We start from the raw sequence: 144,179 nt of genomic DNA, 5'->3' as shown, positions 1-144,179 counted from the left end.
ATAGTAATACATAGTATACATAGTAATACAAGCAATGCAACACACATATATGTAAAATGTTAATATAGTGCACTAAGTGCAATAAACCACAATATAATATATATTATATAATATATATATATATATATATATATATATATGAATAGCCTAAAAATGCACAGCTTATATACAGACTATACAAATCTAAATTTATACAATATGTACTGAAAGATATACAAATAAACAGGCAAGAATAAAAGTGTTTACATAATCGAACAGTAATGTGTAAAATAGATACCATGGGAAGTAAAATAGAATCAAAATGGGAGGTAGAAATAACATTAAACATCCGTCATCATATGTCAAATCTCTTCATCAACCTTACAGTTAACACCAATCATCCCCACATACCTAGATCTTGACAGTGATGCTTTATGAAGGAACTGAGCTGTGGCAATAGATATTTTTGAATCTTGTCCACTCATAAAGTATGATATTCTGATGTGAGTATCCCAGAATATTGTTCGTTTAATATAGGGCTCAAGGTATTGGTCCCTTTTCTGCTGGTACAGGTTACATCTAAACAAAATGTGTGCTAGATCCTCAATTTCATTGTCACCACAAATACAAGTTTGCTCATTATAAGGGATACCCTAGAATCTCCCATGTCTTACCATGGTATCAAGTTGGTCGAACCTAGCTCGGGTGAATGCCTCTCTGAGATGTTTTGGGATCTGTATTTTTAGATAAGTTGGCATTTGAAAGGACCGTTTGTATCAGCTCAACCATTTTAAATTACCTACCCTGCTAAGGGTGGCTATATCTTCTTGGGCCACAATGTCCAAGATTCTCTGTCTTGCACCCTTTCTTGTTTGATCTTTCGTGGTGCAGGCTACGGGGAGGCCACAGCTCTTTATAAAGTTTATCAGTTGTATAGACCATGATGATTGCAGATGAGAGTGCAGCTGTTCTAATAGGCATAATCTAGGGAGTCTGTCTGGCTCCATTTCATTAATTTTGCACCAATAATTAAACACTCTGATTTTAGCTTGTGAGTGGATAAAGTACATTTCTAATTTGGCTCTAACAGCAGCTGCTGAGGTCCTTTTATCTACTCCCGAAATACTTCTCAAATGTTGAGACTGGGCTAGTTCTACTACTGCGGTGGAATTTAGACCCCATACTTCCGATGCATATAAAAGCATAGGTGTAACCTTAGCTTTGTATACATTAATTATTGGGGCTAAGGAGCCTAGGTACTTGTTGACTTTTAATTTAAGAATGAGATTCATATGAACCTTTGCTCTAAGTGAGCTTCTGTGGTGATGGCATGACCTACTTCTGCAAACAAAACCCCAGTCAACAGTGACACAACACTGCATGGAGGGACAATAGAACCTTCACTCTATAGCAATGGAACAAGACAGTAACTAGGGGTGGAGCAATGATAACCACAGAACAGTACAAAAGTAACCACAGTCATCTAGTTTTCAGCACTTTAATTCCTGTTTAAGAAACAAACAAACTTATCCATATTTTCACTATGGTAAGCCAGTTTGTCTATATTCACCGAAACCATACTGATATGTAATCTTCCTTGAATTTCAGGACCTGGTTAAATCCCCATTTCTATGACAATAGCATACAGTTAAACATATGCTGTACTTTATATATTTTTATATTGTTAAATTTTAAGACAAGAACATTTGTCTGAGCTACATTTCAGACCACATGGGTTGTTAGGATCTTTTGTTGTTGTTGTTGTTGTTGTTGTTGTTGTTCAGACTAAGCACCCCAAACATTCCTGAAAGAAAGGCCATAGAGCTGTTTGGCGGGTGGGAAATAAGTGTACGTTAGGGTACTTGTACTCTGATACTAATGTCAAATGCATCATTACTTTGTTATTCCCTTCCATTCCATTTGACATGTTTTACCAAAATAGCCGCTAAGATTTTCCTAATGCAAAAGCATGGAGGCTTCTCTTGAGAGATTCAGTGTTCTCTGCCTAACAAAGGGGGCTGTGACCTCACAAAGGATGGTGACATCTGGGATCTCAGAAGACATACTTTTTTGCATTGATACTAGAATTCAAATTTTATCTCCTGGACTTTGGAATGCTTTGTTCCCAGTACCACATGACCAGAAAAAGCAAGGACCTGCTTGCATAGATCTCCGAAGAACAACCTTGCGAAAATGCAAGCCTGTGACTAACATCATTGCAATGATCTCATCATCATTTTTTCTCTTGTATGATTCTTGACACCTTTGCCTGATGGCAAGCCAGTGGTTGGCTGAGTAAAGATATCACTGTTTTGTGGATTGTGAATGTTATTGTAACAGCTCTACCAGCTTCCTCTAAACTGAAATACTTAGATGCCAACAGTGGTTAAATCTGAAATTCTTCTCAAAATAAACAATGTTCTGTTGACACTGTGGAGTCATTTGGGGACAAATATAATCCAACCCATCCCATCCCATCCCAGTCTTAGTCATATGCACATAGTCACATTTAAAATATTATTGCCACAGATGGGCATAGGCACCCTAGAGTACTAGAAAAGACATATTGCCACTAAGTTCAACAAGAACTTGATTATTGCAGTGCTGGGGCAAATCTATATCCAATGTGCAGCTTCATTTGGACCAGCTATTTCTGAACATGAATTTCTTTTACTTAGTCAAAAGAATACTTTTCACTGAACCAGCTAACCATTAGAAAGGTAATATCTGATGAATTAAATAAAGAGTATTGTCAGTGTCTTCACATACACACACCCCATTCTCTTCTCTCTTTTATGGGGCAGCGAGGTTGGGAAGGAGAGTTATCATTACAGAATAATAAGCTAAAACAAACTGTAGATAGGTTCCATTGTTTGGGCAAGCAGGACACATCAGGTCTGGCTTAAAGATCACCATAAGAAGTAAGAGAAAGGACCTTCAAGTTGATGATCCACAGTTAGCACCTAGCGAACAGATACTATAGCAGTCACATAGGGCACCTAATCAGTAGTAATTATGTATATGGAGATGTATACTGTAGGTCCTTGGAATTTGCTGGGATTTGGTTCCAGGATCCTCCCCTCCCCTCCCCATAGATACCAAAATCCATGGATGCTCAAGTCCCATTAAATGCAATGGCATAGTAAAATAGTATCCCTTATATACAATGGCAAAATCCAAGTTCGCTTTTTGGAATACACACACACACACACACACACACACACACAGTGAATAGTTGGATCCATGGATAAAGAATCCATGGATATGGTGATTGCATTTCATTTACAGAGCCAGAGTAGTGTAGTGGTTTTAGCATTGGATTATCACTGTGGAGACCAGGGTTCGATTCCTCACCCAGCCATGGAAACCCACTAGGTGATCTTGGGCAAGTCACACAAGTTCAGCTCAAGAAAGTTGGTTTGCCTTAGGTCACAATAAGTCAAAAATAAGTTGAAGGCACGCAAGAACACAACAATCAGACTTTGTCTATTACATTGTACTACTGATTTAAAATTTTGCATCTAGCAGAAGCATAACAAGATGTTATGCAAATCTCCTTTTTTCCTCATTCACCTTTTTTGTGGGAAGTGAGTTTCCTCTTTTTTGTTATTGAAATTCAGTTGTAATTCATTTAAATTTCGGTATACTTTGAGACATCAGTGGGCAACATTTGGAATAATTCTGTTCTGGTTTGTTTTTTTTACTACAACTGCAAAATAGTCCTACTAAGACTATTCTAAGTGTTGTTGTCCATTGTTGTTGTTGCTGTTATTGAGGCTCTGGGAAAGGAAACGTTTTAGGCAGTCTCTTCCTCCTGTTACAGTTTCACAGATTTAGCTCTGAACAGTTAGTCTTTTACTTAGGGGCTCTACAGACCAGCCCAAAAGGGTGGGCTGGAGTCGCCTATTTTTTCTCCCGAGGGAGGCCGCAGCAGCCAAACCCTCCACTGCAAAAAGAACCCGCTGAGTATGTCATTGGTGCCCTGTGGCGCGTCAATGATTCAAGCACAGAGCCGTGATGTGTGGACATAGCGCCATGCTTGCATTATCATGGTAGCCCCCATATGGACTGGAGGCTGCCATGATGGCGCCGCCGCCACGTACTAGGTTCGGGAGTGTGCGGACGCTACGTGCTCCCAAACCCTAGAATCATTCATAGAAAAGGAGCAGCTTTTTGCAAGTTTTTTTTTTGATCCGCGGAAAGGACAGATTGCGGTTGCCGCAGCACTGATCCAGTGAAGAAAAGGGCATTCTGTTGAGCCCCAAGGTTTTGTTTAAGAGAAGATTTGACATCAGAGGCAGAAGTAACATGGAAAGTATAAGAATAGGTCCCTGTGCCACAAAAAAAGAAATAGTGGTTCAACATGTTTCAGCAAATGTTTCCCCCCAACAAAACAATATGCACAAGAGAATGAAACAACTAGGTCAGGTAAGCCTTGCAAAAATAAAGGAAGACATTTTGAACAGATTGAAGGCATCTTCCAAAATGCATCTGGTGTGATTTCCCCCCCACACCAGTCTTCACATTTCTTATGATTTCCATTTTAGTGGCCCAGCTTACAGATGTATGCCTTTAAAAAAAGTATACATTTAAGAATAATTGTTTAAAATATAAATTTACCTAACTGCTGGGGTAGCTGGTTTGCCATACTTACCTTCTACAGTGGACCCTTGTTATACGCTGGGTTTTGGTTTCAAGATCGCCTGTGGATAACAAAATCCATGGATGCTCAAGTCCCATTAAATATAATGACATAGCAAAATTGTGTCCCTTATAAAAAACAGAAAATCAGGGTTTGATATTTGAAATTTATACTTTTTTGAACATTTTCAAACCATAAATGCTTGAATCTGTGTATAAAAAATCCATGTATGAGAAGGGCTGACTGTATTTCCTTTTTTGTCTGTTTTTCTGATCACACATGCTCAGTAAGAGATTGCAGAAGCAGTTGCCATTTACCTTGCCTAATTTATACAGCCCATAAGACTACATAAAAATCAGACAGAGTAGAATTACATTCTTTCTCACCAAAAGCTTTGTTTAATGAATTGTTTATTGAAAACATGCTGCTAAAGATGTTGCTTTCAGTTAATGAAAGTCAGGGGTTCTCCAGCCTTCCTTCACCATCCTCCCAATTCTAATGCTGTTTAAAAACTTCTAGCTAGACAGAGGACAAAGGAGAAAAGAAAGTGGGCAGGTGTAAAAAGCTTTTATTAAAAGGAGTTGCTCTTTCAAAAGATTTTTATCCAGTCAGTGAGCTCAGTGTTTTTGTATAACAGGGTCCTTATGTTCACAACAAAGAGGAATCTGCTGGATATTTCTAACTCAATCCAGATAGTTCAGCAGGTATACTTTTTATATAATCCTTATCAGCAGACCTGCTAACCTGCTGCAATATAATCAAAATAATTTTCAAAAAATGTATAGCAGTATGTAGGTGTCAGGTTAGGTAGGTGTCTTTATATTCTCTTGGCAGGGATTTTAATCGATGTGATGACTGAAGGAACTGAACCCTCTTTTAATGAGGCCTCAAAACGGGGTCAAACTTGACACCAGATATGGTGTGATGGAGTTAGATGTAACGTCCCTATAACATTTGATAAGAAATGAAAGGTGGATACAGGAGGCTAGAGTCTTAATAGAAGAACCAGTGGGGTAGGGATAAAGTGCTAAAATTGTCTACCTCTAGGCATTTTCCAACTCAGACCTCCTCCACTCAGTTGGATTTGCTATACGGAGAAAGAAAGATTGTTCCCTGCATGTTCATATAGAGTAAGCAATTGGGATGAGGGGCCTTGGCAAAATAGTTTAGGTTTAACCGCCTTTTCTCGTCTCTTTGTTCTCTCTACAGTATGTGAATATCGTGTTAATATTTTTGTTTCTTTACAAAAGCATACAGAGAAAGCAACACATCACTATGCATATTATATTGTTTCTCTTATATGTAGTGTCATAATTCAACACACTGATAGCCTTTTGTGAACAATTCTCATGACACCTTGTGGATAAAATCAATCTATTTTGACTTGGTAGATATAGTTGATACAGGTCCACCAGTAGATGTAACTTTGGCCTCTGCTTGTCCAGTTATGAAGGTTAATTTTCAGTTTGTTCAGCCTGAGGATGTGGATAGGATCCTTGGATGGATGACTTATTGTGAACCTTGACCTGCAACCCACAGATGATTCTTGAAAGGGGGAATTAATGCCCACATCCATCCCAGTTGCCTACATCTTATCTAGATTGATTTCTATCTAGCTTCAGGTTTCATTGTAGTACAAAGATGCTTTTGGTCAAACTGATGGTAAGGAATGCATTTGTCCTGTTTATTTATTCATATAAGAATAAAAGATTGTATATTGTATCAAACCAAAGACGAACTTACTCCAATATTCCATCCATGCAGGAGACAGTTGTTTCAGGGAAGCTTGCCAGCATAACATTTATAAGCGCTTATAAAGTACCATACATGAATCCAAAAATTTTAGAGTGATGTACAAAAATTTCATCATGATGTACAACTGTAATAAAACATATAGGCTGGAAACTATATGTGTAAGTTTCCCTGTTGAAGCAATTATACATTTTTGTCTGATGTGGAACATCCACATTCAAGTTTAAAAGCACAGTTGTACACATAGTGCAATTGTGCATGCAGATGCATATACTTGGCTGATGGATATGCATCTGTTGTTGTTGTGTACCATCAAGTAAACTCCATTATGCATTCATTTGCCCAATCAGTTGCATTCAGCACGCAGGTCATATAATACAATCTGCACAATGCTCCATGTGTAGGTTAAATATACACAAACCTAGTGTGGGATCTCTTTTCTCTAATATCCATGATGTACCAATATGCAATACACAAATTAGAAAACAGTATTGCTATCATCTAGAAAATAGATTCAAAGTTGGACTAAATAGGAACGTTTTGCTTAATTAAATATATTTTCAACATGTATCTAAAACTAAACATAATTGAATTGTGTCAAATACCTGAGGGAAGGACATTTCATGTAGTGGTGGGTGCCACATTTCTACATGCCCTACTCTAAACAAGTGTAGAATGGATCTGAGTAGTATACAGTACTACAAGGAGGGCCTTTCATGATATCCATTCATGATATAAGATAAGTCTATAGTGTCTATGTGAACAAATAATTGTTATGTATTTTATATATGTATATATGATGAGTATGTATATTATGTATTAAAATTAATAAAAAAATCCCCAAAAAAGGAGGGCCTTTCCAGATGCCCTTAAGGACTGAATGGGTTTACAATTGAGAAGATGGTCTCTCCAGTTATAGTCAGTGAAGGCTATTGTGCCAAATGTGCCTCTCCTCTTTTTATCTTATCTGGCCACAATGATGCCTCCCTTACTTGCATCTCATTTGGTTTCCAGTAATGCACTGCATAATCAGCTGCTTTTGAAAAGTGTTCAGAAACTTCAGCTGATCCAGACTGTTCAGCCAAACCAGTGGCATCATCAGGTTTAGTGACACCAAGGGTTGCTGAAAGGTGGCAGTAGCCTTCCCTCTTCCCCCACTGCTCGCCCCTTGTGGCTTCATCACTGGCCAGGCTCCCTCCCTGGGCAGAGAGTTAGGCCAGCAACGAAGCCATGAGGGGTACCCTTGCCACTCCGTTACCCTCACCACCACCTCAGATTCCTCCCCAGGGATGATCCAGGTGTCCCTCTTCTATAGTGGGAGGAAGACCCCCACCAGAGTGTCACCCCTCCTATGGGGTGTCACCTTGTGTGGTCCACACACCCCGCACCTGGTCAGTGGCACCACTGAGCCAAATTAATGAGTGTGGGTGATCACAGAGGTCATAGCACTGCCTTGTTAAGATTGTTACAGTGGTGTTGACTTTCTCCAGTAGAACCTTCTAGGGTTTGGGAACAGCTATTTGAAGACTGTTATCCCCTGTGAATTGCCCAAGTTTTAAGATCAGGGGATGATGTTTTCCATGACCTTTATAGGCATATCTGAGGGGATTCAAGACCAGGCTTTCTTGGTGGTTATTTCCAGGCTGTGGAACTCCTTTCCATAGGAAAGAGTTAGGTTTTTGTTGTCCTTTCATTTCATTCAGAGAAGCTTTTGCCATTTAAGCTGGGTTACTTTCAAGGGTGGCTGTTGTTTCTTTCACTGATCTGTTTTTATTGCGTGTTAGACTATGTTTATGTTTTATTTGCATTTGTCTTCATTGGAGTTTTACTGTTGTTAGCAACATTGACAGTATTTTTCCTGGCATAAATGCAGAACGTAAATAAAAACAGTTATGAATATACCGTAACTGGAAAATTAATCATTACAGAAAATAAACTATCACATGTATGGGCTATGATGTAGCATTTGAACCAGGGTAGTCATTCATAGAAAATGTGTGACATCCTTCTTTTCATAACATTTTGAATCTGACGGAATGATCATGAATCACTACATTTATATATCAGTGCCACTTATGTGTATTTACAGAAATTTGTGTACCTGGGAGCTTGATTTTCCACTAAGTTCTGCTTTTGTCTTTTATGACTGATCTATTATCATAATAAAGTTGGTTGATTGATATTTATATATATTGTTATCTTTGGGACTTTAAAAAAAATAGAGCAAAGATCTTTGGAGCCATTGGTTTTAGTCTGAAGGGCATCACCAGATCCGGTAATGGTAGTGAAGGAAATTCTGAAAATATTTGGCTTCCTTGAAAACATATTTTCAGGACAGAGTCCTCAGAATTTTTTGCTTCTTATGCTTCTAAGGAAATCCTTTTAAAAAATGTTATTGACCTTAGATCTTAAATTCACCTCTTGTAGGTACTGATTTAAAATGGGGGGTAAGCTTCACTTTAACCATTGTTAAACAAGCAGAGGATTGTATCCTTAAAGTCTGATCATTACTTTACAATGGACAAATGGCCATTTCTTAGATCCATGTAGAAACCATTGAATTATGGCACGTGCATAAGTACTTACTTGCTATTCATCAATTGATTCAATGGGTCTACTCTAATTAGAGCTATCAATTTGATTTAGGCCATAATACCTGGACTGATTATTATTATTATTATTATTATTATTATTATTATTAACCTTTATTTATGAAGTGCTGTAAATTTACACAGCGCTGTACATGCAATCTTTTTAGTTAGACGGTTCCCTGCCCTCGGGCTTACAATCTAAAAAGACATGACACAGAAGGAGAAGGGAGTGGTGGAGGGAAAAGGTAAGAGGTCCAGCAGTTCCTCTCTACCTCCAAGGCCTGGACCAAGGCAGATGGACTGGAGGGAGGGCTTGGCTTCATAATGGAAGGTTAATCTTCATCCAGGGAAAATACATACTCTCAAGTAGGATAATGCATATACAGTACATAGCAATACAGGAAATGGTTTGATAAACAGGCACCAAAAGAACATCAAGTAGTAAGCGACAATTATGCAATGCCTGGGAAGGCTTCTCTGAACAGGATGGTTTTCAACTCTGTTTTGAAGCTGGTTAAAGAAGTGATGGCTCTTGCTTGTGGGGGAAGAAGGTTCCAGGAGTGAGGGGCAGCAAGTGAAAAGGGGCGAATCCGGGATGGGGTAGAGGAAATCCTGGGCTGAGACAGCAGACCTTGACTACCAGAACGGAGGGCCCTGATGGGAAGGTGAGGAGAAAGAAGGTCAGATAAGTAAGGAGGGGCCAGTCCATGGAGGGCTTTAAATGTCGACAGCAGGAGCTTATACTGAATGCGGAAAGGGAGGGTTTGAATCCGCAAATGGAAATCAATAGGATTAAACTAATACATACTCAATATGAGCCTAGAGAAGACACTGTTAAGGGGTGATATGATAGCCCTGTTGAAGTATTTGAAGGGGTGTCACATTGAGAATGGAGCAAACATGTTTTCTGCTGCTCCAGAAATGAGAGCATGGAACAATGGCTACAGGAAAAGAGAGTCCACCTCAACATTAGGAGGAACATCCTGACAGTAAGGGCTGTTCGACAGTGGAACACACTCCCTCGGAGTGTAGTGGAGTCTCCTTCCCTGGAGGTCTTCAAGCAGAGGCTGGATGGCCATCTGTCAGGAATGATTTGATTTAGAGTTCCTGCATGGCAGGGGGTTGGACTAGATGGCCCTTGTGGTCTCTTCCAACTCTATGATTTTGTGATTCTATGACTAGTGTGTATATCACTAGTATCTAGTATCACTGGTATCTATTTTAATCAATCAGATTATCTAGTTAAAAAAGTATAGTTCTCAAATTGGATGAAAAGAGCTCTGGGTCCCATCCCTCGCTATGTCAGTGGCTGACCAAAAACAGTCTATGCTGTTTGATGAAACAAACATGCTGAAATATTTCAATTAAAATATTTTCAAACTAGATATATCTGGAAAAAGAAACAAATATTGACAGCTTTTTCACTAAGGAGCCAGTGGCTCTGTTATTCTTTTGCAACAAAAACAACTGAAAGTCTTAAACATGAAAAAAAAATCATTTGGCGCCATCTTTTCTGGACCATAACCCACTCTGTTAGAGTCACAGAGTGTTGCCTCACTTGACTTTTATATACAAACCTGGGTGGGTGTGTGAGTAAAGAAATGGGGGGGTTATATGGCTGCCTCAGTGGGGACAAAGGGACTTAGAAATACAGAAGCATAGCAATTATTACCTAACTCTAAGCCTTTAGAAACAACAGGATGAAAGGCATGTGCATATTTTATAATTAACTATCATTGCTGGAGACTGAATATATCCCAAACTGAAAAAGAGATTTCACCTCTCTTTCCTGTTGCTTCTAAGGGGTGTTCTGAGTTAAAAGCAATGCAGTACCTTAACTGTTGCCAGAGAGACACAGCCAATGCAGGTCAATCATGTTCTCTTATCTAATCCCACCCTGCCATCACTTTCTCTTTAAATCAGCTATTTGATGAATGTGAAAACTTTGATCTTTTCTCTAGAAACATCAGAGCTACTGGTGGCTGATGGCTGCATTGTTAGCGGAATCAACTCTGAGTTTTAGTCCAACTAATAAAGATGTTCAAGGGGTTGAACCTATAGCTCCTTTTGGGCTAAAAAGCTATGGCAGTAGTGTCATCAGCTGCCACTGCTACCCATGCTGTGAAAATGTATCTTTGCTGTTTCAGTATTTATCACAGCACAGCTATTCCGCTGTTTTACCTTGTGGAACTTGTCCTCCGTCGCACTTTGTCCCCTTGGAGGATGGTCATTAGTTGTTCAGCAGGCATATCTATGAATCTTTTATGCGGACTGATGAACTGTTTCTATAATACACTCCCTGGGTTCCTCTTGATAGCTATCCATACTGAATTGTTTTAATCTCTGGCAGTCAAAAGACTGGACAATTTCATTTCTTAGTCACTTTTTCTTTCCCACAAATAGACCAGCTCTACCAGATTTTCAGGAACAATTCAGATTGCTGGTTTTGACCTGTAGAGCCGTGTATATGGCTTAGCTCTAGGCTTTCTGATAGACTGCATCTCCCTATATGAGCTTGCTGAAGCCCTGAGATCTTCAGGAGAGCTCCTTTCAATTCCACCACCTTCATATGCACTGTAGTGGGGATATGTGGTAGCGTCCTCTCAGTGACTGCCCCTAGGCTCTACAGCTCTCTTTCTAGGGAGACTCAAATGACCCCCCCCCCCATTCTCCTTCAAGGAGCAGGAAAAGACTTTCTTTTTTTTCTATTTTTTTAAAAAGCCAACATGCATTTCAGAACAGAAGGGTTTTAAAGAAAGGGCCTTTTTAAGTATACTGTACTGTTTTACTTGCACTTTTTTAAAAAAATTAACATTTTTTTATTATATTGTAAATCGTTTTTTGAGTTGTTAATGGTTTAAATCCGTTTTATTGTTTTGTTTTTTTGGTATGTTTTAACTATGTCACATTTATTTTAATTTGTAATCCTCTTTAAGTCCTAGTTATAAAGAAAAGGCAGGGTATTGTTGTTATTGTGTGCCTTCATTTTCTGACTTATGGCAGCACTAAAGTGAACCTATCATGAAGTTTTCTAGGCAAGCTTCAGAGAGGTTTTCCACTGCCATCCTCTGAGGTTGAGGGAGTGTCACTTGGTCACCCTGTAGATTTTGATGGCTGAAGCAGGATTCAACCCCTGGTCTCCAGACTGATAGCCCAACACTCAAACCACAACATCACACTGGCTGTAGTAGGTGTTAGTAATTGCCTTTGGCCAGCAGGTCCAACTCAGGGATTCCAAAGGCTTTCAGGAAAAGGTTAAGAGCTGAAGGATCCTCCTTTAGTAATTCAGAGTGTTTGGGACAGAAACAAGAGGATCAAAATAGCTTCATTTGGTCCCCACCTGCTCTTCGACACATACCCTCTTTTTTGCACAGCTTCTCCTCAGATACCATAGTGACAAGTCTTAGTCAAATCAGAGATTTCAGTGCAGCCATCTGAAACCTCACACTCCCTGTGCATGTTAGATGACAACTCCCATCATCCCCAGACATTATGGGTGATGGGAATTATCAGCTAGAATATCCAAAGGGCCTCATGTTTGGACAATCTGTTTTAGTACAGAAAGTAATTATCTTTCCCTATTTGGTAGAGAAAGAATGACTAGATGAAACATAGCAAAAATTGGGAAGCATCCAATGAATCGTAGAATTGAGAAGAATGGATAATTTGTGGGTGATTGGAAAAACTTTTTGACCCTTCAGGGTGCAGCATGTCACAACTAGAGTTCAGGGTGGGGAACTTGTACATCAAGCTTAAAGTTGCCACTTTGTGTGTAAATTCAACTGGTTTAGGATTAACAAGAAATATAGAAATGTCCTGTTACTTCCTGCAGAAACATCTGGAGAGTCCTTCCCTTCCCCCCCCCAAAAAAAAAAACATAAACCAGTTTAGGGCCAGAGATGATACAAGTCATGTGTATAGCTCTTGTACAATTAGCACATTGTGCAATTAACAAATATTTAACAGTTCCAAGCTGGAACAGCCCACAATTAAGAAGAGTTGTATATGTTACAACTTTGTCCTTGCTTTGGTTTAAACTGGAATGTCCCACTCCTTGCCTACTATTTGCAATGGTGTGGGGGTGAGCTTCCCATTGTGACTAACAGATGGAGCATGATCTACTTTGTGGTCAGCTTTGGTCAACCACATGGAGTCTATCTTACCTCAAAGTTGTGGAGCACACTGAAGGTCTAAAATTAGAAATTAGCTGAGCATTGACAACACCATGACTAGTAGTTCTAATCATGGGAATCTACCCAGCAGGAGAGTTTGTCCATGCTGCATTCAACCATACAACAAGCATATTACCTAATAAAAGGTCAGATTATGTCTTTATTTGCTCAAGTAGCAGAACTTGCTTTACTACAAGATGGTGAGGCTACTGTCTCAGGTGGCATATATTATGAGACAGCCACCTCTAGCCACACACATCCTATTTTTGAAGGCAAAGCTGAGTTTACTCCATACCCTGCACTTAACCTCCTAACTGGCCTGCTGCCTTTACATGAAATGGAAGATCTTTTTTGTCATTGCCAGTGCTGAAGTAAGTTTTAAATGCCTGGTAGCTTCTGTACAGACTTGAAGGCACAATATCTTGTCCTTTGCTTCAGCAGTAAAGTAGCTTGGGCCAGTCTTGCTCATGTTTGTCTTTTATAACTAGCAGCAGCTTTCCTGGACATTGGAGGCTCGTGACTACCACAGCATTGTAGCACGGTATACACTTAAAGTTTTAATCCAAACTTTTAAAAAAAACTGTCCATAGGGCTAAATCTATTTTTAGCACCTTAGAAAGTACATGTTTGGCCTAAAGCCCAATAACATGGACTCTACCATCTAGCTATTGCTGCTGGACAAAAATATTTCAATTCACCTGCTTCCTTGTTATTTTTTTTTTTAACTAGATACTGAAGTTGAGCTGGGAACATCTCCATGTAAAGTGTCTTGCCTGTAGCACTGAATTATGCTTCAACCCTCTCACCATGTCCAACCTTCTCAATTCTTCTTTGCAAACTAAGGTTACCAAGGTGATTAATATCCAGTCCTTTGTTCTAGAGTTGGGACTTAATTTGATTAATTTTACTAAATATAAAAAATAAAATAAACTTGTATGGCTATGGTGCTGGTTTTCATGGACTCCATCAGAGAAAGAATCTGCACACATAAACTTTCCCAGTACTCCTGGGGCCCTTTTCACACTACATCTGGTGCTATGTTTCCATTTTAACTGCCTCAGCAACATCCAATGGAATCCTGGTGTTTGTAATTTGTTCTTCTTGTTATGTGCCTTTGAGTCATTACAGGTTTATGTCAACTTTAAGAAGATCCATGGGAAGATTTGATCACAGGGGAGTTGCCTTTGCGTTCCTCTGAGGCTGAAAGAGTGTGACCTGCCCAGTAGGTTTCCATAGCCAAACAGGGATTCAAACCCTGGTCTTCCAACGTCCAGTGCTACATAATGCTGGCTCTCCCATTTATAGTTTAGAGATGTTTATTTCGAATTCTCAGCCACAGAGCTCTAGTGCCTCACCAAACTACAAACCTCAACATTCCATAGGACGAGCCCAGGGAAGTTCAAGTGAAATCAAAGCACAATAATTGTGTAGTGTGAAAGGGGCTCACATGTCTATATGCAAGGCACGTATGGTGAAAATGGGGTCAGCTCAGAGTGCAGTGTTGGAGGTGTGGCCCTTGTGGTTGTTGTGTGCCTTCAAGTCATTTCCAACTTAAGGTGACCCCTAAGGTGAACCTATCACAAGATTTTCTTGGTAGGTTTCTCCAAAGGGATTTGTCTTTGCTGTCACCTGAGGATAAGAAAGTGTGACATACCCAGGGTCACCCAGCGGGTTTCCACAGCTGAGCTGGGATGCGAACCCCAGTCTCCAGAGTCATAGTCCAACACTCAAACCACTATACCACACAGAGTATTGGAAGTGTGGTCCTGCCCTGCTGCACTTTTAATACAGAGGACCCCCTTAATGCATATAGAAAGGATGCTCTATTCCAGGTGGACTCGAAGGCAAAGAACTAAAGCACAACCAGATTGCTAGACTTTCATTTGGGTATGCCAGGTTTTAATCTACTGAGCTATGAAACACACTGAGTGACTTTGGGAGAGTCAGTCTCTCTCTCATTTGACCTACCTCACAAGATAAAAGTGTGGGAAAAGAACCATACATGATTGCTTGAGCTCACTGGAGGAAAGGTGGGCTAAAATAAATAAATAATGTTCCAGTAAAAATATAAGGAAGGAATTTAAGTCACCATGGTCTGTCACCAATATTTTTGAGTGCCATTCTTCGGCGGTCACCATGACATAGTATATCTTATTATTGTTGGATCAAATGAACATCATGAATGCAAGTCTGATTAGCTCCTTTGATCTTCTGCCATTGTTAGCATGTGGTTGAAAGCTGATCTGTTATGCAACAGGATTTTTAGTTTGTTTGTTTTTCTAAAAACAAACCTACATGCAACACCTTTATTTTATTTTGTTTTGTTTTGTTTTGGAGTGGAGTGGATAGTGCCAGAAGACTAAGGTAAAACCCAGCCAAAGTTAAGTACTTGTAGGCCCTGTTTCAGTGGAGAGATTTGCAGAATGGTCGTAAGTATGTTTGCTGAGGCATAATTCACACCAAACTTCATTTAAAGTATTTATTGTTAGCGACCACTCTAACTGAAGTCCAGAGTCTGGTCACCACCACCACTAAAATGGAGGCCAAAGGTAGGATGTCCCATAAATAAATATTATTTTGAATTTATTGCTTCTAACAGATTTTATATGTGGTAGTAAGAGAACCTTACTACCACATATAACATCTGGTAGAAGCAATAAATTCAAAATTTTATTTATTTATTTATTTATTTATTTATTTATTTATTTATTTACAGGACATTCCACATTTCCCTCCCAAATGGCCATTTCAGTGGCTGTGGTGAATGGTCTCTGGACTTCAGTCAAGACTTTAAAGGAGGTATCCAAGGCCAATGACCATGTCTTTGCATATAGGTTTAGCCCTTAAAGTTCACATTAAAACCAAAAGCAGACTGACTGTTCCATTTGATCTAGAAAACAATACCACTGCTGTCAATGAAAGGACAATATCAAGGGAGACAACTTAAGACTCCCTCAGTAGGTAGTTCCAGAGCTTGGGAGCAACCACCAAGAAAGTGCTCAGCCTGCCTAGTGCTTAAACAGCTATAGTGAAGCGAGATCTGTGATATGCAACATCTAGTATACATTCACTGTGGCCAGACAGAATGAGACAGGTATTTTACAAGGCAGATCCTGGCAGAGGCATTGAGCCACGCAGTGTGCTCTGCAACTTATAAGTGAGATTGCTGTGTTCAGGTCTGATGCATGATGCTGTTCTGCTATCATAAAATTCAGCTGCTAGCCCCACCAGCTTCTGTATGTTGCTTTTCTTCTTTGCTTCAAAGCAGCAAAATATCTAGGGTTGGCTGAGAAAATGACATACAAATGAAATGACAGGACATAGGCATACCTCAAAAGCTTCTGACAGTCAAGATGTGTGTGTGTGTGTGTGACATAAAGACCATTATTTATTTATTTATGGTATTTATACCCTGCCCTTCAGCCCTAAAGGCTATCAGAGCGGCTTACAATTCCATATATATATATATATATATGTGTGTGTGTGTGTGTGTGTGTGTGTGTGTGCGCGCGCACACACACACACACACACACACACACACACAGAGCATCTTTATGCCACCCATTCCCATTTTCTTCCTTATCTTCTGACTTGCTCAAAGTTTTTCTGGCAGCATTGGAAGATGATGAGAGAGGATTGGAGAAACACAAACTTTCAGCATCAAATTGCAGCAGCTTATCTCAGTAAACAAAGCATGAGCTAGATTCTGCTCTAGCCAACTCTACAGTACCTGTAAGCTCCTGTCTATGGTGGTCAAGGCAAACAGTTGCCACCTCCAGAATGTCTTAGAAAAAGAAGGCAAACTAGAGAGAAGAGGGGAGAGCAGATAAGCCTATGTCACCAAGTACTCCAGCATATGAAAAATCATAGATCTACATTTGGCCAACAAAATGGAAGCCATAAAAAAGTATAAGATTGTGAAAGAAAAAGTCATCTCTAGATGCAAAGATAGCTTCCTTTCTCTTTTCTTTTCTTTTCTTTTTCTTTTCCTTCCTTCCTTCCTTCCTTCCTTCCTTCCTTCCTTTCTTTGTTTTTGTTTTGTTACTTATGCAAGGCTTACCTGACCTGGTTGTTTTATTTCACATGTGCATATTGTTAGTTGTGAATCAAAGATTTGCTGAAACATCTTGAAATATTTTTCTGGTGTGGTGTATGAATCTGTCACTACTCTTTCCATGTTATTTTTGCCTCTGGTACCAAACTGACACTTCTTCTTCGTGGTCTCTGTGAATCATACAAATGGGTTGTACTGCACCTGCGCAGTGCTCTTCGGAAACTTCTAGAATCACTGGGCAAAGTACACTTTGCAACAAATAGAAACTTTTTGGCGGTAGCTCCGCCCATCCCTTATAAAGCCCCTGGCTTCCCGCTCTTTCCCCAGTTCCTTTTTTCCGCCGTGTTAGCTGCTTTGGGAACTTCGCTTCATGCTCATTTTGCATTATATCACTGGCTTTTGAATTTGGACTGTTTTTTGTCCCCCCCCCCCCCCGCCCTCGTCTTTGGTTGACCATTTGGCTGTTTGTCTTTGCTTTGGTTTTTCCGTGCCCTTCAAAAGGATGTCTGTGGGAAAAAGATGCCCATCCATCAATGACCCCGCAGGCTTGGAAAACCGTGAGTCCCGCCGGACGGCAGCCATCTACCGGGGGGTCCTTAAGCCCGTTCCACTTTGGCCCCAGCGGCCTCTGACTCTGCGTCAGCAGCAACGGGTTTTCTGGCGACCAGGCCCCCTGACTCTGCATCAACAGCGACTGGATTTGTGGCCCGGAACCCCACGACTGCAGAGCCCCACGACCGGGCTCCTGACTCTGTGTCAACAGCGACGGAATTGTGGCCCAGAGCCCCTCGACCAGGCCCCTGACTCTGCATCAACAGTGACGGGATTTGTGACCCAGAGCACGACTGTGCCAGGTGCCACCACCGGGCCTAGTACCACCGTGGCCCTTGGCTCCGCTACCAATCCAGCACGACCGATCCAACACTGAAGACAATGTGGCCCGTGGCTCCGCTGAACCCAGTGCCACCGACAATGTGGCTTGTGGCTATGATGAGCCCAGTGCCGCCGACAATGTGGCCCGTGGCTATGATGAGCCCAGTGCCACCGACAATGTGGCCCGTGGCTATGATGAGCCCAGTGCCACCCACAATGTGGCCTGTGGCTATGATGAGCCCAGTGCCACCGACAAACCCTGTAAGTGTCCCCTGAGAACTACCGGGACCGAAGGTCGGAGCTTGAAGCCGACGTCCTCCAAGAGGGACAAGACTAAACATGAAGACTCGAGCTGCCCCAGACTTGGCACCAGCGAAGGCTGGTTTTGTGGCCCAGAGCACCTCGGCCGGGCTAAGTGCCACCACCGGGCCAAGTGCCACCGTGGCCCATGGCTCCGCAACTGAGCCCAGTGCTACCGGCAGCTACCAGGACCGAAGATCCGAGCTTGAAGCTGATGTCCTCCGAGAAGAACAAGGCTAATCATACGGACTCGAGCCGCTCCGGATACGGCACCAGCGGCAGCTGGTCTGATGGCCCAGAGCCCCACCACCGGGCCAAGTACCACCTCTGGGCCAAGTGCTACCATGGCCCGTGGCCCTGCGACCGAGCCCAGTGCCACCGACAAACTCTGTAGGTGTCCTCTGAAAACTAAGCAGGACTGAGGGTCCAAGCTCAGCGCCGTTGTCCCCCAAGAGGACAAGGCTAAGCATAAGGACTCGAGCTCGAAGAGGGTCTCGGTACAGGAGGCAAGCTCCCGAGAGCAGGGCAGAGACACTGACCCTCCAAACCTGGAAGGCTCTTCCCACGTTCGGTCAGAAGTTGAAGCCTTCGGTTTCGACAGAGGCTTCTGAACACAGCCAAAAAGAGCCCATTCCAAGTCCTCTGTCAGCTCCCATAAGGAGGATTGTCAGGACGCTTCAGACTCTCTTCTGCCTCCCCAAGAGCTGGCCTCTCCTTTGGCCGCTGCCACATTCAAGTTGGCTCCGTCCACCCTGGGTTCCCCTATGACAGCTTCGGTACCGGCCTCGGTTCCAGCCTCTTCGGTGCCGGCTACCGTGCAGTTCATGCACTAGGACGACGATGTCGATTCTACCACTTGGCTTCCTCGTCGTCTCTTCCCAACGCCTCTTTCAGACCACATGCATCACTGGGAGAATTCGGACCCGTTCTATGACAGCAAGATGGACAGGTACTTTGTTGCTGTCATCAAGGATGTTGCCTTTAATCAGATGTCAGGCAGTCAGGGGTTCCTCCAATGCCCGCCGCCACCTCCAAACCGGGGTGCCCCTGGGGGTCACCAGGCCACAAGCCAGCAGGCAGGGTGCCTGTTTGGATTCCCAAGCCACTTCCTCCTGTCCTGACTGCAAATGGAAGCTGGTTAGCTCATTCTGTAGAGCATGAGACTCTTTATCTCAGGGTCGTGGATCTGAGTCCCACGTTGGGCTGATATGTTAACCTCGCCACCCTCCGGTCCAGGCGACCGCCGTTACCGACTCCAATTCCGAGTCAGATGACTCATATGCCTCCCATGACATCTATGCTTCGGATAAGGCTTCTGCTCCTCAGTCTTCCCGGGAGCTCCATCTCTCCAAGTGTGTCATCTTGATGGCCAATGCTTTGGACTCACAGCTGTCCGATGTGCAGGAAGAGGTCAAGGACCCCGCTGAGAGGAGGACTCTCCCTCTATTCCCTTCCTACTGTCTCTGGATAACAGTGCAATGCACCCATGGAGCACTCCTGCTTTCTTGACCGGGTCCTCTAAGAGCTGAGATCAGGGATGAGGCCCGCTCCACCGGGGGATGCCCTATCACTTAAGCCCACAATGCCTGGCTTCAGTGGCCCTTTGGAGGCATGCCTGGCTCTGCGCATCGGACCCGAATCTGAACACTTAGGCAGCCATTGAGGATATGGCACTACATTTACCGAATGAAGGCAGCGTGAAGGAATCCCGGTATGTCCTCTTCCTTCCAAACCCCGTCCAAGAAGCGCCTACGGCACTGTCAGGGCCAAGGGCAGAGATCTTTCCAACAAGACCGCCCTTACCAGCGGCAAGACACCCAGAGGCAGCGCTGCTTTTCACAGTCTTCCTCTTCTTCTGGCCGTCGCCAGTCCTCTGCTCGGTACCGGGAGGATCACCGACAGGATACCGACCAGGGCAAGAAGAGATCCTGTAGGCTTCCTGTGTGCTTCATCCTGCCTCCCTCCACCCTCCTGGATAGACTTAGGCCTTCCTATAACACCTGGCCTCCATCACCTCCGACTCGTGGGGTCTAGACATAGTCTGCTGGGGTTGCTCTCGAATTCCAAGAGCTTTCACCAATGGAAGCTGTCGTTTCCACCGCCCCCTCAGACACATTCTCGACAAAATACATGTTCTGTTATCTCACAGCGCTTCTCACCTATTGATGCTGATGAGGCCCCTGTATGTTCTTCCCCAGATGCTTTGCGGTATCAAATTCAAAGGTGGAATTCCCTCAATGTCTTCTTGCTGTACCATCGGTTCCGTATGGTAACCCTTGCTTCCACCCACCCCTTGCCACATCAGGGACCCGGGTCCTCGACCATCGACTTTAAGGTCGCTTATTCTTTCATGTGGGGATCTGAGAGAGTCACCAGAGATCCCTCGCCCTTGCCATCAGTTCCGACAGAGTCCTTTCCTTCGGCCTCTCCACAGCTCCAAGGTTTTTTCACAAATTGGACTCATAGGCACCACCCTTGCTTCCGAAGATTGCGACGCCTATCTCCCTCCAGACCATTTCCTGTCTCTTTGTGCCTACGTCAGGTTCTGCCTGGCACACAGACGGGTAAGGGCGACAGTTGTCCAAGTGTCCCTGGGACATATGGTTTCCACAACGTTCGTCATACCATGGGCGAGGCTTCGGTTCCTACCGCCCCAGTCATGGTTCCTGTCGGTGTTCGTCACCATGGAGGACCAGCCTTCCATGTGGCTCACCATTCCAATGCCAGTCACCTGCTCCCTTCAGGGGGACTCGACTCCCGCAATGTCTACGTCGGCATGCCTTTTTTCACCGCCTCAGCCCCAACTAACCCTATCACGGCCGTTTCCCCGGAGGGTTGGGGTACCCACATGCCCGGGGCAGTAGTCAAGGACAAGTGGTCCCCAGGCGGTCTCCCTACATCAATGCTCTCGAGATGCTTCTTATCGATGAAAAGCTTTGTTTTGTAATATGTACACATGAAAGGGGTCTAAAAGTCCTAGTAGATCACAAGCTGAACATGAGTCAACAGTATGATGCAGTGGTTAAAAAGGCCAATGCAAATCTAGGCTGCATCAATAGAGGTATAGTATCTAGATTGAGGGAAGTAATAGTACCATGCTATTCTGCTTTGGTCAAGTCTCACTTGGAATACTGCATCTAGTTCTGGGCACAATTCAAAAAGGATGTTGAGAAGCTGGAGCGCATCCAGAGGAGGGAGACCAAAATGGTGAAAGGTCTGGAAACCATGCCCTCCAAGGAGAGACTTAGGAAACTGGGTATGTTTAGCCTGGCAAAGAGAAAGTTAAGAGGTGATATGTGAGCCCTGTTTAAATATCTGAAGGGTTGAGGATAGAGCAAACTTGTTTTCTGCTTCTCCAGAGACTAGGACACAGAGCAATGGATGCAGGCTATAGGAAAAAAGATTCAACATTAGGAAGAACTTCCTGACAGTAAGTGCTGTTTGACAGTGGAACACATTCCCTTGAAGTATGGTGGAGTCTCCTTCTTCTAAGGTTTTTAAACAGAGTCTGAATGGCCATCTGTTGAGGGAGCTTTGACTGTGAGTTCCTGCCTGGCAAGGGGTTGGACTGGATGGTCCCTGAGGTCTCTTCCAACTCTGTGATTCTATGATTTAAAGAGAATAGTCCCCTTATATCAGAGATGTAGCAATGAATCTCTCAAGGGGAATTTTAATTAGCTCAATTAATAAATTGAGCAGCCCTTATGGGAAAGTTTCCCACCTGTATATGGAGAGAAAAGGAACGAAGGAACTTAGCATCGGCAGAATTTCTTTATTAAGGGAGAAAATAACACAGCAATCCAGGTTCACTCACACATACATGTCAGGACTAAGGAAATCAGAAGTTAGCTTGAAATAGTTGCAGACTGAACTAACAGCGATATTTACATAAGATGAGGTTTGACTCTGGGTCCAGTGTGATGGGAATAGCATTGGATTTGGCCATTCGGGTGAGTGAAGGGGGGAACGGACATATAAGGACCAGTCAGGGTTCACAGTGACAGAGTGTCCTCATGCCTTCGAACTAGCCCACTAACAAAGGATTTTGGGGATCTTTTATAGGTAAAAACTAGCCTGAAGGCAAAGGTGTTTGTCCTACATCAAAGGAAATCAAATCTACATTTTAAAGGATCGCTTAGTGTGGCAATGTCTGGGATGAGAATGGAGTTGTAAATCTGCCTTATCGGCCTTGTCCGACAAAACATCCTGCCTCAGTTGCCTATCTTCCTGACTTTGGAGGTGTTAAAGTTGCTCATTTGCAATGCCCAAACTATTCTGTTTTATGTGCTTATGGAGAAGTGCGAACATGATTTCTTGCTTTGGGGATCATGGGTGCCCAGAGTACAGCGTCCGTTTGGGGCCATTGGGAGAGCGCATACATCAAAATTCAGAAGATTTCGGCTTAGCGTAACAGAGCACAGGGCACTTCACACTACACAGATACTGTCCTATGATTACACTTTATCTGCTATTGCAACTTCCTATGGTATCACAGAGTTGGAGTTTGGTGAGCCACAGTAATCTGGGAGACAATACAAAATATTCCTAAACAGCAAATCCCAGGATTCCCTAGGATGGAACCATGGCAGTTAAAGTGAAATCATAGCACTATGATTGTGTTGTGTGAAAGGGCCCTAAAGATCAACTCCAGTTGTCCCCCAAGGAGTACCCATTGTTTGACGAATTGCCAACCAAGAGTTGAAAAAAATGATATAAAAGAAGTTATGTCAGTGGTAAAGAACTTAGTAGCAGAATATTTAGACCTGGAGATGGAACCTCCCATTTTTCTACAAAGTAAAGGCAGAAAAATTATGCCTCTTCTATATTATCAGGCTACTATTAAAGTTACAGGAAGCCCTTGAAGAGAAAAAAATACAACACTTTCCTCTCCTTCACTTTTGTGCTATTATTTTCAGACAAATTTCTTCCTCCTGAACCTAGGCTACCTTTTAAAGGCAAGTCTTTATAAATGGGAAACTTTTAGTTTTCTATAAAGAGACCAAAATGACTTTCTCTCCATTAAAGTTTCTCTGACTTTGTATAATTTAGAGAGCTGAGCATGATAATGTGATATGGCTCAAAGTTGATGTTAAAGTAGCATTTAAAAAGATATTAAGATGTGCTTGCTAAGGAGATGGGTTGCTATAATAACTGAAATGGCAGAACTTGAAAGAACCACATGGTTAAAACTGAGATTACTTGATTAATCTGAGTACTAAGCGGAGGAGGGAGGAGGATGGGCATGTTATTATTGTTATTACTTCTTACTTATGCTTATTATAATTTTATGAGTGAAAATGAAATATCTGTGCATATTTTCTTAATGAACATCTTTATGTACTGCCATCAGTTTTTCTTTCTTGCTGTTCAGTACATGAAGACATTTTGTCACTTTTTATTCCGAGGGAAATTCCAGTGTTTCAACTTAATCATTCTCTATTTGTCTTTCTTTCACTGAAGTCCATTCAGGATCATTTGCTCATCAGATCATGATGGGCAGAAATGTCTCAAAATGTTCTGTTGCCTGAAGGACAGCAGCAATTGAACCCTCACCCCCATATCCATTGCAAAGTACTCATAGCCAGCAATGTTATTATGGGATATGAGGCAGAAAATCCCATAACTGCCTCTTCCCATCCCTGGCAGTAAAAATACAACAAGAAATTAAATAATCAACAGTTTGCTGCCCTTTCCTGTCACCCCCAAAGCTGCTTCCTCAGATGGTTCACTCCATTCTGCCTAATAGTATGAATGGCCATCAAAATCCCACCATCCCCAGGCTGCATTTCTAAGAAAGCGAATATTTTAATCTGCTCTAATGTCAATGCCTTTCAGCCTTTGCACAGTCATTTGCATCAGTGCTGGTTTATGGGTTTCTCTTTTGTAATGGCAAAATAGTAAATTGTAAGGCAAAGGGGCTAATTGTGGGGACTATGTATATGTATTCAAACACTCACACTCACACACCAGCTTGTAGGATAATATAATTTATCAGGATCAGCATGCTTATAATTCTATGCAGTTATCTGAGAGGAAACTCCATGGAATTCAGCAGTGTTATGTTTTGAATGAATGTATTCATCTTGTTAAAAACACACTGATACTTTAACAGCACATCTGCAACCCACTGAAATGCAGCAGTTAGTTTTTAATTAGAAATGCAAAAAAAAAAAAACCTTTCAAAAATGTTCCCCGTTAAATACTTAGTGTGCGTAGGAGCTCTGTCAAAGGAAAGAAGTATCTTGCTGCAGCTTGATTCCTTTCCTTGTTCTCTGGCCTCCTTTAGGCTACTCTGCCAGCAAAAAAGAGATAAATCTTGAAAGCCTTGTTATCACCTCATTCACTTTTTACCACAATTTGGGTCTGTTATCTTAGCATCCTAACATCATACTCTTACTCTGGAAAAAAAAACTTCCAAGATTTTGTCCCCACCATCCACTGCATAACTATGCTGTCATGTGCTCCTTGAATTTTTTTTTTTTTTTGGCGGCGGGGTGGTGGTGGTGGTGGGGATGCAATTCTGAAATACTCAAGACATTAAACCTTTGAGCTTGTGTTCTAACTGCATTTTGTTCAGTCTTCTTGTGAGCTGCCTTGAGGCCCATTTTGGGAAGAAAGACAAGGTGTATTCAAATAAATAAATAAATAAATAAATAAATATTTGCACTGGCATCTGTTTTCATCACCAGAAGTTCAAATCCAGAAACACACACACACAACACACATGTACACATAAAGATACACACATACAACACACATTTTCTTCAGAAAGAATGTGTTCAAAACAAGGGGGTTGCATTTCTAGGGAGTTGTCAGCTTTGGCTTTTACTGTGGGTGTGTGGTTACATCCATAAAACCGTGTGTTCAACCAGGTGTTGAACCACATAGCCTGTCATATAGCCAACCAGATACCTAACCAGGTAACTGTAGTCCATGCATGCATGGTGAGTGCGTGTACCCTAAGAACAGTGCTTGTGCCATTAGGCTTTATAATGGAGAATAGCCTTGCAGAGAAAGGTACCTCCCGCATTTGGCAGACCCTAAGCCAAGATGCTAGAAATTGGCCTAAAAAAGGACAAGGACGTACAACATCCATATGCTGATGCATAGGTATAGGCGCAAATTGATAAACTGCCTCTATAATTTCAACTGCAATATCAGCTGACCTATGTGCTTGCTCAGTCATCAGGTTCTACCAGTTCATGGGCATCTCCTGGGTTCTTGCTGATTTCCTTTCTTAATGGTCTTTCTTTTTAAACTAAAGGGCAGGACAAGACCCTCAAACAGAGAATGCTTTCAATGGACAGCCCTTCAAATAAAGGCATGTTCTCCATAAAGTGGGAATTTGGCCACTACTGTCTCATCACTTACTCTGTCCCTCTGGATATAATCTAAGGTCTGGTACATACTGGCCTTTTGCGACGTCATGGTGATGTGCTAGGGTTGCTTCGGGGTGGGGCTTCCACATGCTCCTCAACTCTAGCATGTGATGAGAGCATTACAATGATGGCACCCTGTACACATGGGTGCCGCTATTGTTACGTAAGCACCACACAGCATCTGCATGGCGCCGTGCGGCACTTGCGTAACAAGTGCTCCAATGGCTGCAGCCATGGCGTAAAAAGAACCCACTTCTTGCAGGTGCTTTTTAATCTGCAAGGAAGCCGCATGGTTTGGTGGCTGCGGCTTCCCTGCAGAGGGCAAACAGGTGCCAGCATGCGGCCCTTTTTGGGCGGTACGTACCGTGCCAATATAAGCTCCAAAGGAGAAGATGAATGGCTCTTTCTCCTTGGTCCTATTACTGACTGAGGTCTTGCTCATAAGGATAAAGAGGCATCACAAGGAAATGGAGGAGCATAGAGGGAGAAAAGTTTGGGGACTTCAGGTGTAAAATGTGGACTTTGTACAGACAGAATCCTGACTGGTCTATGTTTCTTTGGCTCGATCATTAATCAAAATAGAGATTATAGTCAAGAAATCAGAAGAAAGGTAAGACTTGGAAAGGCAGCTATGAAGGAACTAGAGTGTGTAAATATATCATTTAATGCTATGCCATATCATTTCCAATTGCTATGTATGGTTGAAGAATGCTGACAGGAAGACAATCAACACATTTCAAATGTGTGATGAAGGAAGGTTCTGCAGAAATCATGGTCCACCAAAAAGACAAATGAATGGACACTAGAACAAATCAAGTCTGAATTATCACTAGAAACCAAGAAAACTAAGCTGAGGCTATTGTACTTTGGACATATGATGAGACAACATGAGTTACTGGAAAAGACAATAATGCTGGGTAAAGTGGAAGGCAGTGGGAAAAGAAGGAGACTATGGGGCTATGCACGCTGGCTGGAAAGGCCGGGTTGGGGGCAGTGTCGGGGCATGGCACCTATATGATGCACAGCCCGGCTCCACCCCCAGAGTAGTGTGACGCTGCATGCTGCACCACATGACACATGGTGTCACAGTGCTCCTCTGTGCTGCATCTACACAATGGAGCAGCAAAGAAGCACCAAAAAGCTGTGTCACCATTGCTACCATGCTCTGCAAAGGCCAGAATTGGGCCGCAGTGTGCAGTTGCCATGGCCCCAATCTGGCTGTAAAACGGGCAGCTGCAAGCCGCCCCTTCAGGGAAGTCTGCGCAGCCCCTCAATTCCAGATGGATTGGTGCAATCAAGGAAGCCATGGCACAGTCTGAAATACCTGAGCTATCTTGTTGATAAACTGGTTTCTTGGAGGACTTTCATTTATGGGCTTGGTTACTGCAAATAAGAACAACAATAAATGGCAAATAAGAACAACAAGGTTTCCACATCTATTGTCCTTTCAATATTCCATGTTACCCCGAAGATGCATCTCAGGAGCTGAAGCTGCCAAGGTCTAGGGACTAGGCAACTGGAGATCAGATTTTTCATCTCTTTAAAATATCAATATTTAAAGCAGCTGTGAGGCAAATTAAGCTGGGAACATGACGCCCAGGAGTGGAATGTCTAGGCCTTTCTCATGCAATGCTTTCCCAAAATAAATTTCCACCCGACACACAAGTTGTTCTTGGTCTGATTGTGGAAAGCTTGGACTCACACAACAGGCAAAATTTGGAATAGTTTGATATTATATTATATTTATTTATTTATTGTGCTTATTGTATTTATATACCATTCTTCAGAAATGCTCTCAGAGTGGCTTACAAATTGGTAATTAGACAGTTCCCTGTCTTTAGTCTTACATTCTAAAGACAACATACAAGGAAAGGGATGGCAGTGGGGGAAGGGGATTAAATGTAGCAGAAACTGCCTCTTATTCTCTCCCTCCAAGGCCAAGTTGATGACAGTTGGAATGGGCTAGGCATAGTAGAGCTGTGCCTGCCTCGTATTCTATTATTCTGTTATAAAAGAATAGTGAATAAATGTGTGTATGTCCCTTCAATTCACTTGTTGACTCATGGTGAGCCCATGAATTACCTAAGGTTTTAGCAATGGCAAGTACATTGCTATACTGCTTACCAATGTACTAAGCGGTTTACAAAGTGTAAGGTAATTGCCCCCAACAAGGTTTTTCTTAGGCAAGCAGTACTCAGAGTTGCATTTACCAATTCTCTTAAATATAGCCTACAGCACCTGATATCCTTTGTCTGTCTCCCACCCAAGTACTAACCAAGGGCACCCTGCTTTGCTTCCAGGATCAGATGGGATCTAGTGCCTTTAGGGATCTTAGACGCCTTGAGTCCCTGTAGTGAGAGGAAGACAGGATATAAATAAACAGAATAATAATAATTTATGCAGGACTAGTGGATGAGTATCAAAATAAAAGTACAAAAAATAATCCCATCAAAGAAAGAACTGCATAAATTGGTTTAATTTCCATTTTTGATGATATCTTTGATCAAGGAAAATGTTCTTATCTAAATGTCATTCCTAAAAGTTGCTCCAGAAGAAGCAAAAACCTTGCATAGTGTAGCCAACTCAGTCTATTTAAGCCATCTCAGTTCAAGGGGAATTATGCCCCAATGCATCATAGGAAGTAAGCACCATTGAACACAGTGGAACTTAAGGCTTGAATAAATCCATTTACAACTGGGCTTTTGCACTGACATCTTAACCAGCTCTGTCTGGAGTTGCCAGCATTTTAACTGGCCCCAGTAGCTGTGTCTCAGAAGTCAAACAGCAGCTAGCAGGTGGGAAATATAGCATATGGAGAGCTATCTTATGTTCTTTGCTACAGATCAAGATTATACGGCTATGTGAGCTTGCTCATATTTTAAGATCTTTGGCAGAGGACTTTCTCTGGTTCCAGCACCCTCAAGGTATGTTTGGTGAGGACACAGGATAGAGCCTTATTGGTGGTTGCTGTCAAGCTGTGAAATTCTCTTCCATGGGAGTTTAGGTTGACTCCCACCCTTCTTCTACCAGCAGGTAAATGCTTCCTTATTTAAACAGGCATTTGGTGACTGGGTATGCAGTCTTTTAATGGGGTGTCTGGGATGTATTTTTATATGTATTGTCATGTTTTAAATATTTTACATTATTATAAAATACTGAGCTCTCTGACAGAGATGGCTGAATGTCTCACAAAACTACAAATTCCCAGAATTCCATAGCAATGAACCATAGTAGTGGTTTATTTCTGCAGTGTGGATGCAGCTTGATTACACTGGATTGGTCTTCTCAAAGTTTCAGCTCCTCTCAGGTGCTTCTTTTTATGACCTTCAGCTCCTTTGATGTCCATAGCTTGGTCAGTTTCACCCAAGGTGTCCACTTCTATTAACAATGAGTATAGGTGATCAATTTAAAGTATTTAAACAATATTTGCCATATCATCTCTGAAGAGTATCTGAGGCAGCTGCTTTGGAGCTGGGGTTTTGTAGATAGGTTTAGGGTTAGATTTCACATTAAGGGCCTCCTCTGTTTGTCTTCTGCAGTTTTCGTCCTTTCTTCCTGTTGGTCAAACTGTTATTTCTCTCTCCAGGCCATACATTCATTTCTCAACAACAGATCTTCACTCAGTCCCAAAGACCCAAATCAGCATTTCAAAGGTGGTATTGTTTAGCCTTTGGCTTCTGCTGATGCAGCCTGTTTACTTTATGTTAAAACATTCTCCCAGGCAATCTTGTCATACATAATGACGCATCGCATACCCCAAAGTATCACAAATGGCAAACCATATATTCTAGTGTTAAATCTGTTACATTCATTACCTGTGCACTGGCCTTATTTAATAAAGATGTTAAAATCAGGTAACAAAAATTCAAAAATGCAACACATGCATGTACAAGGATAGCAGCTTCTTTGAATAACAGACGAATCCATGAAGCATAGTGAGTGACTTTGAGTTGTGCATGCTTTCTGCCTTTGTCTAACGTACCCCACAGTGTTGCTGTGGAGCAAGGAAAGACATATACTTCAGCATGCACTCCTTAGAGGACAGTTGAGATATAAACAAAGTAAATAATAAAATAGTGGAAATGTTGAGGGGTTCATTTTCAAGATCTATTATTTCTTGTTAACAGATATATATTAACATACCGATATGTTGGCTCAACATACTAGCATGTTAGTTGGCTCAATATGATAGTATGTTGGCTCAACATGGCTCAGTGCTCATATGTTAACTAGTATGTATGTATGTTAACAGATGTATGTTATGTAGACATGCATGTGATTATGCGGAAATAAGAATATTATTAACAGTGGAGCCAAAAAGACATGAATTGAAAGTGCTGTTTAATATTGTGTTAGATCAGAACTAACTTAATTGGAACTGGTCCCTTGTGTGCTTTCCCAGCTCAGCACTGACCAAAACTCTGGATTTATTCAGCTGGTTGACTTCAAACAGGACAAGCCCAGTTCAGCTGCTCCTTTTGCATGGCTGAGAATGGGATTCATGTTAATAATAATAATAATAATAATAATAATAATGTTTTATTTATATGGCGCCTTTCCTGTAGGATCAAGGCGGCTCACAACATCAGATAAAACAATGTTGAGGTTTCCTCTGCCAAATAGATTCTGTGAGCAGAAGTTAAATTGGGACCAACTGGGAGACAAAATAAACCAACAAGAACGTCTGATTCTCCCTGTTTTCCAATGGCAGCAACAAGAGGAACAGTCCCTGCAAAAATATACAGCTGGAATGCAGAAAAGCTGAGCAAGATGGTTTGGTATGTTGGAGGGAGGGCTGGGAGTCATGCTCCATCCTGAGACCCAAAGCTCAGGGTGCCCAGATGTCCTCGCCACAAAATGGAGGACCTTCCAGAAGCATTGGAGGAGGTTCCCAAATCAAAGCGGAGAACTTCGACAGAAATGTAAATTTGTGCTTCTTAACCATGTTCCAAATGGGAGGACTTTTTGGAATTCCTCCTGCACAGAAGGTGCAAATGGAGGACGTGTCCTGGAAAAGGAGGACGTCTGGGATGCAATTCCTGGGCAGACATTTCTTTCATGCTAAGTTGATCTCCATTCCATCAGACTCTTGTTGGGCTTTTTTGAGGGGAGAGTGGGGGTCAAACCCTCCCAAGCAAACCAGAGAGGAGAAAGTCTTAGGTCCTGGAGGGGAAGCCTTGCGGAAGACATGAGTTTATTTCTTAGCCCCCTCTCCTCCCAGCTCGAGGTGGGTTACAACCTCGAAGGGAGGGAAGCTGGAGGACGGATCTCAGGGGAGGGGATGTTTTTGCCAAACCCAGGATGATCAGAGGTCCTCGCCACAAAGGATGAGAAGGCACCGCAAAATGGAGGACATGACCAAAGCAAAGCCAAAGCCAACCTAAATACCAATTCCTGCTTCTTAGCCCTGCTCCAAAATGAAGGACCCCTTTGGAACGCTTCCAGGGCAGAGGGTGGGAATGGAGGCCAGGTCCGGGAAAAGGAGGACTCCCAGTCACCCTGGATCTTCAAGAAAAAATGGAGGGCATGACAAAACAAAAGCTGAAAACCTTCACAGACATATACATTCTTGCTTCTTAGACTTGCTCCAAATGGAGGACCCTTTGGGACTTCCGCCTGGAAAGAAAGTGGAAATAGAGGACAGGTCCGGGAAATGGAGGACGTCTGGTCACCCTGGACCTTCAAGAAAAAAAACATAGGAAATAAAAAATAAAAGTTGAAAACACTCCTAGAAATATCAATCCCTGCTTCTTAGACCTGCTCCAAGTGGAGGACCCTTTGGGTATGGCTCCTGGAGAGAAGGTGGAACTGGAACTGGAGGACGGGTCCGGGAAAAGGAGGACGCCTGCTCACCCTGAGCTGAAAACACTCCCTATGAGTGTCCCTTCCTGCTCCAAATGGAGGACCTTTTGGGGAATGCTCTCTGGAGAGCAGGTGGGGGTGGAGGACCTGTCCGGGGAAAGGAGGACGCCAGGGCTTCTGAAAGAAGAGGAGGAGGAGGAGGAGGGCTTTCCCCCTGCCCCTCCTGCTGCTGCTGCTCTGCTGCTGCCCCTGGCCAGGATCGCCCTCCAGGAGCAGCCCTTAGGCAGGAGAAGTCCTGGGGATCGCAGGGAGAGAGGCGCGGGAGCCCAGCCTGGCGGTGTGTTTGTGGGTTGTGTGTGTGGCTGAGGGGGGGGGGGGGTTGTGGGGAGAGGGGTCGAGGGGAAGGCCAGCCCTGGATCGGCCTGGCAGCTGGCAAGGCAAGGCAAGGCAAGGCAAGGCAAGGCGAGCCCCGTCCTTCTCCGGAGGGGCTCCGCTGCCGGGCCATGGCTCTGCTGCTCTGGGCCAGGGAGGCCAGCTGAGGAGCCCCTCCTCGCCCTCTTCCCTCGGCCCTTGCTCGGGGATGCGCCTCTTCGCCCAGGAGCCCCTGGTAAGTCCAGAGAGATGGGGCTGGGGGCATCAAGGGAGGGATGGGCAGCGAGCTTGACCTGGGCTGGTCTTGGGAGGAAGAAGATGGAGCATCTGCTCCCAGAAGCATCCCTTTGCGCTCCCAGCAGCAGCAGGACCTCTGAGCATACGCAGAGTGCACCGCTCTTTTTCCTCTCCCGCTGCAAGGAGGCTTTCTCCCAGGTTGTATTCCCAGGGCAGGGACTGTCCAGTTGGACTCCACTTTGAACTGACCTGGCTCCAGGCTATGGGTTCTTGGGATGTGTAGTTTGCTGTGGCGCCAGAGCAGAGCTACACATCCCCACATCCCAGAGCTTGGAGCCAGGGCAGTTGAAGTGGGGTCAGACGGGATGGTCTCAGTCCTGGGGTGCAACCCGAGGACCATCCCCTCCACCACGTTTTTCCTTTCCCCAAATGGTTTTCAGTGTTAAGAAGCTGGTACCTCTGCATCTCTCCTTTTGGGGGGAAGGAAGAGGCTGGGAAGGAAGGAGAGGAAAGGCTTTGCTGCTCTGAAACTTCGGTAACATCTCAATGTTTCCACCCACACTTTCTTTGCCTGGCTATTTAGTTAGATGTGTGTGTGCATATGAAAGAAAGAAAGAAAGAAAGAAAGAAAGAAAGAAAGAGTATACACACTCCTTGGCTTTGGAGACTTTTTCCCAGGGAAGCCATTCCTGTAGGTACCCAAGAAGAGCCCATCTTTCAACTTCCTTTCCTGTGTTAAGTGCCCAGAGAGAAGTGAAACTCAAGGAAAAGCCTTCTGGAAAGGAAATGCTGAAAGTTTTTTAGTTCCTTGGTGTCTTTTATTATTTTCCCTCTCCACTATGGCATTAAGAAGTCAATAGCACTGCTATGTCAATTCTAACTCTTCGGTTCCAGGCATCATTAATATGAAATATATATAGAGAGAGACACATTTTAGTGATATGATGCTTGCATGGTTTCTATGCTGTTTTCTTCCTGTAATCCTTAAGCTTTGCCTATCTAGTCCTGAGTCATTTGAGCCTTAGACTGTGACTCGGGAGAACAGGGTTCGAATCCCAGCTCAGCCATGAAATCCAGTGGATGGCCTTGGTCAAGTCACACTCTCTCAGCCTCAGGGGAAGGCAAGGACAAACCTTCTCTGAACAAATCCTGCCAAGAAAACTCCATGGTAGTTTGCCAGAACTAAGGTTGCCAGAAGTCAGGAACAACTCTCTCACACATATAATCTTTCTTGTCCTCTGGGTTCAAGTCATGGAAGTGTTCTTGCAATTTCTGTTATATAAGCTGCAGTAACCTATAAGAGTAAAATAGTGCAGTAACTTGTAAGAGTAAAAGCACTGTCCAAGATCACTTACCTTTGCTCTTTAAGCAGCTTTTCTGCTCAAACATAGTTTGGTGAGAGCATGAAAAAGGTTAAAATGTACCCTCCCCATAGCATCCAAATGCACAACAGCCATCTAGATACCTTATCTATGTATGTTTAAAGCGGGACTTCAAGCAAGCATTATTTTTTTGTCAAAAAGCAAAATGAAGGGTGGAGATATTTTGAGATATGAGATATTTTTTGCAAAGGCACCATCTTGGAGTCAAACCTGGAGTCAGAGGCACTGCCTTGCCTAACTAAGAATTTGAAGGACCAGATTCTGTAGATATTAAAGTCAATCTTTCTCATACAACCGAGGTGTTGTTTTTAAAGATGTTTGAGATCTTTTCACCATAGCTCTTCCTTCAATAAATGTTTCCTTTATTATTACAAGGGATATTTTAAACAAACATGGGTATCAAAAGAACACACTCACACACACATACATGTATATAAATGGTACACAGCCTCTGTTCAACCTTCCATCTCTCTCCCCATTCTTTCTTTTTGCCTTGTCACATGTGTTGCTCAGCATGATTTTTTTCAACTCCTTCATCAATAAATGCTAGTGGTTTACGTGCACATTACATTTCGCTCTTAGAGAAAAGTATTCTTTGTTGATTAATATTAAGAAGCATGTAAACCTTCACAATTTCATCCTTGACTTTGCTTTCCAGCAGAAGCGTAATGAATTCAGTCACAAAACACTGAAATAGATTTCTTGGGGTTCTTGCTGTCTCTGATAACATGCGTTCAGAAAGATTTCCCCTCTTCCTCACACTGAAAGTGCTTCTCAAAGCTGTACTATGACTTCATTCTGTCTCATTACAGAATTTTATAAGTGTGTCCAGATGATTACAGTCCTTCCATGTTCTTCACACAGTTCAGCCCATCTTTTTTCTTGCTGGAGAAAATCATTAAAGAAGAGAAGTATAGAATAGCTGTATCGCATTTTTCACCTGAAAGTACTAAGAGCTATCTGTCTGAAAGCACCTCTTTGTTGTTGTCATGTGCCTTCATGTTGACTCCAACTTATGCAACCCTCTGATAGGGGTCTTTTTTTTTTCTTTCTTTCTTTTTTTGCCAAGATTTACTCAGGGGAAGTTTCCCATTGCCTTTCTGTAAGGCTAAGAGAGTGTGACTTGCTTGGCATCATCCAGTGGGTTTCCCTTGCTGAGTGGAATTTCAAACCTGGTCCCCAGAGTCCCAGTCCAACACTCAGATCACTATGTTACACTGGATCAAAGACCTCTAGATGTTTAAATTTGCCTTGGCAGGACACAACTCTCTATGTTGAAATGCATCAAGAAAACTGAATACATATGCTAGTCAGAATATCTCCTTACAATACCACTTTTCTCCAATTGTCACATGATATTGATGATTTGTTAGCAGACATATATGGGTTTATAAATGCATGAGGAGGACATTTATATGTGAATGAATTATGCTTTCTGATGAAGCAATAAGAACGTGGTCTAGCCAACCAGTAGAAACCCAATCTGAAATCCAAGCATGGAAAAAATTGCAGTGAGTACATTATCTGTATTCATCAGTTGCAAATTCAAACCTGTTGTTATAGTGGACTCCATGGAAGCGGAGGTGTGTGCAGTTAGTTTAGCTTCTTGGAAAGATTTTGCTACCCAAAAGGAGTGGTTTTGTATTCCAGAAGATTGCTGATGTGTTTGAATAAATCATTATTTTCTTATTTATGAATAATGCAGGCCAGGAGATCAAACAAAAATTGTCTTTATTGTGTTAAAAGTTAAGCCAACCTATTTCCAGAAAGAGTACACACTAGACTAGCTGCCTTTGCTAAGGTGTCACAGTTCACAGGTCTCATCTAAGAGCTCCTTACTTTCAGTCTGCACTTGCACCTTAAACGCAAGACATGCTCTCATGCATTTAAATTGAAAGGTGAAAACTAGCCCATGGTTGCCATAGCTTCCTGTTTGTCAAATCAGTTAAGGGCCATAAACAGCAATCCAAATCTCTCTGCTTCTGTCTTGGTCATGTTCTCCCTCCTGTTTCTGAGGTCCTTTCTCTCAACTGTTCCTTTAAATTCATTAACTTCTGCTTTGGAGAAATACAAGTCAATTTTATGTCAATTTCACCTTGGAAGCACCATTTTCCTACCAAAGCCTTATTTCTGAAACAGACACAGCTAACCAGCCACACTGCCACAGTGGGATGTTTCGTATGTCTTCCAATGTAGGTCAAGGAGCAGCTAGGAGCGTTCCTCTTTCAAAGCTGAAAAGTGTACATCCCATAGACACACATGTACACGGCTCTCCAAAGTTAGTCAGCAAAATGGGATTTTCCTAGAAACAGATGCCACAGTTCAAGTTACAAAGTTGTAAACAATTGTATTGTTTTTCCTTGCTGGTTCATTTACCCTATTTCACACCATTGCTCCTTAAATGTGTAATCTGCAACCATATGCATTGGTTTTATGTATGCAAAAGTATTACAGTTTAGGGATTTCTTTCTATTTGGGTAATGGCATGGTCTGGTGATTTGAGAGTTGGACTCTGATTCTGACTATGACTCTGGAGACCAGGATTCAACTCCCCATTCAGCTGTGGAAACTTGGGCAAGTCACTCTCTCTCAGCTTCAGAGGAAAGCAAAAGAAATCCCCCTCTGAACAAATCCTAGCCCCCAAAACCCTGCAATAAGTTCACCTTAGCATGGTGCCATGAGTTAGAAAGGATTTGAAGGCACACACAACAACAACAAACAACAGGGGCATCAAAGCTGATGTTGTTTCCTACTTTCATCCACACACAATTCTGGATGGGGATTACAGGTACAGTCAACTCTCCATATCCATGGATCCTTTATCCACAGAGTCAACCATCCATGGTTTGAAAATATTTTAAAAATACATACATTCCAAAAAGCAAACCTGGATTTTGTCGTCTTATATAAGGGTTGCCATTTTACATCCATGGATTTTGTGATCCACAGGGGAGTTCTGGAATCAAACCCCAGTGGATACCAAGGGTCCACTGTACTGTATTCCTCATGTTGTAAATCAGGCATTACGGAAAATTTGGTACAAGGGTCAGAAATAACATGGAAAGAATAGAGATAGGTTCCTACACACAGAGAAAAAGTGCAGTTCAACATGTTTCAGCAGACTTTTTGTTCAGAATTAACAAGCATGAGTGAAATGAAACAACTAGGTCAGGTAATCCTTGCAGAAGGAAACAAAACATTCTGAACTGCCTACAGACCACTTGACCGCTCCTTCCAAAATAAATGGGTATTTTTTTCCATTTCAACCAGGCTCCTTTTTTTCTTGTGATTTCCATTTTTGCTGGCCCAACTTAGATCTATGCTAAACATGTTGATGATAGCTGGTGAGACAGGCTTATCTGTTCTCTTTCTGTCTCTGTCTCTCTTTTTCTTTTCTGTTCATACATGCTCAGTAAGGGATTCCGGAGGCAGCTATGTATACCTTGCCTGTTGTAGGCAGTCAAACATATCTAGAGTAAAATGGGCTGATTGGAATTTCATTTACTCCTAGTTCAAGCTTTGTGTATTGAAGTGTGTACTACAAACACTTTTTCCAGCCCTGCTTCACCATATTCCTAAGGGTAATACTGCCACTGTGATTCCCAAATTCTGACCTTCCAGGTGTTTTGGACATTAATTCCCAGAATACTAGATAATTGGCCAAGATGACTGAGGCTTCTGGGAGCTGAAGTCCAAAACACATGGAAGACGAGAGTTTGGGAATCACTGGCTGCGGGCGGGCGGGCGGGCGGGCGGGCGGGGGGGGGGGGCAACGTAAAAAGAAATTGCACTGTTAGAGGCTTTGCTAATTGAGGTGTGCCTTTAATTTAACCGTAACTCCCTGGCATGGGCATTTTTATCCATAAAGTAAGTTTTCCAGGCATTGGTTCTAGGGCACCCCATAGGGAACAATATACGAGTATATTCTTTTTTTGAGTAGCCCAAATGGTTATTTGGGGAAACAAAGATATGTAAACTTTGTTTTTCTGGCTGCATCCAGATGTCTAGCTGAATAAGATGGAAGCCAAGAGCATTAGCCTCATCTACAAATGCAGCAAATTTTTGACTACTTTATTCTCACATGGAAAGAGGAATAATTGCTAATGCTCCCTCCCTTCTACAGGAGAAAACAAATATTTCTATGAAATATTTTCCTCCTATTCCAACTTCCCAAAGTTTGTGCAAAAATACCCCATGTATCTTTCTGCACAGAAAGTTCCTTCAGAACACATTGAGACATTCAAATACTAGAAGAAAACTGAAAGTCTCACTGCTCTGTTATCTTTTCTAATGGATTTCTAGACTGTCATGAAACCCACTGTTTTACTAGGAAATAAATAATAGGGAATATTTTTTCCATCCCTAGTCATCCATTCCTATGCATACATATTTCTAACAGCTTGAACCTACATATATCTACTCAGAAATCCATTTATTGTGTTCAGTGAAATGTACTCCCAGATAAATATATAGTTATAATATATGGCAGTCCTCCTCCTCCTCCTCCTCATTATACCACGTTTTTCCCAGTTTGGGACTCAAGGTGGTTTACAAGAGTTAAACATAGCAATAAATTCACATGGTGAATACTGGTTTCATGGCTGTTATTACCCAGTGTTATAGTCATAGAGACAACGTGGTGTAGTGGTTTGAGCATAGGATTACAGTTCTGATGAACAGGCTTCAAATCCCCACTCAGCCATAGAAAACTCTCTGGCAAGTCATACTCTCTCGGTCTCAGAGGAAAGCAAAGGCACCCGCCCAATAAATTTTGCCAAGAATACCCCATGAAAAGTTTACCTTAGGATCATCATAAGTCAGAAATAAGGGAACAACAACAACAGTACTAGAAATATCGGGACTGAAGAGGAAAAATAATTTGGGAGGCAGAATTCTTATTTGGGAGCTGATGCATTCTTTTTGTGTCCCCCACCCCACAAGAGCTATACCTTTCCTGAAACATTTTAAGGAAGATCATGCAGTATAGTCCAGCTAGCAAAAGTCAGATTTTAACTTACAAAAACAGAAGTGAAAACAAAAAGCCCAAATGTCTTAATTACCATTTCTGCCACTGTAGCTCAGAATCAGTCAAAATAATTGCAGTTTTCCTGTTTTGCCTGTGCTTCAGGGGGCAAGTGGGGGTGGAACATAGGATCACTAAATGAAGTAACAAGGCACTTTAATTCCTGAGCTCCTATCTACTTTAATTATTCCCAAGCCTTTGTGGTGCATGCAATTAACACATAAAGGGATCCTTATTAGGTGGCCTGTAATGTGGATTTCATTGGTTTTCTCAAAAAGCTACAGGTAAGAACAGTTCAGTGGGGTGCCTTTAAATAATAGAAACATTGGCTACAGTATAAAAACTAACTCTCATGTGGGAGGGGAAGTTGTGCTGACTTCACAAAGCACATTTGCATGTCAAAGCAGGTAACCCTTGGTGTGCTAATAAAGTGCCATGTAGGAAGTGTTAATGTAGTCATCAAATTAAAGAAACAACCATTTTCTAATTTTGACTTCATGTATCTACTGAGTTTAAGCACTGTTTGGTCTATAAGAGCTAACTTTCTCCTTATCAGCATAAGTGTGGTTATTTTTACAATGCAGTCTTTTCATGGATATTAATACCACTCCATCCTGTGGGATGTACTCTCTGCTAAGCATGTCGTATAGCATTGCAATCCTTTCAGGAATAGGATTGCACTGTAAATGTTAATTTAGATCCATTGATGCCTATTTAGATCTGTATAATAAGCCAATAGGTTTTAACTCCACATCTGCATGCTTTTCAGACTGGTAGATAAAGCAATTAAATCTTCTCTGGTTTGTGTATGTAAGACAATTTTTGACAGTGTTCATGTGTCATACTTTAATGTTCATGATTGTCTTTTAAATTCTTTTAAACAGGTTTAAATTAGTGGTGTTTGTAATGAGATAGTTTATTTAATTCTATTTTATTGCTTTTTTAATCACTATGTTTTAGCTGTGTTTTAATCTGCTGTGAGCTCCTTTGGGTCTCATTTTGGGAGAAGGGTGGGATCTAAACTGAATAAATAAATGATAAAAGAAAGTTCTTTTTTGTTGAGTAAATAATGAAGGACAGCATTGTTTTACCTCATTGTCTTAACAGAAAAACTGAAAAAGGAGAAAAAAGATGGAAGTTTATCATTTCTCCTAACAAACAGTGGCAGTATTTGTTTATTAAACTGTCATATGTAGTTTCCTCACTGAGGCATCTCAATTGCAAATTTAGTTGAGGTTGATTGATTAGCAAAATATAACAATACTTAGAATTTATGTAGTTCTTTCTGGGGTGTTTAGCACACACACACACACACACACCAATAATTCCTACAGCAAACCTGTAAGTTAGGTTGCCATTATTATTCCTGCATTTTATATTAAGAGTGGTGAGGCAAATTTCAGAGCTGTCCCAACTCATATATGTGGCCATTATGTTGTCACCAGCGTCTGATTATTTAGAATCCCATTTGGTGCCAGCTGTCATGGATCTTGCCTTCTGTCAGTGATTAATGGGGAAGAAAAGATGTGTTTGTTTCTTCCCAAGTTCCTTAACATAGCAATACAGTGACTGCTCTAAATGGACATTGGTGACAAGAAGAAAATTTTGTAGAATTAATCCAATTCCATTCTTCTGTTTTGTCTTCTGAGGACTTGGAAATTTCAGACACATCTGTTATGCTGTGGAGATGCAGGAGGAAGGTATACTTGTGAATGAGGCTGACAAGTGCTTAGGCAGGGCTGTATCCAGTGGATTGCTTTCTGTAGGCCAGATCTTCTCCATCAACTGCCTGACTGTTGCAGTCGTCTTTCGGAGGCCTTTCTGGAGGTGCCACATTTTGAAGACGTTAAACAGGAAAGTGGTTTCTTCTGTGGTGGCTCCCACTCTCAAGAATATTCTCCTTCCCAGAACTAAAGTATGTGCTAGCTCTGTTGTAGTTTTAAAACCTGTTGAAAACTTTTGCATTTACCTCTGTATTTACTGACTTGTGACACTTGTTATTTTCCCCAGAGTTTCATTGCCTTTCTCCACGTCTTCTGTTTTGCTTAGGTGAATCAGGTTCCCAGGACAGGTATTGCTACAGTGCTCTTGACTCCAAATCCTGTTTCTTCCCTGAGCTCCATCCCTAACTCTGGAGGATTCTAAGAGCAGGTCAAAAAGTAACTTTTCAGTTCAGGAAAATTGTTCAGGAAGAAAAGCTAAACAGACTGATAGACCTGAAATGTAACAATAGAAAACCACCACACACACACACACACACACACACACACACTGCTGTTGTTAACTGCCCTTGAACTGATCTCAATCCTTAGTGACCCTGTGGATGAGGCATCTCGAAAAAACACTGTCCTTCACTACTCTGCTTAGTTCTTGTACATTCATACCAGTGACCTCCTTAATAGAGTCTTATCCATCTAGCATGCAGCCTTCCTCTTTTTCTACTTCCCTCCACCTTTCCTAGCATTATTTTTTTCCCAGTGATTTGTGCCTTTTCATGATGTATCCGAAGTATGACAGCTTTAGTTTTGTTATCTTCCAGGGATATTTCTGGCTTGATCTGCTCTATCTTTTTGGCTGTCCATGGGATCCTCAGCACTCTTCTCCAGTCCTGACATTAAATGTGTGGTCATGCCATTTTGCACTCCCAAATAGCAAGCTCCTTGATTTACATAAGACTGGCCAATTTAGGGATTGCAACCCAAAGTTTTCCTATTTTTCTGATTTAAAAACTTCAGGTTTTGCATTGACTAATGAGATTTGTGTGAAACTAATTAGGTGAAACCTTTCCCAAGAGTGAGATTCTGAATAAACATAACAGCTTGTCTTCATTTATCACAAAGCACCCTTCACATTGAGAATAATGCAGTCTTAATTTAGAGAGTCACATAAAACTATTTTGTGGCAAATGTATTAATAATGCAGCAGGAACTGAAGTTCAGAGTTATGTAGTGATTTGAGTCTGGATACTAGAGTTTGATTCCCCACTTTGTCATGGCAACCCACTGGGTGATCTTGGAAGTTATATACTCTCAGCCCCAGAAAACTGATAGGTTTGCCTTAGGGTCACTGTAAGTCAGAAATAAAGGAACACAGCAACTTAGGCTACATCTGAAGTTAAAGTGCAAAGACAATGGATGTTTGTTGGATTTTCTGCTCTTGTTCTACCTAGTTCAGCTAAGAGGAGAAACTGAGGAGAGATAAAGCATAGGTAAAGGCAGTCCATTGTAAGGGATCTCGAGTGGGCTCCCCCATTAACCCAATAAGTAAGCCAAATAAGGAAGTTTGTATTGGACGCAAAGCATATGACCCATTCTGGTTGATTACTGTTAAGCAGTTTGCTTTCTGATCTGACCAGTTTATCTGATGTTAGAAAACACACTTTTGGGGAATGACAACTCCCGCCATGGCCAACTCGGGAAGTTGTCATTCAAAAAGGTATATTTTCCATCTCTGTCCTCAAAATGCAAGGCCTGAAGATGGGCTGGAAGCGTGCTTTATCACACAGTGCATGGCATCATGGTGCACCTCTGGCACTGTGTCCAGATGACACAGCACCAAAGGGGGCCATACAGGTGCGCCATGGTGACTATGGTGCCCTTTCAAGTGCTCAAAAAGGAGCCACTTTTTGTGACTATTTTTTGCGCCCTTGAAAGGCCGATTGGGGCCGTGGTATGAGGTTGCCGTGGCCCCGATCCAGCCAGGGAAGAGGGGGCTAGGGGTGGTCTGTAGAGCCCCTAAGATTCCTAGATCCCTTTGATGATGTACTGCTGTCAAGCCAGGTGTTATCTACCTAACATTTATGCTTACAATTTTCCCTGCCTAAGTAAAGTGGCTCACATTTATCTCTATTGAATTCGTTTTGTTGGTTTTGTTAATTACCCCTCCTAGTTTAGTATCATCTGCAAATTTGATGATTATGCCCTCTATACTTTCCTATCTATCTATCAATCTATCTACAAGTTGACTTTTGGGGGGAAATACGAATGACTTCCACCTGCGCTTACTAAATTAAGTTATCAAAAAATAACTTTAGTTTGCTTTCAGTGACAATATCTTTATGAGGCCCATGTGTACTTATGAAAACCCAGAAAGCATTTTAGTATTTTTCTTCAGGCTAGGTATTAGGTAAAACTAGGGCAGTATCTATATACTTGGACAGTTATACATATTTCTGTATTCATTACTTACATTGGCCAAGATACTGTATCACAGAGCGTAACATCAAAATTCCACAAGCCGAACTACACCACCTATCTCTTTTCAGCACCTGCTGGACTCACTCACCATTTAGATGCTGCAGTTCCTCTCCAAGGCTATTCCGTTGCTGGAGGAGAGTAATGAAGGTTGGAGAAGTTTCTATGTCCACATAGCCAGATGCAGAACATCAGCCACTGAGATCCATTGGAACCCTCCAGAGGTCTCAGCAGATGATTTAATCATTCTGCATCTGGCTACAGAGACATAACCAGACACTTCTTCAATCTCCTCCACTCTGCACCAGCCACTGAACAGGTGGGAGGGGGCTGCAGTGGCTAAATAGTGAGTCAGGCAGAGGTCTTTGGTCATTGTGTAGGCAGGAAGAAAATAGAGCCCTCCTCAACAACCACAAAAAGACTTTGGTGCAAAACAGACAAGCAGGAAAAAGCAGCTTGAAGCTGCCTTTTCTGAAGCCACATTGAAACTACACCAACCACACCACCCTCTCCCAAGGTGGTTGGAGTGTACATGTCATGTCCACATGGCACAGCTTCAAACTGCACCACTGGGTACTTTTTGTTTTTTCACTTTTCCACTATCATCCCTAAACGCCTTCACGGGAACAAATCGCAGGCAATTTCCATCCCATTGGATGGCCATCCCTGTGAACCTGCATACATTTGCATGTGCAGCACTTCACTGGGAGAGGGCATCAGCGCAGATGTGTGCCCATGCAGATGCCAGCAAGGTACAATCATGCCCTCTTCACTCCCCTTCGCCCCATGCCCCCTCTTGGACTGTCTGTTTTGTGTATGTTGTACTCATATCCATGAGAGGTGTCACAGTTTCTCTTTTGGGCACTGCCACCCTTGCTGCTTGGGTATGACAGCTCCGTCCCTTTTAAATGTACTCCCGTGATGGGGCATTTATATGCACAATTAGGTTTAGGGTTAGGATAGAGCACCACTTTAGAGTGGCACTGGTGACACTGCATTTAGATGTATGAAGTGCGAACTTTCCAGGAAGAAGCAGAAAAATCCACCTCCTTTTTAGTCTGACTTTTCTCCCCGTAGGATGGCTTGAGAGAGGTTTCTGGCCAGCTTTGAGGATTATTTATATGAAGCTAAACACCCCACTTGGAAGCCAGCTGTAAACCTGCTTATTTTGACCATCTGTTTTGCCCCATAGACAGGTATATGATGGACTTAAGTTATATAAGTCACTAATAGGATATCAGCTTTTATTTCCTTGCTTCTCCTTGAGGAGGTTGAAAAAGCATTTCTCCTTCTCACTTTTATCTTCACAAATACAGCCTTTGGAGGTAGGTCAGGCTAAGAGGTTCCACTGAGGTCCATGACACACTGTAGAAATCATCCATTTTGAGACCGTTTTAACTGCCCTGGTTCAGTGCTAGGGAATTTTTGGAGTTTGTGAGACATTTAGCCTTGTCTGTCAGAGAGCTCTGATGCCACAACAAACAACAATTCCAAGGTTTCCCTAGCACTGAGCCAGGACAGTTAAAGCAGTCTCAAAATGGATTATTTATGCCATTTGTTTTGGACCTGGGTTTCATGGGAGAGTGGAGACTTAAATCTTCAAAAACTGACCACTGCATCATTAGGGTTGCCATAACCCGGCTGCAACTGGGTTTTTCCCGGTTTTGGCAGCACCTGCCCGGTCCCGGCACAGGTGCCGTCAAAAACCGGGAAAAGTCCGGTTGCAGTGGGGTTGCTAGGCAACCCTCAGGGCCTCACTGCCCTCCTCCTCCACCGCGCATGGCCGCGCGGAGGAAGAGGAGGGCAGCAAGGCCTGGGGCAGAGGAGGCTGCAGGCAGGCGGCGCCTCTTGGGCGCAGCCGCGCCAACCTCCCCGCCTCCCTGCAGCCTCCTCGCCTCTTTCCTGGTCCCTGCGGGGGCCAGGAACAAGGCAAGGCCCTGGCGATCGCCGGCGGCCTGCTCGCCTCCTTCCTGGTCCCTGTGGGGGCCAGGAACGAGGCGAAGCCCTGGCGATCGCCGGCGGCCTGCTCGCCTCCTTCCTGGTCCCTGCGGGGGCCAAGAAGGAGGCGAGGCCCCAATCCTGGCTTCCGATCGCGGCGAGGCCCAGGGCCCAGGCGAGGAGGGAAAGCCTCCTTAAGTGGAGGCTTTCCCTCGCCGCTTGGCCTCCGCTCCCCGCCGCGATCACGAGGGAAAATGTAGGACAAAATTTTCAAATGTATGAAACATTTTGTGTGTCCTACATTTGAAAATTTTGTCCTACATTTTTCCCGGTTTGGAGGTCCGGCAGTATGGCAACCCTACATCACACTGACAAAAGACTCAAGCTTACTTTTCAGTAGCAACAAACTGGGAGCTAAGTGCATGCAAAACTTTGAATGAATGTGTGGTGATCGGGGGTATGGTTAAGGATGCATAAGCAAACCATTTCCCCATCCCTTCACATATCCCCACCACCACCCCATTAATTCAAAACAGGCTGGTTCACTTCATCTGTTCATATGCATGAAAAGCAGTTCTTTGGACAAACAAGAAAGCAACCAAAAAATAACTTTAAAAGGAAACAATATTCCATGGAGCTTAAAATGCAGTAAGGTGTGTGTGTGTGTGTGTGTGTGTGTGTGTGTAAATGAGCATCAGAAATTTTCTGTTGTTGAATAACGTGGAGGTGGAAATATGATATTACTTGATATTTTTTTTAGTCTGTAACCCCGCTTCAATCCACCGGGAGAGGCGGGGAAACATAAATAAATTTTATTATTATTATTATTATTATTATTATTAAGCCAAAATATGAGCTTTTATTAAAAAAAGTCCAGAGGCCAATAAAGAGGTTAAAAGGTTTGACACATAACCAGAATGCTTATTGAACTCATACAACAGTTAAACATAACCCCAGGTCTTAAATACAGTCATGGACCATTAAAGCTAGCATATACAAATTATGAAATGAAAATAAACTGAGATGCTGCAGTGCTGGGTGGGCTGGACTTGTACATCTTATGAAGATGTTTTCAGAAAGGTTAAATGGGGCTGATCGTGGCTCAACACACTGAGTGACTGGGCACTAAATTGAAGGGGGCACCAGACAGAGCTCTGTCACTCAGTGTAACAAATCCAAATTTTCCCTCTCCTCCTTTCTGAAAATATATATAGCCTTGAAAGACACCAATTTGTACGTCAGCCATTCAGCTTCACAAATGTCACTTGGGTGAGGAGGTCATCCAGAACTTAGCTGTAGTGTGCCTTCAAGTCATTTCAGTCTTATGGCGACCCTAAGGGGAGCCTATCATGGGGCTTTCTTGGCAAGATTTTTTCAGAGAGGGGTTGCTTTTGCCTTCCTCTGAGGCTGAGAGAGTGTGATGTGCCCAAGTTCACCCAGTGGGTTTCATTGGCTGAGTGGGGATTCAAATCCTAGTCTCCAGAGTCCTAGTCCAACAATCAAACCATTACACCACCCCAGCTATCATCCAAGTCTATTGATTTGTAATCTTGAATTTTCTGTTCTGGAAGATACCCCTCCTTATGTGTCCTTGGTTCGAAAATAAATTATTGCCCTTTCTCTGAAACCTATTTTGCCAAGCCTTTCCTAAGATCTTGATAGGTTTAGTTAGCTCATGGTTTGTTCAGCATTTCTTTGTGTACACTCTCTTAATGAAAGCATCTTCTGATGCAGCTGGTTCTGCTTATGGTCAGTGTGCATAACCAGGAGGTTCTTCTAGTCCAATACCCATTTCCTGTAATTTAATCCAAGTCTGTTAGACAGCAGTATTCTCTCTTGGGGGGAGCTGCAGAGGGAAACAGTGCATGGAAGTACTACAGGCCCTCTAAAGAAATGAACATTCCAGACAAGCCTCTAGCTATAAAAGGTTATGGAGTTTTGCCACCTATTATCTAAAGATGGTATCATAGACTGCAGATAGATTTTAATTAAATAAAATTAATTAGTCTACAGTGGACCCCTGGCATTCTCTGGGGTTTGGTTCCAGGACCCCCCATGGATACTAAAATTCATGGATGCTCAAGTCCCATTCATTATAATGGCATAGTAAAATGGTGCCCCTTATATAAAAGGGCAAAATCAAGATTTGCCTGTGGGAATTTTTATATTTTTTAAGTATTTCCAAGCCATGTATGTTTGAATCTGTGGATAAGGAGGACTAACTGTATTTTAAAAACAAAATCACCTGAAGGTATGGATTTATAAATGTTTCCTTAGTGATCTCAAGTTATACGTATCTAGATTTTACAGACTTAGTGGTATGGCCACACATGCTCTTTATGAATGTAGCTTACATTCTAGTCCAAGCATTTGTACCACCATTGCATACTTCTGTAAAGGTCCAGAGAACCAGTGTTGACACATAGAGACACCAGGATCCCCTTCCATTAGAAAGATGGCTTTTAAGAAGTCAGCTCACTGGACCTAAATTGACAGGGTCAAGAAACAGGAATGGAACCTGACATTAGGGAGAACCTCCTGGTTATACACATTGTTTTACCAGTCTGTATCAGAAGATGCTTTCATTAAAGGATGTTAAGCAGCAGCAGAAGAATCAACTAAGAGGGTACAGTAGCCGTGGATTTCATGCACTTACAGGGGACTGGACTATATGATCTCGAACAACCCATCTGCACAGTTCTCTGATTATATAACTGGGAGAAGATCTCCAGGATTTCAGACAGGAGCCTTTTTGTCAACGTGACTGCAGATACTTCAGAATGCAACATTTTGTACACAACCTTGCAGGGAAAATCTATTCTGCCCCCAAAGGGCATACAGATTCATGGTTTGGGCTCAGCATATCATCCACAAATTTGAGTTCCCCAAATCCCAACTGCCTAATTTGTGTATCTGTGTTTTGTGACTTTTTGCTAGTTATGTAAGCCAAGAGATTGGCTGTAAAACCAACCAACCAACAAACAAAAAGGCATCTTTTTTCCATTGCTGGTTTTCCATGCCAACTCATCCCCCTCTGGTCAACCTTTATAGCAGGGAAATAGGCCACTGGGATTTCTTTACATTTTAACAAGCTATTATTCCTCCTCCCCCTTTTTAAAAAAGGGATAATTATTTGTATATATTAGAAAATACAAACTGTCCTTGGTAAACAGCAGAGCTCAGAGATATTACATTTTTGGATTGCAACTTCTAATCTAGACCCTCCCAGCAAGAATAGTCAGCCACCATAGCCCATAATCATTACCTAAAGGCGGAGAGTTTGGGGAGCTGTGTCCCAAATGACTTTTTCAGCCTCTGGTAGATAGGATAAATCAGTTTGTGTGCTCTGGTACTACTGTTGTTGTTTTTTAAGTTGCTAAATGTTATGCCAACTTTTATTTATGGATATTTTATTTATGAATATTTATAGGTTACTGCTCTCAAAGGGCTTTAATGATAAAACAAATGAATAACATAGTCATTTACATAATACATATTTTTTTTACAGAAGAAAAGATGTGTTCTTTCTTTCACTATGTTTTTGGAATGGGTGGATAAGATGTTGGAACTGGAGGTTAATATTGGGGTGGAGTCAGAGCCCATTTTTTATTAGCAGGGATGATATTCATTGGCATACCTCTTTTTCAGGATAACTTGTTTCTCCTGAGTCCCATGATAGCAGGGTGAAGATGTACTTTGCCAACAACTTTCTATAGTTATGAACTACCTCTAGAAAACATTTTGAATGATCAGTGAAGCCAAAGGCTTGCAATTGCAGAGACAAAAATGACAAGAACTGTGTTATTGATATGCATTGAGGCAGCTATTTGCATCTTTTGGATTATTCTTGTGATCAGTTGTGTCTGTAGCATGTACAACTGAATGCAGAGTCAAATGCACATCTGAGTGCAATGTTTATGCACATCCATGCATGCTTGCATGCACAATGGCATGACATGCACAATTCTACTCCCACAACCTTGAACTGAAACATGTGTTCCATGTTGGGGGGGAAATGTCAAACTTGTTCTGTATGGGATTTCCACTCAAAGTGGTGGTCCATCGATTGGTGCTAATTTGTGATCCACAAATTGCAGCTTTCCAGGGAACAGTGCCAAAACAGAAATAATATGGCACAAATATAGCATCTGGCATGCTATGCCAGTCTGCCACATCATTTATCTTGAGAAGGTGTATTTTAGGAGAACCTATACATGCATAAGACCCCAAGAGGCCTCTGGCCAACATCTTTTTCTCTGAAAATGACTCTATTTAAAAGCCAGTGAGGATAGAAAACAGAAAATCTAGGCAGACAGCCCACATAAATTAGCAGAACCTTTCATTTTGCTACTTCCCCTCTCAGCAATACAGAAGCAGATCTCTGGTTTGCAAAGTAGATGATTAGAAATACCATGTTGTTTCCTAACTAGTCAACAGATGAAAGCTATAACTACAGACATAATAAAATATTTTATTTTTAGACATTGTTCTATGTCTGGATTCTCTTTGGAAACCATCTTGAGGTCTCTGTCCATAATAGAGAGACTCAAAAATCAGTGGAGATATTTTAACAGATTTTTGATGTGGCAGCAACACATTGCCACTGAAAGTAACTAAAGCAACAACCACAACCACAGTAATTTTTGCATGTAATAAGCCAAATATTAAAAAGAGTACAAACTCTTATCTTTGCTGCATTATTTCTGGATAGACATACTGTTTATTTTCTGTTTTAGTTATGTATAGACATACTGCTGCCCTTAGATTTCCTCATTGTTTTCTATAGGCATATCTCCTGGCGAGCAGGGGAGAGGTATTTGTATAGCAATGGAAGAACAGCATCAAAATGAGTCAGGAAAGTTCAGTCTCTAGTCATTTGAATTACCGTATGACTCTGAATATTTTAAACTTACTTCCTTGTCCTGGGATTGTAGCAACATTTTGTTTGCTGTCTTCTACACTGTTTAAAGGTATCTGTTCTATAATATAGCTCTAAAATTGTACAGTGCATTCCAGTTATACTTGCACATATAAAAATGCTCAGGTGTTGGTAGTTTATTTTCTATCCCATTCCTAATGATCCACAACATGGAATTTGCCTCTTTCACTTCTGACTCCCACTGTGTGAATGTTTTCATCAAATTATCCATCACAACTCCAATATCCCTTTCCTGGTCAGTTGTCACTACCCCATCAGTGATATGTGAAATTAGCACAGTCCTCTGCCATGGATGTCACTTTACATTTGTTTGCATTTGATTCCATTTGCCATTTTAATACTTTCCTCTCATTCTGGACCTCTTCCTTTCCCTTTTCATATTTAACCCCCCAAATAATTTATTGTAATATGCAAAATTTGCCATTTTTCTTGTTCAGCCCTTTCTCCAGATTACGTATGTATGAACAAGTTCAAAAATACCAGGAGATACCTGGAGGATCTAACTTTTTGCATCCTTTCATTCTGAGAACTCCTATACTTGAAACCAGTTACTGATCCACAAGAGGAGGGTTTTAGGAGGGTTTAATTACTCTACACTCTGCACCCCTTGGCAGTTCCACCAGGCCTCTGAATTTGCTACACAGAGGGTCGGGAGTCCTGATGAATGAAGTGAGCTGTGACAGGAAATGGGAGGAGATCCCTCAAAATGAGACAGAGCCACCTTTCATACTCGGAGTCATTTATTCTTCTTAAGACTGTTCCTGGATCTAACCCACTGTCTTGGACCATGGAATGCAAAAATTGTGTTTTCTCATTACACAGGTACACAGCATGTCTCAGCTCTTTGGTTCTACAAGGACTGGAGAATTAATTTTTCTTTAGGTGTTCACCTTAACATGCATGACACTGAAACATATGTACAAACATATGTACAACCCTCCTACCTGAACACACATAATACTAAAATATATGTACAAACATATATACAGTCCTCCAACATCTCCAGGCACTTAGAGGTAAATTTGACCTTTGCATCTTTGTAACTGTGGAGACAAAAGTCCCATGACTAGGAACCAACTATATTAAAGTTCCTGCTCATGGAACTTCATAACTAAGTCCAACCAAATATGAGTAAGTTTAATTTGCATGTCGGAAATACATTGGAGGGGTGGTAGTGGTGGTGTAATGTGTCACCCACATCTTGTGTCCCCAGCTTTAACCATACATGTTCCCAGAGGCCCTTTCACATTACACAAGTATAGCACTAAGATTCTACTTTAACTGTCATGGTTCTTTCCTATGAAATCCTATGATCTAGAACTCCCTGCCCAGGGAGACCAGAATGGTCTCTTCTTTTATAGCCTTCAGCTGACAGGTGAAAACCTTCCTTTTCAGACAGGCATTCAAACAGAAAGCTTTTAAAGAATGACCTGGGGTGCTATATTGTTTCAATGTATTATTTTTTATGTTTTTAACTGAATTTTTTTAAAAATGTTGCACACCGTCTTTAGTCCCAGTCCTGGGAGAAGGGCAGGATATAAATGTGGTGATGATGATGATGATGTATTTTGCACAACTCCCCCCACACACACACACACATTTTCTGCTTCAAATCCCCTTTGCACAGGAAAAACGTATCTATTTGTGGTATTAATGACTTTTTCCCTCATGAAGTGCTGAGGTACAAACAGTGCTTGAAAAGTGCATAGTAATCTTCATGTTCTTGCATAGTGGGGAGAAGACTGCTGATATTATTTGTTCTTCTGTATGGAAATGAAACAAAAGAACTCTGAACTACAGCACTAGAACTCTCTACCAGAGAAGTCTACATTCCACAATGTACTACGTATCCCAGGATTCCAAAGGATGGAGCCATGGCATTTAAAGTGATACTAGTCTCTGTACAGTTAACACATCTATGCTGAGTCAAATTTGTGGGTCATCTAGGTTCACAATGTTTTTCTTTAGCTATTTATGTCACTGTTCAGATTTGTAAATCTTGGGCCCTATACTGTATATATTCTGCGTGGCACATAGGAGACTACTTTCCCCCTCTCTGATGTTGTATTGAAGTCAGAAGACTTTAGTCATTAATTGCTGGAATGATTCAGAAAATGTCACAGAGGCCAAATTAAAAAAAAAAAGTCAGCAATTCCAAAACCAAATGCATTTGACAATTGGCAAACAATCAAAGACTGAAAGGTTAAGTTAATTTTTATTCAAACAGTAACAGTTGAATTTCACTCACTTGTGAACTCTTGTACCACAGGAGTGCAATTAAAATAGATATGATAGCAATAAAATCAAGTTGTTGGTATGTTTTCGTTCCTTTTTTAGGGGCTCTGTGCCTAGAACAACATTTTCCTGTGGACTGTAAGTGGCAAAATACTATGTGAATTTACTGGTGTGACTAACAGTTTTGTGCCTTAAAAATATACAGCCACTAATATTTCCTCTTTCTCACTGGAAAAAAGCAACTCCTTAACTAGGTAGGAGGAACTTGAGAATTTCCATTCTTTCAGACTTGACAACTTGCTTTGTTTTCTTTTTCTTTCCAGACTCTAGGTTATGGGCAAGTCAGAAAGTCAGATGGATATAACTGAAATGAACTCTCCAAAACAAAAGAAAAAACTGCAATGGAGTGCACTGGAAATAGGACTAACTGTTGTAGTCATTCTCCTTGCTATTGTGGCTATCACCATGATTGCTCTTTATGCTACTTATGATGGTAAGTGGAAGCTCCTTAAACTATAAGTTCCATGACAAAAGTTCATTCAGAAGCTCAAAGGGAGAGTTGGAAATCCTAGCATGAAATATAGTTGCACTTAAAGGGGGTTGATTGTTAGACCATGGTAAAATATTTTGGAACATTCTGAACGTGTTAGCTGGAACTATAGTTGAAATTTTAGCTACTAAACTTGAAAGAGATCCGTGTTTCCTTTGGAACGGCTTGTTTTTAATTAGTTAAAATAACTTGCCTTGCTTGTTATAATAACAGTATGTACTGGACTTGCTGACTGATAGATGTTTGAGACTGGCTTCGTTAAGATATCATGTTATCTATGGGTAACTAGAACATTAAAAGAAAAAAGCATTTGCCAGTAATGTTAATTCTTGAAAATTTCCAAGGACACAGCACTTCCCTGTGTTTATTAACTTTTGGAAGCAGATTACTGGAGGTTTGCTCAAAATATTTTGCAAAAATGTAATCTATTTCTGTAAGTTCAGGATGCACATAGATGACAACAATTACTAGTTTCAAAGACCCATTGAATCAATGGAATTCTTGTGTTGACTTGCCAAGTTCCTATTAATTCAGTGAGCTGAATCTAGTAAGAACTAGCAATTAAATTTAGACCCAAACCAGTAAACTTCACTACCCTATGTATATAGTGGGATGGGGATCCAGTGGCCCTCCTTATATTGCTGAACTGCATTTCTAAGCATTCTTCAGTCCAGCTATACTAGGTAGGATTTGCAGTCCAACAACATCTGGAGAGCCACAAGATTGCCACAGGCAGCCCACTAAAAAGCACATTCCTAGACCTTACTGTCTTGCCTTTTTCTCAAGACCTCACACTCAATGACTGCACTCATTCTCTCCAAGAATTTTTATTATTTTCTTCTTAATTACACCTAGCTGGCCTCTCCCTTTGGATGAAAAAGGGAAACACTGATTGCCTTCAACCATTTATGCTCACATTTGGGGGCCATATTTCTAGAATTTCCCCAAACAGAAGATATTCAGGCAGCTGTTGTTGATGATGGTGGTGATGATGATGATGATGATGTTTGCCTTCAATTTGTTTCCAATTTATAGCAATCCTAAAGTCACTATAAATTGTGGGATTTTCTTGGCAGTATTTATTCAGAGGGGGTTTGCCATCGCCTTCCTCTGAGGTTGAGAGAGTATGACTTGCCTAAGGTCACCCAGTGGGTTTCCATGAACAAGCAGGGATTTGAATCCAAGTCTCCAGAGTTGTAGTCAAATGCTGAAACCACTACACCACACTGGCTCTCCAGTTACTATTGACTTTTAGTAATATTGCAGTCATTCTGGCTTCATTAATGCTTTCTGTCTAAATCACTCATTATCACATTTATTCTGCATGAATCAACTGGACTTGTATGTGTGTGTGTGTGTGTGTGTGTGTGTACCTTCAAGTCACCTGCCAAATTATGGTGACCCCATGAATTTCATGGGGTTTTTCAGGCAAGGAATACTCAGAGATGGTTTTGTCAGTTCATTCCTCTGAAATATAGCATATAGCTTCTGGTATTTATTCATGGTCTCCCATGCAAGTATTAACCAGGCTTAACCTGCTTATCTTCCAATATCAGACAGGATCTTGTGCCTTATAGTATTTAGGCTCTAACCAGGCTTTTAAATACATATAACTATAAGAAACAAACCAGTCTCATATTCACACATGATTAATATGAAATAGTTGATTTAGTAATAGAAATACACAAGGCTAATACAGCACTAACTGAAAAACAATGATTTAAAATAGGTCGAAGATTATATCCTGTCATTAGATAGTTTAGAAGTTTCTCTGTGTATCAGGGCTAACTTGGCATATTTAGCCGTATGATAGGACACATCATATGCTACTTACTAAATCTCACTATGATAGCTGTTTCTCAGAGAACGCCTTACATCCCTAGATGTTTTTTCTTCCTACAGGTAACTTTTTTCTCTCAGAATGATGCAAATTAACAGATTTAAAAATGACATTAAAATTTATATGATTCATGAAACTGAAGCAATTTTACCTAGTTATTTCCCCTTTCATCACTATATAAACAATTCCTTTTTTCTAGGTTCTATTCACTTTTCAGCCTTTAAGACATAAGGCAATGTTATGTGAACATCAGAATCCCTTCAGGTTTCAATGTTCTGTCTTGAGTCCTTGCAGACAGAAGTTAGATTTCTTTCCCCTCAAACAAAATAATTTTACCATTTCCCACAACTTCAACATTTCTTAGTAATATGAATCATTCTTAGTTACACAGTGGAGAGAGGAGGAGTTCCATTTTATATCATCAGAACAGTGTTCAAGAAAGAGATATTCACCTAAAACATTTCAGTTCTCTTTTCTCTGTAAATTTGTTGTCCTAGTGCAATATAGACCCAAATGTTTTCTCTCACCAGCCCAAAAGATGCAGCCACAAAAGCTCAGCAGTTACAAATTCATGCCAAATCACATTTTTTCCTACTTATCCGGAACATCCTTGACCCACTTCCGTAGAGAAGTTTTTGGTATAATCTTCCCTTATGACTAAACAAATCTGAAGAATGAAGAAACAGTTCTAAAAGCATGTCCATGTACACACAGAGCCCCAAAAGGATGTATTTTGTGTTATTCCTTGTGTGAAAGGGCTGTGAGTAAAATATCCAATCACATCGCTCAATAAAAAGTAAGAATTTATCTTACTTCTCTGGAATCTCTTCCCCTAGCAACTCAATGCACTCCCTTCTCTGAACTGTGTATCTAAATTCATCTACACAAGTCTTTGTCTATGGTCCTCCTGGGGTTATATGCTAGTATGGTGGTTCCCAAACTTTGGTCCTCCAGATGTTTTGAACTTCAGCTCCCATAATTCTCGACTGTTTTCTAAGCTGGCTAGGGGGCTAATGGGAGTTGAAGTCCAAAACACCTAGAGGATCAAGTTTGAGCAATTGCTACACCTAATTACTTTTTACAACATTTGGTAAGGAGGCCCACAGTACCTCCATAAGCAGTGTTTTTTGCCAGGCTGAACTATGGTTGCTGGACAATATGTGGGCACAGCTCCATCCCCAGTACAAGTGGTCACTGATTATCTACATAGGTGCACCAGGTGAGTTCCCACACATCACTTCTAGCTGGCTGTTTTCACCTTTCCACAACTTTACACATATATTCCAGTTTATGTGCCACCAGCTTCAACAAGGATGTCGGCCTCTGTCTTGGAATACATTAAAAAGAACCATTGGAACTTTGTCCGGCCTGCTAGTAGCAAGAAATCCTACTCTCCATATACTTATTTGTATAGCATATGGTCTGAAACTTTTCCAATTTCTTTTGGCCCTGTAACATGCAAGCTTTTCACTTGCTTCCACTTTCTCAGCTCGCTTCTGATATGTACCAATTCTAGGGGATTGAGCTAGGGATATAAAGATGATTTCTTATTTTTCCCTCTCCCCAAAGGTGTGTCTCACCAATTATAGTGAATGTTTTCATCTCCTGTGCAAGAATTAAATGAGAAGCAGTTTTTTTCATCTATTTCCTTACAATTTGCACAAGAATGCACTGTCCAGAACAAGTCCCACCCACTCCCCGAAGGACAAAAGCCTGATTGCTGAAGTATCCTAAGAGAGTAAAGATAGTAGGCAGATATGTTTTCTTCTATGAAAAGAGAGAGAGAGCGCGAGCACATAGCAGAGGCCAGGGAAAAATGGGGAGTGGTCAGCTCCAGGTTAGAAGGGCAGTGATTTGAATAAGCCTAGTTGAAGATAATGCAATATGTCCATAATGCTTTGAGATTGGTGGCAGGCAGAGGAAGCAAGCAGAGATGAAAAGTCAAGGTCCTAAACAGCAGAAAACAAGCTTGCACTTTATTCAATAAGACATCCTTTCAACTATTTAAACATATCTATCATGACACCTCTTAACCCTATCTCCTCCAGTCTAAACATGCCCAGCACCCTAAGCCACTCCAAACCATGCCCTATGTGAAACCATGCCCTCACAAGAATAAGTGCAGGACTGCTGCATCTTCCAACAAAAACTAGTACTCAGGGTGGATTTCATGGCATCTTCCACAGAGATGACCATGAGATCCATGATTTTAATATGTTAATGTTGGACTACTTTTAATCTGTATTAAATTTCCTACCATTTGTCTTCAATGAATTACCCTTGGTTCATACACTATAAGGTGATGATGGTGGGACTTTTTCCAGTTAACTTCCTCTAAGCATCCATAACTGAATATACTTTTGCATGTACATTTATGCAATATTAAGTTACCTGTGTTACCAGAAATGCTCAGAATTTATAGACACAATATGTTGCTTTATCTGAACAATACTTAACAATATAAATATGTAATATATAGTAATCTCTTTTTCAGATGGTGTTTGTAAAACATCTGACTGCATAAAATCAGGTAAGACTTTATACAGTTTTTGGTTTACTCTGAGATATATTGATATGGGTTTCTGTGTGTGATACACCTCAAAGACCCAAGCACATCCACAAGAGGGCTTTTGAGTTTGTGATCTTGTATACTGTAATATTTTTCTCCATTTCACCAGTTCCATTCCACTTGGTAAACTATGTGCAGAAAGGAGATTGTAGACAATGAAATTTGAGCATCTGATCAGTTGCCTCCTTATAATGCTGGGTTTATTTCCTACAAGTCAAAGTTTTTCATTTAAAAAAACCTAATAGTAGAATCTCAGCTTTATTAGATACTTGTTATTGGTTGAGATTTTATAGTCTTAACATTCTGTTTCTTCAAATACAAGAGCCTTGTCATGAGATATTAACAAATTTCCCACAAACAGTCTGGCACAACCCATGAAATACATCTGTAAAACACCTAATGTTATAGGAAGTGGCATTGGTGATTCTTTGGGGCCATTTCCATTTGCATTTAAATCGCTTTGTGAGTTGCATTGACACCAGGTCTCTGAATTGATTCAGTCCGATGCATAGTTCCCACTATGGAAGCGTATGATTTCATTATTCCATGAATTTGTGTCTTTTTGAAACGATTGTCATTCCCACTTGATTTGTGCTGCTGTCTATCAAATTGCATCATCGGTGGGGAGGAGGAGGTCTCTGTGGCACTTATGGGTGCCTCCCGAGGAGGTAGTGCTGTGCCTCTCCTCCTCCTTGGTGAACAGCAGGAGCAGGCCCAGCAATGACAGGCGTCCTCCTCTTCCTCCTGCTCCTTCGCTGCCACCCAGCCGTTCTCAACAAGAGGAAGACCGATGCATATCCAAAGAAGGGGGAGCCTTGTCTTCCATGTCAGTGAGGACATTGGGTCACCCTGGTTACAGGAATGGACCCAAGTTAAAAAGTTTGGGGCTCCATCCCCTCCACACACCTGTCAGTGTTTTCCCCCACTCTCATAACCATCATTTAAATGGAAAGACTGGAGAAATGGCTCCAGGTCAGGGTGACCAGAGATTGTCCTCCTTTCCCAGAGCACGTCATCCATTTGAACCTTCTGTCAGGAATTACAAAGGGGCCTCCATTTGGAGCAGGACAAAGAAGCATGAATTGACATTTATATATGAACGCTTTTAGCACCAGAGCCCTTGCACTCACATTTAAGGCTGCCATCGCATGAAGTCACTGGGAGCCCAATGGCAAGGGATTTGGGCCACTGTTTAGAATAGAATACTGTTTAGAATAGGACTAAGCAGCCCTAAGCAGAGCTTGAGAAAATCACTTTTCTGGATATCAGTCCTCCAGGATCCCTGAGCCAGTATTATCAGATACATGACCTGATCCTGAAGTAGTAGGATGGAGATGAAAGGGGAAATAGTTCACCCATGATTTTTAAAGTTGTGAAAAGTGCTTTCTCTTTTGGTGATTTGTCAAGGAGGAGACTTTCAGCAAAAGTTGGCAAAAACATTTTGCTATTGTACAGCAGCAGCTGTCATTCTGAATGGGTGGCAGAAGTGACAGAATATTTATCGCCTTTGCCAAAGCAACCAGGAGAGCAGTCACTGTCTTTCCAGAAGGGACAGGTGAGGACACTGCTCCAGTGTGGCAAGAAAGGACAGGGCAGAGCTTAGGAAGTTCCTTTTTTAAAAGTAATTTGTTCTTGTTCTACATTGAGTGTTGGATCCATTGCCATTAACTCAGTTGCTTTGACAACAGAAATAGGTTTCCTCTTCACCCCCCTTTCAAGGCAACATCAGTGGATTTGTTTTCTCTCAGTGGTGTCAAAAATCTGCTATGTCTGCTTGGTGTCATGTCCATTACATTGGTCCCTGGTGGGTTGGGATCAAATAAAAAGAAAGTAGAAAGAAAAGGGAGCCAAAGCAACACTGAGGATTACAAACTGATATGAAAGAATTCAGCCTGGCAAAAGGATAGAAAGTTTTTTGAGAACTCTCAACCCATATAAGAAAGAAAACATTCTCCCAGAAAAGGTTGATATGTGGACTGTTTGTTATTTGTTATAAGGTTTATTATCTACTTTTTATGAAAAACTCACACGCCAGATTATAAAACTTAAAATCACAAGCACCACAAAACAATAATAAAAACAACATTAAAACTGTAATAAAATCAAACCCATTTTAAATCAGACTAGTCATTTGTTCTAACACTAGTTCTGGCTGCTTAGATGTTTTCTCCCATCAGTCTCATAATGGGCATTTTAAAATTTGCATAAACAACTTTAAATTCTTCTATGAGATATGACAGGTTTTCTTTCACCTGTGCAATCAAATCATTTCTGCTGTGCTCTGTTTCTTTCACTGATTGACAGAGAGAAGGGGGGGAAGCACACCAGGACAGTGCACAAAAGCTTTTGAGACAGTTAAAAGTGAATGATAGAGTTGTCAAAATTCATGGCATGGTATCAACTGCAGGAAGATTGGCAGAAGAGATTTTCTGCATCCTAATGTATATGAGGCTACTTTTCTCTCCACTTTTATACTGAATAGAAGTTTTCTATCCGTAATTGGTCTGCTGGAGCAAAACCAACTGCTGGTGATAGTGAATTTTAATCCGGCTGAACAGAGGCAGCACCAAAGGTAGATCTTGAAGGTCACAGGTTAAAGGATCAGCTACCTGATTTCCACGAGTCAATGGGATTCCCATGATGCTTTTAAAAATACAGTGAGCCCTCCCTCGTTTGTGGGTTTAACATTTGCAAATTTGAATATTCCCGAGTTTGTCCAGAGTGGGCATGAAGAAGGGACAAAAGCAAAGTAAACGGAGAGAAAGTGATGTCTTTCCCTTCATGTGCACCCTGGCCCTGGGAGAAAGAGGGAGGGAGGATGGGTGGGCAGGTAGAGAAAGAGACAAGGAGAGAGGGAGGGGGGCAGAGGAAGAGGCAGTGAAAGCTAGTGGGCACAGAGAAAGAGACAGCAAGGGAGAGTGGGTGGGCAAAGGAAGAGGCAGGGAAGCCTAACAGGCACAGAAAAAGAGACACTGAGGGAGGAGCAAAGGAAGAGGCAGGGATAGTGAGCGAACCACCTGGGATCTGGGACCACACCTCATCTCTTCTCAATATCCTCAAGAGAGTACTACTGAGGAATGGGAGTACCATGGATATTTCACTTTCACAGGGATGCTATGCCCCAACCTCCCCCACCAATGAATGTGGAGGGCCAACTGTATATATTTAGAATCACAGAGTTGGAAGAGACCTCAGGGGCCATCCAAGCCCCTGCCATGCAGGAATACACAATCAAATCACCCTTGACAGATGGCCATGTACCCTGTCTAAAGAAAGAGACTCCACTACACTCCAAGGGAATGTGTTCCACTGTCAAATAGCTCTTACTGAGTTATTCAACTATTTATTATTTTACTTTTCAGAATAGGTAATTTATCTCACGAAGAGGGCTACTATTCAGTGTAAATGATGAAGGCTGTAGACAATTTTAACAGAACAGTGCTGTAACACCTCTGTTCAGACATCAATATCATTAAGTTCAATACCATACCATACCATACCATACCATACCCTTTATTAGGCATCTCAATAAAAAAAATCATACAAGTTAAAATTTTAAACTAAAATTATTAACATAAATACTATAAAATTCCGTCCGTATAACATGTAATTCTATGGATTACAGTTGTTCAATTTATACCAAATTTTTGTTGCCTCCATTAGAAAATTTGCCATCACTCGTGTAATCTGCTCATTACAATCCTCCAATAAATGCACTAAAGTTATATCCATTACACAGAAGTTCATTTCCATTAGTTTCTTTATCAAATTCTTTCTCGGTTTTTGATATAATGGGCAGTTCAGTGGAATGGAGTACTTTCAGATATGAGTGTACAACAAAGATGGGGAACCTTCAGTCTAGGGCCATTTCACACTACACAGTTATAGTGCCACGATTCCACTTTAGAACAGTTTCCACAGTTAACTGCTATGATTCCCTCCTATGAAATCCTGAAATTTGCAGTTTAGGGGGAGCATTTAGAATTCTGTGCCAGAGAGCTCCAGTCATTCAGAAACTACAGATAGGATGCTGTGATGGCTTATTGGGCTATAATTTTGTGGTGTGAAAGGTCCTTTGGAGTCTGGATATGGACTATGGTGATCCTTCCCCACAACAGGAGGGGGCGGTGTGGACTGGACATCAATTGTTGGGCATTGTAAGAGCTGGCAATTCAGTCAGTGGGTTCTCATTACAAACTGGGAAACTCTGGGTGGGATAAGCCAGCTTTTCTCCTCTATCTGCTCCTGGCCTCTGTTTGACTGAAGAGGGCTGGATAACTGTTCACCTGAACATAGTTACAAAGCACCTGTGAGAACTCTAACAAGGTAATGCTTTTGCTCATGAGAGACTTGTAACTGCATTCAGCTGAACATAGGCCTGTTACAGACTGCCAAAATAAAGCTGCTTCAGGTCTCTTTGGAGGTATTAAATGATGCATGCACCCTAAGAATCCGGAAGCTGCACTCCAGTGTTTAGGAATGGAGTGTGGCTTTGGCGCGACCTCCAGACTCTTAGGACCCATGCATCATTTAAATAGCATACCTCCAAAGAGACCTGAAGCAGCTTTATTTTGGCAGTCTGTAACAGGCCATAGTTACAGAGTCCACATCAGATTTTCATGTTCAGTGTACACAGGCCTAGTTTGTTTTAGTGTGATGCTTATGTATCATCTCTGTCCCCATACACAGATTTAGACCAACATGTGTTCAGACACATGCCTGAACAGGACTTCTGTCTTCATCCAAACCTTAATCCTACAACTCTCATCCTCACGCTCACATCATTTCTGTATCTCCACTTTCTCTCAGCCAGTCACCAAGCATATGCAGTGTATTTCAACATCCTACTCTTGTCACTCAGTCTTCACACAGTCTCCTAACTTTACTTGCCATCTAACATAGTATAGTGTAATTATAGAAATCCAAATTATTTGCGCAGGTTATGTAATGTCATGTCTTTGTACTCTGTCCTTGGTTCTGTCTGGTGCCCTCATCTCACCCAGCTCTGAAATGCAGCCCCTGAAACCATTCCCAAATTGGAATTTGGCCCCTGGAATGAAAAAGGTTCTCTATTCCTGCTGTAAAGGGGTGGGGTATATATTATTTATAGTGGTTTAATCACCTCCTGTGGATTTCAAAAATATATTTTGCATTACTGAAAGATTAGTACTCTCTGATATTGAAGAAAGTGCTCATGGAAAGTGTTTATGAAATGAAAGCATTTACTGACTACTCTGTACTGATCGTAGCTGGCAGTGATAATCTGGACAGTTATAGCACTTTTATGTCATGGATTCCATACTCCTAAAATCACTGCAACTGAAACCATTTACAATGAGTTGATTTTAATCATTTTCAAAAATCATAGCTGGGGGGGGGGGGGGGGTAAATCCAGCCATGGCAATAACACAAAATGTTCAGACTGTGGTCCATGCTCTGTCTTTCTGCAACTGTGGAGATTTAACTTAGAGAAAAATGCAAACTTACTTTGCAGAAAAGCTCATTGAAAGTTGTTGAGCTGAGGATGTGAGTGAGTGTTAAGATCGTCATCTTTCCATCTAATGGCAAACTTGGGTAGTTGAGTACCGATAAGTCTGGAAAAGAAAGGGATGGTTTTTAAATACTTTGGAATGCTTGAGGTAAGAAGAAATAAATATATTTGTATATTTTTAAAAAAACAGTAGAAAACCAAAATGATCTGACAAAAACATGTGAATTGCTATGATTTATAGAACACTGATGGCAATGGAGCCTGAAAAGATGTTTAAAAATTTAAACCCCAGGGTGTAACCCACTTGATTTTCTGGAAATGTAATTTCTAAACTTATACTAATTGGCAAAGACGGGAAGTCCTGCCCGTTTAGTCATTGAGCTGGCCAGTCATAGCTGTGCTAAAATCCTGGATTTCTTCATTTCCTCCACCCCATGGGGATACCTCAGTTCTGCGGGTGGGGAGAAGGGGGACAAGGTTGCACTGCTGTGCATATTTCTGAATAACAACCATTGAACATGGTAGGATCTTCTTCTGAATAAATGTGCATAGCACAAGAATGGGAATAGAAGAACCAGATGTTAGGCAGACTGTAAGACACTAGGAGTTATGTCTATGGTCTGAAAGCAATGGTGTCAGGCAAGTCATGTATTATAGAGTGTCGTTTTAAAGGGGGGCAAGCTAAGAGGGAAAAGTGTTTTTTTTTCAACCTCTAACATCTTTCTGTTTGTAATGGGGGTGGGTGGTGGTGGAGGGAGCATTGAAATAGCCTGTGGGTGAAAGGAAGTTTTAAAAACTCAGTGTTCCTTTCTGCACCTTATATAGGAATGTTTCTAGAGGGAGGAAAGGAAAAAAACAACCTCCCCCCCTTATAGCACCCAGATTTACATCCTCTCCTCCTTTCTATACATAGTACATAGCTATAAAATGCCCAGATTTGGGGCAGCAGGCATCTAGCATTACAAGTGTATCTTTTATGGATTCCTAAAAGGTATCCCTCCTTCAGGCTCTTCTTCCAACTATCTGGAGTTCTGCACAGACCTTGAAAACATCCCCAAATTGCCCAACCTGTATTGACCGATGAGTTTGGGAATTCTAGTTCAAAAAGTCCAAGCAATGTAGCAAGAGTTGTGGAATCAACATGAATGACAGTGACAAGATTTCCAGATTTTCCGATTTTGCAAAAGAGGGAGTGGATGTTGCTGAGTGTTTCCATGCACACTTTTCATAACTAGATGAAGCTGCTAAGGCTCAAAGCAACATTGAGGACACATTTCTCAAGAGGGGGAAAAAACCCACCCAAAAACAGGCAGAGCAATTAAACCCTGGATGATTATTATATTTGTGGCTGTCATTCTTGTAATCAGAGGTCTTGGGCAAAGACACAGGAATTGTGTAATTTTTTACTATTTTAAAATAAGCTTAAAACAGATGTTGTAGAAGGCTCAAAGAATGTTGTTCAGTGCAGAGCAATCGGAAAATGAGAGAGAATTGAAAGTTGCCAAGAACACTATCTAAAAACATGAAAGATAGTAGGGGCAGAAGAACTGGAAGTACTGTAGGCTAACCACTAAGGCACTTCCAAAAAGAAAAAAACCCACACAAGACGATGCTTTGCACAAAGTGCGTTTATGCTGCATTTTATGTTTAGATGCACATTTAGAAATAATGATTATAATTAAACTAGTGTGCATTTCATCTCAGCAGAGAAGACTTTGGACAAGTGACCACAGGTTACTTATCCATGGGTTATATCAAAATCCATAATTTTGGCCTCCAAATCTGCCCTCAACCTATACATGAGGTCGACTTATAGTCAAATATATATGGTAAATGTTGCAGAGGACCAATGGAGAGGGAGCAAATGGTCCTTCCTGGATCAGTGATGGGGAAAGTCCGCTTCCAGAGATATCCTTGCAAAGAGGTGGTAGATAGTTCCACCATCACTGTTCCACACATAGTGTTCCTATGTCACTCCAAAGACAAGACTATGTTAGGCCCCAGATCTCCAGCTACATAAGCTTCCTTTTCCCCTAGATATGATTCTCAACATCCTAAATTACACCAGTGCTGGAGCTGGCATAGTTTACACCCTCTCTCCTTTGACTTGGAGAGAGAAAATGTTTTGGTTTGGTTTGTTTCAATAATTAAGTCAAAAGGCAAGAAGAAATTATCCCCATCTTCCACTTTGCAGCAAGGTTTGGGATCTGGTGGTAGATCTACAAGATATTCCACCCACACCACCCAAATATGGTTGTTTTCAAATTCTACATTATTGCTTTTTTAAAATCTCCAGTTGCTATCTGGGCTTTCTGTAGCTATATTTTCATACATTACATGAAACTGGCCTCACCGCCCACTCCCATTCTAGATCTTAAAAGCTTTTTCTCTGACTTCTTTCTTCTTGACCAGTTTGTCACCTTTGACATGGCCCAAAATGTCATCCTTTAACTCCCATCCTTTCTGTGCCAGCTGGAACAAATAGTATTCGGAACAGATTGAGATTGTTACAGAAACTAAAGGGGAGAGGGAATCTCTCCCACCTGCCTTAAAATGCCACCCTCAGCATGTCTGTTGTGGTTTCACAGAACAATGTCTTGACAACCTTAACAGTCATGTTTATAAGCCATCTGTTTGCAGCTGTCTCATATTCATGACACCATCACAGAGCACCATAATTCTTAAAACAGCACAAGTCTTTGTAATTTGGATGAAACAGAAGATCTTGTCCATCATGTGGATGCAAGATAACACTGAAATGGCTCAATCCATGAAAACCTCAAAATATCTAGTTTGGAAAGACTGTTCAGCAGTGGTTCATTTTCTGTAACAGATTCTGTAGGGATATTTGCTTCTTATTCTCAACAATTAAGAGAGTGACTGATATAGATATAGCTGGCTGTGATCTAGTCATCATATTATGTAGCAATGTTATGCTTTGTGATTTGTTTTTTCTAGTTTTACTTTTTACTTTATTTTACTATTGCCCTGTTTCTCAACACTCAGATTTGTTAAAAGGTAAACAAAAATACTGATTTTCCTTTGTCTCTTTCCAATATAACAAGCGAGCCAAACCATAATACAAACTGTCCCTGATCTGTTCTAGTTATTTTTAACAGATTATATTCTCTCTTAACTCTTGAGAATGATATCTTGGACCCAATTATTCACAATGTTTATATATTATCATACAATGAGCCTTTACAATTTAGGCTGCAATCCTATATGCAAGCATCTGAAGGGCGGTTCCATTGGGATTAATGGAATTGCTTTAGAACAGACAAGTGTAGGATTGCACTGTTGAAAAATTAGCCATATGCAAGAAAAATTGCTAAATACTTACTTATTTAATAGAGAATAATGTATCTTTTAATAGGCTAAATCCAACTGACAGATTGGATATGATTTAGTACTGATATTAATATAATTGATATCATCCTGCTTTTTTCCCAGTCTAGCATTGATTCAATTCAGTCAAAGATGATGTAGTTGAAAAGCTACTATTTCAAGTGAATTACTACCTCTTCAGTTCTTCTTTTCTAAATCATGCCCAAATTAAATTGTTAAATTTACATTAAATTAACCTACTTTGTCTGCTAACCAAAAAACAAAACAATCCTATGCCCTGTTAGAAAATGGAAGCAAAGACTGGCTATTATAATCTACGTGTGGGTACCAGCAGAAGATTCTGCCATTATGGCTACCTGGCCATTGATGCCTGACAGTAGTGAAGTCAAGAACAACATCAGCCAACCATTGCTGTAGTTAATCCCATTGTGAGGAAATGGAGGAAAGATATGCACACCACTTTCCATCCTACCCCACACAAGCTGATGGGATTCAGAAATGCCAGCAATTGAGACCATCCTCTTCCTCCCCAGCCCCAGAAATATTGCTCTGTAAGAGTGAATACAGAGTTAAATGTGTTAATTCACAACTGTTTCAAAAGGATTAATATGAGAATTCCTGAGAAGTGGCATATATTATTTTATTTCATCTTTCTTTTCTTTTTTATATTATTTATTTTGCTGTTTAAAATATTTTTCCAATATCAGTGAAATTATGTATGACTGGATGTGTCACTTCAGTGGATAAAGGATTAACTGCTAGGCAAATATATATGGAAATACATCACATCTTGTCATTTCATTGGAAACAAGCAGAGCTGGGACAGATTAACAGTGCACAATTTGTTGTTGTTGTTGTGTGCTTCAAGTCATTTCTGACTTATGAAGAACTTATCACGGAGTTTTCTTGGCAAAATTTTCAGAAGAGGTCCTCTGAATCTGAGAGCATGCAGCTTGGCCAAGGTCACTCAGTGGGGTTTATGGCTGAGCGGAGAATCAAACCCTGGTCTCCAGAATCATAGTGCAGCACTCAGATCACTATGCCTAACTACTGTCATAACTTCCACAATGGAATCCTGGGATTTGTAGGGACTGGAGTGCTCTGGTTGAGATATCTAAATGACCCACCCTACAGGGTAAATGCCAGTATTCTGTGGGATGTTGCCATGATAGTTAAAGCGGGATGGACACCAGTACTAAATCTATTCCAAATCTTGCTTCAGTTTGCCATGTGTGGGATAAGTTTGTTCACAGTTACCTATGAGCACTGTGTCTCTCTTTCTATATGAAAAGATTGGTGTTATTTTACAGTACAGTAAGTTTAAATTGCTTCCAGCCCACAGCTATTGCAACATTCAAAAGAATAAAGAATGCTATCCTGAAATACAAACTCCACAATGTTTACTTTCGGGGGGGGGGGGGGAGCCAAATGGTTAAAACTTTTTTTAATGAACAACATATCAGCCAAATATACAACCTCAGACCAGATGTCTACCAGATGTATGTATGGAATTGTCACCTGAGCAATTAACTGTCAAATCTAAAATAGTTTTTGCTTGGAATTTCAAGGCTGCCAAGGCTTAAGGGGGACATGGAAAGTGTGCAGCTCTCAAGATGTTGGACTGCAACTCCCATCAGTCCTAACTACTAGCAAGGCAGTAGTTTTGGCATATGCAAGGCCACGTGTTCTCTCTCCATGATTGAAAGGAAACTGTGATCCATAGAAACCTCTGTACCAAATATTTATTTATTTTATTTTATTTAGGTATTTATACCCCGCCCTTCAGCCCTAATGGCTCTCAGGGCGGCTAATAGTAGTTTACCTGTTCTGAACCCAGGTCCCTTTCACATTATAGAATTATAGCACTATGATTCCACTTTAACTAGAGTAGTTCCCTCCTGTGAATCCTGGGATTTGCAGTTTATGGCCTGTTACAGACTGCCAAAATAAAGCTGCTTCGGGTCTCTTTGGAGGTATGCTGTTTAAATGATGCATGGGTCCTACGAGTCCGGAGGTCGTACCAAAGCCACACTCCATTCCTAAGCACTGGAGTGCAGCTTTGGTGAAGCTTCTGGATTCTTAGGATGCATGCATCATTTAAACAGCATACCTCCAAAGAGACCTGAAGCAGCTTTATTTTGGCAGTCTGTAACAGGCCTATGAATAGTTATCCAGAAGCCCCACAGTTTCATAGGATACAACCATGGCAGTTAAAGTGAAATCATAGTACTATAATTGTGCAGTGTGAAGGGCACCAGAAATGGACTATAATCAGGCTAAAACAGCACCAAGGATCATAGGAAAGAACAGGCACAGTCCTTTAACTCAGAGGTCCTTCCACATTCTCACTTGGCCTTGTCTTTGAAAGAGAAACAAATAACAAATGTTGTGGTACTATGACTGATTAAAAAGGGAATAATGAAGTCCAGAGATCTGAAGAATCCATCAAAGAGGTTATGTATGTATATATCTACTTGTGTACAAAAAGATAGAAATAAATATTCACATATGCATATGATTGGGTGGAGAATTTTCAAGCATCTGCTGAATATCTCTTGCAGCTAGCTAGGTCTGGATGTTTCTTTCCATGGTGGCAGTAATCCATCTTCCAGGGCACTCTATGATGTTTATCACACTATGCTCTTAAAGAGGTACTATTCCAGTGTGACTCCTCTAGCTGCCTCCTGTTGCATGCTGGGATTGGCAGTTTTAAGGAGGGGTATTTAGAATTCTCAGGCAGAGAAGTTCAGCTCCTTAAAACTGCCAATCCCAGCATGCAACAGGAGGCTGCTAGAGGAGTCACACTGGAATAGTAGCTCTTTAAGATCATAGTGTGATAAACATCGTAGAGTTATAGACAGCCAAAGCATAGAATACTTGCCCCAGAGTGGTGAATTTTGGTGAATTTCTTACTGTGAACAGAACATGTATTGTTCCCTTTCTCACTAGGACAGGGGCATAGAAAGTGCACTTTGGGGTCTCTAAGCCCTTTTTAGTGGCCCAAGGTGACTCCAGGATCTTCTCTCTATACCCTTCCTCATTTTTTTTAAAAAAACCTGCCCCAAATCTATCCAAACACAGCAGTTTTACTTCCTGTGCTTTTCCCACTCCTTTAAAAACGAACAGTGAAGAAATGGCTAAAGCTATCACCTCCAGTTTTGGCATGGCGGCAGAACACAAGTCACAAGGCATCTAGGAGAGAAAAATAGCCCCCACTTTGGTGCAGTTTCCCATCTGGGCATTAGTTGCTGAGGCTCAGAAATAGAAATTTGCAAGAAGCCCTGTTACTTAGGAAAATTATAGTGAGGAGCCAAGAAATAACATGGGTTGTACCGTAGCCTAATACTGAAGATGACAAAAGCCAAGTCTAAACATGGGGACAAAATTGAATTCTCCCAGAATCTGTGCCAATTGGGACACATGGTACATGGCATTTTCCCCGAATCTGGCATGATCAGGACACCAGCCCAACCAGCACCAAATTCCGAGTAAAAATGTTTTAATGCAGATTTTTAAAACTCTCAGTTTTCTGCGGATTCTACGGGAAACTGTAATATTTCCTACATATGTCCAATAGATTTGTGCTGCATTTGGAGGGCAGATATGACAGATCAGAGGTGCCATCTTTTTCAGTAAGCTCGTGCTTTTGCTGACTTGCCCACAGTTCCAAGACAAATTACTGCCAGCTGCCATTTACCCTCCCTGCCCAGAATGACATTGAAATAATTTTCTTTTCTTGTTTCTGAGGTGAATGGCACCTCATTTTGACCTCAAAGCACTCTGCCAAAAGCAGCAGTGGAGGAGGAGAAAATGGAGAAAGTGTAGTTCTGGGGGTGGTGGAAGGTAAATAGCAACCAACAGCAATCTGTTGTGGGAAAGACAGCAGCAGCAGAAGCTAACTGCAGACCACAGCAATATATATAGTGTAGACAACTGCTGTGGATTAAACAGGTGCAGAGTGGCTCTGAGGCAGGTACGAGGCAGAAAGGATGGGGAGTCTATCTGCATTTCTCCCCTAACTATAGACTTGCTCCACATCTCTGTCTGCTCTTGGATTTATTAACTGTACTTCATGGAGCCATTGTGGGAGGAAAATTGTGATAGATTTGAATAGCTGGTATGCATTGTATAAGATTCTGCCTTATTAGCCCTGTAGGCTGTGACACCTCAGCTATGTAGAGGTATAGGCCTACTTCCAGCATAATTCCTAACATCTGAATTTGAACCTCCCTCTCCCAGCTTCAGAGTTAACCACTCAAAAATGCTGTCATTCCAAGTTAACGCTGCCTTTCTGTTACAAAATCTAAGAAGATCACAATCCCTGGTGGGGAAAATGCCAGACAGACATTTCAGTCAGGTGTTTTAATTTTATTATATGCCAGTTCTACAGATGTTCTACTCAGATAATTTTTTTAAAAAAAATCCACTTTCAGAGAGAAAATTGCATTATAATTTAAGTCCTTTTCGATTCATTTTCTTAGTGAAAGAATACTGTATAGTCAACTATAATTTTTAAAGAGCATGGCCATTCAAAAGGAAGATCCTCATCTTGACAATTTGGAAGTGGGCAACAAGATTAATAAATTACTTTCAGTTAGGTAACACCCAGAGTTGCAAGTTTTATATGTATGGGCAGGTTTTTTTCCTGATAGTATGCTAGAATTTTCCTAATGTTTTATTATATGCTACTCCCAGGGGCCTAAATACCCTAATGGCACCAGATCCCATCTGATTGTGAAAGCTAAGCAAGATCAACCATGGTTAGTACTTCCATGAAAGACTGCCAATAAATACCAGGCGTTGTAGACTATATTTCAGAGGAATGAACTGAGAAAACCACCTCTGAATATTCTTTGCCTAAGAGAACCATATGAACTTCATGAGGTCACCATAAGTCAACAGGCAACTTGAAGGCACACACACACACAGCTCCCAAGACAGAAAACAAATCTGTAGAACAATTAACACAATAAAATCATAAAATGTCTTATTAAAAACAGAAGCACATGAAAAACAGCTGGTGAATGGAGCAAACACATAGCAGCATAGTGAAACCCATGGAAAGGCTTCAGATTCTGTCAGCAGGTTTCAGATGAAAAAATCTTCATGTAATTGCCCTCAAAATCTATTTGGAGGATTAGAAACACACAGAGACACATGGAGCAAATTGTCAGATGGCATGGATACATGCAGGAAGAAAAGATGGGGAGAAATTCCCACAAGCTAACAGACATCTATTGTAATTTGAACTCCCCTAACAGGCAGGATTCTGCCCTATGTGATCACCCAGTTTCAGTGACCTGAGAAAATAACAGGGTCTTGTGCTCTCCACATAATCCATAAAACTGCCATTGACTAATGAGCTCATTGTCTTCCCCCTTCAAACCTGGAGGGTATTGCAAAGAAAGGGTGCAACTAGTGAGAAAAGTGTTACCATCATTACTCTTTCACCTTTGAGGGCATCTGGGGAAGACATCTGGGGTCATCTGCAGAAGAGCCTCTGAAATGCCTTTCGTGTATGGGAAAGTTCATGTGAGAAATCTGACTCCTGTATGACATGTCTGTTGTCATTAACACCATTCAGAAGTAAGCTTAAATTTCTATGTGTTTCCAGTTGCTCTTTCGGATATCTTCATCTCTTCACTCACTGACCTTTATAATATCTCCAAGTCTGCTCCTCTTATCCTGTTGTATTTTCTCTCAAGAATTAGTTTTGTCAGGGAAGAAACTTCTTTTTTAAAAAGGGTGGGTGGGTTGTTGATATTTTAAATATATACAAGTGACCTTTTACAGATCATCCCACTCCTTTTAGCCCTCTCATTGAGCTGCCAGGATGACCAACCTTTTTGGAACTCCCAGGGAATTCCGGTGCTTAAAGGTATATACATCATAATGTATGGGCAGGTTCATATAGAAGAAGAAACTTCTACTGGTAGGGTGCCATAGAATGTATAATTTGGAATAGATAATTTTTTGCACTCCAGTTCCCTTAGCCAGCATGGTCACTTATCCAAATCGTTGTAGTTAAAAAAACTAACTTTAACTTCTCACCATCTAATAGGCTGAGTTTTACTGTGCTTCTCACTTCAGTATGTTGTTTTGAAACTGTAATGATTTGAGGATGAACTACAAATCTGGAGAACAGGGTTCAAATCCCACTTGGCCATAGAAGCCTATTCGGTGATTTTGGGCAAAGCACATGCTCTCAGCCACAGAGGAAGACAAAGGCAAAAAAAAAAAAAAAAAACACCTCTCAACATATCTTGCCAAGAATATCTCCATATCATAGGGTCTCTATACTTCATAAATGACTTGAAGGCATACAACAACAACAAGGAGTACTTAGCTTAGAGGTGTTGTGTCTTTGGTCCTCTGGATGTTTTGGGCTGTAGCTTCTACGGTTTTAGCAACCATGAAAAAGATCTGGAGGGGCATGGACACTCCGCCCTGGTTTAGCTCATGATCTGCTGACCAATATTCAAGAGCTATCTCACAGTAGTTTCACAAAATCATAGTGTTGGGGCATCTAGTCCAAACAACCATAAGTGAATGAAAGCCCTCCTGACATCCAGGAGTTGGAACCAGAGCAACAGAAACAAGCGTGATCCATCTTCTACATGAGATCCGTTCAAATATTTAAAGATGAAGACCTTTTACCATGTTGGTTGCCCTCCAAGGATGCATGTTGGTAAAGAGGACCGGCCACATAGTAAACAATTGTCATAAATGAGTGGTATCTAAAGTTTAGAGTTGGCAAGAAACAATGATTTGACTGATTTGAAATTTAAAAAGAAACAGTTTTGGAAAACTGCTCTTGCACACACAACTCCTTCATTCAAGTGGAAACACAAGAATGGTAAGATGAGAATGTTTACATTCATGCAACACAATACTCTGATCTCTTCTTATTAAATTGGTCTTCCTTGACTAGATAATTCATTTCCCACTCTAGTTTTCTTATTTCTGCTTTAAATAGGGTTACTAGCCTGAAAACGGGGCAGGGCTCCTGTATCTTTACTGGTTAACAGATCCTGAAGCATGAAGTTCTGCCAGCTAGAACACCAAATTCACTTCCTTCATGCTCCAAATCCACCTTTTACCTGTTGCGCGCACACACACACCCAACATGGCCATTTACTGGCTGATGGAAAGTGAGAGGGTAACAAACGAGGTGTCCCAATATGTTTCTATAACTGAAAGATGATATCAGTGTGGAGCATTAAGCTACAGGAATGCACCTGGACCATTCCCCACCAGCTAGTAAAAATGGTCATGTTGGGGAAGGGATGTAGCAGCCAAAAGAAGGGTGGGGTGGGATAATGGAGGAGATGTCAAATAGTTTTATTCTGCTTTATTCTGTATTTTCCTGCTCCAGAATCTGTAAACAATTAAAGATATAAGACTCCTGACCAGTATTCAACCTGGCAACCCTCATTTTAAAGGAGAGCAAACTCACCAAGGGTTTTTGAGATGTTTTGTGTATACTGATCATGCTTACCATTCTTGAAAGATGTCAATATTTTTAATAGAAAATATCTAAGGAAGTGCTGTCTCCTGATAGTTTCAGAAATAGGCAACTTGTCTGAACTCAGTAGCACTGTCAGGTTTGAGGCATCTCAGGCAACGTTTCATCTAGAAATTAATCTGTTTGATTGTTTTATCTTCTCTTTCCACCTTCGGCATTCGGGATACTTCCTCACTTCTCCTCCCACTCCCATTTACTTGACACCAGGAAGGAGACAATCAAAACCTAGGATTCTGTAGAATGGAGCCATGGCAGTTAAAGTAGTGTCAAACTACATTATTTCTCTGTGCACATGCACCCTTAATCCCAATAAACAGTGCAGTTGTAACTCCCAGTTTAGCAAGATATTTGTTAAATTGCCTGTCTGATAACAATATGGCTATGTTTCTTTCCTTTTATATCAGTAATTCAGAATGTGTGTTGCTGTTTTTGTTGTTGTTGTTGTTTTAAAAAACCTATTTCTAATTGTTTTCTTCTTTTCTCTCTTCTTCTGTGCCTTTATTTCTCCCTTACAACAGCTGCCCGCATAATTGAGAACATGGATACAAAATCAGACCCTTGCAAAAATTTCTATCAGTATGCTTGTGGAGGATGGTTAAAAAAGAACATCATTCCAGAGACAAGTTCCCGTTATAGTAACTTCGACATTTTAAGAGATGAGCTGGAAGTTGTTTTGAAAGGTCAGTTGGAATATAAATTTGTGAACTAAATGTATGGAAGATTTCCATCTTATCTTCAAATATTTTCATACCAGTGCTTACCATGGGGTAAGTACTGGTAAAATGATGCTAAAACGTTTAGGAAGAGTGTGTGTGTGTGCATGCGTGTGTGTGTCTGTGTGTGTGTGTGAAAACCTGACACACTTCCTAAATGGCAGGGTATTGTCCTCTCACCTCCAGCGTCCCTGAATTGTTTGGTGAGCAGTCATTTCCCATGAACAGAAATTTTGTCTTCATGGGAAATGACTGCTCCCCGAATGATTCAGGGATGCTGGAGGTGAGCGGACGATTCCTTGCTGTTTAGGATGCACACCAAGCCTTCACACACAATTTATCAGCAGTAAAGTGCTGGCATGAAAATTTTCTATTTCTCCAGCCTGGTGTCAGAAGAGCAAAAACAAAACAAAAGTTACTATTTTGTGCAACATGTTTATTTTTGTTGTTGTTGTTGTTGTTGTTGTTTTACTCTTTCTAAAACCAACCCAGACTGTTTGCCTGATAATACGAATGCAATTTATGAATTAATCTGTTGTGTCTGGCAGAAAGGAAGCAGAGACGGTTTTCTGGCCGAGGTGGATCTGGTCCCATTGGGGAATGAGCTTGGCATTACATTCCAACTCTTTCAACACCTGACACCAGTGCCCTCATGGCCCTGCAAGAGTGGGCAACTGTCCTAGGTGTGCGAAAAGGGCCATTTCCTTCAAGCCAACTCACCAGGGAATGCTGCTAAAAACATTGGCAGCCAGTGTTGACCAGCTTTATATCCTGTACCCTTGTATTTAGATACAGCCAAGTAAGCACTTTCTAAACATAGGATATCACCGACATACCAAGCTATGTTTCTTTCCAAAACATGAGAAGATGTGGCTGCCAAATTCAGAAGCAGATAAAATAGGACTATCCTTTAGAGAGATGCTTTGAGGCTGAGAAAAGGAATGAAACTATTTCTTGGCTATAGAACATTTTCTCTAGGAAATAATAAGAGCCAGCATGGTGTAGGGATTTAAGTGTTAAGACTCAGACTCTGATTTAAATTTCTGTTCAGCCATGGAAGCCAGCTGGATGACTCTGGGCAAGTTATACTCTTTCAGACTCAGAGGAAGGCAATGGCAAACCATCTCTGAACAAATCTTGCCAAGAACCCCTCCCCCCATGAAAGGGTTGCCTAAGGGTTGTTGTTAAGCAGAAGAGACTTGAAGGCATCCAACAACAACCATCAACATTATGTGGAGATCTGTAGCAGCAGACAGTACTGTATTCCTTTAAAGGAGCACAAAATACTCCTTCCTCCAAATTCCTCCAAAATACTTTGAAATTATGCAGTCATGATCGCTTATTGTTTTATGTGTTGAAGTTAGAATCTATAAAGCGGGCATCCTTACCCAAGATACCATGAGACACTAATAAAATATACAATAACTATTAAGTCTATAACATTTGGATGAGTATGTCTCTCTTGTTTTCAGATGTGCTTGACAAGGAAAACAATGACGATATAGAAGCTGTTAAAAAAGCAAAAACGCTTTACAGATCTTGCATAAATGAGAGTAAGTTTCCTTGTATTTTGTTATATCTTAGAGTAACCATGCAGGTGCCTGGCTGAGAGGGATTTGAGCTGTAATTTAGCATATTTGGAGGGCACCGTTAGGGGAAAGGTGGTCCTATTCTAATCTCCTTCTTTGGAGGTCTTTAAGCAGAGGCTGGATGGCCATCTGTCAATGGGGATGCTTTGATTGAGAGTTCCTGCATGGCAGGGGGTTGGACTGGATGAGCCTTGTGGTCTTTTCCAACTCTACGATTCTATGATAATGTTAAAGTACAGGGAAAAAAACCTCCCATTTAAAGGGAATTATCAGGTAGGATCAACTATGCTTTTATATAAAAGCCCAAATTTTTAAAATGAAACCTGTGTTAAATTACTATAACTAAATAATAATAAATAGTATTAACAAATTATTAATATATTGGTTTATCTTATTCTCTCCTTACATCTTTCTGCAGGCTGATAGTATGTTCATACTAGAAATTTAAATCTATCCTCTAGAAATTCTTAGAAAAAGTGAATAGAAATGTAAAAGAATTGTTTCAGATTCTTGCACCTGGAAATTAAATGGATAGTTCAATTAAATGGGAAATTAAATTTCCGAATTAAGGAAAGAATAATCAAAGGAATTGCTCCACTTACATGAGGGATGTGTGACTGCACCACTTCTGCAGGATCCTATGTGACTGCAGAGACTGCCAAAAATGTGGCAGAGGCAGAGAGAGAGAGAGAGATCTGAAAATGATTGGTTTTGAACAACAGGTATTTTTTTTTTAATGTTAAAAGGGGCTGTCAGCTATTTAAAAGGCAGCTTCCTGATTCCGAAGGCTTCCATGAGAGTTATTTTTATTAGTTTTTTTCTGGAAAATGAAGGGGACAAGGACTGCAAATACAGGCTTAGGGGTGACACGCTACCCCAGGGCAGTCAGCATGGCATGAGATGTTAATTCTAAACTCTTGTAGTGATTTAGAAATCTTATTCATTGGCCAAACTATCCCAAGGTGTTTCAGACCTGACCTTCAATCACTAATTTTAAATCTTTTGTCAGCAGTTGGGAGATGCAGCTCTATAATCTTCATTTCTTCAGGGTTTCTGCCTTTCTGCATCCAAGTCTATCTCTCATTCAATCCCATTAGGTATCCGTCCTGTTTTTGCCATTTCCATGTGTGTATTTTCCATGTGCACTTCTTAAATGAGTACAACCATTTGCCAGTGTGCACATTCTCAAACTCCTTAGAAAATCCAAGAACTGCCCATGAATCTTATAAAAAGAAAAGTTGGCTGGAATGAATTCCTCATATATCCTTAGTCAGTAAGACGCTCGATTTCAACAGTCTCGTAGCAATGATTTGTCTACTCAAGAACATGTATTCATATGGGAGTCCACTCTAACATGTATTTGTTGAAGCACATCACAACAAAGAATAAGTGACTTCAGCATACAGATATTGTCATTAAGATGAAAACAGAGAACATACTGTTTCTGATATGCTTCAGGTCATGTAGAAATAAACAGAAGTTGAACTCTGACTCAAGCCACAGAACTTAGGTGATGGATATCATTGAAACCATAGAAATAAACAGAAGTTGAGCTCTGACTGAAGCTGCAGAACATAGGTGGTAGATATCATTCAAATAACATGCAAAAAACACATGACATCTCCTAGAAAGTCAGCCTATGTTCACAATGATGACTACTGTATTTCTATCTGTTACAGTTGGCCCTCCTTATTCGTGGATTTTTTTATCCATGGATTCAAGCATCCATGGCTTGAAAATACTCCAAAAAAAGTATAAATTCCAAATAGTAAACTTTGATTTTCCATTTTATATAAGGGACACCATTTTACTGTGCAATTGTATTTAACAGGACTCGAGCATCCACAGATTTTGTTATTCATGGGGGGGGGGGGTGTTCCTGGAACCAAACCCCAGCAGATAACAAGGGCTCACTGTATTATGTTTTTAATGTCTCTATGGTGCAGTACATGCTGCACAAAAAGGGCGGCCTGCCGGCACCTGTTTTCCCTCCACAGGGAAGCTGCAGCTGCCAAACCATGTGGCATCCCTGCGAAGTAACAAGTGTGCCATGGTACACCACAGTGCGTCATTGGCGCACTCATTATGCAAGTGCCACGTGGCACTTGCATAACAATGGCGGAGCCCATGTGTACAGGGCACTACCATTGTGATGCCCTGAGGCAACCCTAGCACGTCACCATGACGCCGCAAAGGGCCAGTATGTACCAGGCCTCTGTGTGCTTTCTTTAAAGGATATTGGATAACTCTGGAGGTTATTTTATGAAGAGATGGGTGATTCTGTAGTGGAGATACCATTACTATATCTATATCATCATCATCATCATCATCATCCAGTTACAGATACTAATACAGCCTAAAACTGTATCATACAAAAGCAAAAAATATAATTACATATTATTAAGATTAAAAGCAGTTAAATATATAGCCATTAAAAGAAGAACAACCAATGTAAACAACACAACACATGAAAGGCACTTTCCTCCTGAGCAGTCAGCTCTGAAAGGTCTGCTGAAACACAAAATTAATCCCCTGCCTATGAAAGGATAGCAAAAAGGGCACCAATCTACTCTCTCTAAGAAAGAGAGTTCCAGAGCTTGGGACCTGCCACTGAGAAGGCCCTCTCCTGTTTTCCCATATGATATACCTGTGAGGGTGGGAAGACAGAGAAAGGGGTCTGCCCATAAAATCTTGGGATATAGGCAGGCTCATATAGGGATCTAGATAGTACCATTCTTCTACATCCATATAATTATTGGATGATGCAAGGAACGCATCCTAAAACTTACGAAACAATGTTTTTTTTTCACAAGCGGCTATTGATAGCAGAGGAGGGAAACCACTCATCAACATAATGTCAACTTTTTCTGACTGGCCTGTGGCGTTAGACAGCTGGGATCGTGATTATGGTAGGAGAGTTCTTTTTATTACTTCATTATTCTTTACCTTAAAAGGGCTAGGATAGCTGTCTTCATCAAAATGCTAAGTATGTGTGTCTTTTCTTTCTTTCTTTTTTTATTTTCTTTTGCTGTTTTAGGCACCTCATGGACAGCTGAAAAGGCTGTTGCAGAGCTAAACTATCAGTATGGGAAAAGGGTCATCATTAACTTCTTTGTTGGTACAGATGATAAGAACTCTACACAACATATAATTCATGTAAGTTCAGCACTCTTGGGAAGTCTTGAGCATATATACATATTTTTTATTATGCCAAAGTCATGGAACTTAGGAAAGAAATGATTGCCCAGAGATGGCCCATGACATTATGTGAAGGACAAGATGGATCCTCTCCATGTCATGTACAGAAGCTGTACAGAGAAGTATGTTTACTTCAGGACTAATGAAACAACAGCACCTTCCACCAGTTGATGAACAAAACCCAAAGACTACTCACTAATGGTTCCTCTTTAACTGCAGAGAAGTGATTCATATAGTGTCTCAGGGTTCTGTCCCGGTGTTGTTCATTTTAAACTTTAGAAAATACTTACTGACTATAAGAGCTGTTTGAGAATGGTATCAAGTGGTATCATGAGAAATGTATCAAATGAATTGAAGCTTTCTATTATACGGAAGTGATGTTTGCACGACCCATCTTCTCTTTGTTAAGGCATTCACAGTCCTCCCATTAGAGAGAGTCATGAGCCCACATCAGAAAGCAGAAATGGAGGAGCCAGGACTTGAAAGGATAGAGCTCTGTTTGCCAGGCTGCCTGCCCTCAACCTCAATTTATATGGATTACAAAATCATAAAAGTTAAAGTGACCGCAAGAGCTCTGCCATGCAAGAATATGCAGCTAAAGTGTTCCTGAAAGATGGCTATCCAACCTCTATTTAAAAATCTGCAAAGAAGGAGTCTGTCTCCAAGACAGCATATTCCATTCTCATGCAAACATGTATAAATCAGTAAAACATATATGTTTCATTTCTACTTCTTGAATTGTTGCAAGTTATCCACTCTCTTGTTATTATACTCAACTTTATATCATGCAATCATGTGGTAAGAACAAGAATGCAAGTTTTCATTAGTGTTCAATGATATATGTTTGGCCATGCCAAGCCAAGATTGTATGCTCCAGTGTGGTAGAATCTTACAACCTGATCATTGCTGTTTTATGTGACAAGGTTGTAAAGGTTACATATTGCCTCCAGAGAGTTTGAAAGTATCAGGCTCCTACCCAGGTGCCTGAATCTGTGCCACCTACCCTATAGTTCCATTCCCTTTTGCTATACATCCTGTCTATTTGTGCTGGCAATCATCAACAGACAATGACATAGTGACACAGAGATTGTGCCCAATGACAAAGAGCATTGGGAGGGCTTGGTATACCACTCAGCAGCAGCACCTGCACAGTGACATTCCCCCACACAAAGCTTTGGCGTTGTTTTCTGACATGTGCTAGTAAGGGCAATGGTCCCCTCTTCCCCTTTCTCCCCATTAAGTAGCAACAGTCCTGTCTTACTTCCTCATTTATTGTTGTGTGCCTTCAAGTCATTTTTGACATATGGCAACCCAATCATGGGGTTTTCTTGGCAGAATATGTTGAGAGAGGGGTTGCCATTGCCTTGCTCGGAGGCTGAGAGAGTGTGTTTGCCCATGGTCATCCAGTAGGTTTTCATGGCTGAGTAGGGATTTCAACCTTGGGCTGTCAGTATCCTTGTACAACACTCCAGCCACTACACTACACCATGGTGTCTCTCACAGAACTATTACTCCTTCTTACCCTCACTGATCACATCTTCTTTGGGGAGGATTTATTCCTTGCCTTTATCCTTTATCTCTCTCTAAACCTAGGCTGTATTATATATTATTTAAATAAAGTAATTCTCCAAATATTCTGCAACCACTATTGGACTCTAGTATTTTTAAATTTAGAATTATTTTTATGTTCACATATTTTACTACAGAGGTATTTTCAAAGAAACAGAGCCATTTAGGTATGAAAGTATGAAAGTTAGGTATGAAGCTTCAAGCCTGTATCTTTGTATGAATTGTTATTGTATTTCTAGCCTGAATATCTTTTAATGTTCATTTTACAGATAGATCAGCCTTCACTTGGACTCCCTTCTCGTGATTACTATGAATGCACTGGAGTATACAAAGAGGTATGCTTATAGATCAGCAACCACACCTTTTGTCAATTCTATAATACAAACTTCCGAATTTCCTATTTTCCAACTAATTTAGAAGCCTCACTGAGAGGAATACAACTGTGAGGGATACTAGAAATATGGTAGATGGTACCACTCCCCCTCTCCAAACAAGTTATACATGAACACATAACTTCCTTGAAGGTGTCTTGTGTTGTTTTTACTTCTGTTTACAACAGTGGTCTGTAAAGTATCATTGAGATTCTTCATTATCAATGACTGGGCTCCATCACTGCCAATGGTACCACCCCAAAACAATTCAGTTTATGGCCATTCATGGCCAAATGTGACCCCCCTCCCCAACCTACCTCTTAAGCTAGGCAGTGTCCCAACTGAGGGGTTTCCAAGACACTGCCGATCAGGGTGCTAGGAAATGATGACTACATTGCTGTCCTGGTTACAGAACATGATGAGACAGGCAGCCAGAGAAAGCCCTTGGGGTCATGCTGCAAATGTTTCTCTCAACTCACATTGAGACATGGACAGTGCTGCAGTTGTCATTTTCCAGCACCCTAGTCTGCATCACCACAGAAACTACTTGGCTTAAAAGGTATTATTATTATTATTATTAACCTTTATTTATAAAGTGCTGTAAATTTACACAGCGCTGTACATACAGTCTTTTTAATTGGACAGTTCTCTGCCCTCAGGCTTACAATCTAAAAAGACACGACACAAAGGGAGTGGTGGTGGGGAAGGGACCTCTCTAGTAGGATAATACATATAAAATACATAGCATTACGGGAAATGATTCAATAAAACAGACAACAAAAGAACGTCAAATAGCAAGTGACAATTATGCAATGCCTGGGAACGCTGCCCTGAACAGGATGGTCTTCAACTCCATTTTGAAGCTGATTAAATAAGTGATGGCTCTTGCTCGCGGGGGAAGAAGGTTCCAGGAGTGAGGGGCAGCGAGTGAAAAGGGGTGAATCCGAGATGGGGCAGAGGAAATCTTGGGCTGGGACAGCAGACCTTGAATACCAGAACGGAGGGCCCTAGTGGGAAGGTAAGGAGAAATAAGGTCTGATAAGTAAGGAGGGGCCAGCCCATGGAGGGCTTTAAACGTCGACAGCAGGAGCTTATACTGAATGCGGAAAGGGAGGGGGAGCCAGTGAAGGGATGCCAACACAGGAGAGATATGGTCAGAGCGGTGGGCGGATGTGATAATGCGTGCAGCAGAATGCTGGACAGAAATTAGAGGACAGAGGTGAGAAAGAGGAAGCCCAGCCAGGAGGATGTTACAGTAATCAAGTCGTGAGACCACTAGGGCATGGACCAGAATCTTGGCAGTAGAGGTGGAGAGATATGGTCAGATTTTGGCAATATTGTATAAAAAGAATCTACAGGCCTTGGCTGTGGTCTGGATCTGAGGGATACATGAGAGAGAAGAATCAAAGATAAAACCAAGACTGCGGGCTTGCTGAACTGGTTGAATAGAAATGTTGTCCACAGAGACAGAAAAGGAGTGTTGAAGGGTGGGCTTAAGAGGAAAGACAAGAAGCTCTGTCTTGGACATGTTGAGCTTCAAACGCCGATGGTGCATCCACTGCGAGACAGCAGTGAGGCAAGATGAGACTTGATGTTCAAGCTTTGGAGAAAGGTCAGGGGTGGAAAGATACAACTGGCTGTCATCGGCATACAGATGGTAGGAAAAACCAAAAGAGCTAATGAGTTTACCTAAGGACAGTGTGTAGAGAGAAAACAGAAGGGGACCCAGAACAGAGCCCTGGGGAACTCCAACAGATAAGGGGACAGGAGATGAAGTCTGACCACCTGCAACCACTGCAAAAGATCTGTCTGACAAATAAGGTAGGTTTTGTGATTCACATTTGGGCCTTAATGGCTGTAAACATGAATCTCAACAGTTATGAGATGATAAATAAGCTCTGAACAAAATGCCAGCCAGTGATTTTAAACAATTATATTTTGTGCATATCACTATATGAAGAACCCAGCCATGATGTTTTAGAATATCGACAGCTCTCACACAATACGATTGCTCTTATAGCTGCTTCGATTGTCTTTTTTGACAGAGAGATGGGGTAAAAATAAAACTTTTATTATTATTATTATAAACATTTCTTCCATTTCAGAGCACCAGACACACTGACATGAGCAGAGGGTGCCTAATACTATTTCTCCTTTCCATATCACCGTAGATTCTTAAAATCTATTTCCCAAGATAGCTACTCCATCTGCCTGGTGGTAGTCTACCTCTGGACACACAAGTGTACAACTACTTATATTGTGCACACATGGGATGAAATTTGATTGGCTGAAGCCCCCTAGTGAATATGCACAGGTTTTCTTCCTTGATGAAAGTCAGAATCCGTCTAGGATGTTGTTACATGTGAAGTCAGTCTGAACAAGGATGCTAATGAACAGCTGCCAGTATACTAACGGGAGAACAAAATCTCTAACAAGACGAAAAACACCCACTATGGAACTTGCTACAGACACTCAGACAAATTGACGACACTGAATCATTGTTGCTCTAATGAGTATTTCCTCCCAGCTAATCTGTTTATGACCACAGTCTGGAAGCCACATTTTTCCAAACCGTAATTAAGTAAGCTTGTTAGGAAAGCTGTAATCCAAATCTTAGCTTTTAAATGCACACTAGTAAATATATAATTACAGTCATAACAAAAGTCTGGTACATATTATGTTAGGCTTTAGTTAGAAAAATATAACAATTTGCTATAAGAAAATACTTAAAATTAATGTGGGGTTTATTACTTTTGTTAACAGTGTTAACAAAACAGAACAATGTGATGTATTTTTCCCCAGTCCGCTACAGCCAATTTTATCCATTTTCCTCATCAACAGTAGTCATTTAACAAAGGTCTGTTTCAAGGTAAATAGGTAAGGGCACAAAGGGCCTCTAGTACAGGGATGGAGAATATATTGTCCTTCTGAGAGTGTCAGATTGCAACATTTTCCAGCATAAGCATTAGTGAGTTGCAAACCAATAACATCTATAAACTAATAAATAATAAAACTTTTATTATATCTTGCTTATTTGTAAGAAACAATCAAAGCGGCTTCCAATAATTAAAATATACAGATGTACAGAGATAACAATAATACAAATGCACACACACACACACCTTAAAAAGGAATTAAACCATTCTAAGATAAAAATTCAAACATTAAAATCAACACATTTATATTAAAATCACACATCTAGAGGGAAACATATTTTCCATTCTTGGTCTAGAGCATGTAAACAGGGCTGGGCAACTGTGAGAAGGATGGAAGCCAATGTATATCCATAGACACACAGACACGGCTGTTATGAGGGGGGGAAGAAGAAAAGACCATAGTGTTTGTGTGCGGGTGCACACATGTGTGTAAGAGATTTAGAGGTATTTGGACACATTTGGACCAAAATTGATCAATTAAAAGAACATTTGGAGGATCTGGGGCATCGTGAGGATCTTTTAGGGACTGAAAAAATGGAAGCTATATATGTAGCTTGCAGGCTGCACTTTTGTTACCCAATTTAATTTTTTTTTCTTTAGAAGTAAGGAAGGGAAAGGGAAGACTGATCTGTAATATGAAATATGCAGGTGGGCTGGTGCAGGAAGGTTGCCTACCCAGGTCATGTTCTTTCCCTCCAGTCCCAGCTTCATATGTAGGATCATTTAGCCAATATTGTGGCATCATCATGTGCATTATTTTTTCCCTGCTTCATAAAATTAGCTGCCACTGTTGCAGAGAGAGAATAAAACTTGCCTGATAGGATATTGTTTTAATAGCCTGACTATAGGGCAATAGAAAAGCATCTGCTCTAACTTCTCTTGCAAAAGAGTTTTGCTATTTAGGGGCTGCCATGAAGAAGTCCCTGTCTCATATTCTTATCAACCAACCTACTTTGATGTTAGATTGCAGAACAGAGTCTTGGAAGATGGGAAGTTTCATGTACTGTAGTCTTTCAAATTGTACTGTGCGCGCACACACACACTGCAATATATGCATAATTTAGACATCTAATTGTCTATTACAATGTTATGTACAATGTTCAAACATGTATTTACAAAATATGTATAGATATATTTTTTTTTCTTACAGGCATGCTCAGCCTATGTTGATTTTATGATTTCCGTAGCAAAGCTGATCCGCCAGGAAAGGAACCTTACAATCAACGAGGATGAAATTTCTACAGAAATGAGAAGAGTAATGGCTCTAGAAACAGAGATTGCAAATGTAAGCCAATTGTCTCAGATTTATGCATGGAGGAATTTAAAATGAAAATGATCAGGATCCTGGGCAAAGACAGTTACGATGTAATATACCTAATGACATGAATGTGATTTGATCCAGCATCTGGTAACATTGTCTCTCAGAGACTGTTTTGCATTCAAACAGTCATATTTGGAGGAGACTCACTGAAATCAGTGCAGCTTTTCCCCATCTCTTGCTTTCCCTGCTGTTTCTTCAGAGGAGCCCCTTCATGTGTTGTAAATATGTGTGTACATATGTGTTTCCCAGGCTACCACCAAAGCTGATGACAGAACTGACCCACTTTTGCTATATAACAAAATGACACTCAAAGATGTCCAGAAGAATTTCTCTTTGGAAATCAATCACAAGGTAAGAAAAAAAGATCAGTGATGCATTGTTTTCAGCTTCTACTACTGATTGATTGGTTCATGCAGTAGTCTAATGTGTTTTGTTCTGTTTTTTAAAGCTTAATTCTGAAGATAAATTGAACTTTAGAACTGCCAGCATTAAAGTGAATTTGTCACATTGTTGTATACTCAACTGACGGCAGAAACAGGAAAACAAGGCCCCTAGCCAATCAAACACATGTAGTAGCCCTCTCAGACAGTTGACAGTAATGCTAAATAGAGGACCAAGGGGATGGGATTGCAATAGAACTGACATGTCCTATATATGTCTGCTCAGAAGTAAATCCCAATCAGTTCAGCAGCACTTATGCTCAGGTAGGTGTTTATAGCTTTGCAACAAAAAACCTTGCCTCTTTTCCTCCTCCCAAAGAGCAAGAAGTTCTATCACTGATATTTCAAGACTGGGCATAACATGGAAAAATTGTTTTGTGTGTGTGTGTTTCTCTGTATATTATAGCTACGAGAATTCCTCCAGGCACCATAGCTATTGGCTCTGCTGATGTGGAGGATGCTGGAAGTTATAGAACAAAAATTAAATTTCTGAGCACAAAAAAATAATTTCCCAATATAGTCCAAAAGGTATCTCCCCCAAAAGGAAATTCAGTCCAAAAGGTCACCTTTCCAAGCTCTGAGAGGCTGAAGGATGCACTGAGTTAGGACTCAGTAGCTGGATTAGGGAATCGACCATTCAGACAATAGCTATGAAAACACACCATTCCTTATCCAGCCAGATGTATTTGTGCCAAAATCTACTTCTACATGCGTGCCTTTCTTAGTTGGACTGAGACAAAATGGTTAAATCAGCATTAATAGTTCTAAACCAAACAGCTGACACATGGACAAAGTTTAATTGAACAATTAGTTTTCCATCATGAAAAGCTGAAGTCTCCCTATAAAGGTTTATCATAAACACAGTCTTTCTCTGATACTGAGTAAGGAAAAACTGTGTATGACACTTCAACAGGGTTTCAATCCAAAGTCTGAATTCTGTGGCACCAAACTGCATTTTACTTATAACGCTTAAACTGAAGAAATTGATTATTCATCATTCTTGTGGACCAGCCATTTAGTCTATTAATAAATTGAGTTACAGTCAGCCCTTCTTATATTGTACATGGATTTTTATACGTGGATTCAAGCATACATGGTTTGAAAATGTTAAAAAAAAGTATAAATTTCAAATATCAAACCTTGATTTTCCATTTTTTATAAGGGACACAATTTTGCTATGTCATTATATTTAACGGGACGTGAGCATATACGGATTTTGTTATCCACGGGGGATCATGGAACCAAACCCCAGGGTATAACAAGGGTCCACTGTATTTATAAATAGACTTAATGGATTCATTAAATTTAAATTGATTTGTGAAACACCAGTCATTAAGTACTTTTTGAGATGTTGAAGGAATGATGAGAGGAACCAAAATGGAAGGGAATGCCATCTTTAATATTATGACTCCAGATTAAGAAACAGAGATTAGAAATATTACCTTTGGACAATAAAAGCCCCAAAATGCTCCAGCCAGTGTGGCCGCTGGGGAGTTGTCATCCAAAGATTCTGGGAGCTGTAATCCAAAAGAGTAAATTTCCCCAGTCTCTGCTGAGAACCGTATGCAATTGAATGTGGGTTAATAGAAAGTGCCAGCAGAAGAAGACTCTTGTCTTTATCACCTGCTTCTGGGTTTACATGAACATTATCCACTGGTTAAGAAAGCAGGATATTAAACCTTTGGTCTGCTCTGGAGGGTCTTGTTATCTTTGTATTTTTGTTTGTCATTTACTATCACTCTAGTATACTCAGAGCTTGGGAGCCAGTGAGAGATTCCACAATCTGGAATCCATAAAAGTAACTTTTCCAGGATCTGAATATAATAGCATGTAAAGCAGGTGTGTGCATATTACATCCTGTGGGATGCATGTGGCCCCAGACCCTTTTTGTGACAATTGAAGCTGCCCATCATTCTCCCAAAGCTCTAAACCCCCAATATTCAAAAATAAAAGGCACAATTTTCAGAGAATTTTTGCCCCCAAACCACACAGAAAGTCCTCCAGAGGTGTGAAAAATTACTATTATTATTATTATTATTATTATTATTATGTTTATTTATAAAGCACTGTAAATTTACACGGCGCTGTACATAGTAAGTAGCAAAATACAAATAAAGGCCTGCCTATGGTGTACAGCCTAAAAACAAGAAAATAAAATTTTAAAATTAACACTATATTTTTAAAATAACTGTAAAACAATAACAAAAACAATTGGCATACATAGATGTTGCCAGCAGCCAGAAAATCAGGTTGTAAACTGAAATGCTTCCCTAAACAAAACTGTCTTTAATCCGGACTTAAAGGATGCTAATGAGGCAGTAGTCCATAGGTGTATCCAGAAGGATAGTTAGTCCTGATACCCCACACAGTTGCCCACCCCTGTTTTAAATGAACAAAATCCCTTCTTGAAAAGAAATATTCTGAGGGAGCAACTAAGAGAGCTGGGTGTGTTTACCCTGGAGGAGAAAAATCAGAGGTGCAATGATAACTATCTTTAAATATTTGGAGGATGTAATGTAGAGGTTGGAGCAAGCTTGTTTTCTGCTGCTCCAGAGACTAGAACAATAGATTCAAATAACAAGAAAATAAATTCCACCTAAACATTAGGAAGAACATTCTTTTGTACTTGTGAAAGCTGTTCAGCAGTGGAATTTATTGCCTCAAAGCGGCTATATCCGCACTACAGAAATAATCAAGTTTAACAACATTGTCATGGCTCAGTGCTGGGACTGTAGTTTTGTGAGCCTTCTCAGTCAGAGAGCTCTGGTGCCACAACAAACATCAAGTCCTAGGATTCCATAGCATTGAGCCATGGCAGTTGAAGTGGTGTCAAGATGGATTATTTCAGCAGTTTGGATACAGTCAGGGTGGTGGACTCTCCTTCCTTTGAGGTCTTTCAGAGAAGTTAGATCAGCATCTTTCAGGAGTGCTGTAGTTGTGTATTCTTGCATGGCATGGCGTTGGACTAGGTTGCCCTTTTGGTCCCACCATGATTCTTAAATTGCAAGGAGGAGAGCCCTTGCTAATTAATCAGCTTGCCATCTAGTTGATTGACCTACTGATTAAATTGGTTAATTCAATCTTCATTAGTTCATAGTGCGCACATTATTTTATATAAGGTGGTACTTTGCCTACAGCCATGGCCTGTGAAATGCTGAGCAGCCAAAACAAACTGATGCAATTTGCAGTTTATACTTGACGAAGGTACAAGACAAGAGCAGTTAGCCAAGTTTCCCATCTTGGAAAGAAGTGCAGCTGCAAATGCTGACGCATGAACAGCCACTCACTTTATTGTACTAATATTAAGTCTCTACCCTTTCTGAAGCAGCACAGAGCAAATGCTGTACCTTCAAACCCTTGGAAGAGTTATTTTTTGGACTGCAACTAAGGGCTGATTCTCACTGGCCTTTATGCCGGGTTACCAATCGAATCCAAGGAATGGCGTTCCTATTGGAAACCGAATTAACTCTAGAACAGTTCTAGAGTAACCCCCAATCGTTCCTACTTAAAATCGAATCGTAAAGCGGGTTTTTATTTGATCCGTGTTATCGTCATTTAACGCGGGTTAAAAAAATAGAAGGGTCGAACCTACATTTTTTCCTTGATTCGGGACAGGAATCGGAGTATGTAAATAGGAACGATCAGCCTCTGAAATCGGGTTAACTGGATGGGAGGAGCGGAGCGCGATGGGCTAGCCTGGGGTGTCACCCTCTTTGGTCTCTTTCTGCATCGCCAGCACCATTTTCTTCCATTCACACAGACTCCCCCCCCCCCCCCCCGGTGGATTGCAACCTCCCCTCTGTTTGAGGAGAACCACTGAACACCATTTGTAACAGAGAAAGGCTGGATGCACAGCGATCTGGGGGGAAATAGAGCCTTTCCTTCTCTCTTTCCCAAACGGAATCTGGGGAGACATAGGAAACCCTGGGTGTGTGTGTGTGTGTGTATTCCACTTTATCTCTATCCCTGGAGACTTCTGCCCTCTCTTTTGTATTGTGTCCGCCTTTCTATCCTGGACGTCTCTTGCTCTTGCTTTATTCGGCTTTCACTCTCCTTTCTCTTAGCTCTGCAGCCTCTAGCCTCTGGGATCGTTCTCTTCTCCCCTTTTCTGTCTTGTGTCTCTATCCAACTTAAACCCACTGCCTTCTCCTCCTTGATCCCATTTTCCAACCTTGGGCTTTGGATCCAGAGTCTCTACCCACTTAAACCCACTGCCTTCTCCTCCTTGATCCGATTTGGCAAACACACACACTTTCCCATAGGCTCTTTCCAGAGGAACTATGGGATGGCTCCCAAGACAGCCCAAGGAGCAATCTTCCCCAAAGATTCTCTCCCCATGGGGCGGCCAAAGCGAATTTGGGGCTACCGAGGCTCTTTCCAGAGGAACTATGGGATGGTTGTGTTTGTTGTGTTTGTGAGACATTTATCCTCCACTGCCAGAGAGTGCTGGTGCCTTAATAAACTACCATTCCCAGGATTCCCTAGCACTGAGTTATGGCAGTTAATATGGGGAGACACAGAAGAGGACGAATAAGCGCCTCCTGATTGGCTCTTTTAAAAAAAACCACCGCAAAATTTATAATGAATTAAAAATGGCCAGGTAGTGGGGACGCAGGTACAGGCTACATCGGTGTATGTTACTCCAAATTAATGTGACGTCATGATGACGTCGCTTTGATTGACAGCCGAAAAAGGCGAGTGCGAACAAAATAAAGCTAAAACCAGGTTATATATACACCGATTCATTCTTGAATAGGAACAAAAGCGGATCATTTACAGCGATTCAGTTGGTACATGAGAACGAAGAAAAAAAAGCGATTTGGAACACGGGATAACACCTGTGTTATTTTGAATCGGATTTAACGGAGCCGGTGTATTTTAAATCGTTGTAAATCATAAGTGAGAACCACCCCTTAAAGTAGTCATGCTGGCTAGGAAATTCTGGGAATTATAGTCCCCAAATTAACATTTTAAAGTGCTGGTCCTGTTCAGGAATGGCCAGTATATGGCAGGAATTCCAGTACACTTTTGTATAGCAATCGTATAGCATAGCATGTGCATTTCTATACAGCTTATCAATGAACTCAGCACATTCTAAGCAGTTTACAATCTGTAAGCCAATTGCCTTCAACAAGCTGGGTACTCATTTTACTGGCCTATGAATGGATGCAAGGCTGAGTCAACCTTGGAGTCCCTGGGATCGATCTCATAAACTTGTGGCTGCAGCACCGGCATTTAACCATGACACCAGGACACCTTGGGTTTCATTGGATCCATGAGAGATTGTACAGTCAGGCTCAGAACTCAGGCCCAAAACAGACAGGCAGATGTGGGTGGCTTCCGGCTGCTCTGCGGACATGGCATTTAGACAGTGCATGCCCTCAGAGCACCCCAAAGCTGCTCTGGGGCTACGCCAGGGCCACGTAAGATGGCCCAAAACCAGCTCAGATGGAGCAAATCTTTTCCACTCCTTTCCATGGTCCATTTAGGACTATGACAGGAGGTGCTCTCAGAGCCATGGCGTATGTTCACTGCTTTTGGCCGCTCCTTCCTGCCCATCTGTTTTGCTCCTGAGTTGCCAGTTCAGGATTGGAGGGAAGAGTTTGTCTGCCAGAAAAACCACCTTTCTTTCCCACCTCCAGTCTAGGATGAAAAAATACATTCAATTCCACTGGCAGAAGTTGCAAAGCAAACCCATAACATCAGAGTTACAGTTAAAAGCAATTCCCACCTTCTCAAAATATTCTTCAAATAGAACATGGCACCCTTAGGGTTGGTGTAACCAGTTGCAATAACTCATGGTGTCACCCCCCCCCCCAATTGACCTCCTCCTAATCCACACCATACAGAATCCTTTAAAAAGTTTGTTGTACTAATGTTACTTATAAATCGTAATTCCCAGATATCACCAAATGTAGAAGTAATAGTTGTGACGTAAACAACTGGCACAATTAAAATTATACTTTTAAATTACAATATCATACACACAGCCTAAATGTATTTACATATACATAATTTGATGAGCTTAAAGTAAAAATTTGGTAAAATGTGATGTTTTTAAAGAACATTTTTAAAAATTATTATTTTTATTTTATTTTTTTAAATTTGATATTTTAATTTTAAAAAAAAACCTTGGGCCTTTATTTTCTCCTTCCACTGGGCATCGCCCTATTCATACCATCTCTTCAACATTTCAAAAGGATGCAAGTGAATGCCACATCCTGTTTCTGTCAGAAAGCACATGCTTGAGGACCAATGGTGTCACCCCCTCTTAGGCTATCACCTAAACCCCTGAACCCCCTAATGATGCCACTGCAAATAAAGTATTGTCATCTGGTGCATATTCTAAATATTCTGTACCTACTCTTCATACTAGTTTTTTCCATTGCAATCTAGAATTGACAGTATTTGACAGCTGACATGCAGCAGCAAGTAGCAGTCAACATCCAATGGATAAGATGCAACAGCATTTACCAAGTTTCATTTGTAATCTGTCCATTCACTGAGCAATTAGGAAGCATCCTTTGAATAGATGTAAACTCCAGAGAGTCAATTGTCACATTCTCATGTCATATTTCACACACTGAATTTTGATATCAGTTGTCACTACCGAAATCCACTATCTTCACTATAGTCTGTTTTAAATTTGTTTTAAATGGTTTTTCTTTTAAAATTGGGTTTTTTTTAAAAAAAAATAGGATTGATTATTTAATTGGGTTTTAACTTCACAATGATTTAGTGTTGATTGTAAGTCATACAGGCCAAAATTAAAATGATTAGATCCTAAGAATGAAATTCAAAATTGCATCCAGTTTTTATTTTGTTTGATTTTAACGAACACAATTACAAAATTTGATGTTGATTTTGATCAGAGTGGGAGTTTGACTTTGCCCTGGAACATTCCTTCAATATGTTTAAATCCCACTGAAATTGATTGGATCATGTCCAACATATGGAAGTACCGTAGAACCCTTTCATTGTAAGGCTTACAGTTATGCAAAGTACTTAGCAATCATAGCCTTTTATTGTTTTACAGCTCATTAACCTTACATTAAAGCTAATTCAGCTCACTTTATTGCCTCTTGGCCAAGAGTATCTGAGATAACTGTGAAATTGCTTAACAGATATTTAATACTAACTGAGCATTTGTTTCCCACTTCGCTGCTTATGAAGATTTTTTTTTTCTCAGTAGCATTCTAGCTGCAGCAAGTGCAAAGGGACAAGCCAAGGCAAATGACTCCTGTTTTGTATCTTACATTAAGAAATTTGCCATATATTTTAACCAGATATAGATATAGATATAGATATTCAAAAAGCAAAACTTGGTTTTACCTTTTTATATAAGGTACTCCATTTTAATATGCCATTGTGTATAATAGCATATGAGCATCCACCGGATTCATGGGGGATCCTGGAATCAAACCCCAGGGGATAACAAGGGCCCACTCCATAGCGCTGTTGTTCCACTTTGGCTGCCATGGTTCCATCCTCTGTAATCCTGGGATTGGTAGTTTGCCCAAGCACTAGAGCTCCCATGCTGACAATTCTAAACTGAAAATCACAGTATTCCATAGGATAGAAACAAGACACTTACAGTGGAATAATGGTGCTGTAATTTTGAATGGGCCCCTAATTTCTATATGGTGTTCTATTCTGTAGTCTAGCTGCTGCTTTTTGCATTCATGCCTCTCTAATATTGATTCTCTCACCCACTACCTGGAATGATAGTACATTTGGTTGGCTGAGATGGCAGATTGAACATGTCTATGCACTACTTGACTCTAGTACAATATACAATGTTTTATGAAAGACACTGACATATTCCCACATCCCCCTTTTTAAAAAAAATCATAGTACTTGTATCACATAATATTTTGCATTTGTATACCCACTTTGATACCCCTGCTTTTCAAGTATGCATGCAGTATTTCCAGCCAATTTGCAAACTTTATAATTTCTAAAACGGGAGCCACTAAGGTTCAAATGAATCAGGATGTTGGAATCGCTTATCAGTAATCTAAATGTGTCAAAACTGCTTAGTGGTGAGAACAAGAGCCTTGTCTTCTCTTATTACTTGACATCTAGTCTTGTCTTGAAAAACAGCTGCATCATTTTTTTAAAAAAAATTCTAACAAAAATGAAGCCTTGTTTTAATGATGCACTAGCACTGATGGATTTGTAGGGTTTTGATTGTTTAAGTTTAACAAAAACTAAATCTTTTTAACTGATATAATTTTGATTTTTACAAAATCAAGTAAGCAGGATATGTTTTGTTTTTTAGATTGCTCTTATAATGTGTACAGTTTTTGGTTGTTTTGTCAACAGCTTTCCTGAAGACATAATCAATGAAGTTGTCAGGATGTAAATCTAATATACAAATAGAGGCTCTTGTACAACAGATCCATTGAATCACAAACACAAGTCTTCTTAAGATATTAAAAAAAAACCTCAGCACAACAAATCATAAGGGTCTAATGATTAAAATTAAAACCTCCTTGTATTGAACAAGTTGAACATAACCTAATTGTATATCTTTTTGCCTCCACAGCAATTCAACTGGTCAACATTCTTAAATAATATCATGTCAACGGTGCAAGTTAACATTGAAAATACAGAAAATGTTATTGTTTGTGCTCCAGAATATCTAATCAAGCTAGAATCTATCCTTAATAAATACACAGCCAGGTAGGTATGCCATATACATTTTTTAAAAAAAGAATATGAATGCCCATCTGTTCTAGAAATATCAACAGCATCTTCTTTTTGTGTTACCATGCAGAGAAATTCAAAACTACATGAGCTGGCGATACATAATGGAAATGGTAAACAGTCTAAGTCGTGACTACAAGGACACAAGGAATAATTTCCGTAAGGTACAGAACCTTTTATTTTCTCTTATTTTTAAGATTCCAAATTTGTCATGTCTACAGAATTGCTTTCAGAATCAGCTCTACCAAATATATTTACTTAAAACTTAAAATACAAAAAGGTACACCTGTTTGTTGAAGTTATCAAGAGCATTTATTCCTATGATTCCACCTTGCTGAAGACCATGGTGTTCATTATCTCCTGTGAAAGGATCTCAGGTAGCAATCTTGCACCTAACAGCCCAATGAGCCAATGTTAGTTTATACACCAGGTTATATAGACTAATGGTCTCAATCTGTACCAGGTTGCTACTCTGTATTCATATGAACAGCAAGAGCCACTTTGGTGTAGTAGATGGTGAGGAACTCAGGTCTCCAAGTCCTAGTTCATGTTTCCACTAAACCATGAAAGTCACTGGGCCATTTTAGGCCACTCACTATCTCTCCACATATGCCACCTTGATGCTCTTCTGGAAGAGGTCATGAAATATAAATCTAAACAAAGACTTACTGAATAAAAAAGTGTCTAAGATCATCGTACCATTTGCTGATCAGGAACTACAAACATAAATCAAATGAATTGCAATGGATATTCAACCCCAAATGATACTTCTCCATCTTGGTAGGATGTGTATTTGAATGCACTTTGAGAGGTATTCCTATCCATGACCTGGCACACACAAGTAACTTTTCTCAAGTGCAGCTAGGCCTCAGTCAGGACAGGTGCACAGCATTTGTCACATTTATAAAGTGGATTTGAATGCAGTAGTTTGGTCTGATGTGACACTTGTCCATAATTTGGGTCTGGTGGGGCACATATCAATATTTTAGATCTTTGTAGTAACCTCACAAATCTGTCACACCTCTCTTTGACTCTTCTCAGTGGCAAAAGATCAGGTAATTATTTATTATCCTGTTCAAGAGAAATATGCAGAATATGAGGCTTGGAAGTTCAAAGTTGCTTAGTGTTTCCTAACCTTAAAATTAAATTGATTCCAAAATCTACAGCAGGAATGGTCAGCTGTCAGTCCTCCAGATATTATTGGGCTGCAGTGTCATCTTAACCTGCCACTGGCTATACAGATAATATGGAGTGTAATTGGGGGTATCACTCAGACACAAGCTAGATAGATACTATGGAAAGTAGTGGTGTGGAGAAGTAACAGACCATAGCGGATGGGAGTCATGTACTTGGGCCAGCCCATCTCTATCAGAAAGGAATGAGAAGTGTAACTGGCTGAATGGAGGTAGAATTAGGATGCTCTTAGGTACTTTTTTATTTCTTGAAATGCATTACCAGTATGGCTGGGGCATAAAAGACCAAACATGATGAAGTGTATTGGTTTTCTTTCTTAGTAACTTGTTGCTTTAGGTTCTTAGCCAGAAATTGCATTCAGAAGGCTGCTGGAGTGTTTATCTCTTGTGCCTTGTGTGACCACAGATTAGTCACCAGTAGGGATAATAAGAATATTAGATTTTTTTAATGGTAAAGAATGTGTTTCTCAAGTGTTAGAAAACTGATGAGGGAAATTCTGGACTGATGAGAATTTTCACAGTTCAGGACTTCTTCTGTAAAATTCACATATGACTTTTGGCAAAGAAAACAGCATTTTTTATTTTTGCTGGAAACAACATTTTTTGCAGAAATAACAGAAACTTTATTTTCTGAGTGTAAAAACTGTTTTCAACTCAGAAAAGGCCGTTTTCAGTGCAAATTTTGTGCAGAATAATCCTAACTGCAGATAGTCTTCAAAAACTGTGCAGATCTTAAAAACTTCTTGCAGCAGAAAGAAAATTGCTAATATGACTCATTGTTTCCTTTGAGAATGAAAGTAGTAAAGAATTATATCCTTACTAAAAGCAAGTTAATGCTACTTACATTATTCATATGATTTTATTGATTAGGTGTTTCCAGTCTACAGCTTTTCTTAAAATAAAAATGTATCCAATTGAAAAAACATAAACACACTAGAGTATAATGAAACATCTCCCAATCCAACAGCACTATTGTATAAATCCAAATATAAGATGAAGTTCAACAAAAATTAAGCACTTGTAATTCCCAGATATTTCAGTAGAAGAGTGTTGCACATGTGCTTAATATTTAACAGGACAAAAAGAGCTTAACTTTGACTGGATTACAGCCTACATTTTCTTTGATTCAAGGCATGACATGGCTATCCTTCGAAGATGAGAAAACAAATCTAGACATCAAAGGTTGGCCCTGTTCCACACAGATATTCCTTTGCAGCACTAAATCACAGCAAAGTAGCAGCAACAACAACATGCTGAAATAAAGCAATTTGTGGAAGGGTTAGCTTAGCAGCAGGCTGTTCTTTTCTAGCTTCACTGATAACACTCCCCTATAGACCTTTCCTCCTTTCCTCATTCTGTATGCACTTATTAGGATTGGAAACAACCTGTTCTTTTTCAGTGCCTTTCATTCTGTCCAAAGGGTGGAATTTCATAAATGATTACTCGGAGAACTTTGGACACAAGGTTAAGAGAACTGGCAGTTGTAAAGAAAGATACACACAACTATTTCAGTCAAAGATGAAGAAAGTTTCAGGAAACAGCAACATAAGTTCTTCATCCCTACTAACACACTCTTCTAAATCACCAACTGAACAGCATGCTGTAAGCTTTGAGTTATATAAACTCAGTGTTTCCATAACTGCATAACCATGAGAATTCTTTCCTGAGAATTTTGGTTACAGAGTAGGATATAAATATATTAATTAAAAAATTAATAAAGATGACACAGCATCTTATGCTCATTACATTTTGTAGGAGTAATAATAATAATAAATAAAACTTATTTGTATCCCGCTTTTCTGTGACGAAACAATCGCAGCTCACAACACATTAAAATCCACATTTACAACATTGTGTCCCAAATTCTTCCCCTTAAAACAGGATTAAACATGTTACAATTAAAATATCTATTAAAACAGAAATATATACACACACACACACACACACACACACACATACAGTATGTGTGTGTGTGTGTGTATATATACGAGGACAGAAGGGTGGGCTAATACATGATGCGGGGGGCAGTCATTCTGTGGCCGGGCACTTTTATTCAGGAAAGGCCTGCCGGAAGAGATCCGTCCTGACAGCTTTTTTAAAGCTGTCTAAGCTGGCAATTTGGCGGATCTCATCCAGCAGGCCGTTCCATAGTTTGGGAGCAATTGCAGAGAAGGCCCTCTGGGAGGTAGCAGTTAGTCTGGTTTTTAAAGGCTGCAATAGATTCCTCCCAGAGGACCTGAGTGTGCGGGGCGGATTATGTGGGAACAGGCAATCACTCAAATAAGTTGAGCCCAAGCCATGTAGGGCTTTAAAGGTTATAACCAACACCTTGTACTGTGCCTGGAAACTAATAGGCAGCCAGTGAAGAGATTTTAGGACAGGTGTTATTCGGTCACTCCTAATTTTTCCGGCGACCAGCCTGGCTGCCATATTTTGCACTAGTTGAAGTTTCCAGACTAGGCACAAGGGTAGCCCCATGTAGAGCGCATTACAGAAATCAAGTCGTGAAGTTACCAGTGAATGTACAACAGTTTCTAGGTCCTTTACTTCCAGGAAAGGGCGCAGCTGGCATATCAGCCGAAGCTGATATTGGTGGTCCAGTTCTCCCAGATCATTTCAGGAGCACTCACCCTTTCCTATTCTTGGGAAAATGCCCCCTGTTCTGGAGTCTATGCATTTACATGACCATTGGCTGGCAGGTGTGGTCCACACAATTTACACTTCCAAGTACTAGCTCAGGCAAACTGAGAAGATAGGGGAAGAAGCAAATTATAAATCAGAAGTAAACAACCAAGGATACAGATACGAATACAAACAAGTGTATGTTAGATATATGCAACACAGACGCAATACACACCGCCAGGAAGCGGTGTCCTGGCAGCGCTAGTAGGTCTCGGAACTGTGCACCAACCGCACGGTCCCGAGTGCTACTACGTGCAGCGGCAGCCTAATGGCAGCCTCCCATCCACACAGGAGCTGCCATCTTTACGTAAGGGGCACACATCGTCCACACATTGCTGCACGTCTCTTACATTGCGAGTGTTCCAACGGCACACTCATGACGTAAGCTGGGTGCCACAAAAAGAACCCAGAAGAACCGGGTTCTTTTTACTCCAGAGGGACATTGTGCAGTTTGGTGGCTGTGGCATCCCTCCAGAGTTAAAATGGGCACCTGCAGACCACCATTTTCAGGCTGTCTGTACTGCGCCACAATTAAAAGTGGCTGACAATAATAATAATAATAATAATAATAATAATAATAATAAGTATTTCTATTTCCCACCGCTCCCTACAGATCGAGGTGGGATTACAGCAGTTAATTTTAATGTTTGAATAAATATTGTTAGATATATTGAAATATCCCACTCATGTTTGATTATTATAAATTTTTATATAAATTATTAATAAACAAAATCCTGCACTCATGCCTGGCTAATTATTACATTTATGTATTTAATTGGACCTTACATGTACTTGAATTGGGTTTAATTAATTGACTTGTGATATTGAACCAAAAAAGACTAATTTGAGTATGACACTAACTGTGAGATAGACTATGATGCATTAGATTCCTTTTTACACTTATACCCTATCTAGCATTTTGCCACTTAATTTTCGCAACACACTGCAAGATATGTTTTTCATTCTGTCCCCCCCCTCCCCCAGGGGAGCAGGCACAAAAACTGGCTTGTTGTCACAGGCAGCCTATGTTGTAAATGTTCCTTAATGTGTGCCTTTTTTGTGCTGTAAAGCACATTGCAAAATTCAGAGGTGTGAAAACCAATTATCATTGCGTTGCAGTTCGCAATTAATTTGGAGCTAAATACAACCTTAGTTCCACGTAGGGTAGATTTGTTGAAATGAATGGGACTTGTTAATCACAGCAAATGTAAGCTCCACTGATTTCAGTGGTATAATTTGGGTAAGACTAACTTTGAAATTAGCCCTTGGTTCATATGAACCAAACAAATTTTCCCCTCCCATCCCTGTACACAACCATAAAGAAAGATTTCAGCATAATTAATACAGGCATATATATATATTGTTGGCATGTAAGTGTTGGTGGAATATGCATAAATTGGGCTTTCCCCCAGTTTTGGATATCATGTGTCAGTGGTGATGACAGCTACGTAATATAGCACCTCAACCTACTGCATCAGAAATGATTTAATATCTAAGCATAAATAAGGAATCATCCATGTTCTTTCACACCATGGTGCATTGTTGCAGTGATTCATTGGAAATTAAATAGTTGTTGTATTCTTATTACACATTAACATAACTAGGGGTATTTGCAACATTATGGACATTGTGATGATTCATTTAATAAAATAATTGTTGATTGATTGATTTTTTTTAAAAAAAATTAAAAATAAAAACTGCATTCCAATATAGAACCTTAACTGTTCAGTTATGCCAAGCCAAAATAAACTGGGAGGATCCCATCTGTAGCAAAGCTTGGAAAGGCTATTTGCCATAATGGCAGTTCCCAAAATCTCTCAGCTAGCATGGTTGTCAGGGGATTGAGAAAGCTGTAGTACAAAAAGCTAAAGTTTCAAGCTCTGATCTGTAGTAAACAAGTAAACCACTGTTATGAGCTCTGAAATTTAAAATGCCGCTTGCTAGAGAAGTGTTCAACATTTACTAAGATTGTATTTACTGTATCATATTTCTCTAGCGCAGCCTAAGCATAAGCTGCTTCTCACCTAGCTCAGCAAGGTCAGTGAAGATAGAATCTGAACAGCTCAAAGTCCTATTTTGTTTACTCTCCCATCCCTGCAAGGGACTGTACTAAGTTTGACTAAGGATTCATCTTGTTATTGGTTTGCAAACTGAGCTGTGAAATTAACCAAGAGTTTGCTTTGTATGGGGAAAAGATTATATTAATCACATGGCAGTTCTCCCTGGCAAGCCCATTCTTAACAGGTCATCCATGCTCATTTCCAAAGTGTTACATTTTAAGACTCAATCTTACTTCCTTCATTTCCTGCAAGTAGTGGTAAAGGACCAGTGTTGCCAATTTCTGGGGAATTCCCTGGAATCTGGGGAATTTGATTAATTTCTTTCTGGGGATTTTGGCTGAATAATAACAATAGATATTGGGGAATTCCTGGGATTTTGGTAAAACATTCCAGGGAATATCTTTGAGGCTTGTTGGCAACACTGTAAAGGGCTGAGAGGAGAAAGGAAGGAACACCTGAACAAGGCTTATGTCTGTTTATTTTTTAAAATCAAAATTTATTAAGATTCAGGAATTGTTCATATTTCAGATGGGAATTGTTTTTTTTAAAAAAAAAAACTTAATCTGGGAGAAATAAAATTGAAAGATTTACCCATCTAGGCCCAAGGCAAAAAATATTTAACTCTTTAAAAAATGTGTTTTAATCCCTCTGCATCCAACTAGGCTAATGCTGGAGCAGGATTACCATCTAGAGCGCTCTCTCTCTCGCTCTCTCTCTCTCTCTCTCTCTCTCTCTCTCCTGCTTTCTCTCTTGCTCGCTTTCAGAGTGCATCTACACTATAGAAAAAATGCAGTTTTATACTATTTTAAGTGCTATAACTTCACAAGGTCTTTAGTCTTCTCTCAAAGAGTGCTGGTGCCTCACAAAACTGCATATCACAAGATTGTATAGGATGAAGCCATCACAGTTAAACTGATGTCAAACTGCATAACCCAGGGGTAGGCAACCTGCGGCCCGCGGGCCGAATGCGGCCCGGTGAGGCCTTGGGACCGGCCCCAGCCCGGTCCTGCCGCCGATTGCCGCCGGGGCCTTTGGCCTCGCGCGCAGGGGCAAGGGGGGCAATTGTCTATAGACGCCTCAGAAACATGCATTTATATTAACATTTTTTTAAAAAATCAACAAAAATTTTTGCATGTCCTCCACTTTTTAAAAAAAAGTGTCCACCATTTGAAAATGTTGTCCTACATTTGTCCCGGTTTATTTATTTATTTAATTTTTTTAAAAAAATTAATTATTTATTTTTTGGCTTCGGCCCCCCAGTTGTCTGAGGGACAGCAACCCAGCCCCCGGCTCAAAAAGGTTGCCTACCCTGACTAGCTTATGCAAATGGGAGAAAAGTGGGTTTTTCCCCCTGAAGTATTTGCCATTTATTATTCACACATACTGGGGAGAGAAAGGAATGTTGTTGTTTTTAAGTGAATGCAGGAGAAAGCAAACCTGATGGATTTTGAAATCCTGTTCACTGACTGTACAGTGTAAAAGAGGAAGACTCATCACAGGTGAATCGACTCAATCAAAGAAGATGTTGCCCTAAGCTTGCAATACTTGAGCAGGCCTGTTAATAACAAGATCCCTTGTAGGTCACACATTAATTTGGTTGCCAAAAATTGAATTTGATTTGACTGCACATAATAATAAAAAGCTGTGCACCGGTGTGAGATCTCACTGTTGCCATATGCTCTCCCAATCCATCCCACCCTGCACTGAGGAATCTCCTAGACTTAATGTTTGTTGTTGTTGTTTGCCTTCAAGTCATTTCTGACTTATGGCAACCCTAAGGGAAACCTATCATACGGTTTTCTTGGCAAGGTTTGTTCAGAAGAGGTTTGCCATTGCCTTCCCCTGAGGCTGAGAGCATGTTACTTGCCCAAGGTCACCCAGTGGGTTTCATGGCCAAGCTGGGAATCAAACCCTTGTCTCCAGAGTTATAGTCCAACACTCAAACCACAATGCCACACAAATAGTTTATCAGTGTCACGATTCTTGTGCAACATTGGGTAGCCTAGCATCCTTGTGCAATCTCCCAAGAAAGAGCAGTCCCTTGTGTACCAGCATTTAGGTCACTGTAAAGCCACAATACCAGCCCACTGCTGAAAAACCCACCACCACCACCTGAATCTGGGGTTATAAGGCCACACAACACATGACCCTGTTCACCCCAGATTTGGAATATACTGCCTTACTGTGGAGTTTTTAAACCATAGTTTTCCCCAGAGTTTGAACCCCTGCCATTGGCAACTTCAAGTGCCCCCCCCCCACCTTTCCTTGGCAGTGTCGTCACTGTCAGCTCACTGCTAGACAAGGTGCCCAGATCATATGTTGGGCACCTCATTGGCCTCAGAGGAATGGATACAACCGCAGAGCCAGCACTGCCAAGGGAGGAGGAGAGAAACTGTTTGGGCCAGAAACTGATCCCGTGGTTTGAAGAGGGCAGCAGTGTGTGTGTGTGGGGGGGGGGGGGGGCGGTGGTGGTGATGGCAGGAGCAGCAGACTGAGGAAACTCCACAAGGAGTCAGTTAGTGTAAGCAATCTACCTGATGTCCCTATGGAGAAAAAGGTACGTGGAGTGGCACCACGGTGGGTGCAGATGAAGGAGTCTATTTGGACTTATTGCCCCTATGTTGACTAGCCTAACTTTTTAGCCAGTATTCCTGCTGTATGTGAAGTATAGTAACATGAGTATAAAAAGATCTCAGACAACATCAACTCTTCTATCAAGGGCTTGGATCACTTTAATATTTATGGTGATTCTTTCTTCCCTTAGAAGGAGTGCTGCTATTAGCTGAGATGAGCAAGATGCAGCTTAGAATGAATGATGGTCTCACTCTGGGCATTTATGTACTCTCCCGAGACGGCTTTCACAAGAAAAACATAGATGCCTATCCTCACCATGCTGAACCAGATACACTCTACTTCACTGTTTTCAGATTATTGAAACAATGAGTATTTGAGAAATGCAAAGAGGAACAGGAGAGAGGTTTCCTCATACTCAAAACCAGTGTTCTTTTTGAAAATATTGCTTCATTTCCATTGATCTTAACTAATGACAATTCATTGGTGATTTACATGGTTGTTTGTATTGCTACATGTCACAGAGCTTGGAGGAGTTACTCTTTTCCAACTACAACTCATAGAATCTGTCAGTCAGAGGATGGCAGATTCTAGCCACATTAGCTGAAGACTTCTGGAAAGTAGTCTTCAGTTCCAAACCCAGTAAAATATATCCTTAATTTCTCTAATGTTTATGCTTATTAGGTGCTGTATGGGACAACATCAGACACTGCTATTTGGCGCCGTTGTGCAAATTATGTCAATGGCAATATGGAAAATGCAGTGGGGAGACTGTATGTGACAGAAGCATTTGCTGGAGAAAGTAAACAAATGGTAAGATTCTCAGATCATCACTCATCTGTTTATTTGAATTCTTGTTATCATCAGAATATTGAAAGGAATACCCAATGGCTATTTGGAAAACAAAACACATCGACTTACCGTCTATGTGTGTATTGTATGCCTTCAAGTCATTTCCAAGATTTCTTCCGAGGAGGTTTGCCATTGCTCCCAGAATTTGAGAGCATGTGCCTTGCCCAAGGTCACCCAGTGGGTTTCATGGCTGAGCTGGGAATCAAACCCTGCTCTCCAATTGTAGTCCAGCACTCAAACCACTACTCCATGCTGACTGTTATATCAAATATATCACACTTCTTTGCTGTTGCAGCAGTGGGCTGTTCGGAATGTGTGTGTGTGTGTGTGTGTGTGTGTGTTTGTGTTTGGCACCCCTTAGCAGAAAAAAAAACATGGATGCCAAATTTTTAAAAAGGAGGAAGAGGAAGTAGACGAAAATCATATACAATAAAGTTCTAAAAAGTAGATTTGAGAGACTAGGAGAAATTAACATCTTTTGGCACTCAGACTGTTGCAGACTGTAGCTCTTCCAGAACAGTAGTCACGTTATTAGCTAATGATGAAGATTAGAAGTCCTTGCATGTTATAGACCAGTAGTCCCCAAACTGTGCCCTTTAAGTGATTTTGGACTTCAGCTCCCAGAAGCCTCAGCCATGTTGGCCAGTAGTCAAGAATTCTGGGTACTGATGTCCAAAATCTCTTAAAAGGCACAGTTTGGGGACCACTGTTATAGACTGAAGATGTTGAAGAAAATGAGATTATAGATATTATAGGAAAGAAACTCAATTTGATTAATTTTGCTAAACCGGGGAGAAAAAATGCAATCTCTGAATCAACATAAATATAGGAAATAATCGCATTGTAGTTAAAGCAACTTATCCCAGTCAGGATACAGTTACATTTAATTTTAAAAGCAGGTGTTATTGCATGCAGCCACGGCCAGGCGAGTGCAACCCATATGCAGCCCAGATCCCACCAACACTTATCCTGTGGCTTTTCAAAAACAACAAGCTCCCATTTTTGAAAAGCCACTGGATAAGGGAAGGTAGGATCCAGGATGCATATAGGTTGCACTCACCTGGCCACAGCTGCATGTGATAACACCCAGTTTTAAAATTAAATGCGACTTTATTCTATCTGTGATAAGTCACATTATATACAATGCAATAATCTCCATAGTTTCTACCATCATCAGATAGATTTTAAAGTGAATTATCCATTGGTTATTTCACTGAGTTTGGCATCATACTATGAAACAACCCATTGCATTTTTCAGTTCTTTTTTTATGTGACTAAACCTGTTTCAGTATGGGAGTGTACAAATAAGAATGATGTATCTCATTCTAACCATAAATCCAGCAGAGCACCACTGTGCTGCATCTGTATCTCTGCAAAATAGTCAGTGTTGGTTACACAGTCAGCAGATCTGTCTTCTTACTGAACAGATAGTTAATCAAATATGGAATATTTACTGACAGAAACAGGGGGGTGTCTCAGTAAACAGAAGACCCCTTTGGTCTCCACCCATAAGTCTTTCTGTAAGAAGAAACCTGTTTACTAAAGAAATGTCCAAATAAAAATAAGAATCTGCACTAGATCAGTAGATCCATGGAAGAACCAGTGTTGGTAACACAGCCAGTGGTCCTGACTTCTTCCTGCTGACAGATGGTCAATGGCAGGTGGGAAGTTTACAGAAGGGTCTCCATAAACCAAACAGCAGTATGCCCATCTGGTGCTGCACCTCTAGGTCTGCAATTGAAAGGATTATAAGTGGATTGTTGAATGCAGACAGTTTCTCATCCTTCTAACAGATCTTCATCTGTTATATATAACTTTTCTATCCTAACTTTTGTCAGTCAGTTTCCATTAGGGACCATCTGCATTCAGGTTGCTCCTTGCTATTCTGAGGGTTAGGCAGATATATTTATATATATATCAGATGTGATGCCCTCAAAAACTAATCCAACATGTTTGATTGCCTGAGGCAATGAACAAAATGGCACCTGTATAAAAGTGGAATGAATGGACAATAGAACATTACTTGAAGATGGCAATGAGACCACACTTAAGGACAGTAGTCCAGTTTAGGGAATGGAAAACAGGCTGTATTCTCCAAGACAGCAGAAAGGCTGAAGGTTTCAAGAAGAGCAGCATACAGGACTGTCACTGCTGGCTTCTGTATCTGCTGTCTGAAGCAGTTGTCTTTTTCTGCATAATGATAGGACCAAGGTGATATTTTCCGTTTGATCCAAATTAAGGGTCAAATTGGACATTAGGGACAATAGGAAGTCCCAAGGATTAATTCAGTTCTCTGCCACAATGGGATTTCCTTTGTCATATTATCATAGAATCATAGAGCTGGAAGAGGCCACAAGGGCCATCTAGTCCAACCCCCTGCCATGCAGGAAATCTAAATCAAAGCATTCCCAACAGATGTCCATCCAGGCTCTGTTTAAAGACCTCTAAGGAAGGAGACTCCACCACACTCCAAGGGAGTTTGTTCCACTGTCGAACAGCCCTTACTGTCAGTAAGTTCTTCCTAATGTTGAGGTGGAATCTCCTATTATCCTGTAGCTTGCATCCATTGCTCTGGGTCCTAGCCTCTGGAGCAGCAGAAAATAAGCTTGCTCCCTCCTCAAAATGACATCCCTTCAAATATTTAAACAGGGCTATCATATCACCTCTTAACCTTCTCTTCTCCAGGCTAAACATCCCCAGCTCCCTAAGTCGTTCCTCATAGGGCATGGTTTCCAGACCTTTCACCATTTTAGTCGCCCTCCTTTGGACACACTCCAGTTTTTCAACATCCTTTTTAAATTGTGGTGCCCAGACTTAGAAATTAATCCAGTGTTTATCTTGCAATGACCAATCATAAATGAAAGTACACTAAATGTAAAATATAAAGGTGAGGAAACCCAGATTCTGTAACAGAAATAATTCACCAGTTGGGGAAACACTTCTAACAGTGGGTTAAATGTATCATCTAGTTTTATCTTCAGCCTGCTCTTAATTATGAATAGTGGTTTCTCTGGCATTTTTGTGATATATGATTATTTATTCCTATATATCACTTAAGATCAACTGGGTTTCATAGATAATAACTCCAACAGAAAGTTTACTGTACTTCCCCTATAGTTTTTGCAAGAGAGAGAGCTAAATGTCAGTTTCTGATATCTAAAACCAGCCTCTCTCTTTCTGTTTGACCACAACTGCAACTACTGCAAGCCTTTATGTAGACCCAGTGCAGAACAAATCAACTCATTTATGTGTGAGAAGCCAGCCTCCTTGCTAAAAATATTCACTTGTTTCAGAAGAGGTTTTCTTTTGAGAAACATCTTAACAAAGCAGGATACCATTCTGCCAGAACCACAATCATTGTGTCCAGCAGTCCTACCAATTCCTTTCAAAACCGCAGTCTTAGAGCCAGGAATGACAAGTCTGTAAGGGATATCATTGTGGATGAGGAAAAACAAACTCAGGCTGAATCCAGAGAAAACAGAGGTACTTGCCATAGGTTCCTTAGGTCTGGGGGAAGGAAATTTGTCCACCACTCCTAGACGGGGTTACACTTCCCCTGAAGGATGAAGTTCGCAGTTTGGGAGTACTTCTGGATCCGTCTCTACGTTTGTCATCTCAAGTGGATGCGACGGCCAGAAGTGCTTGGTTCCAACTTCGGTTGATACACCAACTGTGACCCTACCTCAACCGAAAGGACTTTGAAGCTGTAGTAATGGTAATCTCTCGTCTTGATTTCTGTAATGCGCTCTACATGGGGCTATCCTTGTATCAAGTTCAGAAGCTTCAACTAGTGCAAAATGCGGCAGCCAGGTTGGTCACTAACTCTTTGAGATTTGACCATATAACACCTATTTTAAAAGAGCTACACTGGCTCCCAATTATTTTCCAGGCACAGTACAAGGTGTTGGTTATTACCTTTAAAGCCCTACATGGCTTGGGCCCGGGTTACTTACGGGAACGCATCTCCCCATACAATCCGCCCCGCACTCTTAGAACAAGTGGGAAGAACCTGTTGGAGGTGCCATCATCCATACATGTTTCCACTTCCCAAAAAGTTTCAGTATAGCTGCTCCTAGACTATGGAATGGACTCCCAGAGGAGACTTACCTTGTTACATCCTTGGAGATTTTCAAGAAAGCGGTAAAGACAGAGCTCTTCCGCTGTGCATATCCTCCTAACCTTTTATGAAGACCATTGGTACAGACTGAGAGCACCTGACCCCATGATTGACCCCGTGATTGATTGATGTTTTATGTTTTTAGCTGTGGTTTTAATTGTAATTAATATTGTAATATTACAAGTGTTTTAACTCTGTTGTGATCCCACCTCGATCCATTGGGAGAGGCGGGAAGATACAAATAAAAACTATTATTATTATTATTATATCTGAAAGGTTCCTGCAGCAAACTCCAAACCTCATTACCTTTCTAATTCCATCAACCACTTGTTCAGTTAGATGTAAAGCCAGACACTAAAATCTGTATGTTGGCCCACATGCATTCCTTGTAGTAACTAACAAACCAGTCACAAAGGATATATACTCATTTGCCAGCTTATACTTCTTGATGTGTGTGCTCAGATACAGACACAGGTCTAATCATGTGGAATATTCCTCTGCTATGTGTTCAGAAGTGTATAGTTTCCCTGGTCTACCTTCTGATGAAAAATGAAGCCACCTCAGATTTTCCCAAAGGAAAATCCCAAAGGACTGTGATGTTAACTCTACAAATCCTTGTTGTTGTTGTTGTTTTGTCACATAAATATGACACAGGAAGCCCAGGATGTTTCAGAAATGGGACCAGTGAGAGACACCCTTGAAATACAAATAGAGTGGCTAGACTTCTTCAGGGCTGCTACATACATAACCAAAACGATGCTCATTACCTACATGGAAGCATATCCTATCTAGCTTGGTCCTAAGCTACAGACTCACTCTTGTTTTCTTGCCCAACAACTCAGGAAGCTGTTGTCTATGAGGTGGAGACTAGGACCACATTAACAGCTCCACCATACTGCCATTCTCAGGTTTCTTTGGTGGAAGACAACTCATTTAAATTAGCATTAAAATCAAATATACATCTGTGGCATACATAAGCACCTGGAACATGGAAAACTTAGTGGAGTGTTTTGATGGGTTTGGACTTTGACTGAAAGAATTCCCTAGCCAATATAGCCAGGCTTGAGGAATCTGGATTTTTAGTCAAAAAAGGAATTTCCCCCAAGGTCTGATATGTCTACACTAGCACCATCACTTTCATTTCAAAGAAGTATTTCAAATAGTAATGGTAGTTCTTGGTAATAGCTGATCTACTTGGCAATTTTGGTCTACAAATTACTTGAATTTTAATCATACCTAATTAATTTTGCAAAACAAAATGTAATGTATATACTGGCTCAATAACTGATATCCTCCTACCAGTGTGGGTAATATGAAGTGGGAGGATATAGCAAAGGACTTTCTCCATTGTGGCAACCCAATTGTGGAATGACCTCCAATTCGCAGTTTAGCTGGTGCCAAATTTGGTTTCTTTCCAGGGCCAAACCAAAACATGGCTTTTTCTTAAAGCCTTCAGGGACTAATGTACTTTAAAGGATATGTATAGTACATGGTTTTAAATTGTTATAGCATTCAGAGTTCTTCTAACTATTATCCTGTTTAATATCTTATATATAGTTTTAATCTAAAATATTTTAAATTATTAATATTATATGCTACCCTGAGATCTCACAATCTAGGATGGTGGGATATAAATAGTTTATTAAAATAAAGTTAAAAAAAATTAATCAGGGGTAAATGTCAGATTATAGCATGTCAGGCTATATATCCTATCGCCAAAAAGCATGAGCGTTCATAGACTTCAGCCTATTTCCTAAAATGCATGTGGCAGTGTGGAAAGTCCAGGGACAAACCTACATAACAGTCTGTGTGTGACAATATCCTTTGGAATGCAAAACCTTGTGGGTTTAGAGATAAGGTGACAAGTTCAGTTTTAAGATGGATGGTCATTGAGGGACAAGACAAAGATGTTGCCTAAAGCTAAGGTTAGTAGATAACCCCATGAATGAATATTGGGATGTCCCTGGGCTTTCCACTCTGGTGCCGCAATTCCCATTTCATATTGACCTTCCAGACTAACATGGCTATGTCTTTGAATTTTATGACCAAATTAGGAAGTTTAACTAGGCACGTGTTTGTGTGTGCGTATAATCTACTCAAAACTAAGTCCCTTTGAATTAAATGGGGCTTACTTCTCAGGAAAGAAGCTATTGTTTTGCAGCCTTAACCTATTATATTTTTTCTATCCCTAGGTTCAAGATATGATTGCACAAATCCGTGAAGTTTTCATACATACGCTGGAAGAACTCACTTGGATGGATGCAGAAACCAAAAAGAAAGCAGAAGGCAAGGCAAGTATCTTAAAGATGTATTTGCAATTTGGGGATAAGTAAAAGACTGTCAATTCTTCATCTAAAATCTGAATGGGAAAAACATAATAGCAGGAACAGTTCATTGTAAAGGATGACTTATGGGTGGGGTGGGGAGGGGAGAATACAGCATTATTCACAGAACATCTGGGATTCTTAATGGTGATCATGAAGTAAATGAAATTAAACTTGTAAACATTTGCTGCTGAATAACTAAATACTGTACAGCATACAGCTGAGTGCTTACTGTTATCTATGTACAGATGCCATTCTCTTGAAGCATTTTATCACATACAATACCTAGTCAAAAGGGTGTTTTTAATTAAAGAGATGGAGGCTTCTGATGATAGCTTCAGTAGGTTAGTACTGTATGTAATTTCAAAATCTAGCCCCTAGTCTTTAAATCTGACGTGAAAAAATTGGGATGTGCCTTAGAGTAGAATCTGGGTCTCGTGGGGTCTCAGCCTGGCTCTCTAGTGTTTTCCAAACAGCATTTGTCTCCTTTCTTATGACATCACCATCTGCCTGGCAGCTGTCAAGTCCCAGGAGGGACCCCTGTTACTGTCACTGTGGAAGAGGGAGGGAGATAGTTCAGACTATGGAGAAGCAGATGATTTTAACTCAGTATAGAAGTGGAAGGGAGACAAATGAGTGTGTGTTCTCATATGGAGTGCATCCGTCTTTTCCTTCCATCAAGAACTCAGAGCAACTTCATGGTCTGTATTCCTTCCCTCATCCCCATTTTAGCAGCAGCCCCTCCTGGAGTAGGGATTTTGGACAGATGACAAGAACAAGACAGTAGCAAAAAGGGACTTACAAGTACATATGCTGCACTTAGTTGTTGTTGTTAACTGCCCTCGAGTTGATCTCGACCCATGGTGAACCTGCTATGAAACATCTCCAAGACCCTCAGTCCTCCACTTCTCTGCCCAGCTCCTGTAAACTCATACTCTTGATCTCTTTAATAGAGTCCATTAATTTAGCATGTGTCTTACCTCTCTTTCTACATCCCTCCACCTTTCCTGGCATTATTGCACTGGTAAGTCATTAACAAGAAGCCAATCCATGTGTGGGGATCAGTGTGTTGTAGTGATCAGAATGTTGCATTGTGGCATTCAGATCCCCCTCAGAGTTGAACACTAACACACACACACACACATACTCACATGCACGCGCACACACACAATAACTTTGGGTCACTTATTCTCTCTCAGCCTGACTTACCGCATGGGCTTGCAAGGAACATAAAGTAGGAGAGCTATCCATGCTGCCTTGGGCTCTCTGGAAGAAATGCAAGATACAAATGCAGCTGATTACCAGCATGTCTCAGTTGCTAAACTGACTCATGACAATCCTATTACTGGATTTTCTTGCTCAGATTTATTCAGAGGGGGTTTGCCACTGTCTTCACCTTGGGCTGAAAGAGTGTGACTCGCCCAAGATCACCTAATGGATCTTCAAAGCTGATCACAGATTACAACCCTGATCACCCAATCCTAGTCAAGCCACTATAGAACACATATGATAGTGATTATTTATTAACAATGCTCACATATTATTTTACTGATATATAAATTCTGCTTTGCTGCCAAAAGCAGTATACAAGACTGCTAACAATAAAACTGAAGCAGAAACAAATAGAAATACATGGGGGGAAATGTCTGGGAAAGGCTTTAAAGCCCCCTACCTATTCAAATGAAACACCAATCATACTGGCTAGAGGATTATGGGAGTTATAGTCCAAAAAAAGCTCTGACACCAGTATTAGTGATATGAGCCAATACAGGGAACATGAAGGTTCCATGCTTTCAATATTAATCTGTATTATTAAGATTCCAAGTGGGTACCTTGTGGGAAGATGTTTACATAACAATATGTACAAATCAAGGAATTAAAAATCCCTTGTATTTCCTGCATTCATGACTTCAATTAACAACAAAAACACCCTCTTTAGAAGTGATGAACCGCAGGGCCATGGCAGAAGCATCTGAGCTGCACATAGCTAAAAGACTTTGATGTCCTGTTAAATTTAATAGTAGATACTTAAACACACCTACAACTGTTCCATCCCTTTAAAATTAATGATTCTTAAGTGCTTAATTCTGCCTGGATTGTGTTAAGCATGTGTCTTAAAGCAGAAGAGGGAGGGGAGAAAAAGAGGCAGGAATAGCTTCACAAATGTTAACTGAATTGGCAGCACTGTTAAATCTGTTGTGGCATTTATATATTGGACATGTCAAAAAGGATTCTCAACAAGTTCCTGATTTCTTATTGCTTTGGAAAAAAACCCATTAAGCTGGCATGAAACAGAAAATATCTTTTACCCTGAAGCCTGATTGCTAAATAAAATCTAGAAGAACAGATTGAAAAAGCTCTGTAAATGTGTGGATAACTTCTGACCAATTCGATAATATTCAAATTTACAATGTGAGTACAGTATACTTCACACTTCAGTGGCTTTTTTCCTCAGGCTCTGTCAATTAAAGAAAGGATTGGCTACCCTAATGAGATCATGACAGACACTGCTAAGCTGAATGCAGAATACAAGGATGTAAGTACATCTAAAAAGATATTGTAATCAACAGTGAGAGTATTGAAATCAGCATCTCCCAGCCAATTAGATGTGTTAGATTAGTAAACCCATAATCCCCAACTATTAACCATGCTAACTGCTAAATGATGAGCATTGTAGCCCAACACAGATGGTAGATGGCAGGGTGGGAAATGCCAGTCTACATGGTAACAGGTAATATGTGCCTTTGCCCAATTTGACAAGAACCCCCCTTCTCTCCACATTACAGTCTAACCCTTTCAACAGCCCCCCCACTACTTTCTGTACAACATTGGAGGGACTACCATGTGGAGGAAGGGATGAAGAACTCTACCTCAACCTTTGTAGGCATGTGCCTACATTTGGATTCAATCCATCATGGGTTTTCATTGAATTGTTGCTCCCAGTTGTCCTAAAACATTGAAGGGAAAAATGCCAATCTCAGATTCTCATGCAATTATATTTTAGAATAAAAACTCTGAACTTTATAAGGGAGCTGCAGGCGCCTATTTCTGTCTCCTTAACCCCAAATTGTTTTCACTGTTCATCGCACGCTGACAATGCTGATTTGTTCAGAACTTATGGAAAGATTTCCCATGGGAACACACAATCTAAATTAAGTAACATCAAAGAATGAGTGATAGATTGTGAAGCCTACCTTAATAGAGACATTTTAAGTGATAAGTCTAGAAGTGAAAATTACTCTTGGTATTGTGGAAACTAATAAGAATTTGTTTCTGTGAACAAGAAAAAACTAAAAACAAAATCAAAATTAGGTCACACTTTTATGCATTTTCTAGATAAATGACTACCAATTACCAGTGATTTTCAGATTTGCCAGGTAATTTGATCCCTAATGTGCTTTTGAGCTGAATGGTTACCACTCCTTTTAAGTTATCCAGTGCCTACTCCATTACCTCCTGTTGTCCCTCATTTTTCACCTGGTTTAACACACTTGCAATCATTCTGTTGAACAAGTAGATCAGGAGTGATAGTTCTCTCCCTGGATTACTGCAAGAATTGTGGAAGGCACCTTGACAATTTTAGGTGGATGTTTCTGTTGGAATGCAGAGGATTCTGAAAAAAATTCAGGATGTGAAATATGAAAGCTAAATATATGTAGAGAAAGTCCTGAGTAAAATTTAATAACTGGAAGGGTTATTTAAATATTAATTCTTAATGGCAGTTTCCAAAATCTAGCTCATCTGAGTCCCGACAATCTTGCTGAATGTTCCAAAAATCTGATCATGTGACATTAGCAAGAAATAAGAAAATGCCTTCATGAAATAGTAATGAAAGATCGCCAAGTATGAGCGTTTAAGCACACTGTACAAACACTGAACACACTAGGGCTGTGCAGAATTAATGCAGTTTGACACTGCGTTAACTGCCATGCCTCAATGCTATAGAATTCTGGGATTTTTAGTTTTGTGAGATATATAGCTTTCTCTGTCAGAGAGCTCTGGTGCCACAACAGACTACAAATTCCATAGGATGAAGCCATGGCAGTTAAAGTGGTATCAAATTGCATCAATTCTGCGGTGTGGCAACAATTTGGGACAAAGTAATACAAATATTAGTGTCTTCTGAAAAAACAATTCCACTACTACAGAAAAGGGCAATGTAGGCTACATCTATTCTATTGAAAACAATTTGACAGCAGTACATCTTTGGAATTGTAGTCAATTTCATCTCTATAGCTGTGGGATTCTTGCAGGCATGCAAAAACCTGTTTAGCACTAATTATACAAAACATATGCAAGAGCTTATATTGCATAGAAAATAAGGGTTCTGACCAACAATCTTCCATATAATTTTCTGCTTGTTTTGTCATCAAACAAACCCCAAACAATCTGGAAGTGAACAGTCTCTGACAAATGTGCAACAGCTCTCATAATCTTGCCCAGTGGGCAGAAGAGTTTTGAATGTTTTTATTCTTGCCTGTGAGAAAGAAATAAGCAGTGATTTAGATCTCTAGCAAACACATAGGTCACCCACTCAGTTTTCCCCACTATTGTGAGATGTATTTCTCTTTTAGAAATATAATGATTGTCTTTATATTTTCAAATGTATATATAAATCAGAATGTGTATTTTTTTCAAAGGCAGAAAGGTTAGCCCTATCCAGACTCTGCCATCTGAACTAGCCTGGCTGGCACAAGCTCTCTCTATTTCTCATAGAAATTGCACTGTGATTTCTTTGTCTGTTTTTTTTAAGCTGAGCTACAAAGAAGAAGAATATTTTGAAAACATGATTGAGAATTTAAAGTTTGCCCAAAAGGAAAGACTGAAGAAGCTTAGAGAAAAAGTCGACAAAGAAGAGTATGTATTTAAGTTGTGGTTATTGTGCTGTTTTTTTAAAGTTATTTATTTATTTGCTTATTTAACATTTACCAATATGAGAATGGTAGAAATGGAACAAACAAACAAGAACAAAGTAATCTCATTGACTTGTGACCAGAACAAAGGTTGACTTGATATACATTATTTACCTTCCCTCTGTAGTTAAGCCCAAAGTCCCGGTACTTTCTCCCATTTTTCCTTATGCTATTGAAATGAATCTCCTTTTTCGATCATAGAGAGCATGTCCATTGTTTCCAGTTCTTGTACTTTTGTGATCCATTCTTTCATGGTGGGACCCTTATTACATTTCCAATAACGCGTGTACACAGTTCGTGCTGCAGTTAACATATAAATCAAAATGTTGGTTTCTTCCGGATTCAAACTATCATTTATAGTTTCCGTCATGTTTAATAAATGTAGTTCTGGTGCAAATGGTAATTTAAAGTTCAGGTTTCTTTCCATAATTTTAGAGATTTTTGTTCAAAATTTCTTTGCTGTTTTACATTTCCACCATACATGGAACATTGTGCTCCCTTTTTCCTGCACTTCCAGCATTTATTCTCCTTTGACCTTTTAATTTTTGCTAATTTAGCAGGAGTAAAGTACCACCTTAAAAAAAACCTTAAAATAATTTTCTTTTAGATTGTTTTAATATTGTGCTCAAATAATATATATTTGTTGCTGTTACTTGCCGTCAAGTCGACTTCAGCTTATGGCAGCCCTATGAACAAGAGACCTCCAAGAGCAGAAAACAGTGAGGAGACAAGTTCCATGTGCTCTGAGATGGTCCACTGTTTATTTGTGTTTTTTTAAAAAGCCCAATGCATTTCAGCCACAATAAGAAAAGGCCTTTTTCAGAGGCTAAAGCAAACACAAATACACATATATTACAGATATTAAAAAAGCAGGATAACACTCAGTTAACTATAACTCATAAAATCACATAGGAAGCTCCAGTCTTCAGTTGTTCTTCTCAGATCTTGCAAATGCAGGGCAATGACTTCTTTGATTGAATCAATCCACTTATAATGTGATCTTCCTCTTCTTCTGCTGTCTTCCATCTTTGTTGTTGTTCATATTTCTATCCTACTTTTTCCCCAGTTTGGGACACAAAGTGGTTTACAGTGATTATAAAAATTTGTAAAAACCCCAAAAAATATACAAGTTAAAACACAATTAAACAAATAGAAAAAATGAAAACCAGGTTAAAACGTGTATCATTTTTTAAAAATTAGCAATATCCAGTGTACTGCACAAGATGGGCCTGATATCATCACTCCTCAAATGCCTGTTGGAAAGGGAAAATCTTTGCTTATCTGGGAAAAGAAAGTAGAGAAGATGCCAGTCTAACTTCTTTGGGAAGGAGTTCCAAAGCCTGGGGGCAACCACTGAGTCACCAAGTATCATTGTCTTTTCTAGTGAGTCATGTTGTCTGATGATATGTCCAAAGTTTGACAGCCCAATTTAGTTATAGTCACTTCTAGTTGGAGTTCAGGCTTTTCTCTAAGACCTGTCCATGGAATCCATAGAACTCTTTACCAGCAAAACATTTCAAATATTTGATATGTACAGTATATATTTATTAACCAATTGACAAACAATTGTCAATTGAAAATATAATGTTAATAAAGCATCTTAATGCTGTGTGGTGCTGGTTTTGAAGGTTTCAAAGGATCTCTATATGGTTTTTATTGTTATTGTTTTTAATACATTTTAATATTTTTAATTGTTTTAACATATATATTTTAATTACCTTGCATTAACTTTTGTAGTGCTTTAATCTGCTTTGTTTTTAAAATGTTAACCGCCTTGAGTCCGATTACTGGGAGAAAGGCAGGACTTGTTGTAGTTGTTATTGTTGTTGTTATTCCCTCAAGCTTCTTTTAGCCCTGTTAATATTCTTAAGGTATTTGGCCCACTCCCACCAGTCTTTTAACTACTGTGGCATATATATTGACAGCACTGAAAGGGGCACAGTGTTGGAAAAGATGGTCTGATTGAGTAATTCTTTCCCTCAGATATTAATGGACAGTGTACCTTATCTGCAAAATAACTAGTCTCAACGACCTATAAAACTTTTTCATTATGCAGATTATTTTATGCATGCGAAACAAGGAAAGCATTTTGCAGAAAGTGCTGAGCTGAACCTGCTGATTTATTGAGTCCCAGTTCCAACAAGGATTTTTAATATATATATATATTTGTGCTCAAAGTGCAACAGTCTACTCAAGAAACAAGAATGTTTATGTTTTCACAATGGAAACTATTAAAACTAAATATTACATTGCTAATAGAGATAGACACAACCAATTGCAGCATCATAAAATAAGTCCCAAGTATTTCCTTTGAGGGTAGATAGGGTTAAATTATTATTTTTTTAAAATGTGAAAGATAAATTAAACTGCCCATAGGGTGAAGTATGCACATTCAAGGTAAACGTATATGTGGTTAATGCACATCTATATTCAAGACCTGATCCAGTAACAAATTGCCTACCAGCACAGGCTAGTAGCTTTTGTTCTACCACTCTAATAAAGTAATCTAATGAGGAAAAGACTTTCAGATCATCCATGCTTTAGTATCTGTCTGCATTATTTTTTCATCAGCAACATGCCATGCGGGTTGACCACAACATTAACAAAATAATGCTAAATGAGCTTGTGAAGTCGGAAGCTTTCATGGCCAGCATCCGTAGTTGAGCTAAATGAGCTTATTTAGACATACTTCTAGCAGAGTTGTTTAGGACAAGATATCTATCTGTCCTGCTTTACCAAGGACTGTTCTTTATGTGAAGAGCTGCCCAGTTCAAATCTTATTTAAAGATAAAGAAGCCAAAGGAGGGAACCTTGAATTTGCCCAGCCCATTCTAGTGGGCAAATTCTGGATTGGTCCAGCATCTAAACTGAATAGGTGCTCAGACTATGCTGAGATGCACTGTATTTCTGTTTAGAATATACTTATTTCTTATTTTCCCCTAAACTTATAAACTATTTGGATAGCTGTGTTCTCTTCTACCCTCTACTTTAAAGAGGGGTGTGTGTAACTGTTTTCCTCCTTTTTTCGTTTTCCTTTTTTTTATGATGTGTATGTGGCCAACGTTGAATAAACAAAATACTTGTTTAGTTCCTAATTAGTGAAATTCATGTACTGAATTAGAGATGGCAAACAAATAATGGAGGTACACCACAAATAGGAAAGACGGAAGAGTTTGGCCAGACAGACACAATAGGTAACTTTTGATACATCTTGGTACCATAATTTAGGGTGGAAGTTCAGCAAAACAGTTAGAAAGATACGAAGTTGTGTGTTCTTCCAATATATATAAAGAAACCAAGACTCATATCAGATATGGTAGGTTTGGTTTGGTTTTCTAACACTAAACCATGAGTTAGCATGATAATCTAAACAAATCCAGTGCTGTATATTTACAGCACCGAAAGGCTTTTAAAACAGAAAGTTTTTAAAGAACATCCTGGCGGTGTTATACTGCTCTAAAGGCATGGTTTTAAATGCTTTTATCTTTTTAAATTGTATGCTGCACCCTTTCTTTACACAGGGGATCCATGCCAGATTCCCCTGCATAAAGTGAATTCCACCTATAATTGATCCCCATTTAAATAAATGGGGATCGTGTATGCGGCGGCGCACATGCGCCATGGGCACACACCCCATTGTTCCCTATGGGACGCACCACCCCTTCTCCACACGTGGCTTTCAGCGTATGCCTAAAGCGGCTGTATTCGGTTTTTAAACAAAAATTGTGTTAATATTATAATAGTTAAATTCCATTTTAATTTTTGTTCATCTTTAATTGTACTGTGCTTTTAGACTGTAGGCTGCTTTGAAACCCAATTTTGGAGAAAGAGCAAAATACAAATAATATTAATAATAATAAATCAGTTTGTAGGTCTGAGAAATGTAAAGAACAGAAAGCATTATCTTGTGGATTATTTTTAAATGCTGCGTGTGTACTTTTATTTTTAAAGAACTCTGTAAACTAAATGTCTGTAGTCAGGTTGTTTATAATAGAGATTCCATATTTCTTTTCATTAAGCATGTTTTCTGAATACAAATAGCTATTCAGAACATACACTGCTAGATTTTTAGCTCTTTTAGATCTTTAAAAAGTCAAAGATTATCTTTCCTTTTATCCTACCATCATGCCATTATGTAAATTTATGGTACAGCCACATCTAGAATGCTTTGTATAATTGTGATCATTCCAAATGTATATTAAAGAGCTGGAGAGGATGCAGAAGGGGAAGGGGAAGTCAAGATCATGCAATAAATGTATTGGCAGGAGTTTAAAGATAAACATAAGAAAAGTACTTGTTGTTATTGTGTGTCTTCAAGTCACTTCTAACTTAAGGCAACACTGCCAAGCCATTTTCTCAACTGAGGTGACAAAGAAGCATATCAAGCAATCAAAGTACAATACACCTATGTGGTCTTGTGTGTACTTTTGCACTTCACTCTTTCATTTCAGTGTGACTTTAGCACAAGAATGCTCTGGTACATGGGACCCATTGTAAAATGTGTTTTTAAAACTACTTCAGCTATCCAATTTCAGAGGGATTCATAGCCATTAATTTTTCTTCTTCCACTGATGGCATCATTAATGCTTTCATGTGTTTCTTAAATTTTCTACAGGTGGATAAGTGGAGCAGCCGTAGTCAATGCCTTTTATTCAGCAAACAGAAATCAGATCGGTAAGCTAAGCCTCTTAAGAAGGACTGTCCAGTCATTTGGGGAGGAACAAGTTATTTCCTCACCCTTGACACAACTTTGTGTACACCTTGACTGGGCCAGGAAGTAGGTGTTCAACTCCTCTTGCTCAATTCTCTATATCTGCTCAGCATATTATTAGTGCACTATATTACACCACACTAACAATAAATCTGCTCCTTTTGATGTTTGATGTCCTTGATTTGCAGTGTGAAGTCTTGCTTCTCAGAGTGCTGGCCTAGTGTGGTATTTCAAACATCTTTCCCTCTTATGGTTTCTCTTCCATTGACTTTGGTTAGAGGCTTTAAAGATGATCTCTTTTTAAAAGGAAACTTAGGCCCGTTACAAACGGGCATAAAGTACGGACTGGGTCCGTATTAGGATTGAAAAGGGGCGTCCCTTCCGGACGCCCCTAACCCTAACACAGGGGCCGCCATGTTTACGTAGCAGAAGTGCTGCGTCTGCACGTCGCGTGTCACATATGACTGCGAGTGCGCCATTGGCGTCTCGTGGCATCAAATCCGTGCCACAAAGAGAAGCGCCATTTTGGCGCTTCTTATTTGCAACACAGAGGAGCCTCACGGTTTGAACGCTAGGGCTCCTCCGCGTTGCAAATGAAGGTGGTGGCAGACCGCCCCTTCTGGGCGGTCTGTAATGCGCCATGTTTTATCTTTACTGTCCTTTGGGAAAGAACAGTAAAGAAGGAATTATGCAATGCTTAAACCAGAAATGGTGAGCCTTTGGCCTTCTGGGTCCTTGAACTACAACTCCCACAGTCTGTTATTGCCCATGCTGAGCAGGGATTATGGGAATTGTTCATCAAAAACATTGAGAGGGAGGGCAGCCCTGGCTAATACACTGAATCAGGTAATGGGATTTTAAGAATGTTCAGGTGTTGGAAATCATTTCTGTATATTCAGTTCATTTCTTCTTGCAGTGCTCTTTTTAGTTTTAAGCTAACCATGAAGTCAGGGCAATACATCTTGACAGACAATTTTTAAAAAAATATCTGTTTATGAGCAAGACTAACAAACAAAAACAGCTTCATTTATATACCCCTTCATTCTGAACTAGCAGTGTCTAAGCGGTTTACAACTGTAAGCTAATGGCTCCCAACAATCTGGGTACCCATTTTAGTAACCTCAGAAGGATGCAAGCCTGAATCGAGCTTGAGCCTTTTTGCTGGTATTAAACTCACAACCTTATGGTTTTGAGTGAGTGGCTGCAATATAGGCATTTAACCACTGCACCACCAGACTAAACCTCTCCTCCAGCATTAAATTCAGAAATGGAAGTGGCAGCTGAAACTAGTTTGGGACTAAACAGTATGTTCACACTTCATTAACACAGCAAAAACAAAAATATTCTGTTCATCCTGATCAACCACCTCTCTGCTTGTTTTGTTGTTTTTTGTACTTTGGTACAACGTACAAAATATGATCTGTTAAATCTGAGTCTCCTTGCTGAACAGCAATGTAAAGAATAGGGAATATCTGAGAATGAAAAGTGGAAATTGGAGCTATGTTTAATTTTATACTTGTGTACCTATCATGTTCCTCCAAAAAATCACGAGAACTGCAGCAGGGTAGTGCTGTGAAATTTAGAAGCGCTATACCTCTCTGGGTGAACCCACATTCATAATTATGGCTGTTTCATACAATTTTAACAGCTGTAATTAAAGAATCCTGAGATGTGTGGTTGGATGATGAACATAGAATTCCCTATGGAACATTCCTGAACTGAAGCATTAAAATGTTCAGTTTCAGAGGATGAAACCAAGTCCCAGGATTCTCTAGAAACATGATGAAGAGGCGTCAAAAGTACTATAATTGTGTGGCGTGCACACACCCTTTTTCTCTCTGTTTCAGAGCTATTTCTATTTCTACATGGAGAGGCATTGCTATTAAAATAGTATAAATTTGTACTGTAAGTTATGTTTTCCTTAAGACACATTCCCAGCAGATTCAACCAGGATCCTAGATGTCTTTTTCAAAATCATACACTGAGGCTTTTGTGAATCATGTCTACCTGCCTTTATTTTCACAACCACAACCCTGTGGGGTAGCATAGACTGAGAAGGAATTACTGGCCCAAGGTCAAGTTCAGGTTATGCATTTATGGGAAGTGAAACCTCGGACTACATAGCCCCAAGCCAACACTCTAACCACTAGACCACACTGGCTCACTAATGGTGTACATTTCACATGCGAGAGCACTGGTTGCGGGACTGTAGGAGTTTTAGTCCAAACAAATAATGTTTCTAAGCTCCAGTTTTACAGAGCCAAGAGGTCAAACTAATGTAGAAGAAAGGATTGTCTGAATATAAACAAATATTTCTCTGAAAATTCATCAAAATATGAATGTAGGAAAGCCCAGCAGAATATCTTTCTTGCAGTGGCATTTGCATAACAAATTCATTCTAGCCATAGTCCCTGTGGAGGAAGATGACATTTGAGGGGAGACCCTAGTTAATTATACAACAAAGGCCATTAATTACATTTTTGAGTTTAGAATGAGGATGCAAATCTTTAGACAATACTAAAATATTTGGTGATAAAAAAAAAAATCCAAAATCTTGTGCTATGCATAAGCAAGGCAAAATGAAGAAACACTTTAGCAGGAATGTTTATTCATTTACAAAGCAGAAAGGCTAATTCCACAGGGTTTGCATTCAGTGTATAAACATATTATGGCAAAAAGGCTTTGTGGTTAGGCTCAAGGGATAAAGAATTTAGGATTCTTTTCCTAACAGTATTTGAACAAGCAGCCAAGAAAAGAATCGTGATTCCCTGGCCGCAACTGTATTTATTTCTGTGTTGATATGGGCAAATGTTTTGCTAGTTGAGAAAGGCCCCTAAAGAATAATTCTCTTCTCCTCCATAGTTTAAGATTGCTCAATTTTCACAAAAGTTATAAGTGAGGATTGGTTTGTTATGAAGTAGCTTAGTATAAACATCTCATCCATTAAAATGGTACTTCTTTAACACAGTAAGCATCAAAACATTTCAGCGCTTTGAGTTGCTGTGATGCAAAGTGAAACAGTTCATCAGATTGCAAAGCAGGCACAGCCAACATGTGTGTGGATTAGTGTATTTATTTTTGTTTGTACTGATATTCTCCAGCACCATGTGTGCTGGAGACAGAATGAGATTTAACTCAAGTCATTATAGTTTGATTATTCCCTGAGGTGATGGTCTTCTGTTATTTTTTCCCTGTGTGGTCTGGGTCTGCCAATTATTGCATATTTTTGGTTAAAACCATGAGAAAGGAGATAATACAATATGGAGGCATTGCAAGGGCCTTAGTGGGAAAATATCTCCATGTGGTTGTATTGTCCTGCCTTTATCAAAGCAGCCAACTAGGACAACATTCTCATTTTTGTGAGGCCGCAATACCACAGTTAACATGATCTTCATAAAATACTAGACAAAGAAATTGCTGATTGCAACATCTGGATCAGTTCCTCTCAGTATTACATAATTATGGGGATATATTACATGTTCAGTTTACCAGAGCCTGAAATGCCATTTGAGAGATACAGGGGAGAAGAGATTCCAGAAAGCAGACAGTATGAGATAATAGAAAAGAGTAGTCAGTGTCAGGGTGTCACTAATTAAGGCCTTACCATTCAACAACAGACCGACAAACAGATTAACATGTAAATCACTTACTCTCAACCTAGGGTCACACAGTATATATATACCCTGCTCACTTCCATGCCAGCATTCTCTGAAGTTGCCAGCCACAGATGCTGGTGAAATGTCAGGAATAAACTCTTCCAGAACACAGCCACATAGCCCAAAAAACCCACAAAAAACTATGGATGTTGGCCATGAAAGCCTTCGACTTCAGATTGATCCATTCTTTTACTAAAGATCAACAGTATTGCTGTTTTGGGTTTTGTTTTAGGTTTGTTTTTTTCATTTTGCAAATGTACACAGTCTGGAAAGGTCATCTATGGTTTCATCTCTCTGTGTACAGTCTTTCCTGCAGGAATTTTGCAACCACCTTTCTTTAGTGCATCTCAACCTAAATCCCTGAATTATGGTGGCATCGGTATGGTCATCGGCCATGAAATCACACATGGCTTTGATGATAATGGTAAGAAAAAGAAATGTAACCATTATAATTTTTATGATTATATTGTATAAAGCATGAAGGGGAGCAATTTTGTGTTTGGTATTTACAGTTACACTTTATTTTACATGTAGAAATTATGTCCTTTGCATTGGATAAATTCCCCATAGGCTGAAAAAAGGATTATCTATGATGAAAAGTTTCACCAAATGTGTGTTCCTCTTTTTCATATTATCTGGCAGTGCAAGAGCAAATATACAAGATACAGACCTCCATATGATTCTCAGTAATATTAGTAGTAGTAATTATTTATTTCATTTATGTCCCACCTATCATAATAAGAGTTTAGAGAAGTTAATAATGTTATAGAAAAACATATGGTTAAACTCACAAATTACAAATACCTAAAAACACAAATCTATTTTTTTGTTGTTGTATGCCTTCAAGTCATTTCTGACTTAGGACAATCCATTTCTGACTTGTGCCAAACCTACCATGGGGATGTGGGGAGGAGATTTCTTCACAAGAGGGGGGGGGGGTTGCCTTCTTCTGAAGCTGAGAGAGTATGACTTGCCCAATGACCCAGTGGGATTCAAATTTGTGGCTAAAAGACAAGTAAGAGTGATGAGTGGATCTGTGACAGAAAGGACGTCCATAACCAGGAACCCCTGCTAGATGTTGTAGCCCAAATGGTACACTACTCTGGGGGTTTTGTATTACATTAACTCTCCATGAACTAAAAATGAATGGAACGTAACATTTCCGAATTTTCAAAGAGCACTTAACAAATCACAACCTTTTCAGACTAGATGTTGAGATGGAGACCGAAGGCCCCACACACGTATCCCAGCAATCTTCTTTCCTTGCTAGGAGGTGCTGTTAACTCAAAGACTATGCCTGCCAAGTCCTGATGGCAATGCAGACAAAAATGAGAACAGCTCAAAAGAATCAATAGCTTGAGATTGCGCATTTTTCACAAAATGTTATAGGAAAGTGTTGATTTGTTATGAAGTTGCTTAGAATACGCATCTGTTCTATTGCTATTTACTTTATTGGTACATTGTTGGTTGGCTTGGAACTATGTACAGTGGGTGCAAAAGTACTTGATTTTTTAATTTAAAGAAAGGCAGAGCTCAGGACATGAACCCATACTTTGCATTTCTCAGATCTCAAAAACCTGAAAAGAATTTCAGTTAACAGCCCCAGAGACTACTGCCTTGGAAAGGTGCTGCTGCTCTTAATAGGATGCACCTAGACCAGGTGGATCAATGGTTTGTTGCAGCGCAAGGCAGTTATCTATTTCAAATGTCTTTCTGACCATTCATGCATATTCCTTATTTCAGGTAGAAATTTTAATGCCAACGGAGACCTAGTAGACTGGTGGAGTCAAGAATCTGCAAAAAATTTTAAGAAACAGTCCGAGTGCATGGTATACCAGTATGGAAATTTCACATGGGATCTGGCTGGCGGACAGCATGTATGTCTTTTGCTTCTTCTTATTCATCTCATTTAGGTGATTGCCATTTCTATAGGTACCTGTGCTAGCATTCAGAAGAAATAATGGCCTGGTTTGGAAATTACATTAAAGAAGAACAATAGTTAGTCTTGAGCTCAGCCATTCCCTCCTCCTCTCTTATACTACTGTAAGAAGGAAGTTAGACACATCCACCTATTATAAGAAGGAAGTCAGAAGCATTTTGGTACATTCAAATTGGAGCAATTCTTATCAGTTTAGGCTATGATTTGTTAACAAACCAGGCTAAAATAATGCATAACAAAGAACTGTGTTTAGTTTAAAACAGAAAGTGATGCCATTTTATCTCATTTTCATGGTTACAATGGTGAGAGAAGGAAAAGACTATGGAAACAATCCAAATCTCATTCCTAATCATGCACAGAGTGCTCACGCAGCTATGATGTTTTGTTATTTCCAAATAGGAGCAAGGGTTGTGCTGATATCTATGATTCTTAAAATGGAAAGAAACAAAAAGGTCTGCAATTCATCAGCAAGGGATGTAATTTAAGATAAACTTGATTTTGGATGCATTCGCTTAGCATATCTGCAAGGCAACGTTCTCAAACGAGCTCTATGACTAGGACACAGATGGTTTGCATATGGCCTATGTTAGTACTTAATTAAGGTTTTCCCACTGAGTTCTGAATTCCTTCATTGTGGTTGCACAGCAAAAATATATCATTATTTATGTTTCTGTTGACAGAACACACTCAACAGGAGTAGTGTTCATTTCCATTGTTAAAGAGCAGGGTCTAAATCCAATTTCTAGCCACATTGAATCAAATAAATGTATACAACTGTTGATTTACCATTCAACAATGATATAATTGATTTATGTATCAGGGATTTGGGCCCAAGTCATTGTAATGTTGCTTACTGATTTTGTTTCAGCAAAATGCCAATTATTGCAGGATGGATGGGTAGGTAGGTAGGTAGGTAGGTAGGTAGGTAGATATTTAAGTAAATTGATAGATAGATAGCCTATAAAATTTTGGGAATTAATGTTGTCAGTGCATTCATAATGCTGAAAGCGGTCCTGGAAGAAGTGGCACCACGCACCGGAATGGGGCTCAAGCATACGTGCAATTTGTTTTACACGGGATGTGTGTGTGTCCAGAATGGATCGCTGCGTAAAAGAAGGGAGCACTGTAATCCTCACTGGCTTCTGAGTTTTCCATACCCAGTTATTTGCAACTAACCCTTTGTTAAGTCCAATTATTAAGTTCTTTCCCTCTGAAAGGTGTTCATCCTCTCCATATCTAGATTGTCTCAGTCCTCCATTTCAACCTTCAAACCATGCCTCTTTCTGCTTCCTGCAACCCATCATTTCAATCTGCAGAAAAGTCAACAATGTTTAGATTTCTTTTCTTGTCTTTTTTGCAGCTCAGTGGAATCAATACCCTTGGCGAAAACATTGCTGACAATGGTGGCATTAGACAAGCATACAGGGTGAGAAATGTCTCTCTGTCTTCACAGTTTGGAAGATTACAATAAAAAGCAGTTTAGACAAAAAAAGATAACATGTAGCACAAATTGGTGGTGATTTTTCACAGAGCTGACTTACTAAAGCCACAAAGTTATTAATATATCATTTGGGGTATAATCTGGATTGTCTCTTCGAATTGGGTAGTTCAACTCTCCCCACATTGTATTAAAAGAATACATAAAGGGGGAGACAGGTAGGGATGTGAAAATCTCTGCCTTAACTTTGTTGTTTTTCTTCCAACCTCATCTCTATTTCCCTCGTACTTTTCCTACCAGGTTATGATGCTTCTTTTTTTTTTCTTCCTGCACTGAAACCTTCATTTTCCCTGATGTGTGTATTTAACTTAATGTATACATTTCCTCATTTTCTAAAGAATATTGGTGCATTTGTTTAATCAAACACATTTTAAGCTGCTCTAGGTGAGAGGCTTGTACACATATATTTGTACATTAGTAAGCACATAGAACCTCATTTCTTCCTTATTCGTGGAATGTATTCTACATTTAGGCTGAGATTCTATTTCAGGGGATTTTGTAGCTATGTCAACTGGTGCTGCCCCACAAAACTAACTTTCCAGTCTATGAAAGCTCATGCTGCCAACTTCTTTCTTTCAGTTAGGCCTGTTACAGACTGCCAAAATAAAGCTGCTTCGGGTCTCTTTGGAGGTATGCTGTTTAAATGACGCATGGGTCCTAAGAGTCCGGAGGTCGTGCCAAAGCCAGACTCCATTCCTAAGCACTGGAGGGCAGCTTTGGTGCAGCTTCCGGATTCTTAGGATGCATGCATCATTGAAACAGCATGCCTCCAAAGAGACCCCAAGCAGCTTTATTTTGGCAATCTGTAACAGGCCCTAGTCCCAAAAGTGCTGCAAGATCTCTGTACATACATTTATGCAGTTAGAAACTCCACTCCCCAGCAAAAGGATTTCTGAGGAATTAGAGAGAGAGCAGTATGTGATGATGCCTTCAGCCCTCACCCAGCATCAAGGCACTTTGCCTGTCACAAAGTGCTCTGCTCCAGGAGACAGCTGGAGGCATCATTACACATTGCCCTACTCTCCAGTGCCTCAGACAGCCTTCTTATGGAGGGAAGCTTTGCTGATGAAAAGTTTTGGAAAAAAATGTTTGGTGTTTTGCAGCAGTACAATAAATATAAATGTGACTTCCAAAATTTGCAATCTTCTAAGTCCAACTTATGACATCATAAATACTGAATGGGATTCCATTCTACATATACCCTCAGAGACCCCAAAATGTACTGCCCCCCACTTAGCCAGGAATAGTTCACCCAGAATTACAGTGTGTGCATGCACAATGAAGAAAGCATCTGTGATCTTTATATGAACACACACACATAAAATTCACCACTGATACTATGTATCTTGACAAATATTTTCCAATGAGGTTGGAAAGTTTCAGGGAAATTTCTCAGCACATTTGCTCTTGACTCCCCTACACAAAGACTGGACGAGCATGCTTATGGGCACTACCACCATCGCACTACCTTTCCATAGTGGTGAAATAACCTCCTCCTGTAAGGCAAGAAGCTATGCTGATGATAGCAGTGCTGCTGGTAGGATCTCCCATGATATTGGTGGAGGATCTCTCAAAGAGAACAGCAGTGGCACTACAGCTAATACCTTTTAGTGCTGTGTAGAAGGTAATGGTAAACCATTCCTGAAGCCCTACACCTTGAAAACCATATGTTGAGACAATCTAAAATAAAACAAGAGATAGTGCCAGGTCAGCTGGCACTGGAACAAGCTCCTGAGGAAGAGCAGAGGATAAGTACAGGTAGTGCTATGGTTAATGATGCAGCTCGACTCAAGCTGACAGGACATTCAGCTGTTGATGTCCTCAGAGGTGAAAGGAAAGTTGAGATCTGTACAATACATATTATAGAAACGTGGAATGTGAGAAGCATGAATCAGGGGAAGCTAGACATTGTAAAACAAGGTACAGAATATGTAAACATTGCAGTATTTGGGCTAAATGACTAAAGTGAACAGGACTGAACATTTTGAGTCAGATATTTACACAGCATTTCAGGAAATAAAAATCTAAGAAGTGGAATGGCATTAATAGTCAAGAGAGGTGTAGTAAAATCAGGCAAAGGATATAATTCAAAGTCTGTCTGAACCTTGTCAAGAAAGCTTCAGGGACAACCCATCAATATAATCATAATTCAGGTTTATGCTCCTACTACAGAGGCAGAATAATAAATTGAAAGATTTCACACTGGAGTCCAGGAAGAAATTGATTACACACCAAAACAGGACATTTTGGTAGAAACAGGCAATTGGAACAAGAGTAGGAAACAGAGCAGAACCAAAGCTTGTAGGAGAATTTTGTCTAGGATCAAGAAAAGAAGCATCAGAGCCACTGACTGAACTTTATGAAGCCAACAGTTTATTCATCACAAACACATTCCTCAGGCAACCAAAGATGTGATTATATACATGAGCATCACTTGATGGCCAATATAGAAATCAGATAGACTGCATAATTGGAATATAAGATGAAGAAGTTGCACTATCTCTCCAGAAACAAGACCAGAAGTTGATTGTGGCACAGACTAACTAACTAACTAACTAACTGCTAATATCAAAAATAAGAGGGAAACTAAATCATTGTGCCAAAATACAATCTGAAGAGCATGCCTTTAGCATTTACAGATAATGTAAAAAAAGAAGATTTACACTTTTAGGCCTAACTGATTGAGAGCCCAAAATCATCTGCACTGAAACCAGAGGCGTTATGTGGGAATAATGTAAAAACAGAATATCTCTAGCCAAAAAAGAAAGAAGAGCACCACTGGATTGCAAGCAAGAAGTTGCATTGCAAGATTCAAGAAGTTAAGGACAGAAACAAAGTAAAAGTAAGTAAAGGGAGGCAGAAATAGGACCCTGACCACAACTGTTACTTACCACAGCAAGAATCAATAACTGGTGTTAGTAACTAACAGTAAATACCCCCTTTTGACCCAACTTATTTTTATAGTGTACTTCACATAACAAGGTTCGTTTATGCTCTTAACTGAATGCTGTTATATTTAATTGTACAGATACTGCATATTTATGCTTAATATGTCATTGCTGTGTTTAAACTGGTTGTGGTTGTTTTGTTTTGTTTTTAATTTTTTTATTGCCTGGAGGTCTGTTGACTGTAATAAAGGCTTTGATTGATTGATGTAAAAACAGAATATCTCTAGCCAAAAAAGAAAGAAGAGCACCACTGGATTGCAAGCAGATTGCAAGATTCAAGAAGTTAAGGACAGAAATGAAGTAAAAGTAAAGTAAAAGGAGACAGAAATAAGGCCCTGACCACAACTGTTCAACAAGTTGTGTATTTGGACAAACTACGAACTGCTACAATCAATGTAGAGAAATATGCAATGACAACAAAAAAGGTAGGATAAGTGACCTCTTCCACAAGATCCAAGAATTCAAAGGGAAATTTAAACCAAGAGAGTGGGGATGCTGTACAACCAGCAGGGTAACACAATGAATGATCAAGAAGAAATAAAAAGATGGTGGAAACAATACACTGAAGAATTACAGTATATAATAGAGATGAAAGTATGACAAATTCATTCAAAGAAAAACCTATACAGCGGCCCTCCCCTTACATTGGGATCCATTCTGGATCCCTCCACATAAGAGGAAATCAGCATATGCTGGAGCCCCATTGGAACTAATGGGGCTCGCACCCACAGCGAATGGCAGTGCACCCACAACATGAGTGCACACCCTATTCTTCCAGGGCACATGAGGGGCTCTTCCAGCATGGCTTTCAGCATATGCTGAAAGCGACCTATAGCGCACCCGCATAAAACACAGGCGCACTGTAGTTTGAAAAAAGTGAAGTAGCACTTGGGAGGGGGGGGGGGGGAAATCACCAAGACCAGATGGCATAGCAATAGAAATGTTTGAAGCAACAAAGACAGAATCCATGCAAATTCTAACTAAAAGCTGTCAACAGACATGGAAAACAAAATAATGGACAACAGACTGGAAATGCTCAATATACATTCCAGTCCCCAAGAAAAGAGTACACCAGGGATCTCAGTAACCACCTGGCCATTGTATTAATCTATGCAGTAAAAATGAGGTGCACAATTCTACAACAAAGACTTTTACTATATATGGAATAAGAAATGCCAGATGTGCATGCTGGGTTCAGAAGAGGAAGAGGCATGAGGGATCATATTGCAAACATACATTGGATAATGGAGCACAGCAAAAAGTTCCAGAGGAAAATCAGGCTGTGCTTTTTAAATTATAGCAAAGCTTTTGATTGTATACATCATGAAAAACTATGTATCGCTTTTTAAAAAATCGATATACCAGAACATTTGATTATCTGGATGCATTACTTGTACTCAGAACAAGATGCCACTGTTGGGACAGAATATGGAGAATTAGAGTGGTTTCCAATTGGCAAGAGGGTCAAGTGTGGCTGCATACTATCACCCAATCTGTTTAACTTGTATGCTGAACATAACATGCACAAAGATGGATTGGACTCTGAGGAAGGAGGTGTGAAAACTGGAGGAAGAAAGATCAGCAATTTAAGATATGCAGATGACACCATATTACTAGCAGAAAATAGCAAAGACTTGGAACAACTACTGAATAAGGTCAAGGAAGAAAGTGCAAAGGCAGTTTTACAGTTGAATATTTAAGAAAACATAAATTATGACCACATATTATTTGCATAACTTTAAAGTGAACAAGGAAGACACTGAGATGGTAAAATATTTCCTATAGTTTACCTTGGTCATTAATCAAAATTGGGATTTCAGTCAAGTAATCAGAAGGTTAGGACTTGGAAGGGCAGTTATGAGGGAACTAGACAAGATCCTGAAGTGTAAAAATACACTTGCTGAATACCAAAGTTAGGATTGCCCATGATTTTGTACTTCCAGTTTCTATGTATGGTTGTGAAAACGGGACAGTGAAGAAAGCTGATGAGAAGATAATCAACTCATTTGAAATGTGGCCCTGGAAAAGTATTCTACTGATACTGTGGACTGATTAAAAAAGACAAATAAGTGGGTCCTGTGGCATATCAAGCCTGAACTCTCCCTGAAGCTATGATGACTAAACTGAGACTGTTATAGTTTGGACATATCATGAGAAAGCATGATTCACTAGAAAAAACAATAATGTTTGGGAAGATAATAGGCAGTACAAAAAGAGAAGACGACAGTACAGACTCAAGAAAGCCACAGCCCTGGATCTGCAAGACCTGAGCAGTGCTGTTGATGATAGGGTGATTTGGAGGCCTCTCATTTTTAGGGCTGCCATAAGTTGAAGTTGACTTGATAGCAGTTAACAATAACAACAACATATGGGGAAATAAACAGCATGGAAAAATGGAACAAATAAGTTTAAATATAATTTTGATGAACTATTAACTGATGGGATGCTTGCTCACATGTGGTTGTGGAGGGAAATAGTCCCTTCCTTATATTGTCTTTTATCTTAATTTTTTAAAGTACGGAACACACAGTCAAATTAGCTAAATGTCCAGGACAAAGTACATTCCAATAAAGATCACCCTATTTTTGCTTGTCTATGCAGACATTACAACTCTTATCTTTCACTTACATTGATCAGGATATTCCCACAAGTGTAACCAGAATAAACCAAGATGAACTGTAGCTGCAAAAGATACATAGAAAACATTGTTTTTCCTTGTATCTGAATGTGTTTTTTATACTAGCCTGAAGTGATTCCAGTGGACATGAGACACTTGCTAAAGGGCCCCAGTGCATTCTGAGCTGTAGGAGCTCTTTCAAATGGGAACACAGACTTCTTTTTACATTTAACATTGTTATGTCCTGGACAAATTATCTTGAGATTCTGTGTCATGCTGCCAAATATAAGTCTCCACCAGTATACATATGGGAGGGGACAGAAGCTGCTCTTTCAGCCCAGGCCACAACTGCTGGGCACAGTTCTATCTTCCTCATCCCTGACTGACTGTGGGATGAGCCCAGGCTCATTCTGGCTGCTCTTGAGCACTTACAGAACAAGAAGGAGCTTCTGCCTCCAGCATAATGCAGCCCTTTCCTCCTTTGGTGATGAATTGTAGCCACAGTGTGCCAAGGTACAACCACATAGCCAATCAATGTATTAGTCAGCTCCATTTGTTACTGAATGCTATGTTAGGGGCATTATTGGTTATGTGGTCTAAAATGTTCGCATTTGGGGATAAACCCAGATTATGCCCACATGTGTCACTAACAAGATTCCAGCCATTATATTCCATTCATAACCTACAATGCTGTGTAGCACTATTATTTTTCCATACTTATTTTGTGATGCCTGATTGGCTAGGATCAAATGTAATGGATACTGAAGGAAGCATTTAAAAAATAACCTCAAAGTGTCAATATTAAAGAGCTGTGGAGATATAGGGGAAAATCTGAAAAGCACAAAGTTGCAGGGGTGTGGCTGTTGTTTCTGCAGGGGCTCACACCCCCTGAAAGCCTCAATTTTCATCCTAACATAGTGCAATTCAGAAACCAAGTACATGAGAAACCATGGCATACTAGAAGACAGCTCATATGTTATCTGGCAGCCGGGTAAGACAATATTTGATTCATGTTTGCATCAAATAGTATGGCAGCATTTCATTTTGAAATGTGAAATGGAAAGGCATATTCTACCCTACACCTATAATGGATGATATAGTTGATATCAGCCAGAATCTTCTTGGTCACTTACGGTGGCTTAACTGGTGTTGCACCAGCATAAGCACATTTGGGGTATTTTAGTGCCTTCCTCCTGGCAGTGCAACAGAAGCCAGATGGTGTCAGTTGCAGCTCTGCTCTCCTGAGCTAATGGTCACTGGTAGACTGCAGAATTCACCCAGGGCCTATCCAGCTGCCATACTGAGGCGGGGAAAAGGAGCAGCCCTCACCACTACTGACCATCAGTATCAAATATGATCTTGGCCTGTGTCTCCTTTGTCTGTGTCAATTGCAAGTTTGGGGTTTTATTTCTTTTGTGCTTCCATTATTGCAATGTGATTTAACAAATAACAGTCAAACAGCCAGGTCCACTAACAATGCTGCATAATGTACTGAGTGGCTTTTCATAGAGCTGAGATTACATTTGCTGGTGGAAGTCAAGTTGGTAAAGTAAAGGAAAAACTGTTTTAACATTTGCTGCCTGTTTTATTGATTATTTTGAATCCACTGCATGTAGATATGTTTCAACAGAATGGCTTGCCCCGAGGTAATTTTCTTTTTTTAAGGAGGGCAGAAGGAAAACCTGTAAATAAAATGGAAATGCAGTGGTTAACAAAGGGGCTTGGAGAGGACAGCTTTTACTTGACATGCTTATAAACTGTTGGCAAAAAAAAGTTGCCAACAATTCCCTTAGTTAGTAGGTAGTTTATATAGCATTATCTCCTGGTGAGAAGTTGTTGGTCACCACATCCCTCTGTGAATTTTTTACAAGCCTAAATTCATGCATTACAAAAAACAGTGAATAAGTCTGATCATTGTTTGAGATATTTGAGTTCCTTATTTCTTTAAAATTAAATGATTAGTGTTTTAGCATGCCAATAAGACAAAGCAAAAGATGCTCCAGATTAGAATGTGAGTGCATTTCCTCCTCCTTATGTGATTACCAAAAGATCAGGATTTGTTCAGATTTTTTACAAAAACAGAAAGAAAACATTAATACTTAATTCTATATTGGTTTAGTGAGGGCAAAGATTACTACTGTACTTTATTTTTCACATAGTTATTTGCCAGCCTAATAGTAGGTCAGTTAACGACATTGACTCTCACTGATGTGACCTTTAGGATGTGAATCAGAGTAAGCCCTGTTAAACTCAATAGGATTTCCTGCTGAATAACCATTTATGTAGCACTGCACCATTTGGAAAACATGGTGTATCTCTTTCTGTTCACTCTTTCTCTTTTTGCTTTCACCCTTTGTAGGCCTATGAAAACTTTGTCAAAAAGAATGGACGAGAGAAACTCCTTCCTGGGCTTGACTTCAACCATAAGCAGTTGTTCTTCCTGAACTTTGCACAGGTATTATGCTTACTTTGATTGAAAGCTTTGAAAATTATTTTGAGTTGCAATTTCACAGCTAAGTTAGAAACAGCAGGCTGGCTTTTCTCCTTTTAATGTGAACTGGCAGAATTGCCAAGTCGAACAGCTTTTGTGGCAGTAGGGCCAAGAGGAGAGTGGCCTGTCAGATTAAGTTAATCACAGCTAAGTGCATAAATGCATTCAGGAGGTGAGTCTGGAGAGGCCCATTGCGTGTGGTCACAGACCCATTTATAGGTGCTTTGTAATATGCAGGCGTATAGACATGTTCTTTCACTGTCTCAGTTTTAAATCTTCATTCATAGCCTCAAATAGGTTTCAGCAAAACTAAAGTAATCATTACTGTGATAACAACCTTTCCCTCTCAATCTTTTGTTGTTGTTTTTAAAGATTTGGTGTGGAACCTACAGGCCAGAATATGCTGTCAATTCTATTAAAACAGATTCCCACAGTCCGGGCAAGTTCAGGTCAGTATTTTAATGTTCCATTGCTTAATTGGGCTTGTTTATTTACACACAAAAGTCGCTGCTGGGCCTGCAAATGCTCATCCCATAATAAATTTGTTGCCACAAAGCCCTTTTGCCATTTTTGTGTCTGTCAATGTTGTTGTTGTCTGAAATAATCAAAGTTATCACTTCATCATTTTGGTGATATCAGAAGATCTAGATGATAAATTGGAAATGGTACTTGGGAGAGGGGGGAGCATTACAAATCTCAGTAGCTCCCTAGCTGGCCCTGGAACTCCTGAGCATCCATGACATTCCCAGTATTTTGGCTGTTGATGATGAGAGTGGGGACATAGGCAGGCTTGGACTAGGACATGTGAGAAGTTCTGGTGGAGTTGAAAACTGCTAGAACCAGTTTAATGGTTTGATGTATTGTACTCCATTGTATTGTAATATGTTATAGCTATAATATGTGAACCACTTTGATCTGGAGGAAAGGCGGTGTACAAATAAAAGTTTTATTATTATTTATTATTATTATTATGGTATGAGTCAAGACCTATATTTTGGGAAACCTCCCTGGATATTCAGTTATGAGAGTTACAATAATGAAAGTTTGCATATGAAAATTTATCGTTTGCAAAGATCAGTAATGCCCATGTTCTATACCCACCATTAATATTTTATTGGTACCATTAAATGAGCTATGGGGGAAGTGGTCAGAGCTAGGAAATATTACTTTTTTCGGTCTATTGCTGCTCAAGCTGACTAGGAAGTCCTGGGAGTTGTAGCCTTAAAAAGTAACTTTTTCAAGCCCTGATATTTTTACATGCCCTGGTGTAATTATAAAATTATAAAGGCCCTGATGTAATTATACCATTGCACAGGGCTTTTGTGGCCTCATTAAAATGGCCCTCTGAACACAGGTGGTAAAATTCTAATGGGAATCTTTTTTTTACAGTAGTGTTGATCACTGAGATCCATGCACAAATCTAACCTAATCAATATGTTCAGTGTGTTTAGAAGTAACATACTCCGATTTTTTAATGTTTGCATCTAAGGAAGTAGAGTCTATGAAAGATTATGCTACAACTTCTTTCTCACAGTTAGTCCCAAATGTGCTACAATATCCCTTCGTGTGTACAGTGTTTGCAGTGCACACATTGGATGCATTCAGAAGAGTATGCATAGGTGTCTGCTATCAGTTCTAAGCTTCTAGGATGGTCCACATAGAGAAATTTCCTGAAATACAGTGTTTCTCTTTTAATTCAGTCAAAACAGGATAAGAATGGAAACATTAAAACACTGTGATATGTTTCTAAGTATCAGTTCTCATGAAATTGTCAGCCTGTATTCTACACCTGCTTGGCCAAATTTTGCTTCAGTTTTGAAAGTGGATCCTTCTTTAGTCAAATTATCTGTTTGTTAGATAACCATTTGTCATATAATACATAATTGCATTTGTACTCAATGCAGCCATTGTCCCTGACTCTGGCATCACAATGGTATGTTCATGGGGGTGTTTTCTTGAATTTTTAAGTTTTCCAGGAAGTCTGTAACTTTCTCCCCAAGGCAATTATATTCAAACTCCTGCGCATAGCCTAATTTCTGCTACAGTGTTTGCTTTGATCAGTTGCAATTCCCAGGACCTTTGCCTGGTGGGTGTTTTCCTTATTTGCATTGTTTGCTCATTCTTCACATTCATTACTTGCATTCAACATAATTTAGTGTTCCATAACAGGAACTATATTTCATTCCTGAGTAGATATCTATGAACAGGTTATCTGCCCACTCGAGGCAACTCATGTGGATGGTAGGATTATGCTATATCTAATGAGGAATGATAGCCATAAGGAAAGAAGGATGGCATCATCTATTTTATGTAAAGGAAGCAACCTTCAATCCTCCTTTTCCCATCATCACTTTAAAGGGAAAGGAAGGAAATATACGTAGTTGTACTGCGTATAGTGGTAACTTCTGAAGTAACGGGAAACTTTAACAGGAGGAAGCTAATGGACTTGGACTTAACTTTGTGAAGTAATATTGCTCAGTGGTTCCCATAGCCATACCTCAAGGGCTATCCAAAAAGGCAGGCAGCTGTAGAGAACCATATCAGCTAACAATTCTGGGAGTCAAAAACAGTAAATCATTATGCAAGGGGATCTTGCAGAGAACCTTGGAGACTAACTAAAAGATAGGAATTGGTAGCACAAGCTTTTGTAGACTTGAGCCTATTTCCTCAGATGCATCTGAGAAATAGGCTCAAGTCTATGAAAGTTCATGCTACCAACTTCTATCTTTCCATTAGTGTCATAGGTGTTGCAAGATGCCTTTGCATGCTAATTCTAGGAGTGTTCATCTTCTCCAGAAGCAGGACATTTCTAAAACTTAAAGGACTTCATTGCCCCAGACTTCCTGGAATTATTAATGTACCATCTGGATCTCGAAAACAGAAGTGGTAATTACATTAGTAAAAATCTGTGCCCAGTCTGGATGAGACCTGTCTCATCTCTCCCCACCTCAACTCAAAGCTTTCCTATTCCTTGTGACTTTGTCTGTAATCCCAACAGCAGTATTTCATGATGACATTGTTATGAATGGGCTATAGATCTTCTTGGTTATTTTCCTTTGTTCTTCAACTACCAGTTAACTGCTCCATTAATAATACAAGGACTGAAAATCTCTTTAGCACTGGCAGACAGCTCCATCAATGTATTGATGCAGAAGGTCTGGGAGGGATGGCAATGACATAATGGGGATCTTGTACAGGGAAATTTCCCTGAACAATCATTGGCTGCTGGGATGGGGGGGAGACAAAGCTGCACCTGGCCCTGCCCAGCTGCTGTTGCAGAGCCTAGGAAAAAACATTGTGCAAGGAGATAGGAATGCAAAATATCTGAAAATTTTGAAGTGAGGCGATTTTTTTACATGAGATTTTTCCAGCGATGGAGTGGAGACATCATTAATGCTGGGTTTGATTCCCATGATTCGCTCCAAGGCAAGAAACAGAAACTCTCGGAGGATTGTGGAGCGTTGGGTGCGGCAGCGCGGCCTTAAGTTTGGAGATGAGGGATCTCCCTCCTCCAAATGCGCGGCATCTGAAGGTAAGTGCGGCTTATCCAGGCCCCGCAAAGCGGGAGCATGGGACGGCTCAGGGGCCGTCTTGTGGGACTCGCCCAACATCCTTGGGCTGTCAAAGTCCTGGAGGACATTTGGAGACAAGCCTTGACTCGCCCACAACTGAGGAAGAGTGGAAGGAAAGAATTTGGGGGGGGGATGGGGAGGATCCAGGAGATTGGAAGAACATAGAAATAGGAAAAAATGAGAGAGAAGGCAAGAAAAATAGAAGCGAGAGGCTCAAGAGAGCGAGGAAAAAAGAGACCCTAGTTGGAGCAAGGCAGGAACTAGAGAGGAGTTGCTATGGGGTTTGCTCCCCCTGGTAGCAGCTCGACAAAAGAGTTTCTGTTTCCTGCCTCGGAGTGAATCCTGGGAATCAAACCCAGCATTAAGGATGTCTCCGTCTCCATCGCTGAAAACAACATGTCACAAAGGTAGGTCAATGTTTATTTTTTTGCCAAAAGCAGATGATGATGATGATGATGATGAATTACAGCATTGACACAAAAGCAATATTAGTACTCTATACAGATTGACACTCCATTTTTTAGAGCCAGCATGGTGTAGTGGTTTAAGCATTGGGCTAGGACTTTAGAAACCAGGATTAGAATCCCAGCTCTGGCAGAAGTACCCACTGGATGACCATGGGCAAGTCACATTTCCTCAGCCTCAGAGGATGGCAGTGGCAAGCCCCCTCTAGAAATGAAGGCTTTCACTGTTGGCATCCATAGCTTTCTGTGGGTTTTCAGGCTATGTGACCACATTCTGGAAGAATTTATTCCTGACATTTTGCCTGTATCTTCAGCCTGCACCCTGATGCAGGTGAAACATCAGGAATAAATTCTTCCAGAACGCAGCCACATAGCCCAGAAACCCCACAGAAAACCCCTCTGCAGAAATCTTGCCAAGAAAACCCCATTATAGATTCACCTTAGGATTGCCATAAGTCAGAAACAACTTGAAAGCACACAATAATAACTTCTTACTTTTTTACATTAGGAACAGAAAATGTATTGACATACCTTGGTTTGGCATAAAATCATCATCTTTGGTATAGAGTCCACCTTCTATATCCACAAATACTGTATCCACAGATACCATCATCCACAGCTTGAAAATACGCCCCCCCCCAAAAAAAAAGTCTTGATTTTGCCATTTTTAAAATAAGAAACACCATTTTTACTATGACATTGTATATAATGAGACTACCTTGAATTTTGGTATCCACAGGAGGGACTGGAACCAATCTCTAGCACATACCAAAGGGCCACTGTATTAATAATGTGATTTATTGAGACTGTGGCCAAGATCCTGCATTGTCAGACATTGCATCTCATGATGCAATCTCTCAAAACCTACCTTTTCAGCCTGATTATGCCTCAAACAAATGTTCCCTGAGGTTTTGCAGATCAAGGTTCTGGGAACTAACATCTGGAGTGCTAACCTGGTCCCAAGGCATATTGAGAACATGCAGCTGAAGAAAACCCTGAAGTACACCTGCAACTATTTGGGTCAATGCACCCCACAACTGAGAAAACACTGCATATATCATTCCCAGTTTTCAGTACTTCAGAAGCCCTTTGATTGGGATGCTGCCATGCTGGAAAGGTGGACTATAGACACGAATCCTCAACAGTTACAAGATTGTAAATTCAGTTTACAATCTAGTAACTATTGAACAAGATTTGTTGTTATTGCTATTTGGCTTTTGATTTATGGTGATCCTACAAATGAGAGCCCTCCAAAAGCCAAATTAAATGTATTTATTTTCAAAGACATTTACAAATAGAGCTACAAGGCATTAACTGTAAGGAGCCTCATTGGTTATACCAGCTTGTGAGGGACTGGCAAATAAAATACAATGCAATAAAAGTTGTGCTGCACATGCAGAATTACTTTTTTGGGCAATGCAGAACTCATGTATTCAGCTAATGATGGCAGAGAAGGAATTCCACATGCAGAACTATTGCAAATGTGCAATAATGCAGCTAAAGTAACGTGTCATTTTGTACACCACCTCTGTTCATTTCTCATGGTGCAATGAAGTGACAGTTATGCACATTCTCATACGTTGCACTATTTAGTGGTATTTAGTACAGAGTTTGCAAAGTGCTAGCAAAGGATAATTCCATTGGCAGATATATATATGTACTGCATGAATATAACATAGGCTGTAACCCAGTGTCTTAAACATTTTATTCATCATTCTAAAAATGTTTTGTTTTGCTTTGTTTTCCAGTTTTCCAAGGTTTTGAACAGAGAAAAGAAATCTCTGCAATTTTTCTGAGTGTTTTCTCTCAAGCCTTCCCATTTCTACATGTGAAGGAACTGGATATTGTTTTGTGCAATGTCCCCCGAAAAGTATTTACAATGGTATAATTTCCAATTACACCATTGTAAGTTGTCAAGAGCATACCATCCTTAGAATGCTGTCATACTAAACATGAGAGCCAGAATCATTTTGGGCACTGAAGTTATGCAACTATGTAGTGACGTCCATCCCATTCCCTCCCCTTCATCCCCACTTACTGAGTAGGAGCTTCTGCAGTTGACAGGGGGTCCATTCCTCAGTCACTCTGGAAGCAGCTGATATTACCACCCACTCCCATGAGCAATCTGAGTTATGACAGGCAGAAGCAGGGTCCCTGTCACAATTCCTCTGGAATTGCTCACATAAAATGGTTAGGAATGTCAGTCTGCCTTGACAGGGAAACAGACTCCCCACACACATCTTTCCATCACAGTTAAGTTGGGATTGTGGCATTTTCACAGTCGCTATATGTCCCAAAATTAAGAAATACATAGGGATCATGAATGCCAGACAGTTATGAATGTGTGAATCTTGGTTGCACATTGATAACTGCCCAGTTGAATACCAGCTGATAGCAGAAGTCACGTCTGTGTGGGAAGCCTTAGCCTTTTAGAATTGGGGGAAAGGAAAGAATGACCTTGTGCTTTGTTCAATCTTATTTGTGACAGAGACCCAATGGTGCCAAATTGTTGTCTTCTTTTGTTTTAAAGGGTTCTGGGAACACTACAGAACACTGAAGAGTTTTCTGAGGCCTTTAAATGTACCAATACGCAATACATGGATCCTGTGAAAAAGTGCCGAGTGTGGTGACAGGGCTACCAAGGAAGAAGAGGTTTCCAGAAATCTGGAACAGTTTGAAAGGTGCTGGGAGGGGATTTGCTGCAAAAGGAACAATAACAGAAACTGATCAAGTGCACTAAAGCAATGAAGTCTCCAGAAAAAGAAAAGAACTAAATACCTTGCTAAGGCAGCCACTGCCAACCGTTAACTGGACTCACCTCGGGAAATGCTAAATGGCTGCGTACCTAAAGTTTCTTCATTTTTTAAACTATGAAACAATTTATTTCTGATTTCCACTCAGTTTGCAGATTTTCTTTAACATTTGACTCATTTCATCCAGATATTGTCTTGAAAACATGCTGAACCAATGGAAGTGTGCTTAGACTTAACAATCTGTTGTCCTAAAAATGTATTCTGTTATTTATAATCAGATGGTAGAAGAGAGTATCAAATAACACCATAGCTTGGATGTGAAGCATTATGATGAGTTAAGGGGGTGTCATTGAAGGGATGGGATTCTTTATTATCTCCTGTTATAGCTCAAGTGCTTTGCCAAATCCTTGTTTTTCAGAGGTGGGCTTAGGAAAGAGAAATCTATAAGGGCCCTTAAAATCAGACTGCTTAAGTTTTTTTTAAAAAAAAAAATAGAAACCCATTTTCATTCAGACATTTTCATACAGGGTAACAACTATGGTCCTAGCCTCAGTTAGAAGCAGCTAGCCCTGTGTATGAACTGGTGGTTCTGCATGCCATAAATATTTCTGTTTGCAACAGAAGATGTTCAAAATCAGTATGCAATACAGATAAAGGTGTGCAACCAGATGCAATTCAGTTTCTTACAGAATTGGATATGTATGGCCAGCACTGCCCCAGGTCTGGCTGAAGTAATAGCCACCCATCAGGCATTTATTTCTTCTCACTTCTGCTGCTTTTTATCTTAATGGGAAATAGCTAAGCAAGCTGTTTCTCCTTTCTGCCTTCATATTATATTGCCTATAGGACTCTGATGTGTGCAAGGCACATGTCCTCTGGACTCCATCTTAAGATTTTTCCCTATTTCATTTTTATTTGAAGCCATTTTTTCTCAAGAACAATCCAAAGACAAATTGTAACCTACTTCAGAGATTAATGATTGACCAAATTTATTATGTGCTGCTTTCTGGTCGAAATAATACTGTAGATAATTTATTACTGTTTTTAGTATATATTGTAATCTGTCCAGATGTAATCAAAAATTCCTCCATGTTTTTTTCTAAGATTTTCCTGCTTTATCTCAAATCTTGTTCTTTCTTTTTTTAAGGAAAATTTGTAATAATATATAAGATCATAAGATCATACTTTTTTATATTTAATGCTAAACTATACCAGACATGAATAGTTATATATACTATATGGGCATATACTATTGGTGTGTCAGGATCATTCTAAACACAAAGGTCTCTAACAATAGGGTCTACAGACTGATGGTATGATTTTGAAATAAATTCTGAGAAGGCCAGTTCTACAACTACTGGGACCTGCACACCTAATGCAAGTGATGTTTATAATTCCTCTGAATCAGCAAGACATTTGCTTCAGTAATAATGTTAAACATGTAGGCATTTGCATATCTGGACTCTTAGTAGTACAAAGTCTTTTGAACTGTGCTATAATAATTTTGAAGTGCCCTCCCACAGGTGGCCTAGGAACGTATTGCTTCTGGTATTGAAGCACAGAGAAATTTCCAAATAAATAAATACCAGATACCTCGGATGACTTGGATGGGTCTATTTCTGTGCATTTAAAGAATCTGTGTGCATTATACTTTTCAAATTTGTCATTGGATGGAACATTTTATAATTAAATGAAATCCACATTTCTTATTGTCTATGGCTGTTGCAGTGTGTGTTTCCTTGGAAAGACATTACAACATATATTCATTAGCTTGCACAATCTGCATGTTTAAGTTGGATACTGATGACTCTTGGGCATTGCCCCTGCATGAGATTGTTCAGATTCATGTGCTGAAAGAATCACCTGATTTGTTGCTATGTGTTTCTAAAACTGAAATTCGGCCTGCTATCATAAATCTTTGTATTTTTGATTTGGAAACTTTCAGCTTCTGCTTGCAATGAAAATGTCTAGTGACCTGTTTATGTGATTGCCTCCCATTTTTTTTCAAACTCCAGATTAAGTGACACTTTTTAAGTTAGTCATCCTGTTGCTTTGACAAGCCATACCTTTTCATCAACACTTACTGTGAGGTGTATCCATGGATCTGAAGTATCTTGCTGTCCAAGAGCATGTCTATGAGATACATATTTCAAACTGAGAGTCACTGGGGGAGCTAATGCATTCCAGTAACTTCAGTCCTTTCAGAAGTGGGTTGTTGCTAGCTCCCCAAATGTTCCACTCCTTACCAAGTCTTGGTTTCAGTTTATTAAAATGTTTATTCTGCACACTGCCATATTGGAATGGCAGGATGAAATGTCAGATATACATGTCCTAACTGATTGAAATAATGAAATAATTATTATTATGTTTATGTTTATGCTTATTTATATCCCACCTTCCTCCCAGTACAGGGACTCAAGGTGGCTAACAAATCTAAAACAGTCCAAGTTAAAACACTATAAAACATGCAAAATACAAGTTTAAAAAACAATTAAACAATTCAAACAATTGAAAACAGTACATTATTAAAATTTAAAGTTTAAAACTCTTTAAAAACAAAAACAAAACAGCATCCATGTCATGCGAAAGCCTGGTGGCATAAAAACGTCTTTACCTACCACTGGAAGGGCAGCAGGGGTGAAGCTATCCTGGCCTCTCTCCAGAGCTTGGGAGCAGCCACTGAAAAGGCCCTTTCTCTTGTTCCCATCAAACATGCCTGAGAGGGTAGTGGGACAGAGAGAAGGGCCTCTCCCGATGACTTCAATATTCTGGGGGGAGATACAGTC

At 40.3% G+C, this 144,179-nt stretch overlaps 1 protein-coding gene across 3 annotated transcripts; it reads left to right on the top strand.

Annotated features, from left to right (window-relative positions):
- Positions 1 to 31,955: 31,955 nt before the first annotated feature.
- On the top strand, positions 31,956 to 143,107 carry MME (membrane metalloendopeptidase). 3 transcript variants are annotated; one of them, XM_089509009.1, is made up of 23 exons: positions 31,956 to 32,151; positions 52,187 to 52,356; positions 56,748 to 56,783; positions 73,705 to 73,866; positions 75,372 to 75,452; positions 78,302 to 78,397; positions 78,526 to 78,644; positions 80,525 to 80,590; positions 84,713 to 84,847; positions 85,133 to 85,234; positions 93,872 to 94,008; positions 94,103 to 94,196; positions 103,223 to 103,351; positions 109,700 to 109,798; positions 112,287 to 112,367; positions 114,585 to 114,688; positions 119,360 to 119,418; positions 123,416 to 123,535; positions 124,855 to 124,988; positions 126,411 to 126,476; positions 134,473 to 134,568; positions 134,977 to 135,053; positions 141,171 to 143,107. In XM_089509009.1, exons 2-23 carry the CDS (start codon positions 52,197 to 52,199, stop codon positions 141,268 to 141,270), a joined length of 2,253 nt encoding a protein of 750 aa, XP_089365135.1. In that variant the 5' UTR covers positions 31,956 to 32,151; positions 52,187 to 52,196; the 3' UTR covers positions 141,271 to 143,107. The 3 variants fall into 3 exon arrangements, with proteins under 3 accessions (XP_089365135.1, XP_089365136.1, XP_089365137.1); XM_089509010.1 differs by lacking the exon at positions 31,956 to 32,151 and adding an exon at positions 40,405 to 40,473; XM_089509011.1 differs by lacking the exons at positions 31,956 to 32,151; positions 52,187 to 52,356; positions 56,748 to 56,783 and adding an exon at positions 71,175 to 71,247.
- The last annotated feature ends 1,072 nt before the right edge of the window (positions 143,108 to 144,179 follow it).

Source organism: Sceloporus occidentalis, unplaced genomic scaffold (genome assembly GCF_023333645.1).
Source record: "Sceloporus occidentalis isolate IW3139 unplaced genomic scaffold, rSceOcc1.0.p SCAF_2, whole genome shotgun sequence".
NCBI lineage: Eukaryota > Metazoa > Chordata > Lepidosauria > Squamata > Phrynosomatidae > Sceloporus > Sceloporus occidentalis.
This window is presented reverse-complemented; position numbering and strand designations above follow the sequence as displayed.

What these genes read in the sequence shown, in the direction of transcription:
- MME (XM_089509009.1), top strand. Translation starts at nt 52,197, where the DNA reads ATGGGCAAGTCAGAAAGTCAGATGGATATAACTGAAATGAACTCTCCA. An exon ending in CAGATCTTGCATAAATGAGA is followed by an intron (nt 75,453 to 78,301) that starts GTAAGTTTCCTT and finishes TTTTTTCACAAG; the next exon opens with CGGCTATTGATAGCAGAGGA. An exon ending in CAGCTGGGATCGTGATTATG is followed by an intron (nt 78,398 to 78,525) that starts GTAGGAGAGTTC and finishes TTGCTGTTTTAG; the next exon opens with GCACCTCATGGACAGCTGAA.